Source organism: Nuphar pumila, chromosome 6, assembly GCF_984573655.1.
Source record: "Nuphar pumila chromosome 6, dmNupPumi1.hap1.1, whole genome shotgun sequence".
Taxonomy (NCBI): Eukaryota; Viridiplantae; Streptophyta; class Magnoliopsida; order Nymphaeales; family Nymphaeaceae; genus Nuphar; species Nuphar pumila.
Genome location: NC_143254.1, coordinates 37,329,283 through 37,468,441, shown reverse-complemented (window position 1 = coordinate 37,468,441; position 139,159 = coordinate 37,329,283). Strand labels below are relative to the sequence as shown.

Below are 139,159 nucleotides of genomic sequence, written 5' to 3'. Positions count from 1 at the left end.
TATCGGCTCAATTTGACCACGTAGATATGTTCAACATGGTTTGTTTGCTAAGGATCGAATGAATCCTGTTTTTCTTATTTAAAATTATGATTTTTTTTAGTTATAAAATTTTGGTATATTGTGGGTTGTTGAGTTTTAAAGCCCTTCATGTGCTCACCCTGACACAGAAAAATCTCCTAAGGGGGTATCGGGTCAAGGTGGGCACCACCTTGGCTCGACCCAATGGTCAGGGAGCGTGCCCACTGTCCAGTGCCCCCCACCCCACCCCTCGTTATAATTTTCTCACACTACAAGAAAAATGTGTATTAGTGACGGATGTTATCCATCGCTAATCCATCACAACATCCGTCGCTAACGTGTTTAGCGGTAGATTAGCGACGACGTAGCGGCGGATAGCGTCCATCGTATAATCCTAGTCGCTAAACTGCGGCAGAATTTATCTGTCACCAATCCATCGCTAAGTAGTGGCGGATCATGTCCGTCGTTAATCCATCGCTAAATAGAGACTGATTTGGTTATGCGACAGAATTTAATCCATCGTTACTCTTTAACGAGGGATACGTATCTGCCACTAATGTTTATCGTCAATTTGGCGACGGCCATTAGCGACAGCTTAAATTCTATCGCAAACCAATGACTGCTTTAAATTTGTGACGAAGTAACGACGGATAATATCCATCGCTAATTTTTTAAAAAATGTAAAAAAAAAAATTTGAAATATTTTGAAAGATGAGAAAAATTTCTCGTTATACAATTCATATAACCTGCTTATAAAAAATAAAGTACACAGAAAAAATACATGTACAGGTGAAACAAATTTAACACAAGTTCTAAGTTAAACAAACTTTAACAACAAAATACAGTCATTGCTAAGTTATAATTTGTTACAAGTACGTCAAACAAATTACACAAATGAATCTAATCCTCGCCAAGATTCTGGACATCATCCTCTTCATTTTCTCGATCTGCCCCTCCCTCCATGCCTCCATCAGCTCCTCTACGTTGATCATCTCTAGCATCTTATAAGAGAAAAAAATGTTAGTATTTGTAAACAAAATATAATAAAATAAATTATATGCAATGCACCTAATCTAATGCAACAAAGTAAATGGTTGAATGACACATAGACTAGCAATAAACTGAATGACATTAACAGAATTCAGATATGTGTTCTAAGACTGGAAAAAAAATTATAGTGATTCAATCATGCAGATATGTGTTCTAAGGTTGTCAAAGAATGTCTCAGTGATTCACGCATGCATATATGGTTTATAAGGTTGTCAAATAAATGCGTTATGTATCACAATCATGCATATATGTGTTACAAGGCAGTCAAAAAACTTTCATAGTGACGAAATCATGCTTATATGTGTTCTAATATTTTCAAAAAACTTTCATAGTGATTCAATCATGCTCATATGTGTTCTAAAGCAGTAAAAAGACTTTCATAATGATTCAATCATGTATAAATGTGTTCTAAGGAAAATTTTATAGTAATTCAATCATGCATATGTGTGTTCTAAGGCAGTAAAATAATTTTATAGTGATGAAAGCATGCTTGTATATGTTCTAAGGTTGTCAAAAAACTTTCATAGTGATTCAATCATGCATATATATGTTCTAAGGTTGTCAAAAAACTTTCATATTGATTCAATCATGCATATATGTGTTCTACGGTTGTCAAACAACTTTCATATTGATTCAATCATGCATATATGTGTTATAAGACAGTCAAAAAACTTTCGTATATGTTAATATCATGCTCATGTGTGTTATAAGGCAGTCAAAAAACTTTTATAGTGATTCAATCATGCTCATATGTGTTCTAAGGCAAACAAAAAAATTTATATGTGATTCAATCATGTGTATCATGTTCTAAGGTAGTAAAAAAAATTTATAGTGATTCAATCATGCATATTGTGTTATAAGGCATTAAAAAACTTTCGTATATGCTAATATCAGGCTCATATATGTTGGGAATTGATGTTGGCGGGAGAACTCTGAAAGCCATGGATGTAGGAGACAACGACTATTGTGGTGTTCATGTTACTCTCAAACCCAAACACATAACTTTTTTTTGGTTCACCGGTTGCAGTCACCCATGCTGCAGGATCAAAAGGCGGATGCTGAGTGAAGTCATTGTCATATCGTTGCACTATTTGTTGCTCGCATTACTTCTACAAAGTAATGATTAGAAGATGAATTAATAATTAAGAATTACAATGTGTATAATAACGTAATTCATAGTAACTTATATATTACAATGTTTATTAATACAATAAATACATACCGATGTCGCTCTCGCCTTCTCTGATACAAAATCTCTCGTGCTCTTACGTTTATGTGTTTCAACAAACACATCTTTATAAGGCACAATGTCTCCTTTTTTTACTTTCTGCAATGTTAAATGATAAAAAAATTGATTAATAAATATGCAGAAATACTTACAAATTATATATATATATTGATGAGTTACCATTTTCTTCTAGTGGCTCCCAAAAGTCCTAGATCCACCTGTGTGTAGATGGGCATCTGGCATCTTCGCTCGGTTTTGTGCAGCCTTTGCTGAGCAGTTTCAAAATTTGTTGCTCGCCTACTTATCGCACATGCCCTCTCAATAATCTCTTCTGATAGTAGAAGGCCCATGGCCCTTCCACTGCAGTGGATCATCTATCCCACCAGTTATTTTTTTGTTGTAGTCTTTATATTGTGCAGCATATCGGCAAATCGATTGGCAGTCACCTTCTGCCAAACTAACCTCACGCCTTTATCCTCGTTCGTAGTCGCGAAGCAATGAGAAGCCTACAAATACTTTCAGAAAGTTAGCACACATGAGTATAACAAAAAATTAAATATGAAACACATTAGTTATGATAAATGATTGCATACCATGAATAAGCATATTAATCTGTCCAACACCTCCATCGGGTACTCTTTCTATTACGCGACCAGTCCTAAAAGATGTTGTAGTAGTGACTTCCTAATTTCTCGTATTACTTCTTGTTGCTCGAACCGCGCACTGTACATGAATTGATACACATTAACAATGGACCGTCGATATACATTATTTATAAGATAAATATTGGACAAGTGATAAAAAATACTTGCGGTCAACTATCGATATATACTATTTGAATGAGTCATCGTGTGTCACACTGAGAAGACCCTGCATCCGGCGTTGTCTCATGATGTGTATGAGTAGCTGGTGTAGGTGGGTCATGTGTAGGCGAAACATCACCTATAGAATAATGAGTTAAAAATTCACACAATACATATTTAAACTAATCAAGTATACAATTATTTAGATGATATACCTATTGAAGTATTGCGTGAAGACGAACGTTGAGTCTGCCTATCACTGAGCTGTGATCCTATAAAGACGATTAACAAGTAATAATATTTATATCAACATATAAGCAAAAACATAATGAATGCATATATTTAAATATAACACAAAGACATTTACCTAATGATGTCCCACGGCCTCCACTTGATCCTCGACCATTGTGACCTCCAGGAACCATATTCTAATAAATAAAAGTGTTATTTAGATCAGTTACATGATATGTAATTTCACGAATACATATTCAAATCGAAAATAACTTCATGCAAGCATGGATACAGTCACATCAAGCGTGGCAATACATTCAAATCATTCATAGCATATCAATGTCAAACATATACCTGCAGCAAACACACTCCAATATTTCGCTAACTACTTCCTCATCAAACATGACAATACATTCAAATCCTTCATAACACTCAAACATGTATTTTACTAGATCGAGTATGCTTCTTCATCACTTGTTTCACTTTCATATTCTTCTTCTTCCTCCTCTTCGTCTTCTTCTACATTGGGTACCCATCAACTTGGTATATCATTTGGATCGCATTCTTCCATACATGTGACATTTGATAATGAAGATGTGACATGCAGACCATGTGTGACATCGTGAACATAAGTGGAGTCATACATATCATCTGATTGATAGTAATCACTCTTTTCAGTTAACTTGTCTTCCTGTAACTGATCATACTCGGGGTATAGTTTAGACTTCACCTTACAAACTGATCACCATTCATTTATATTTGACTTTCTTATACTCAGATATGAAGTATAGTAAACTTGTTGAGCTTGCGAGGCTAATATGATTGGTTCATATGTTCCAAAACTTGGTTTATGATTCACCTCTACAATGCTTGAGGCTTTGTTGACTCTTGTTGTTGTGGGATCAAGTCAATGACACTTGAATAAAGTTACACTATTATTTGTGTCTAAGTAAGTCAACTCAATTATTTCTTTTAGAACACGATAGTAGTCGTGTTCATTTTCACTGTAGCTGCTATCCTTGACGCACATGCCACTATTCATCATTGACTTATTGACATCGTAGTCTTTTGTATGGAATCGATAACAATTTACGATATACCCATTGTAACATTGCACAACTTTGGTCAGACCACTTTGTAAATCATATATTCCTTGATCTTTAATATCACCATGGCGGACTTACAAGCAAAAACAATGACTGTGATCACGGCCAATTAAGTAACTTATTATTGTTTACACGAAAAGAATGTATGTCATCGTCCTTACCAACTCTTTCAACAATGCCGCAAACTTATTTTCACGCTCTTTTTATACTTCTGCATCAGTAAGATGTAGAAGTTTTCTTCGCAACTCCAGATCAAATCGTCTGTACTTAACAAATACTTATATTACCGAACCATGTACGCAGGTATATAACTTAATGTTACATATTAAGTATGCTTACTCGATATATGGGTTGATTGCTGAGTAATTAAAAAGGATATAGATTTATGTTGCATCTTGCTCTCGATCTTCCAAGTGTCTTGACCGGCAACTGCCAAAGGCATGCCCAAGTGGTTAAAATATCGACACTTGGTCAGATACAGTAAATTGTTCTCCATCATTATTACGAGGTGGGCATGTGTAACGTATTGGAATGTGAGGTTCAAAGTACATAGATGAGAAATTTGAAATCTCTTCTAAAGTGTACATTTCATAAATAGAGTCCTCTACTCTTGCTTTATTCTGAACCTTTTTTTTTGAGGTCAAACATGCATCTGTCAACAATATACATCTCAGATTACAATAAATCTCTCAATAGCATTGAAGAGAAAAATATAAAAAAACATATACCTTTCAAATGGGTACATTTATCGATATTGCACAAGACCACCAACCCTTAGTTCATATGGCAAATGTATAATCACATGTTTCATAACATTAAAAAATACTGGCAGAAATATCTTATCTTGCTGACAAATAATACTGACGATAGAATCCTCGATATTCTTTACCTCAGATACTACGATTTCCGATACACACAATATTCTAAAAAATCTACTCAACTCAGACAATACCTTCCATATAGGTTTGTCTAATATGTCATGGAATGCTAGGGGTATCAATCGTTACATAATGACATGACAATCATAGTTCTTCAACCCATATAATTGCCTCTCATCTATCTTCACAGCCCGAGCAATGTTAGAGACGTATTCATCTGGAAATCTCAACTGTCTCAACCGTTGACATACCTGCTTTACTTGATCTGGTCCAAGCATGTACCTTGTCTTTGGTTTCAGTACTTTGCCATTGTACTCTTTGAGTTTCAATTTTGGTCTTTTACATATTACTTTTAAATTCATACGGGCCTTCGGATTATCCTTCATTTTCCCTTTCACATTCACTACCGTATTGAACACATTATCAAACACATTTTGCTCCACATGCATGACATCTAAATTATGCCGTATCAATAAGGTCAGCCAATGTGGTAGTTCCCAAAATATAGATTTTTTGTCCAATTACGATCCTTCTCAAATCCAAGGAAGAGTGTCGGCCTACGGGCATCTGTCAGTCCACACGAAAAGTATCGCAATCTTCTTAAAATCTTTATGCCAGACAACATTGTGGGTAGACCTTCCATTTCAGTTGTGTCTGCTCGAAAAATATTTCTTTATCGTCAGAACGGATGGTCGTTGGGTAGAAATCGACGGTAACAATCAAACCAGCACGGCTTTCTTCCATGCATCAATCCAAAAGATTTTGTATCCTCCATGCAGTATGGACATGTCAATCTCCCATGTGTGATCCAACCAGATAACATACCATATGCAGAGAAGTCACTAATTGTCTATAGAACAACAACCTTCATATTGAAGTTTTGTTTTTTGTGGGCATCGTACGTGAGAACATCATCATCCCACAGTATTTTCAATTCATCAATTAATGACCTTAAATATACATCAAGATGTTGGCCCAGACAAGTCGAACCAGGGATCAATAAAGATAAGAAAAGATTTGACGCTTCTTCCACAAACTTGGAGAAAGGTTGTATGGGGTGACAAATACTGCCAACACGAGTATGAGGTTGATCTACCCCCAAATGGATTAAATCCATCTGTACATAAACCTAGTCTAACATTTCTTACTTTCATTGCAAAGTTCTAATGAGTACGATCAAAATGCCTCCAAGCTTTCGCGTTAACAGGATGTGTGATCTTGTCTTCATCATGTCGACCTTTATTTGTATGTCATATCATTTGTTTAGCTGTCCTCGAAGACATATATAGTTGTTGCAATGTAGGGGTGAGAGGGAAGTAGTCGAGTAACTTATATGACACTTCTTTTGACCTTGTGCTACCATTTTTCCTTATCTTTGGCTTGAACCGAGGATGTCTACATGATGGACATGATCTGCTATTTTCTTGATCTTTGAAACACAACATGCAGTGATTTAGACAAGCATCTATCTTTTGATACCCCATACCTAGAGCATTGACCATAACCTTCGCACGATAGAGAGTTTGTGGCAATTTCTCATCTTTGTGCAACGTACTCTTCACAATAGAGCACAGACGATCAAAACATGATTGACTCAAATTATACTCTAACTTCAAATTCAATTGTTGAAGAACTGCAGACAAGATAGTGTGACTTTCGCAACCATTCTATAGTGGCTCATCAACATCTCTAAGTAAGTCATAAAATCTACTAGTTGCTTCATTTGCTGCTTCTTCCTCTACCCCAGTTGGTGCATCACTATGTCCCATAGCAGAAACCATTTTTGGTCCTACGACATCAAATATCAAATCCACATATAAATTATCATGCACTACATCCACTCGTACATCAAAATTATTCCAAAAAATTTCACCATGAAGCGTCTAATTCTGATAACTACTAACAAAACCCTTCTTGTATAGGTGATGTCTAACGTCATGAGGTTCTACAAATTGATTGTTCTAACACATCGTGCAGGGGCATCTGATCCTACCGGTGGGATCCACTATACTGACACTTGTCGTTGTGAATTCAATAAAACTGTCAATACCATCCATATATTCATGTGACGCCTCATTATCAACTATCCTACGGTATATTCATTCACAGTTTGCAGCCATTTTTTTCTATAATGTTAAAAATATTATCATCACCAATTAAAAGAGAATCTGAATAATTCTATAATAAAAAATATCTAATTTATCTATTAATTCTTGTTTGGTGATTGTTTGTAAGCAATTTTTTGGTTTCAATTAATGCATAAATTTTTTTCTCTCTATACCACAAACATGCTTAACATAAAATACAATTTCATGAACTATTATGCATGCATTTACAAACTCAAAATATTTATGTATAACACCATCACATCATATTTATACACATTACGAGGATATTTAGAAATATGAAATCACATTCCATAAAATGACATATTCATTTGAAGCATGTTTTCATGATACAATTTCACATGAAAGGCATAATCAAATAGAAATTAACTTCATGCAAGCATGGATACAGACACATCAAACATTACAATACATTCAAATCATTCATATCAAAATAATGTCAAACATCCACCTGCAACAAACACACTCCAATATCTCGTTAACCACTACCATGCCTAGTATGGAATCCGTACTAAAAAAATAAGAACACTTCTATTTGCAGACATTAAAATCATGCTCAACATGATCTCCAAACTTCATAGCAGTCCTATATATCCACAAGTAAGTGAGTGTGTGAATAAAAAAGTGTTGCATCTAAGAAATTAAATAACATGTGATGCGCTTGCATCACTTACTCACTATGAGTATTCATCCGATTTGAATTATTTTTGCCTTTTCATTTTTTTCTTATTTCTTTTTTCATTGCATTTTTAGCCGCATGCGATGCTTAGCACTAAGCATCGCGCAATTAGCTCAACAACATATCTGTAAAGCACAAATATATAAAATAATACAAAGAGGAGGCTTGACCCCTCCTTGACAAAAAAAAATAAGGAGGGGTCAGAGTCCCTCCCTCGCATCTCGTAAGATAGGGAGGGGGCTCGACAACTCCCTCTCATCCTGTAAGACAGGGAGATAGGGAGGGGGCACAACCCCTCGCTGGCAAAAAAAAAATAACAGGGAGGGAGCTTGGCCCCTCCCTGGCGAAAAAAAAAAAAACAGGAGCGGGCTGAGCCACTCCATCGCATCCCGTAAGATAGGGAGACAAGGATGGGGCTCGGCCCCTCCCTAGCGAAAAAAAAAAATAGGGGAGGGGGTCGAGCCCCTCCCGCGTATCTCGTAAGACAGGGAAATAGGGAAGGAGCTCGGCCCCTCCCTGGCAAAAACAAAACAAGGAGGGGGCTCAGCCCCTCTCTGGCAAAAAAAGGGGGAGGGTTTAAGCCCCTCCAACGCAACATGTACACCTGGCGAAAAAATCACACCTGCGAGGAGGCTCGGCCCCTCCAGCTCAACCACTATTATCTTACACCAACAAGGAGGGGCCTCTCCCCCTCCCCATCTAAAAAAACACCCCTGCGAACGCCGACCGGCGGGCGATAGGAAGGAAAAAAAAAGAAGGGGAGGAGGGTCAATACCTGTGAACGCCAATCGACGGTTGGCGATGTCATCGTCGACTAGCAAAGAGAACACGGGGGAAAAGGAGAAGTGCAGTGACTCAGGAAGATGTCAATGGACACAGAGAGGGGAGCGACAACGGTGAGGATGTCGACGAATGAGGTAGAAGCGAGAGGTGTCAGGGAGGGGGTGGCTCACCAGAGCTCCGGTGCGGGTCATCGGTTGTCACAAGGGAAGCGAGAGGAGACTCGAAGAGGGGGGGGGGTTCTCGGAATCGTTGAGGTGTCTGCCAAACACAGGGAGGAGGAGGTGGCGGGAGCGATCGCTGGAGGGTAGGAAGGTTGCCACAGAGCGGTAGGTGGTTGTGGCGATCGTCGGAGAGAGGTAGGTGGCCGGAGCGAGCAACACAGGTGAAAGAGAGAGAGCAGAGTTAATTTTGTGCTCTAGATGAGCGTTTTACATCGAAAATTAGTGTTGGATTCATAACGGAACAATTCTGTCAACAACACTGATGCTATTTAGCGACAGATTCGAGACAAAAGCATTTTGTTCTAAACACCGTCGCTAAGTTGCGACATAGTTTGCGATGGATGTAAGTCCATCGCAAATTCATCGCTACTTAGCGATGGATTTGGTGACGGAATTGTTCCATTGCAAATCCTGCAACTAAATCAAACTTTAGGGACAACTTAATTTCTCTTGCTAATTTGTCGTAAAATTGCGACAAATTATTTTCGTCGCAAAAATGTGACGGATTATTTTTGTTCCAAATTTCCGTCACTAATTGATGTTTTTCTTGTAGTGTCAGGCTCACCCCTCCTGAACCCACCTCTCTCTCCCCCAACCCTCTCGCTTAGCGCAGTGTGCCCCCACCTCGCCACCTCTCTCTCGCCACAACACCACCAGACCAAAGGAGACTGCAATGCCATTACTTCTGTTGATCTGTCCTCCAGTCATTCTTCTTTCGCACATGCAATCTCTCTCTCTCTCTCTCTCTCTCTCTCTCTCTCTCTCTCTCTCTCTCTCTGAAACTCTAGTGTTGGCCCACATCAGTCCTATAGGTCTCTTGCCACTCATTGTCAGGCGACAACTTCCAATGCTTGTTAAGCAACATGCACCTCTCTCTCTCTTTCCGAACCTCCACTTTTTAGTTTCCAGGCCAAGTCTATTGCGCTATCTATGTTGTTAAATAACTGGAGAGTCAGAGATGAAATATGTTGGAACAACGATCCAAGATGAATTGGCTCAAAGCCGGTGATGGCAACACTAAATTTTTTCACTCCTATGTGTCCCATCGCCATCAAAGAAAGGTCATCCCTTCTATCTCCATTGAAGGTGTCTTTTTCTTTGATCAACTTGTCAACCAGGCTGTCACACACTATTTCAAGTCTATTTATGTCTCTTCAGTAGTTGCGAAGGGGAATATTGGGTCTGTCGTGCTACGGGCGATTTCTCATGACCAAGCCTATGCTTTACAAAGAAGATTTTCAGATGTTGAGATCCTTCGTGCTATCAATGATTTGTCTAGTTGGAAAGTGCCCGACTTTGATGGGTTCTATGTTGACATTTTTAGGATTTTCTGGGGTTATGTAAAAATTGACATGGTTAGCCTCTTTAATGAATTTTATCACAATTCCAGGTTGTCCTGCCCTTTTCATTTAGCTATTATTTCGCTTATTCCTAAAGACGTTGACGCTTCAGATATCTTTTGATTATGCCCGATTTCGGTGACAAGTGCTCTTTATAGTATGATTGCCAAGGTTTTGGCAAACAAGCTGAAATCGATAGCTCAACAGATGTTCTCAAACTCCTAGTTTGCCTTCATCCATAATAAGAGGGTTCATCATTCTTTTATCATGGCAATCGAGATTGTGCACTCTTTGCATCTTTGCGATCAGCTTTCCTTTACTCTTAAATTAGATTTTCACAAGGCATTTGACTATGTACAATAACCATTTTTATTTCAAATGTTATCGAACTTCGGGTTTCATCGTCGATTCTCTGGTTGGGTTAGGGAACTAGTCTCGAATGCCCAGGCTATACTGAATATCAATGGTACTTTCGGGGAACAGTTCAAGCTGGAGTGGGGTCTGCGTCAAGGTTACGCTTTTTCGCCTTAATTGTTCAATGTGGTCGTCGATGGTCTTGTTGTGCTGCTCAAGCAGACCGCTGCCTGCAGTTTCATTGATCCCTTACTGGTTTAGGAATTCCATGCTCATGCTCTTATTTATGCTGATGATATGATCATTTTTTGGTCGTTCTAGTGTTCAACAGATGCTTCGATTCAAGCTTATTCTTCACTTTTTTTCTCTTTTTCTGGCCTTTCTTTCAATGAGCAAAAGTGTTATCTTTCTATGTTCCACGTCCAGCCCTCTATGTTAGCTGCTGGGATGAAGATTTTTAATTGTGTTATGTTTGAGTTGCCTATGTTGTACTTGGGTTTGCCATTATAAGTTAGGTGTATTTTCTTTGTGGCCTAGGCTTCGACGCTTCTTAAAGTTAAGCATAAATTACTATTGTAGCAAGCTTCTTATCTCTTGTATGTTGTCCGCCTAACTTTAGTAAATCACATTCTCTTGATCATTCTGGAATTCTTCATGTCCATGTTCCTGATGCCTATCGGTGTGGAGAAGCAACGCGCGCGTTTGTTGGCAGACTTCATTTGGTCTGGGTGTCATCTCAAGGGTAAGCGCCACCTGGTTGGCTGGCGTTTGGTGGTCTTGCAGAGTTCTATTACCGGTTTAGGTGTTCTTGCGCTTAGACTCAAGAGTTTTGCCCTAGTCTCTAAGCAATGCTGGCTTGCTCATCAATCGGATAATCCTTGCGCTACTTTTCTTCTCTCTAAGTATGAGCCTCCTTCTCTCTTTTTGGTTTTCCTTCGCTCGCGACGTGAAGCATTTTTCCATCCGTGTAATTCATGGTTGTCTGCTTTAGCTTTCTTTAGCGATAATTTTGATGATCCCACCGATATTGGTAACTGGGTGCATTGGGCTTTTGCTCCTACCGGGAAGTTCCTAGTTGCCCAAATTTGCACTCTGGGCGAAGGGCCCTTCCTCCTGTTCTCGGGTCCTGGCTTGGTTAATCTTACACGATAAGGTCCAAACTCACTCTACCTTAAAGAGGTGGGGCTTCCAACTTTTGAGTTGATGTGTGCTTTATCATGCTATTGAAGAATCTTCGTTCCACCTCTTCTAGGCTTGCCCTACCTTTGTGGAGATCTTTCGTAGGACTTGGAGGCACCCGGGGGTCCTAGTTATGGAAAAGTCCTTTGCGCTATACCTCATCTTGGTTTCGGTTTGTTGTCAACGCAGTAAGCGGTGGCGGTTAATCTGGAGGTCGTGGTTGTTTACCACTTGGTGGTTCGTTTGGTTGGCGTGCAACAATGCCATTTTTCGGGAATCTCTGGTCGACATTAATCATCTTGCTCAAAAAATCCTAGTGGACGTTTACGCGATTCTGTGTATTCATCTTTTCGATCTAACGTTTCCTTCTGTTGTCGCTCCGCTCCCTCCGGACTGTATTGGTTTTGCAGCTCCTACGTGAGCCATTTTTTTTGTTTGTTTGGCTCATGTTTGTCTCTGCTTTGTTTTTGTTTTAATGTTTTTGTTCTTTTTGGGTTCAACTTTGTTGACCCTTCTGTGGCTATGTTGAAATCCTGTTTCGTCTCTCTCTCTCTCTCTCTCTTTCTCTCTCTCTCTCTCTCTCTCTCTCTATATATATATATATATATATATATATATATATATATATATATATATATATATGGGGGGTCATGCCTTAAAGTGCACTGCCTATGCCATATGTCAGGCCATCCGATGTTTGGCCGCCTCTCCAGCACGGTACACTTCTTCTTCTTTTCATTTTTTTTAAATTATTCCTTGAATAGGGTTCTGATTTTAAGGGTTTGATTTTTTTTCAATTATAAGGTTATGATGGTTGTTAGGATTTAGGTCTTTGATTTATTTATTTTTTAAATAGAATGAATGTTTAATTAGGGCTTTAAGATTTTTGTATATTTTTTTAAATTAGCATTAGGCATGTAATGAATGCAAGTTTTGATTAGAATATTAGGGGTTTTGTTTTTTTCAATTAGCATAATTTTTTAAGATTTAGGATATTGATTTGGATTTTTCAAATGACATAAATGTTTAATTAGTGTTTTATTTTTTTATGTTTTATTTTTTTTCAGTTATCATAGTGTATATTAATAGCATGAACGTTTTGATTTTACAGGTTTTATTTGATTTTTTAATTAGTATAATGTATCATGTTTTTTAGGGTTTAGGTTTTTTATTTAATTTATTTTTTAAATTACATGATTGTTCAAATCTCATGGGTTTCACTCATGTGTAAGCCGAAGCTTGACGACTCCTTGTGATCAAGAGGTAAGCCCTCAGAGTTGTGTGCTGACAGGACAGCGATCGCAAGTACGACAGGCTGAGCCAGTGTGGCTAGGTCCCTGCGCATGGGGGCGGTTTCTCCAAGTAAAAAAAAATGATAAAAGAGCTTTTGTGGGCCATGCTACGATCTTTATTATTAAAAGAAAAGATGTCAGACCATACTTAGGTTGAACTGGATTACCTACTTTATGATGATGACAGTTTTGAGAAGTTGTATGGGAATAAAAGTTAGTTTCAAAACTAAATTCTTGTCTAGACGTCCATCAAATGCCACTTGTGTCCTCGAAAAAAAAAACGACCTAATTTATACTGAACGAAATCGTTTACTTAAGTGCCTGTCTATGTGATAGAGACGGCAGCATGTCATGGGCCCCACACAGAATTTATGCGATTGGTCTTTATCGGATAGGCAGACATTTAAGCTATCCTTGTATTCCTGCTCAATTTAAGGTGTAGGAATTGATCACAAAGACACAGACAGGAACCACTGACTGGACACCTTACGTGAGTGCAATTTTTTTGAAAAAATAAGACACGACGAGACAACTTTTTGAATAAATTAATTGACTATAAATATTTAAAATTTTAATATATAAAACTAGACTTATTTTTTCAAAAGAAAAGAGAAAACGATTTATTGAATTTAACCTTCTTAAAATTAATAAAATAATGTGTACGTGTCAATGAATGTGTCACATGTCACATTCCCATGCCTAGTGGGTGTCACTAACTATAGGGAGAATAGGTATAGAAATAGAGAGATATGGGCCAAGATTTTCATGATCATTTTTAATAGGATTCAATCCTTTTGTCATTTCGTCATAAATGCTAGGCTTAGGTCCACCTACCAAAAACTTCATCCTTTTATATCACAAACAAGAGATCAAATGAGATAACTAGATGGTTAGGTTGCACCATCATAGCCGATAGGGTCTCCTTTTGAATTCCGCATGGGTTAGTCAACTAAGCCATCAATTTGAATTGGGTGATGACAAGTCAAGATCAAACAAAGATGTGCTTAGTGCATTGGTCAACCACGACCACATGCTCACAAGTAACTTTAAGAATTTTGAAAAGATAATGATATTATCATGAGATTGAGAAAGTGATGTTGGATTTGTAAATCCACTGAAACTAAAAGAACCATCAAACATGTTCTCGTTAAATCATTGAAATAAAAAATTAAAACAAACTTAATGCAGAAGCGTACCTAAATTCACAAGTGCTTCAATAGATCGTTGACATGTATGATCTTTCAAAACTTGTATATGTGTTCATTTCCTTTTATCTAAACCTTATGAGATGAACTGAATCTCATATTGGTAATGAGGAGTCTGAAGAGGGGTCCATTATATAAGGTTTGTTAACCATAAGCTAATGTGTAGCTAATTAGGAGTTTGTCTTCAATTCAGTCAATTACAGAATTGTAGACAAAACAAGTTTTTTCGCATGGTGTACTATATCATATGACATAAAACATGGCCCAATCAGAATAAATCACATAAATCAGGCATGAACCTAAGACCATCTATAATGCGTGATTTAACGTATGTAGGCCCACACGATTTTCTAACAATTATCTATCAAAAAATATGAGTGCATGCTTGGCACTCCTCCAGAAAATAGCTCCCTCGACCAACAAAAAAATATAACCCGACGTGGATCTAAGATTGTCTTGGCATCCCGCAAAGTCAGAACTAGAATACCCAATGATTTTCAACTGATCTGACTTCATTAATGTGAGCATGTACCATTTTGTTCTTTGCAAATATCGCATAACCCGTTTGGGTGCTTTCCAATGATCTATACCTGGGTTACAAAGATATGTGCCCAACATCCCAACAATGTATGTGAAGTCCGGACGCATACATACTTAAGCAAACATAAGACTCCCCACAACAAATACATAGAAAATTTGTTTCATAACCTTAATTTCAGACTCGTGTTTGGGGACTGAGTGAGACTAAATTTGTTTCCCTTCGCAAGAGAAGTATTACCTTATTTGCAATCCTTCATGCCATACCTTTTCAGAATCTTTTCGATATAGTTCTTTTGCGATAAAACAATAATACCCCGAGAATGGTCTCACTGTATTTGGATCCCTAATACAAAAGAGGCATCCTGGTGACTTTCATTTTAAATTTCTTTGTCAGAAATCTCTTAGTTTTGTGTAGTATGCATATATCATTATTGGCAAGCAATATACCACCAACTTACAAAACCAGAAAAATATATTTACTCCCACTGAACTTATGGTATATGCATTCATCAACCACATTCATCTCAAAACCAAATAAGAGGACAACTTGATGAAATTTAAGTAACCACTGACGGGAAGTCTGCTTAAGTCCATAAAGAGATTTATTTAATTTGCAAATCATTTTCTTGGCATCGACTGAGACAAAATATTCTGCTTGGACCATGTATATTGTCTTATCGATGTCCCCATTAAAAAATATAGTCTTAGCATCCATCCGATGCAATACTAAATCATAATGAGTCACAAGTGCCATCATAATCCTAAAAAAAATCCTTCGTATAAACCAGAGAGAAAGCCTCTGTGTAGTCAATGTCTTCCCTTTGATCAGTAAATCCTTTTGCAACAAGATAGGTCTTATATCTTTTCACATTACCCTTTGAATCTCTTTTGGTTTTAAATATTCATTTACAACCAATGGGTTTTACACCTTCAGGTAATGGGACAAGATCTCACACGTCATTGTTCCTCATGGATTTAATCTCCTCATGCATTATTTCAATCCACTTTTGAGATTTAGAATTGTGTGTGACTTGATGAAAGTTGATTGAATCATCTTCCCTTAAGCCAGTATCACCCTCATATTTTTTTAGAAAGATAATATAATCATATGAAACTACCCTTCTCTCTCTAATGGATTTTCTTAATGGCACTGGTTCTGGAGGTGTTTCTTGAGGTTGTTGAGTTTAAACTCCAAGAGTAAAAGTTTGGTTTTGGATAAAGAGATTTAAAGCATTGCCTTGATCCTGATTTGTGAAAACAATGTCAGGAATAAAAATATGATCATTGTCAACTACAACTGTAGGAAGAGAAATGACCACTTCTTCAAAAGCAATGTCTTTTACTTTATCACTCTCCTCAAACTCAACACCCTCAAATAAATAGGCATTTTTCGTTTTGAAAAAGCACTTATTCGCAAGGTCCTAAAACTTATAGCCCCTAGACCTTTTAGAATACCCAATAAAATAACAGCTAATCGTTCTGAAATTTAGTTTCTTTTCATATGGGTTGTAGGGCCTAACCTCAACTGGATATCTCCAAATATGAAAATGTTTCATACTAGGCTTTCTGCATGTTTATAATTCACATGGGGTCTTAGTTACTATTTTAGAAGGTACCATATTCAAAACATAGGCTGCAGTCTTTAATGTTTCTCCCTAAAGGAATTCTGATAAAGTAGAATGAAAAATCATACTCCTTACCGTATCGTTAAGAGTCATGTTTTGTCCCTTAGCAACACCATTTATGATAGGAGTGCATGACATCGTATACTGATAGACAATCTCAGATTCCTCTAAAAATTTAACAAAAGGCTCTAGACGTTGTTCACCTGATCTATCATATCTACCATAGTACTCACCACCATGGTGAGATCTGACGACCTTAATTTTTTTGACAAGTTGGTTTTCAACTTCGACCTTAAACGATTTGAACATATCTAGGGACTGGGACTTTTCATAAATTAAATATAGGTACCCATAACGAGAATAGTCATCTATAAACGTAATAAAATATTATTGACCATTCCAAGAAGTTATAGAAAAGGTCCACAAATATTTATATAAATTAGTTTTAAGACGTATGTTCTTCTTTCTGCACCTAATTTCCTTATGTTTGTCTGTTTCCCTTTTATAGACTCAACACAAACCTGAAAGTTAGTGTAATCAAGAGAATCAAGAATATCACTCGACACAAGCCTTTCAATTATTTGTTTAAAAATATGATCTAAGTGCTTATGTCATAATAGAGCAAAATTCTCATTTTTTTATTTTTTTTTGCAGCACGAGAACTTAATTGCAAGGTTTCATTAAATGAGGCAATAGTATCAAGCAAATAAGGTTATCAACCGTAGACAAAGAACCAGTCACAATAAGATTTGAATAAAAAAACAATTTAAATCCATTATTTCTAAATAAACAAGAATAACCGTATTTGTCCAAAATGAAAATAGAAACAAATTCTGCCTAAAAGATGGCACAATAAATGTTTCTTTCGAATCTAGATAATTTTCAGTCTTTAAAAGTAACCTAAATGTTCCTATTGCCTCAAATTCAACTGTTTTGCTATCACCCACATAGTTGAATATTTCAGCATCAATTGGCGGTCAACAACTTAGACAACCCTGCATAGACACACTTATGTGAGTGGTAGTACCAGAATTCATCCACCAAATGTATTCAGGCACATAAGTCAAATTAACTTAAGAACAAACCAAAGTAAGGAACATACATTTCTTCTCACGCCAGGCATAATACTTGGTACACTCATTCTTCATGTGACCCTTTCTTTTGCAAAAGAAACAACTAGACTTTGACTCCTTATATTTTTTCTGTTTCTTCTGCGATTGAGGGTCAACTGCAGCTTCCTTAAACCTTTTATTTTTCTTAAATCCATTTTTAGAGGTTATTGCCAAATGAGCACTATCAGTATTCTCCTACTCCATCCTATTTTCTTCATACACACAGTGTGAAATGAGCTAATTAAGAGTCCATTTTTTCTTTTAACAATTATAACAGACCTTAAATTGACTGTATTGTATAGGAAAAGATATCAAAACCAAATGCTTGAGTAAGTTCTCAGACAAATCTAACTTTAGTGCCTTGAATTTTGAAGCAAGATAGGACATCTATATAATGTACTCCCTAATATTTTCTTTACTTTTATACCTCATTGAGACAAGACTCAAAAGAAGAGTATTTGTCTCAGCCTTTTAATTTTTCCCAAAACGCTTTTCAATTTCTTCAAGAAAATGTTTGGCATTCACCTCTTCGGACATAGTGCCCCCGAAAGATTCAAGAATTACACATTTTATGATCATGAGACTCATGCAATTAGATCGATCCCACCGCTCAGAAATTTTTTATCCTCAGTAGAACTCTTATCCGTAAGAGCGGGTGGTTGATCTTCTCGCAATGCAAGATCTAAATCCATACATTCAAGAACAATCATGACATTTTTTTTTTCAGATATTAAAATTAGAACTGTTTAATACATGGATGAAATTAATATTTGAAGATATCGTAGAAGCAGAAGTATTACCTGAATAAAAATCAAACAAACTCATGAATAACATACATTTTCACATGTATCATCACAAAATAATATATATATATATATATATAAACAATGGTGAACCCCATCGCAAGATACCCAACACAACATTGACATTTAGTCTTTGGACAAAAATGTCAACTTGTAAGTGGTACTCTCAATACACTAATTAAACATAGACAATAAGTCATGTCAAATAATCCTATTCTTTTTTTAGACCGACTCGTTATTCACATAGAAATTTGTATAATTATCCCATATTTATTACTGAAAGTATATATTTGGGTTCAGCCAAATAGTAATCTTCCTTTGTAACGATCACTGTTCTCATGAACTGCAAATATACAACCATCACAATATTCCAAAATAAACTAATCTACACAACAGGGGTTACTTTGGCAACATATTGATTCAATCAATCCAGTTTAGCATATTGGACCCAAATACAAAAAATACCAACGTTCTAATATATCACGTGTGCATATAAACAAAAGAATGCATAAACGTAACAAGCATGGGCCAAAAAGTAACAAAAAATTGACCCACCAAAGTGACCCGTAATGCACGCCAATTAGCCTTATACAATCCTTAATATAATAAATTTTTTAAGGCATAGTGCACTGGTCCGGCTAATTGAATCTAGCTGGGCCCACCTATGGGTCTTAAAACAAGTCCAAAATATGTTATTTTGTGTTAATGCATGTGAAAAATGTATGTTAATCGTGAGCTTGTTTGTTCTTGACTCAGTTAATACCTCTACTTCTACGATATTTGCAAACATTAATTTTGTTTTGAGCGATTCTAATTTTAAAAACTAGAAAAAAAATGTCATGATTATTCTTGGATGTATGGATTTAAATCTTGCACTACGAGAAGATCAACTACCTACTCTTATGAATAAGAGTTCTACTGAGGATAAAAAGAATTCTGAACAATGGGATCGATCTAATTGCATGAGTCTTATGATCATGAAACGTGCAATTCCTGAATCCTTCAGGGACACTATGTCTAAAGAGGTGAATGCCAAACGTTTTCTTGAAGAAATTAAAAAGCGTTTTGCAAAAAATGAAAAGGCTGAGACAAGTACTCTTCTTTTGAGTCTTATCTCAATGTGGTATAAGGGTAAATGAAATATTATGAAGTACATTATGGAAATGTCCCATCTTACTTCAAAACTCAAGGCACTAAAGTTAGAGTTGTTTGAGGACTTACTTGTGCACTTGGTTTTGATATCCCTTCAAAACTCAATCATCACTATTTAACTATGTTATTTGCTAATTAAAGATGCCAAGAAAATGATTTGAAAATTAAATAAACCCATTTGTGGACTTAAGCAGGCTTCCCGTCAGTGGCTACATAAATTTCATTAAGTTGTTATCTCATTTGGTTTTGAGATGAATGTGATTAATGAATGCATATACCATAAGTTCGGTGGCAGTAAATATATTTTTTTGATTTTGTATGTTGATGACATATTGCTTGCTAGTAATGATATAGGCATATTGTACAAAATCAAGAGATTTCTAACAAAGAAATTTGAAATGAAAGACATTGGGGACACCGCTTTTTTATTAGGGTTCCAAATACAATGAGAATGTTCTCGGGGTATTCTTGGATTATCGTAAAAGAACTATATCGAAAGGATTCTGGAAAGGTATGGCATAAAGGATTGCAAACCAGGTAATACTCCTCTTGCGAAGGGAGACAAATTTAGTCTTGCTCAGTCTCCAAACTCCAGTCTGAAATTAAGGTTATGAAACAGATTCCTTATGCATCTGTTGTGGAGAGGCTTATGTTTGCTTAGGTATGTACGCGTCCAGACTTCACATACATTGTTGAAATATTGGGCATAAATCTTAGTAAGCCAGGTATAGATCATTGGAAAGCACTCAAACGGGTTATGCGGTATTTGCAAAGAACAAAAAGGTATATGCTCACATTCAGGAAGTCAGATCAGATGAAGATCATTGGGTATTCTGATTCTAACTTTGCGGGATATTAAGACAATCTTATACTCACGTCAGGTTATATTTTTCTATTGGTCGATGGAGCTATTTTCTCAAAGAGTGCCAAGCATACACTCATTGCTTCTTCCACCATGACAACATAATTCATAGCCTATTTTGAGGCATCAAATCATGGGATATGACTACATAATTTTGTCACAGGGTTGCAGATTTTGGATAATATTGAAAGACCGCTAAAGTTATTTTATGACAATAATTCAACAGTGCTATATTCGAATAGCAACAAGAGTTCCTCGAAGTCATAGTATATTGACATTAAGTTCCTTGTTGTTAAAGAGTGAGTGCAAAATGGTCAGATTTCGATAAAACATATTGTCACAAACTTCATGATTGCAAATTCACTTACTAAAGGTTTGTCAACCAAGGTCTTTCACGAGCATACTGCTGGAATGGGTGTCTTGTTATTTTATGATATGCTTGTTTAGTGGGAGTTTGTATTTGAATGTTCTATGATATAATAAAGTTCTTCAGTATAAAGTTAAAGTTTCAGTTTCATTTTGTACTTATTATGTTGTGATCTCACTAAAGTTTTCAGGAAGGACCAATTGGAAATAGGCATGTTTGATCACATTACATGTAATTTTTATGCTTCACAACCATACTTGATCCTTGTCTTTGGCTATATCGATATACATGATCATTGATAGGTCCAATTACATTACTTATAATGAGGACCACTTTGGTTCTATGTTTACATGATCAACGAACCAGATTGGTAGAGATATCAATTGATAAGATAATATTTTTGAGCTCATAAGGATATAATGTGTGATTATAAGGTTATGTATGTAGCCCAAGTGAGAGATTATTGGAAAAATCGTGTAGACATACATACGTTGAAATATACATAGTAAGACTGTCTTAGGTTTAGACCTGATTTATGTGATCTAATTCGATTGGGCCCTGTGATATCTCATATGGTATGGTACATCATGTGGAGAAACATGTTCTATCTACAATTCTGTAATGTGCTGAATTGGAGACAAACTTCTAATCACATTAGGTTATCGTCCCCAAACCATTATTTAATGGCCCTCTCTTCCGACCCTCTATTATCAAAAAGAGAATTCAGTCCCTCTCTCATTAAGTTTTGAGAAAGCAAAAGGGCCACATATACAGGTTCTGAAAGATTATACTCGTCAACAATCTACCAGAGTACTTATGGATTCAGGTATGCTTTCTCGTTAAGTTCTGTTTCAGTTTTGATCTCAATGGTTTAGCGAAAACATGTAAATCGATCATTTTAGTTTTTGGTGGATTTATAAATTTCTAAAATTGGTATCAGAGCGAGACATTGTTCCCGTTGAATCGTTGAAAAATATGGTTTTATATAGTTTGTATTCTCTCTTGTTTTTTTGGCGATGATCTATCATGAATGTTAGATCATCGCCATGCGCCAAAAAATTTACCCCATTCAGCTTGCCAGGAGGGTCGTTAGGCCTTTTCTTTCTCTGTCGATAAGATGGAAGGGTCGTCTGAGCCCTTCCCTGATTTTTTTTATCACCGGTTTGCCGCACGATAGTGAAGGGTTTACTCTATTCAGCCCGCTAGATGGGAGGTCGTGGTAGGCCTATTAGAGGTCGACAGTGGTATGGGGCATCTGGTTCTTTCCAACCACCGTCAGTGACTATCTTGGGTCTGGTGACATCTCTGAGTCCTTCCCCATTCTTTGGCAAGCCAGACAGAGGACAACATGGGTTTCTCCTATTCTGGTCATTGGCGGGAGGGTCGCCCTTTCAATCCATCGGTCAAGGATTCACCCTGTCAGATCATCGAATGGTGCGACACTCATCGCCATCCAGATCAGGGGCTGCTGGGTTGAGCGATCTCTCTAATCCATTACTATTGTTTCACCGGCATCAAGGGTCGAACTCAACCATTGCCGAAAAGATTTGAGTCACCGGGGTTCAGAGCCATCTTCCAGCCATCTTCATTGTCCTTTTAAGGACCATTGCATGCTTTGGTTCGGTTCAGTTTTGGGCCAACGAGGATTTACATTTTGCGTAGCCATTTGCCGACGAGATTTATTGATCGGGCTCAGCCTTAAGGCAATGAACTGATTATCGAGACTGATTCAGCAGACTGACTCAGCCTTTTAGCAGACCGACTTGGTCATTCAGCAGGTCGGTTCAACCTTTACTGTAGACCGACTCAGTCATTCAATAGGTTGGTTCGGCCTTTCGACAGACCGACTCAGTTATTCAGCAAGCTGGTTCAACCTTTTCTGTAGACTGGCTCGGTCATTCAGCAGGCTAGTTCAACCTTTCAGCAAACCGACTTGGTCATTCAGCATGTAGGTTCAACCTTTCAGCAGACGACTCAGTTTCTTTTGGTAAGTTGGTTCGGCTATTTGGCAGTCCGGTTGTGATGTACTGAATCAGTTCAGTGTAGTATATTCTAGGCGCTGGCTTCACCAGCAATCCAAGCCAGTTTAGTGCCCAGTCAGGGACCAGACCGTGTGTGGGTGAATTTGAGGTGACAGGAACTAGCTGACCCGGTTCAGTCAGACATTGTTTAAGGACTGAACCGAGTCAGGTACGAGTGTTGTGTGGATTAGGTCTGGTCTAGACCCGATCCACCGCACATGCATGCATCTGGGTATAGATTGTTGTTTTTTATCCAATTTTGGTCATATCAGTTGGATCAACACCTAGTTGTAGTGGGTTGGGTCTTACCCGACCTAGGTCAAACCAGTTTTGGGACCCTTAACCCGTGCACTAGCCATTATAAAAAAAATGAGCATTTATAAGGCTATTAGGCGTGCATTATAGGTCGCTTTGGTGGGCCATTTTTTGGTTATTTTTTTTTCATATATAATATTATACTTTCTTTTCATATGTATGCATTGACATATTTGAACGTTGGTATTATTTGTTATTTCGAGTCCAATATTTTGAATTGAATTAGTTAAATCAATATGTTGCCAAAGTAACCTCTATTATGTATATTAGTTTATTTTAGAATATTGTGATGTGTATATGCTTGCGGTTCATGCGAATAGTGATTCGCTCAAAGGAAGATTACTATTTAGCCGAACCCAAATATATACTTTCAGTAATAAATATGGGACAATTATTCGGTTTCTTATGTAAATAACGAGTCGGTCCAAAGAAAGGATCGTTATTTGACAAGACTAAGACCCTCTCGTCGGTGACCAGAATGAGAGAAATCCATGTTGTCCTCTGTCTTGTAGACCAAAAGATGGGAAAGGACACAAAGATGTCGCCAGACCCAAGATAGTCATCGACGGTGGTTGGGGCGAACCAGATGCCCTAGACCACCGTCGTCCTCTAATAGGACTGTTGCAACTTCCCGTCCAGCTGTAAAACATAAGAGAAAGGCCCAACGACCTTTTCTGTCTAGCTGGAAAACATAAGAGAAGGGCCCAACGACCCTTCCCATCCAGCATGCTGAATGGAGTAAACCCTTCACTATCCGATGGTAGACTGACGATAAAAAAAATTGGGGAAGGGCCCAAACGACCCTTCCATCTGATCGACAGAGAAAGAAAAGGCCCAATGACCCTCCTATCTAGCAAGTTGAATGGGGGTAAACCCTTTTCCCTATGACGACAATCCGACGTTCATGATGGATCATCGTCAGAACAACATGAAATAATATAAAATATATAAAACCATATTTTTTCAACGATTCAACGGGAACAATGTCTCACTCTGATACCAATTGTAGGGATTTATAAATCCATCGAAAACTAAAATAACCAATTTACATGTTCTCGCTAAACCATTGAGATCAAAACTGAAACAAAACTTAATGCGAAAGCGTACCTGAATCCATAAGTGCTCTGGTAGATTGTTGATGGGTATGATCTTTCAGAACATATGTACGTGGTCCTTTTCCTTTCTCTAAACCTAATAAGAGAGGGACTGAATTCTCTTTCTAATAATGAGGTATCTGAAGAGAGGGTCATTATATAAGGTTTGGGGACCATAACCTAATGTGTATCCAATTAGGAGTCTGTCTCTGATTCAGTCAATTACAGAATTGTAGACAGAATAGGTTTCTCCACATGATGTACTATACCATATGATATATCTCATGGTCCAACCGAATTAGATCACATAAACTGGGGTTGAACCTAAGACAATCTATAATGCATGGTTTGACGTATGTAGACCGACATGATTGGTATCATTCTGTACTGATTTTGTTGTGATCTCACTAAAGTCTAAGGAAGGACCAGCTGAAAATAGGCATGTTTGATCACATTGCATGTGCATGTAATTTTCATGCTTCACATCCATACTTGATCCATATCATTTGGTTATGCCGATATACGTGATCATTAATAGGTCCAATTACGTTACTTGTAATGAGGACCACTTTGGTTCTATGTTTACATGATCAATGGACTAGATTGGTAGAGATATCAATTTATAATATAATATTTTTGAGCTCATAAGGATATAATGTGTGATTATAAAGTTACCTGTGTAGCCCAAGTGGGAAATTGTTGGAAAAATCGTGTGGGCATACATACGTTGAATTACACATTGTAAGACTATCTTAGGTTCATACCCGATTTATGTGATCTAATCCGGTTGGGCTCTGTGATATCTCATATGGTATGGTACACCATGTGTGTCTACAATTCTATAATGGGTTGAATTGGAGGCAGACTTCTAATCACATTAGGTTATGGTGCCCAAACCTTATTTAATGACCCTCTCTTCAGACCCTCTATTATCAGAAAGAGAATTCAGTCTCTGTATCTCTCTCATTAGGTTTAGAGAAAGCAAAATGGCTACATATACAAGTTTTGAAAGATTCTCGTCAACGATCTACTGAAGCGCTTATGGATTCAGGTAGGCTTCTGCATTAAGTTTTGTTTCAGTTTTAATCTCAACGGTTTAGCGAGAATATGTAAATCAATCTTTTAGTTGTTTCGGTGGATTTTAAATTCCTACAAATTTTCACATGAAACTAAAGTGACACTCGTGAACTAGGGAAACCCCAATATTATTTTGATATTTCTCAAATTCTCAACTATTCCCAATATTTGTAATTATTACAATGATATTGTTGTGATTTTCTATATAATCTTTTAGTTTCATATTTTAAGCTATTATAATGAAGATTTTTATGATTTTTAGAAAAAATAACATATTTCAAAAATCTAGTGAGGTTTATACCCTTACTGAGAGAAACCATGAGTGCTCACAAGCTCTTTGCTTATCTAGTAAAGATGAGTCATGAATGTCACAAATTTGAATGGATGCCATGAGTTCAAAACCCATAGATGTGTGCCTCTTGCCTAGGGTCAACGGGCCAGTTCTGGTTCGAACCTAGGTGAAACCAGACTTGGATGATATTTTCGGGTATGGTATTGGGTTCAGACTCAAGTCTAATCGGGTTCAATATAGAAAAAACCATACCCAGATTCGATAAAAACTACATGAGCCAAACCCAGACCATGCCCTATAAAATCATATTTTTTATCAGTTTTACATTGAAAAATTGCAGGTCTTAATCGGAACTCGGGTTGGGTCTGAGTTCGATATAAAATTTTATAAACTATATCCGGGTCCATGTATTAATCGGAGCTTCGGGCCGGACTCGAGTCTTAATCGGGTTTTCTTATTTATCACCATACCCGGATCCTATAGGGTTTGGTTTGGGTCGGGTATGGGTAAACCAGGCCTCTTGACATCCCCTCTACTCTTGCCACAGGACAAAAAAAACTCTGGTTATTTTAACAACAAAAGAAAGAGAAAAAAAAGATGAGAATAAAATTTATGCACTGGCGCATGGCAGCTGATGTAGCTTTAACACGGTTGGGGCACGTAAGGCTGGGTGGTCGTGTCCTCGACCCATGGTTTTACCTTGCAGGAAGGCAAGCCCATTAAGTGACTAGGTTCACGGTGAGGGTTCCTTAGTCATGAAAAAAAGGTTATGCACTCGAAAGACCATAGCATACTGCAATGAATAAATATCATAAATTTTTTTTTTGTCACTGGAAACCCGGTCACTTAATAGGCCCATCTCCCTACGAGGTAAAACTTAGAGTTGAGGATGCGACCACCCAATCTTACGTAGCCCAACCGTGATAAAACAACAGAAGCCCCATGTACCAAAAGGATTCAATCCTGAGCTTTCAGCTTGACGCAACCACATGGGTAAATTTACTAACGTCCATGAAAGCACAACACTTCCTTTTCTTATATTATATTTTGTGGATATACCAAGAGTTTTGTCTCCATTCTCCAACGAAGTGGACCTGCTTCATATTTGCTCATTCCCAAGGACCCGCAGTAGCTCATCATTGGTGTATGACTAGTGGATCTTAGGTTCATGTCACCAACTCCTTTTGGTGCTTAAAATGGGACCCACGTACTCACATAGGGTGTCTGTCAATAGCTTGATTTTTTGAGCTCCATATTCTATGGTTGGAGCCTTTCTTTTCATCAAAAAGCCAAAGAGAAAGATCATCAAACCACAAATTATGGGCCCCATACTGTGCTGCAACATGGAAAGACTCAATTTGGTGGCAAAGGCATAAACCAATTTTGTCTTTGAAAACATAATGAAGCTAATGTGGACAACTAGACTTTGCATGCATGCCACAATGATGACAATGATGCACCGGTTGATGTTAACATGTAGATGTAAAGAACGGGCAGTGATAACAAATTTAGGTTCTTCTATGTAATGCCCAGACCTAGCTTGGACCGTAACCTAAGTGGGTCTTGTCAATTAGGTCTGTGGCTCCAAAAGGATCAATTTAGCGTTGACCCCCACCAACTTAGTAAAGAGATATGCAGCATTTCAGCTTTGAGGGCCATCACTTTGTTGCAGTGTTAACTGCTAGGATTGTTGCACACCACGGCTCTCTACTTATCTGGTAAGGGCAACTTGTGAACATCACCAAATTGGCGACTACTTGTAGGGAAGAGGTAAGCTCACAGAGTTTTACGTTGCCAGGATAGTAATCTTAAGTATGGCTGGTCTCTGATCCTAAGGACAATTTTTTCATGTAAATATAAAAAAAAAAACATCACCAAGTTTATGACCTATGGATGCCTTCATCTGGAAGTAAGCCTCATGAAGTTAATTATGTGTGCAAAGGCGACTTAAGTTTTGTATGCCAATGAACTCAGTGATCCAGGAAACAAGTTTGAGTCATGAGTGGCCACTTCTTGCAAAAAGTAGAAGGTTAGGCCCTATGTCCTAGGAAGGCATTTTTAGCCACATGTTTAGTGACACATAAGGACACGACACGTGACACACCCATGACATATACAGACAATGGTTTAATTATTTGTTAACATTTTTAAGTAGACTCAAGTAATATTTTTTTAATAATCATATATTAAATATATCAAAGAATTTAATCCATTAAACAATAAAAAAAGTGTGTTTCCCTGTGTTATATTATTGAAAAAAAAAGAATCTGCCAACTCATATCTCGAACTGGTATCGAGTCACAGTTTATTAATTGTGTGCCCGTGTAGGTTAGGGCTAGCTGTTTCTAGTTTGCTCCCCCCAGCACCAACCTGTGTTTTTATTTCTTGGACCACGTATAAATTACTGTATCTCGATATGGACCCAAGTTCAAGTTCAAAGCAGCACAACCATGTCACTCTCCTAATTGGGTGAATCATATCCAAACCGATAAACTTAGTGGACCATGTTGATTAATTTCTATATCAGATGTAGGCAGTGCTGAATCGGGCATAATCAATTTTGGAGTCAGATACAGGTAGTAAAATTAAAGTTATTTTTAAATTAATCTTGACCCGGTTAGCTTAGAGAAAAGGACTGAAATGTATAGCAAAATGACACATTTCCTGAAATGCTCACATTTTTTAGAAATCTGCCTCATGTCCAAATTGGCAAATGTTCAATTTCTTTATGACTATTTTATCCTGCGCAATAGTGAATGTAATTTATTTTTTTATCTATATTGGTTGGCCAACAACAAACAAGGCAATGTTCAATCATTTTGGAGCCCGCAATTCGGATGAAAATTTTTTCTTGGGAGAAACCTATCTCCTTTGGTTCTCCAACAATGGATAGAGCTCATATCTAAACTCTCCCCAATTCAACCAAGCAACTCAGGCAACACACCTTACTCAAATCACTCCTCTAATGTGTTGTTCTCTATCAATTCTTGCTATAATATGCTTAGTCGCCTTCTTGTTCAATGGCTCCCCATATATCTTCAATTAGTGTGATGAGTGTTACCATAGTGTACTTTAACCCTTTTAAAAATCATCATTAATTGTTTACATTAACCATACACCATATCATCAATTTAATAAAAATAGCACGCAATAGAAAGTTTATAAATATATACTTCATACATTTAATTAACAAAACTATCTACAACAATCACCCAATTTCGAAAACCGATTACCAATAAAAACCCTAACCACTATTGAATGCGTGTGCACAATCAACCTCAACCCTATTACATTAATTGAATGCTTGTGCATAATAAACCCTAATCCCAATATCCTAAGACAAAACCATTATATATTAAATGAAGGACAAGAAAACAAACATAAACCATTGACAACACCAACAAATATATATATCTATGAAAAAACCCCTAAAAATAGTAAACCCTAAATAAAAACTTTAGTGCCAAATATTAAATAAAACACAATCACATACATAATTCTTCTGTGATAATAACCAAACACATATACTATAAAGGCTATTAAATATATATATTTAAAAGGAAAAGACTTAAGAATGCAAGAAAATTATATATATATTCTTACTTTTCGACGAAACTGAAAAAAAGAAGTTGACTCAAACAATGCTATAACCTCTCCAAAATGCTACAAGATGATTTCTCAGAAATCACCGCAAAAGAAAGGAGAGAGAAAGAGAAATGGCTAGGGTTCTAGTTCACGTGATATTTTCATCAGGTAACTAATATGTTGTGTAGTTGGTGTCGACAATTAATAATGGCCTATGAAAGGAATAAAGTACACTACTGTAACATTGATCATATTAATTGAAGATTTATATTGGTCTCAAAAAATAGTAATTGTAACAAATTTATAGTTTTGATGTCTTATAAACTGGTTATACAAAAGAGTTATCGAGCGACCATTATAGTTATTCTTCAAACATAGATAACCAACAAATATGTATGGATGTTTTGAAAGATAATGGTGTAGAATCAATGTTATTTAGTGCCGACATTTACTTAGTTACTCACAAAGCTAAATAAGAAGTCATTGGTTGTGAAGTTAAACAAGCAGTTGTAAGTAATGCACAAGATACAAACATTGAATGAAATGCTAAGAATCATATGGAGGATGTGCATTTATCTCAGGTAGGGGTGTCAATGGGTCGGGTTTGGTTTGAACCTCGATGAAACCAGACTTGAACCTGATTTTCGAGTATGATATCGGGTCTAGATCCGAGTCTAATCAGGTCCACTATAAGAAAACCATACTCGAACTTGATAAGAACTATATGAACCAGACCCATATCATACCTGGTAAAACCATATTTTTTATCATTTTTACATTAAAAATTTATGGGTATTAATCTTAACTCGGGTCAAGTCTGGGTCTAGTATAAAATTTCATAAACTGTATTCGGATCCATGTATTAATCAGACCTTCAGGTCCGGACCCGGGTCTTAATCAAGTCTTTTTATTTTTCACCATACCCGTACCCTATAGGGTTTAGTTCAGGTCAGGTTCAGGTTAACCTAACTCATTGACACCCCTAATCTCTGGCACTAGTTATCAAGCTCAGTCCTTTGGAGAAAATCCAACTATCTTACATAGTGAATGATATTGATGTCCCAAATGTTGAGTTCAGGCACAAAATAGCATGCAGTTGCCCAAACCAATTAGTAATATAGATTTTGATGTGTAGACAATGAAGAACTTTCATGAATAATTGATGTTGTATATGATCAGAGGATTTGTGTAGTGGATGTTGAATCACATGGAAAAACTAGTGTTAGTGATCTTGATTGTATTAATGTGGGTGGCATCTAGCCTTCCAAAGCAGATGAGTAAGCTAGATACAAGTTGTTGGACTTTATAATTTATGCATGAGATGTTGGTATGATGAATGGTGTTATATTTTTATGATTAATCTTGAAAGTTGAAAATATAGGAATATTGCATGCAAGAAAACAAATGAATTAATAGATATGATGAATTTTGATTTAGTTTGTGCAATGAAATAATCAATTAACGGTAGCAGCGATGACATAAATAGTAGAGAATCAGATGACTATACCATGTCTACTAAGATGGACTAAAAAATGGTAGGAGAAAACCAAGACACTGATGATATTTGACAAATAATGGTGGTTAAAAATGTTGCACAAATGACAATTGGGAAGTTGAACCTTTGGTATGTTATATAAGCTATATGAACATTTGTTGGGCAGTAGAATTATTTTATATATTTGTACTAATTAAACATGGTTGAACAAGTTCTTGTTCAATAGATTCTTATACATTGAAGAACGATAGAAAATTATTGAAGCAAAAATATCTTAGTTATATGACAAGTTACATAATAAAAAACTTAATGATTCTGAACATTTCTAGCATCTAACAACGAGCTCAAATGATCAATAAATTGCTTTTGGTAAAATATTCAAGGATCTTTAGCATTGTTGTGAGTTTTTGAAAGATCGTGTGATCAGAAATAACTATAAAACAAAATTCGTAAAGAGCTGCATAATAATCATTGTCGTATTCACGAAAAAGAACCTACAAACTATAGTTAATTGCCCCATAAAAGATACATTGCACAAAGGTGTCCGAAACAACGTTCTTTTAAGTGAAGAAGCATGGAAGTGAGCATATATATGGTAGATTATTGGGCAACCTTGTAATAGAAAAAATGTCTTCCAAGTAAATTTAAGGTATTATTCACAAACACATACACGATAACCCGAAGATGACTCTAAGATAAATCATGAATGATATCAGTCACTAGAAAAGTGTAGTTATTACTTACAAATAAGCATGACATGAATGACAATATATGAGAGAGGCACTATATGTGTAACGCCCCAAAATTTCGAACCTTATAATTTCCTTGAAATAGTTAGAAAATTCATTTTCTTTAGGGAGTTTATTTCTAAAATCAGCGGAAACGATTTCTTTTAAAAGAAAAAGGACAGGTTTGACAACCTTGGGCACGTTAGCGAGAAAACAAAGATTTACCATGGACGATCTGCAATAATACTTAGGAAACCATTTCTTCTATTTAAAGAGAGTATCAAGTTTGTACAAAATTTGGGTTTCCTCAAGGGCAAACCGTATCAAAAACCAAAATGTCCAGAAGAAGGACTACGAGCAGAAACAGTGGATCCTTAAATCATCTCGCAGTCGCGCCATCGCCTGATGCACCTAATCGTCACCTGTACCCATGAAATGGGTTAGTTTTGCGAAAAACTAGCAGGAGAGTACAAAGATAGAAAGAACTAAATTAGGCATAGATAATTTATGCAGCAGGTAGTAAGGAGCAAACTAAGCAGATAGACTGGAGGAATAAGCTAAGTACAACAAACTAAAAAGGGTGTGCATGCTCAATTTAGTTATTACTTGATAACCGGCCATGCGGGTACATACATGGCACGTGAGTCAAAACAGTCAAGTCCAAGCCGAGTATTCATTATGTTAAGTATTTTAATATACCTCGGTTGTCTGACTGAATCTTATTCCTATGAAGACGACCGATGGTCGAGAGAGTAAGTCCCCAAGGCCTGATAGGGATGCATCCAACTTCTGCAGAAGTGTTAGGCTAACTTATGTAGGCCCTATCCCTCCCCCTAACTTCCGATGACTGGGAAAAAAAGGTCTTTTGCCCTTTTAGAAAGCCATAAATGGACTGTCCATCAGAGTTGGTACCCTTCGTCCTCTCTCTTGATGAAGCTAGGTTGAATTGAGCGCGACGGAGTTTCTTAGCCGTTGCCTCATTCTTCATGCTTTAGTCCATTAGACCGAAACGAGCATCTTGCCTATGAAGGTGATCCCACTTTTATATGTGTTTTCAACAACGTGCACTAAGCATTAATCGAGGTCACAAGACTCTCTTATCCAATCATCGTAGTATTAACATGCCTCGCATGTTCAAGAGTACACTTACAAGGAAAGGGATATACGTCCTTAATAGGAGCCTCGAGAGTGTGTTTCGCAGAGATATAATGTTTTTAAAAGCTATTTTAACATTTCAAATATTTCGAAACGACACACAACTTCCCAACATATGGCATGTGATTTTCTCAAATCTGACATGCGATGACGCAGTGTCTGGGTGCTATGTAAGTTACGACACTGGTTTTGGTAAATGGGCTTCACAAATGAACCCATCACCCAACAACTTGATCTTGCCCCAGAATAAGGGTTCTCCCAAAACATATTGGGTAAAAAGAGGAAAAGGTATTCCTTCTGAATACGCTAAGTCAAATGCAAGGCAAAAACGAAAGACAATAATGTGAAAAAGGAAGTGTCTGGGCGCGAAGCGCGACGACAAACAGGAACTGCGAAAGCAAGGGACAAGGATCGCGAAACCGCGTCCTTAAATTAAAAGACAATAAGTAGTAAGTACGAAAGCAAAAGCCTGGACGCAAAGCGCGACGACAACAGAAACAAGACGTGCGCAAGCAAAGGACAAGGACCGCGAAACCGCGTCCTTGAATTAAAAGACAGTAAGCAGTAAATACGAAAGTAAAAGCCTGGGCGCGACGGCAAACTGAAATAGGAAATGCGAAAGCAAAGGACAAGGATCGCGAAACCGCGTCCTTGATTTAAAAGTGTACTTATATACGTATATGTATATAAATATATCATTAAGTCCTTTCGATCTTTAATTATTTATGCTTGATTTAATTATTTAAGTCCTTGTGCAACTTCTCCTACCTTGGGGTATTACGAAAATGAAGCCGTCTACAAACGTAGGTGATCGTCGGTTTAGTTCGCGGGGCGCGAATGGGCTCCGTTGCGTAAATTGCAAAAAATGTGATTTTAGAAAGCATAAACGAGCAAAGGTAGAGAGGAGACTCGGCTTCTCCAACCTCGAAAGGAAGGGGGGCTTCCCACCCCCTTCTGTTGGCCTATCGAAAGGCAAAAAGAGAGAGACGAGGTCGCAGAGGCCAAATGCACACATGCGGCCCTCGGAAGATGAGGCAGGGGCCAAATGGCCCCTACCGAGCTTTGCTTGACAGGAAATGGGGCAGGGGCCATCGGCCTCTGCTGGGTCTCAAAAAAAAGAAAAGGGGCAAGGGCCTTAGGAGGCCCTTGCTGGAATTTTTTAAAAGAAAATGGAGGGGGTTACCTGGGCTGCCGTGAAGGGAAGGAGGTTGCCGTGAAGGGGGGGTTCGCCGGAGAGGGTGGTGCCGTAAAGGGGAGAGACGAGAGATGAGAGATTGAGAGACGGGGATTCGGGGGAGAGAGCAGAGAGTAAGGGGAGAGACAAGAGATGAGAGAGAGAGTCGGGGGTCGGGGGAGCTTCGTAAGCCCTCCCCTCTCTTCTTTTTATAGGGAGGGGGCACACACAGGGCCGACCCCCTGTGTCGCCGAAGAAACCCCTCCCTCTGCGGGCTGCCAGCCCCTTTGAAAAAGGAGTTTTCGAGGGGATGGGCACGGGTTGGATCTGAGTCGGGTCTGGACCCGACCCGGGTCCGATCTCTTTTAAAAAAATTTTTTACTGGTTTTTACATCCAACCCTCCTTAAAATAATTTTGTCCTCGAAATTAAATTGAACTTAACGATCAAAGTACAAGTCAGGGTATTTCTCCCTAATAGCAGAGTCAGGCTCCCAAGTACATTCCTCTAATCCATGGTGCTTCCAACGCACCTTTACAAGAGATATCGTCTTAGATCTAAGCACTTGATCTCGATGATCAATGTTCTCGACTGGTCTTTCCTCGAAAGACAAATCCTTCTGAATGTCTACATCATCATAATGGATGATGTGTGTTGGGTCGTGAACGTATTTTCGAAGCATGGATACGGAAAAACATTATGGATCTGAGCGTACTGAGGAGGTAAAGCCACACGATAAGCTGCTTCACCAATTCGCTCCAGGATCTCGAACGGTCTGACAAATCTAGGGCTTAGCTTTCCCTTTTTCCCAAAACAAAAAACGCTCTTTGTGGGAGATACCTTAACAAAAACCATATCTCCTATCGAGAAGGTGAGCTCTCGACGACGACGATCCGCGTAACTTTTGTGCCGACTCTGTGTAGTACGGAGTCGCTCTCGTATCATTTGTACCTGCTGAGTGTAGTGTTGTAGCACGACAGGGCTTTCCATACAAGGCCTCATAAGGGGCCATCCCGATGCTAGCGTGATAACTGTTGTTGTACGCGAATTCGGCCAGGACTGGTATGAAAATCCCATTCTCCCTTCCAGTCCATCATGCACGCACGCAGCATGTCCTCCAAAGTCTGAATTGTGCGTTCAGACTGTCCGTCAGTCTGAGGGTAAAAAGCGGTGCTGAATTTTAAATTCGTACCCAAAGCAATTTGAAGTTGTCCCCAAAACCTCGAGGTAAACCTTGGATCACGATCATAGATGATAGATACCGGAACACCGTGCAACCTCACAATCTCACGAATGTAGAGATCCGCCAAACTGTCTAAGGACTGACTAATACATATAGGAAGGAAATGAGCCGATTTGGTGAGTCGGTCAACGATCACCCAAATCGCATCGTTCTTTCTTCGTGTCCTTGGAAAACCGACGATAAAGTCCATAGTGATGTCTTCCCACTTCCATTGTGGGATCTCCATTTGTGGGATCTTAATCTGCTGGCAAGTCAAACACTTAGAGATGTATTCGGCCACGTCTCGCTTCATTCCGCTCCACCAATATCTGCGCTGCAAGTCTTTGAACATCTTCGTGCCTCCCGGGTTAATCGTATATTTGGATTTATGGGCCTCTTCGAGAAATTCGTCTCTCAAAACGGGATCATTTGGGACCCAAAGACGATTTTGAGCCAAATGCTTCCATCGTCCTTAAGTCGGAAAGGAGTATCGGTCTGCTGTGTACGAGCCTTCAACTTCTCATACTACGCATCAGTCTTTTGCCCAGCAAGGATCTTGGCTAATAGCTCAGGTTGAACTATCAGATTAGAAAGACTGATAGAATTTGATGAGACTGCAAACGGTTTCCATGAAACAAAATCCTCAATCAACTTCCAACCAACGTATAAAAGGTTGACGGAAATGCTAGAAGCCTTACGGCTGAGAGCATTAGCTACCACGTTCGCCTTTCCTGGATGGTAGGAAATGGTGAAATCGTAATCCTTGATAAATTCTAGCCACCGTCGTTGCCTCATATTTAGCTCCTTCTGTGAAAACAAGTACTTGAGGCTCTTATGATCCGTAAAAGCCTCGAATTGTTCCCCGTACAAGTAGTGTCGCCAAATCTTCAATGTGAACACCACAGCCGCTAATTCCAAGTCATGAGTCGGATAATTCTTCTCATGAATCTTAAGTTGACGCGATGCGTAGGCGATTACCTTACCATTCTGCATTAGGATGCAGCCCAAGCCTGTCCCGGAAGCGTCAGTATAAATTACGAAGCCGCCTTGTCCTGAAGGCAAGGCCAAGATAGGAGCGGTAGTAAGTCGTTCCTTCAGCAACTGAAAACTGTTTTCGCACGAATCGTCCCACACGAACTTAGCCACCTTCTTTAGCAGCTTTGTCATAGGTAGAGAGATTTTGGAAAAGTCTTGGATAAATCTTCAATAATATCCAGCTAATCCAAGGAAACTTCTGATGTCACGAACATTCCTCGGTTGTTGCCAATTTAGTACGACCTCCACCTTGGCAGGATCTACGGATACGCTTTTCTCGAATATAACATGTCCCAAAAACATAACCTCCTTGAGCCAAAACTCGCTTTTAGAGAATTTAGCGAACAAACGCTCCTTCCGCAAGGTTTCCGAAATGATGATCAGGTGTTTGCGATGTTGATCCCAGGTCTCCGAGTACACCAGGATGTCATCGATGAACACGATGATGAAGGTGTCTAAAAAGGGTTTAAACACACGGTTCATGAGGTCCATGAAGGCTGCAGGAGCGTTGGTGAGTCCGAAAGGCATGACAGTAAACTCGAAATGCCCATACCTAGTTCGAAAAGCCGTCTTGAAGATATCATCTCCCTTAATTCTGAGTTGATGGTATCCTGACCTAAGGTCAATCTTTGAGAAAATCTTGGCATTTCGCAGTTGATCGAACAGATCTTCGATACGCGGTAACGGATACTTATTCTTTATCGTGGTCTGGTTGAGCATTCGATAGTCGATGCACAACCGCAATGATCCATCTTTCTTTTTAACGAATAAAACAGGAGCTCCCCAAGGCGAGACACTAGGGCGAATGAATCCTAAATCCATCAACTCTTGTAGCTGCTTCTTGAGTTCCTCGAGCTCGGCTGGCGCCATACGGTATGGAGCTTTAGAAATTGGCACAGTACCTGGTAGCAACTCGATGTTGAATTCAACTTCTCGTGGTGGGGGAAGTCCTGGCAGCTCCTCTGGAAAGACGTCCGGAAAATCCTGAACCACCTCTAGATCTCTTACAGAAACTTGCGTCGGCTCGGACTGGACGACACTGACTAAAAAGGCAGTGCATCCCCTTCTCAGGTAATGTTGTGCCTTTAGTGAAGAAATCATCTTGCTTGCACGGACCGCCTTCACGAACTTGAATTCCACCTTAGGCATCCCTGATAGAGATAACACAATCTTGCTTTCATGGCAAAAGATTTTGGCATGGTACTTATGCAGCCAATTCATGCCTAGGATGATGTTAAATTCAGTCATATCTAGAAGGATAGTGCAGGCCGGATAATGTCGATCCGCCAAGACCACGTCCAAAGCTGGTACGTAGGTCACACAAATAGTGCTCTTCCCAATCGGGTTATAGACGTTGAGAGTATTATCTAACGAACTTACAGGTACGTGCAAGAGTTCAGCAAATTTTAAAGAAATAAAAGAATGAGTGGCGCTGCAATCAAAGAGTACGAAAGCTGCTTGGTTAGCAATCAAGATGGTATGTTGCACAAGCTCGCCTTTGGTTAGCTGTTCGACCGTGGCAGTGTAAACGCGTCCTGGTGCTTTCTTCTGGCCGCTGGACTGTGGTTGTTGCGCCTGGTAAGAATGTTGTTGTTGTTGCGGTTGCGGCGGTGGTCGGGGGAGCAGAGGTGCTCCACCATTCCGTCTGAGGTTGTCAGCCGCCTTTTTGCGGCATTCGCGTGCGAAGTGGCCCATCTTGCCACAGTACAGGCATCCGTCTGTAAGAAGAGGGCATGCTTGCCCGGGGTGAGGTCGTCCGCATTTGGGGCAGACATCACCTGCCTGCTGCCAGGTGGGAGGGTTGCCCTGAGGACGCTGACGTTTAGAAGGAGGATATGACTTTCTTCCACCTTCCTTGTTTACGAAAAAGGGTGGTCGCTTGGTTTGACCGCCAGAGGGATATTTCTTTTGATCGTTAACCGCAATGGGTGGCTTCTTGCTTTGGGTGCTCTTGGAGCATTCCCAATCCTCGAACAGGAGAGTGGCTGCAGCAACAGCTGCGGAGAGAGTCGATGGCATGCTGTTTAGGACCCTTGGTCGGAGTTCTTCCTTAAATCCGCGGATGAATTTCCCCGCTCGCTCCCGATCATCTGCGAATAAGTTGGGGCAATGACGCTCCAACTCCTGGAACCTGGAGATGTAGTCCACCAGACTTGAAGTGCCTTGGCAAAGTTCCAAGAACTCCACCTTTTTTCTCTCCCTAGCATGAGGAGGAAAATAGTTCTCTAAGAAAGCCTTTTTGAAGGACTCTCAAAGTCGTGTCCCACCAATGGCGGGTGACACTCAAAAGTCTGAAAGTACCGAAAATAGTCTTCTTGTCTTCTGGGACTGTCAAAACTTGGAAAACTCTCTCTACTTCCAAAATCCAGTGTTCAGCTGCATCGGGGTTGGGCTTGCCTGCAAAGGTTGGAGGATCGAGCTTTAAGAACTTTTCATACGATATTGCCGCAGGGTGGCTTAGTTCTGGGGTAGGTACTTGGTTGTGCGCTTGATTTCGCATGGCGCTAGCCAATGCGCTCAAGGAATCCATGATGAATCCCCGTTGATCTGACCATTCGTAAGACGAACTCTCGTTCGACCCTCGAACCATCCTTAAAATATCCAGATGATACATAAGTCAATACTTGAAGGAGAAGAATAATATCAAAAAGTTTATCGTATTTTCGAGTAATAGAGATTATAAAAGCCCAGCAGTGCTGGTATAAGAGGGCACTTACAAAAAGTCAAAAACAAAAAACTGTCCACGGGTACAAAAACCAACGAGTTTTATATCCTTTAGGGATGATGAGAGTATTTCCTCAAGTACTCTCTTGCAATACCCGTGAGCCTTAACCCACGCAGAGGGGGAAAAGGATGCAAATCCTTATTCAGAACTCCTTGCCCGTGAAGAGGAGTAGTGGGGGAGTAATGTGGCGAGGCATCCGGTGCATAGGGCGGCGAAGCCAGAGTGTATACCAGAGAATCCGGCATGTACTGCGGTGAAGCTGGTGTGTACACCGGGGAATTCGATATGTACAGCGGTGAAGCCGGAGTGTTTACCGGAGTATCTGATATGTACTGCGGTGAGTCTGGGGTTGGTGTGTATATTGGTGAGTTGGGGGAAGGCATATGAGTGGGTGGAGCGACGTCCTGAGCACTCTCTAGGGGTAATATTTGTCCATCACACGATGGTATGTCATAAGTACCCTGGACTGAGGATGTTGTGTCCTCCAGATCTTGTGCTGCAGTTATCCTTCTATTGTATGCTTCTCTGAGTTGACAATTATCTATCATATGTCCTTCTTCACCACAGAATTCGCACCCCATCTGGGCTTGCTAGGGGGATTCTGCTTCAGAGGATTCCAGAGAAGTGTGTCGATTAACTAGGACATGATTCGGTATACGACTTCCTTCCCGAAAGTGTATTGCTACCCATGTCGCGGCTAGCGGTGCTTGGTAGGTATCCGGAAGCGTAAAGCCCCACGAATCCGCAAAAGTGGGAGGGGCGGCCTGCTAGTCCAATGATCTGAACCGGTAGTCGAACGCTCAAGTCTTCCTACCACAGAACTTCTGCCCCTTACAGAACGACAACGCGTTCTTCATGCGCCTCTTCTGCGTCCCAATCTCTCACCATCCGGAGGGTTCGATTTCTTTGAACAAGAAAAACCCCAAATACTCATGTAAGGTATACTCTAGTCTAATAGTATAGAAAAAAAAGAAATTAAACTACTTACAGCGCGATGCGGATGCTCGATAACCAAGAATCACTGTTTCAACCTGGCTCTGATACCAAGTTGTAACGCCCCAAAATTTCGAACCTTATAATTTCCTTGAAATAGTTGGAAAATTCCTTTTCTTTACAGAGTTTATTTCTAAAATCAGTGGAAACAATTTATTTTAAAAGAAAAAGGACAGGTTTGACAACCTTGGGCACGTTAGCGAGAAAACAAAGATTTACCATGGACGATCTGCAATAATACTTAGAAAACCATTTCTTTTATTTAAAGAAAGTATCAAGTTTGTACAAAATTTGGGTTTCCTCAAGGGAAAACCGTATCAAAAACCAAAATGTCCAGAAGAAGGACTACGAGCAGAAACAGTGGATCCTTAAATCATCTCGCAGTCGCGCCATCGCCTGATGCACCTAATCGTCACCTGTACCCATGAAATGGGTTAGTTTTGCGAAAAACTAGCAGGAGAGTACAAAGACAGAAAGAACTAAATTAGGCATAGATAATTTATGCATCATGTAGTAACGAGCAAACTAAGCAGATAGATTGGAGGAATAAGCTAAATACAACAAACTAAAAAGGGTGTGCATGCTCAATTTAGTTATTACTTGATAACCGGCCATGCGGATACATACATGGCACGTGAGTCGAAACAGTCAAGTCCAAGCCGAGTGTTCATTATGTTAAGTATTTTAATATACCTCGGTTGTCTGACTGAATCCTATTCCTATGGAGACGACCGATGGTCGAGAGAGTAAGTCCCCAAGGCCTGATAGGGATGCATCCAACTTCTGCAGAAGTGTTAGACTAATTTATGTAGGCCCTATCCCTCCCCCTAACCTCCGATGACTGGGAAAAAACGGGTCTTTTGCCCTTTTACAAAGCCATAAATGGAATGTCCATCGGAGTTGGTACCCTTCGTCCTCTCTCTTGACGAAGCTAGGTTGAATTGAGTGCGACGGAGTTTCTTAATCGTTGCCTCATTCTTCATGCTTTGGTCCATTAGACCGAAACGAGCATCTTGCCTATGAAGGTGATCCCACTTTTATATGTGTTTTCAACAACGTGCACTAAGCATTAATCGAGGTCACAAGACTCTCTTATCCAATCATCGTAGTATTAACATGCCTCGCATGTTCAAGAGTACACTTACGAGGAAAGGGATATACGTCCTTAATAGGAGCCTCGGAAGTGTGTTTCACAGAGATATAATGTTTTTAAAAGCTATTTTAACATTTCAAATCTTTTGAAACGACACACAACTTGCCAACATATGGCATGTGATTTTCTCAAATCTGACATGCGATGACGTAGTGTCTGGGTGATATGTAAGTCACGACACTGGTTTTAGTAAATGGGCTTCACAAATGAACCCATCACCCAACAACTTGATCTTGCCCCAGATCAAGGGTTCTCCCATAACATATTGGGTAAAAAGAGGAAAAGGTATTCCTTCTGAATACGCTAAGTCAAATGCAAGGCAAAAACGAAAGACAATAATGCGAAAAATGAAGTGCCTGGGCGTGAAGCGCGACGACAAACAGGGACAAGGATCGCGAAACCGCGTCCTTGAATTTAAAGACAGTAAGTAGTAAGTACGAAAGCAAAAGCCTGGGCGCAAAGCACGACAGCAACAAAAACAGGAAGTGCGCAAGCAAATGACAAGGACCGCGAAACCGCGTCCTTGAATTAAAAGTCAGTAAGCAGTAAATACGAAAGTAAAAACCCGTGCGCAAAGCGCGACGACAAACTGAAATAGGAAATGCGAAAGGAAAGGACAAGGATCGTGAAACCACGTCCTTGATTTAAAAGTGTACTTATATACGTATATGTATATAAATATATCATTAAGTCCTTTCGATCTTTAATTATTTATGCTTGATTTAATTATTTAAGTCCTTGTGCAACTTCTCCTACCTTGGGGTATTGCGAGAATGATGCTGTCTACGAATGTAGGTGATCGTCGGTTTAGTTCGCGGGGCGCGAATGGGCTCCGTTGCGTAAACTGCAAAAAATGTGATTTTAGAAGGCATAAACAAGGAAAGGTGGAGAGGAGACTCGGCTTCTCCAACCTCGAAAGGAAGGGGGGCTTCCCACCCCCTTCTGTTGGCCTGTCGAATGGCAAAAAAAGAGAGAGACGGGGTCGCAGGGGCCAAATGCACACCTGTGGCCCTCGAAAGATGAGGCAGGGGCCAAATGGCCCCTACCGAGCTTTGCTTGACAGGAAATGTGGCAGGGGCCAGAGGCCTCTGTCGGTTAGAGAGGGGCTGGGGCCATCGGCCCCTGCTGGGTCTCAAAAAAAAGAAAAGGGGCAAGGGCCTTATGAGGCCCTTGCTGGAATTTTTTAAAAGAAAATGGAGGGGGTTACCTGGGCTGCCGTGAAGGGAAGGAAGTTGCCGTGAAGGGGGAGTTCGCCGGAGAGGGTGGTGCCGTGAAGGGGAGAGACGAGAGATGAGAGAGAGAGTCAGGGGGTCGGGGGAGAGAGCAGAGAGTGAGGGGAGAGACGAGAGATGAGAGAGAGAGAGTCGGGGGTTGGGGAGCTTCGTAAGCCCTCCCCTCTCGTCTTTTTATAGGGAGGGGGCGCACACAGGGCCGACCCCCTGTGTCGCTGGAGAAACCCCTCCCTCTGCGGGCTGCCAGCCCCTCTGAAAAAGGAGTTTTCGAGGGGCTGGGCACGGATTGGATCCGAGTTGGGTCTGGACCCGACCCGGGTTCGATCTCTTTTAAATTTTTGTTTTTACTGGTTTTTACAATATGGTTCATTAGAAGAGTCCTTTAGAATGCTTCATCCTTATTTAGATCACTTGATGACGGCTAATTGAGAATTGTTAGGATATATTTAGATCAATAAAAAAGATAGATTTAAGTACATATTTTTATCCATTTGTCGATGCATCAATGAGTTTTTTAAAGACTGCTCTAGTTCTTATGGTATATGACATATCCTTAAAAAGAAGTTATATGAGTATATTGTTATGGACCCATGGTATTGATCCTTGTGGTAAGATGTTTTAGCTAAAATTTGCAGTTGTAGATAAGGAGTCGAAAGATTCATAGGTGTAGTTTTTAGAGCATGTAAATGAAGAGTTTACTGTTTTCGACAAATATAAAGAGAGATTATAATTTACAAGTATCTCTGATATGCATCAAGGGCTAAAGCATGTTGTCCCCACAGATGTCCGATATTTCATATTGAATATTGCATGAAGCACTTGACAATGATTTTTTTTAAGAATTTTGGTTCACCCTTGAGTGTACTTTGATGAAGCATAACTCGAGCATTTCAGTAGCACAATGATGTTGTATACCATTATATTGCTACCAACATGGATATGAAACATTGGGCTAACACCACTTTTCTGTAAAAAAATATAGATGCTTAATGTCTAATATAGCAAAGAGCTTTAATGTGTAGGTTATCGTCATACGTGACAAGCCCTTAATTCTTTTTATTGAGAGGTTTTGTCTTATGTTAATGAAATTTTTTGAGAAAAGAACAAAATTTTGGGAGCATGCTGAATTCTAACCTAACGCCATAGTTAAACATAGTGATGGTGACATCAACTGGTATCACACCCACTGAATTCTCCCCTTTGCATTTTTGGGGTGTAATTGGGCTAAATGACCTGACACAACCAATAACCTAAAAATCAAGAATAAACTGGCAAGAAAGACCAACCTAAACACATAATCAAATATATTACAACGAGATCTCTGATCAATGATTGTTACAAATCAACACCCGAACACCTAATTCTTGTCCTAACAAAAAAACATCCAACTAGAGCACCTAATCCCGATCATATCATCATTGAGCTGTAAAGAATTTTAAACAATAATACACAAAACAAACTTAAAATTAATCTTTGTATCTCAGAAACACTAAATTTCATCTTGAATATGATAGATCTAGAAGAAATCCAACATTATGAGCTCCAATTTTGAACGTGTGATCCCGAATCATAACCAAAAATCGGATATGGACAATCCAAGAGTGATTAGAATTGAACCAAAAACAATAATAGGGGTGAGGATCTTACGATGATGAGGGCATTAATGGACTCGTTCATCCACTAGTTCTCGCGGAGGAGGTTAGCGATAAGATGGTCCACAGATCCAGTGCCATCACCATCATCGTCGGAGAGAATATCATAGAAAATGATTGAGAGAGAAAGAGGATGGCATAATAAAAATAAATATTCACGTTCTCTAGGGAGAACCCCTAATCAAACACCCAATAATGAAACACAAAGAGGAACAAATGCGAAGATCAGTAGGGGTTTCTTCCTCTGTGGGTTTATTCAAACCCCAGAGCAAACCAACAGGAGTGAGATGGAGCATTTTAGACGGTCTCCCTCCACATTTCATCCTCTGTGGTCTTCTTGGAACCCTAGCACAGAGAGATAGAGACTCTCACCAGATGCTGGCAATATAGGCGAGAGAGGGACGAGAGGCAAGGCGAGAACAAGAGACATTCAAGTTGAATCAGAGGCAAGGCAAAAACAAGAGGCAAGCACGAGATTGAATTTTACCCGCCCTATGAAAAGTTTGGCGAGATGACATTAACTGTGGCCTAAAGCCATAACGAATACTTGAAAATAACCATTAACTACGGCTTCCTTGCAATCATAGTTAAAAAGGTACACTTTATGCGACTATTTAAGCACAACTGAAGCCATAGTTAAAAGTCTCAAGATCATTAATAGCTACAACTCTTTATTAAACATAGTTAATAACTAGTATTAAATAGGGCTTTCAACATCTGTAATTAATACTCTATATTTGTTACTTCTTTATTTTGTAGTGAAATAATATACATTGTGGTAACTAAGGTAAAAGAAAAAATAGAGAAACTAAAGATAAAGCATAACCAATATGTGTGCAAGTAGTGCATTGCCACTAACGTCGGTACTAAGCCCGTGATCGATCTCACTTCTACAATATTGATCATAACAAGCAAAAATGCTATTGTGAAGTGTAACAAGTTAGTGGGATTCTATGAGAACATGCAATCAATGAATTTTGTATACGAACAAGTTACCAAAGAATTACTATGATAAGTTTTGCATATTTAAATCGTATTGAGCTACATATAATGCATATCCATTCATTTTGCTGGTAGATAATGTCATACATATTTTTTCATCTACTTCTATTTTTGTTTATTCACCAAAAGTGGTTTGTAAAGCACAATGACCTAAGGTGAAGAGATGAAGAATAAAACACAATGATGTTGTACCATACAAGTGTAATGTATACGGTGAGGTTAGCCACAATAGGCAAATACACGAATAACAATGTGTATGAGTACCTATGCTTTGTAAAATGTGTATTTGTTAAGAGTTATTTAATGAATTAAATTTTTTATTTATCTATTGTTTTTTAATAAATTGTTCCAATGTCTTATGTAATTTATTTGTTAAGTATTGTTTAATAAATTATTTATTTGAATTTAGCTATTGTTTTTAATGAATTGCTTTAAAGTCTTATGTAATATATTTATTAAAAGTTGTTTAATGAATTTCTTATTTGTATTTATCTATTGTTTTTTAATGAACTACATCAATGTCTTGTGTCTTTTATTTATATCTTATGTATTTCATGATAAATACTTATACACATAACGAGATATGTGACAATGGAACTATAACCAAACTCCCACCCCCAGCCTCAAGTGAGAACTCAATTAAATCTTTGGTCAGCAACAATGTCTCTATTATTTAAGCTTCCTATTAGTCATTAAAAAAATTTTCAATCATTAAGTTTTTCATTACTCAAAGTCATTAATTAATTGTGATGCCTCCGCTTTAATGATTTTTAATTATTGTTCATTACATGAGAATCCAATAAACAAGAATCTATTGAATCATATCTCATTAGTATAAAAAATAATAATTATGTTGCCCAATAGATGCTATATAGTTTGTACAACATACTAAGGGTTTGACTTTTCAATTGCCATTTGTGCATCATTTCCATCTATTATTAATTATCCCGTGTCATTGGTATCTTGATCTTCTTTTATCATTTATGAGTCATCCTCATCCAACATGATATACCTCATTATTCAATTCTCCATTTTCAATGTGATAATTGCTATGATTAATTGACTGTTTAGATGCACAAATTATATAGTTCTACGAGAAATAAACAAAAAAATAAATAAAAAAAGAATGAAATAATTTTATATATGAATCAACAAACTTGCGAAAGTCAAAAACATTCGTAACACATATTTGCAGATATCCTAACTTATTTGCAGACCTCAAGGTTCATAGGGTTTGTTTGCGATGGTCATACTGTATTTGCGGAGGTTGAATCAGAGAGCGAAAGTCTATGGCATTCACAATAGATATTTGAAAATGCCCGTGCCTATTTGCAGACCTCCTTGAGAAGTATTTACTTAATTGAGATTCACAGGTTTTCTTCGTGAAGGTCATGTTGTATTTGCATAGGTCGAATCAAAGTGCGAAAGTCGAGGACAATCAAAATACATATATGCGAATGTTCGCATACATTTGCAGACCTTCTTGAACAATATTTACGTAAAGGAGGTTCAAAGGTTATATTCGTGAAGGTCATACTCTATTTGGGAAAGTCTTACCTTATTTGCAGAGGTTGAATCAAAGTGTGAAAGTTGATGACATTTGCAATAACTATTTGCCAATGTTCTCACTTATTTGCGGAGCTCCTTGAAGAGTATTCACTTAAGGTTCACAAGTTACATTCACAAATGTCATACTATGTTTATGAAAGTTGTACTTTATTTGTAAATGTGCTCAAAATCTCTTTTTTTTATTGAAAGGTTGCGGACTTCCTACAATGCATCTATACATCGTGCTAACCATAGTAGGTTTGCATATATATGAAAGACAAAAATGTTCTAAAAAAATCAGAAATCAACGATTTTGGATATAAGAAGGTTTTTATCAAGTTGACAGCTGTTTCCAGAATCACTCAATTTTGTAAGGATAGTAAGATCATTTTGAATTAAAAGAACCAAAACTTAAGTAGGTTTTTGATTAATGCCTAAATTTTTTGTTTGAAAATTTCAATAAAAAAAAATGGGTGACTCACAACTTTGCTGGACTCGAAGAAAAAAATTTGGGTGACACGCAACTTTGCTGAAGCAGCTTCGAGTTCGGCAACTTATCCGAGTGGATCGTACCCAGTCAGCGAGGTCCACCAACGGGTCCTTTTCCTTTTGACTTCGTGCCCGGAAAGCACGGCACGAGAATGACGTTTTTCTGTTTGTTATTTGGTAAGTTTCCATGTAAACCTTGCCTACGTAATAACCCGTATAAGCCATACATATCACAAGTATGCCCTCAACGCACCCAAACCCAAAGCAAGCCTGAATTGCACGCTTCTAATTCAGCGTCGCTTGCGAGTAGGGGCTGGAAAGGGAGATGGGCTGCTCGCATTTCGGCTCATAACAAGATCGTTGAAGCTCGTGAAATAGTTTCGACAAGGAACAACCAATGTTCATCTCGATTCGGTTCGTACAGGCTCATCTATTAATAGTAAGTATATTTTATATTATAAAATGAGAATGATAACAATAAGTTTATTTCAAATCTTGTTGTTCATAAGTTTGAAATAATTATTTAGTTTGTCCGATTTTGGTTTAGTAGGTTTAAGGTTTATATATTTTTATAGCACAAATTTTATTTCAAATCTTGTGATACCTGTGTAATTTCATGGAGATTTAGATGCAGTTTGCAAGATTCAAAGGTAAGACAAAAGGATGAAGGCCGGAAAGCCAAGGGGAAAAGGAGTGAGAGACGATCGAGTTACTGTGTGGTGTGTGTTTTGTGTGAAATGTGTGCAGGGAGAGAGTTACGTGCCTGCATGACATTCGCGGGCCATGCAGATGGGGGGGGGGGGGGGGGGGGTGCCAAAGAAGTAACGGGAATCAAGTGACAGCGACGACGCCGGCACCGAAGCAGCAAAGGATCGGCCGGAAGGGAAAGGAGCAGCGCGCGAGAAAAACTCCCTCTCTCGCTCTCTCTGTTGCCTTTCTTCTTCCCCTCTTTTCTCCCTGTGGGAAGATTGTGACCGAAGCTTTCGATTCGTTGCTGGCATTCTTGTGCTGTACTTATACTCTTCGTTCGTCTCTGAGTTCGTTTGTTCGTTCATTCATTCTTCTTCTTCGTTCGGGTTGGAAGGATGTCCGCGACCTCCTCTTCTCCTAAGGCCTGCTTCAACCTGAAGTGCGGTTCCTCGAAAGGGGACCGGTGGCGGAAAGGGTGGAGGCTGCGGTCCGGTGAGATCGCTGAGCTCTGCGACCGCTGCGGGTACGTTCCTTCTTCCTTCGTTCTTTTCTTCTTTTTCTGTTTTTTTTTTCTCCTTTCGGCTTTCTTCGAGCTGGAGATGAGGAACTCGATGTTTTCACGGTTTCTCTCGATTGATGCGGTTCTACCTCGCGAGCTGCGAATTTCGGTCCCGCTCTTGCTTTTTGAAGTGTTCTGCAGCTTTGTTCACATCGTTCACGTGGCGGATTGCTGGATCTTTGGAGTGTAGTCGAGGATTTAGTTCCGAGCGGTGGATTTCCTGCTTGTTTCTTCTTTCTTTGCTTCTTTCCTCTGTTTTTTTTTTCGTTTCGTTCTGGCTCGGATTTCCCAATCTTTCAGTCTTGCGGAAGGAAGGGTTAGGTTTAGGAGGGCGGTAAATAGTTTTTGACGTTCTTTCTTCGCTCGCAAGTTTAGGTTGAGGAGGGCGGGAATATGTACTTTTGTGGTTTATGCATATTTTTCGAGTCCGCGCGGTAGAAATACCCGAAGGTGAGAACTTCACGATTTTGAAGCACTGTTCATGTTATTTATCGCATAAATAGGCGAAGCAGTGTCAGAAGCTTGCTATTTGTGGATTTGCATATTTTGTCTTCGAGTTTTCTTCCTGGAAATAGCTTGGAATTTAGAATCGTTAGTCAGAAACGTGGATTTGGCCCTTCACGACAATTTTCACTCAAATAGACGTGATAAGTATCCGGATTTTCTTGGATCCTATGGGATTTTGAGGTTTTGCTGTATAAGAGGGTCGACATTTGTGGAATGCTTCCTAAAGACGAGATCCAATCTTTGTCTAGTGAGTTCGACGAATCATTCCTTCCGTAAATGTGTAGGAAATACATCAATAATCTCTTCTGTTTCTTGGGTGAAATTGCAGTGGAGTCTTTCTGAAACTACATATACTGGTTTTTTCGTGAAATTGTAGTGGAGTCCTCTCTCTCTCTGAGTGTGTGTGCATGGTTTGAATGGCAGTCCCGCCAGTCTGGGTGGATTTTTTTCACAAGGAAGCTGTATGTCTTACTACTAGACTTGTCCCAACCCCACGGAAGCAGTGACTTTCTCTCCGCTTGAACTAAATTAACATTCTGAAGGCTGAAGTTGGCTCTTTTTAGGAAGTGCATATGATATAGGAGGATTTTTTTTTCCAAATTTTATATTGGGGCGTTCTTACTCTCTCTCTCTCTCTCACACACACACACGCGCGCGCATATATATATATATATATATATATCATAGTCACAGATATAGGCGATATTTGAAAAGATAGCTATAATATAGCTGTAAATTCATAAAACGATTTTAAAGCAAAAAATATCACAATATTTTGAAAATATCAGAAATTTATACATGTCACAATATTAGCACGATAATATCACAATATTATGACGTCTTTTACTTTTTTATTTCTTTTCTATATCTTAACTATGTTTTCTTCTTCTGGGTTTAATATTTTTTATTTGTTTCTTTTATTATATGTGTATTTTATTATCTAAACATGTTATTTTTCTTACCTATTTCTACTATTTTTATGTTTTTTAATTTTTTTAATCACTGATTTTTCTCGATATATATATATATGTGTATATATATTATATATATTATTGATGTATATATATATATTTATTTTCTTTATTTTATTTCTATTTTATCTAGTTCATTTAGAACTAGATTTAGTTCTTTTAGAATATAGTTGGACTAATCAACGCTTTGTTGACTAGTCAAGAGAGTCGTTGGACTAGCTCCAATGGGTCTATTTGCAGCCATTTGAGGAGCTAGTCCAACGACTCTCTTGAGTCCCTCTCTTTCTTGCCTCTTGCTTGTATATAAATTGGGCTGTTCCCCGTCTCTTGTATAACAATGCTTCTTGCATAGCGATGAATAAAATAATATTTATTTTAGCCCTCTTGTGAAATACCCCCCCTTGTGTGGGTTTGGTATTGAGTGTGCCCTTTTGTGGACACTTGTTGTGCGTGTTCTTTTGAATCTTTGGTGAGCATATTGAGTGTGATTAAAGGATTCTTGTTTCTTTACACTGCCTATAGTGTTAATTTTTTAATATTTTTCTTTTATGTGCTATAAAATGTCGACTTCTATAATCAAAGTGTTCTTGTGCCATCTCTTTTGATCTTCAATATCTGCTAGAAAATACTTGAATACTTGTTGAGAAGCTAAAGGTTAGTTATCAAGTCCTATGTTTGAATCCACTCAGAAGGGAATAAGAGATGTGTTCTTCATGCTGGAACATGCGGAATCTTGGCTTGCGTTTCTCTTTGCATTTGTAACTGTTCTTATTCAGTTAACCAGATATAACTTCACACAATCCACTGAAGATGTCAAGTATCTTGGGTTCAAACAATATCTTACATGGTCTCAGGCTAACCCTTTTTGGTGTTCTTTGCTACTTATTTTGGTTTTTTAATATTTAGAAAGCTCAACTTCTTGGAGCAAGTGAAGATCATTTCATTTTCTTCGTTTTAATGACACACAATATTGAATGCACCTGTAATTTTAGGTATGTGTCCTCTCAGGATTAGATGTGTCTCTGAAGAATTTCATAAATCATTGGGAACTTTTGTTCATCTGAATCAATGAACTTGTATAGTGGCCCTTTTCGACTAGAAGCCTAGAACTTTGTGTATGTTGCATGTTGTAGCCTTCTAAGGTCAATTAAATTGGATAAATGAAGTTGCTTGAAATTTGTGAAGCAACTGCATGCCTGTTGAAAAAGGAGCATGCAACTCATTTGAGTAGCTCAGACTTGGATTATTGAGATCAGGGCTTCATCTTCTCTTGTTCAATGCAGTTTCAAAGCCCTAATGCTAGTTGATGGTTATGGAATAGCTATCCTTCTTTGTGAGAGAAAACAATTTGCAATGAGAGAAAGATATGTGAATTTAGGTTTTAAGATAATGATAAAGCACTTTCCCAACAAAAGGAGATACACATAAAGGAGAATTAGGAAGCTGGTTAAGCTTTGAAAGAAGTGACTGAATCAATAGGTTTAAAAGAAGGAATAATGAATAAAGAGGTAAAGGTAACATAAGAATAGAATATAAAAACAACATAAGTGGATTCAAACAAAAGGGGAACAAGAAAGAAAATTTTAGTTGAATTATTTATGTTAAAAAGTGATTTTTGCTTACTCTTGCATCTTTATGTGGTCTTTGACTCTGAATTATTTAAAAATTTCATTTTGTTATCCCTGTAGTTCTTCCTATGAGGAAGGGAGATTCTGTGAAGATTTTCATGCTGATGCTGCTGGCTGGAGGAACTGTGAGATGTGTGGAAAGGTTAAAAACTAAATTTTGAAAGCAGCTCTACTTGCATTGTTAGAATAGGGAAATTGTTATGAACTGTTTGCTGCCACAAAATGCTGTTCTTTTGAGGCACTTAAAAGTGAAAAGTGGTTGCACTTTTAACAAAATTAGATCAGTACCTTTTGTGGTGCTTAAAAACACAAGCATCACGTAGTTTTTTCTGTTATAAGGTGCAATCACATGCATTAAGTTTCTATAAGAACATAAATCACACACTTAAGTATTTTTCAAATTAGTTGAATATCGTTGTTCCCTAATGAGAACCTTTATTGTGCAGCGTTTACACTGCGGGTGCATTGCTTCCATGCATAGGTTATTTCTTCTTGATGTTGGTGGAGTAGAATGTCTTGCATGTGCTAAGAAAGGCATATTTAGTGTGGTAAGTCTTCTAATTTATTGGCAGAAGTGACATGACCTGTGCGATCTTTGTTAGCTCTCAGGTGTTTGGCTCATGAAAAGTGGGTATCACTTTCATCTATGATCACCAAACTATAGTTACTGGATTCTTTACTTTGGACAGTGACCCTAACCCTAACCCATGAATCAATGTGCGCTAGCATACCAAGCTCTCTTATTGGTTCAAGGATTCTACACCCATGTAATTGGGTCTTTGGGCATATGGTTATTGCTGATCATGCTAACTTGCTAACCATGTTTTGAACATTTTGTAATATTTAGGGACCTTCACTCTTAGTGTTCTTCGCTCTGATGTTTATGGTGGTCACTGGTCATAGCTCTCAAATATTTGTACTGCAATCAGTATCTCTATTTTCCTTCTAAATTTGTGTATATTTTGAAGCAGTTCTACTGATAAAACTCCAGCTTCTATTATATAGTAAAGTGACCATTTAGAATGCAAAATCACTATGAGAAATACCAAGAAATAAACAACACTAGAAACCAGTCTAATCCAAAGTGCTACAAGTTTGGTTCACTGCATATGCCATTAGGCCAGATGACCAACAAAATATATCCAAATATCCCAGCCATAAAATGTGCAGATCTATCAGGTATCAGGCTGTAAAACTATAAACATAGAACTATTAGATGTTCTATTCATTTCCTGTAGATGCTTGATTAATTGATTTCATATTCTACTTTTTTTTTTCATCAATTTGCTTGCTAGGCATCAAAGCAGTTAAGACCACCCTCTTGGTTTCCTTTTCTGTCTCTCCTTGGCGGCCTCACAGATCAATCTACAAAAACTTGGGGTCAACTTCCAGTGACAAGTTCTGATCTTGGACAGCAACAGCAACTGCTTCCTCTTTGGCATTCTCTGACTTGGGATTCTGAATCATATCCAAGGATGAAGTATCCTGATGCTGAAAAGGCAAATGCTGAACTTCTACATATGGAACAGTCATCAACCTGCTTCATGGAGAAAAAGAATGCTGAAGACTCACTTGAACGGGAATCATATGGCATCCTAAAGTTCCATGAGTATGACAGGCTTGATAATGGGAATTCAGGAATTGATGCACATAACTCTTTGGGTGTTTCTGTTCGAGAAGAACATTTAGCGGCCTTGAAGGATTCTAGCTACATTACTGGAAGAAACATCCATGAAACTGGAAGAGATGTGGCCAGAGACGAGCTCGAGGCTAACAAATCTGTTAATGATTGTGAGTACGAGCCGAAAGATTCATGTCACAAGGCAGCACAGTGGTCTACCTTGTCAATAGATGGAAATGATGCAAAATATCCAAGCAATGCTCAGCAACAGCGATCTTTAAAATTGTTGCCAAAGCAATATTCTCCCACTCAGTCTTCTAAAGATGCACAAAATCAAATCAACACTGCTAGACCTCACAGTGATGGAAGGGTGAAAAATCAGTTAATACTTCCTCGATACTGTCCAAGGATCACCGATCAAGAGCTTCAGAAAATACAAGGAGAGTATCCACTATGTTGTTTTAATTGTCTTTTATGTATTGGATTGTTGGTGCCAAATTCACATGTTTATTTACTTGAAGCAATGAACCATTTTGAGAGTTGTGTTTTACTTGTCTGTTTATTTTGGAATCTAACCATCTGTGATCTGGAATTTGAGATCCTTAACCTCTTATAAGCTCGAATTCTGTCATCACTCCTTTATTTGAGAAAATGTTGAGTGCTAGTGATGCAGGTCGTGTAGGACGTTTGGTGCTGCCCAAAAAATGTGCAGAGGTGAACCTTCATTAATTTTATTTATGTATATTTTTTGCAATAATCTACAAAATATGGTGCTAAGCTTTTGTTCGTCATCATTCATTTTTGTCATATATACTGAACTAAAAAAATATTTGAAATGCTATTCATCTCGGACTTCCTTAGGACTTTCTCCTTAAATTATGGCATTTTAGGGGATATATATATATATATATATATATATATATATAACAGTCGATTGTAGATACAATCTAGCTGGAATCTCATGATGCAAGTTATTTTGACTCAATCTAACCTCGTAGATGTGTTTAGCATGCTCGGTTTAATGGGAAACGACCCTTGGATCATGTTTTTTTGATGAAAAAACATGTGTTGGGTCAGGAAAAATTGGTGCATTTACAACTGGCCATTTTTGTATCGCCGGAAAATCTGTACACAGGTCGGATTCTGGCGATTCAAAAGCCGGTTCCCACTAAAAACAGCATGTAGATGACATCCATGGGTTCATTTGACAAAAAAACAAAAATATAAAAAAACAAAGTTTGCTAAGTCATTGCACAGGCAAACAATTGTAGCAAACTTTAACCCTATACACACACATATATAATATTTTATTTGGTTTTGGTTATTATTATTATTATTATTATTATTATTATTAATTTTAGAAATCTGCAACTTATTCTCAGGAAATCACTTATTTTTAAATTCTCCAGAAAAAACCCTTTGCCAATATGATAGTGAGATGGATGTTTGTGTGGCTCAGTTTGGAGATATTATGATCTTGAATACCATTTTCCATGGAGTAATTTTGGAAAATCTCCCAACCTATTTGCTGTTTTACAAAAATATGTTGTGACATTTTTCTTTGAGGAAATTAGATAATGCCACCCTATTTTACAAAAACATGCCATTTGCATTGGCTTGTTCAGATCTAAGGACTGTTTGGGGGATGTATCGGAGACCGTAGGAACTCTTGGGAATTATAAGCTTCAAATTTTACTTGTAGATGGTTCAGTCTAAAGTCCATGTTCCATTTGACCAAGTCATGATACTTTTTCACTTTGCTGACATATTATCAATAAAGGTTTTGATCAACTTATCTTGAATTGATTCTTGAATCTTAATCATGAACAGGCATACTTCCCAGTAATTTCTCATCCTGAAGGGTTGCCTCTTAAAATTCAAGATGCAAAAGGAAAGGAGTGGATATTTCTGTTTCGATTTTGGCCGAACAATAACAGCAGGATGTATGTGTTAGAAGGTGTAACATCTTGCATTCAGTCTATGCAACTGCAAGCTGGTGATATAGGTAATGTATAGATCCATTACTGATTCAATTGCTTTGTGTATGCTCATTTTTTTTTCTTTTCATTTCTTCTGATATTAGGAACTGTTACATCTGAAGGTAAACATCCCACATCATACTGCATTTTTTATGTCTTAGTTTATATTCTGTGTGTGATGCATGCGTGTCTGATGTCTTCCATTATACTCTTGTATATCAGAGTATTTGGCACCATTGTTGGTGCACTTTTGATTATCGATATTGCGCTAAAGTAAATGGTTTCACATATGGAAGGCTAAATTGAAATCACGTATCAGACTGATCATAAAAGTTGCAGCTTATGCTTCAGTTGCAAGTCACTGGAGCATATCTGAATATTGTACAATGTGCATCTGCATGTAGCATGCCTACATGCCTATGTATATGTGCATATACATTATTTGGAACACAAAAAACTGGGGTCTTTTGTTGTTCTTGTACTTTTCAATCTTTTATTTGTTCGTTTTGTGTTTTGAGTCCTTTTATAATTGAAATGTAAAATTCTGGTAATTCTTTCATTGTCCTTGCAGCTTGCTATCTTTTTCAGTCATCATTGTGGCATTTTTTGAGACCCGGCTCACTAATTTATTGTCTATGCTTCTGCATGATTTTCTATTAGGGGCTGTTTTATGTCATTGAAACTTATAGAACTGTTACTTTGTTAGATATAGCAATTCGTTTACTTTCATCAACTTTCCATGCCTTTTCTCTAGTTCCTATGGCTTTTGAATTTATAATTCGTTGACTAGGTACTAAGAGTTCGTTGTATCTCTTCAGTAACATTTAGTCGGATAGATCCAGAGGGAAAGCTTGTGATGGGATTCAGGAAAGCTCCAAGTACTCCATCTGATCAGGTTTGTGATGTTGGCAAACACGATCTTTCAATTTATGTTTACTACATTTAGTTCCGTGTATCTAGATCATTTACCTTGGAAATGGTGTAGAATCATCCATCAGTTTCTTTAAGCTACTCATTAGTTGCCAACATTTCGGTTCACGATTGGATATTGTATTTTGTTGTATAATTTATCTCCATTCCATGTATTTGTCACAGACTGGGTTTGCAGCCTTTTATACATTAATAAACAAATGGCTGATTACTTTTTAAGCTATTTATGTATTTCTGGATCATTACCTCATACAGTTATGCGAATCTTATGTGTTTGTGTTAATTTGTTGAGTGTACAATTTGAACTAATATGGTCATAGCTGGTACCAGAGTGTTGGAGTTCACAAGCTAGAATGCTAAATACAACAAACAACAACAACAACTACTACGCCTTCATCCCAAAACAATTGGGGTCAGCGATATGAACCAAAAAAGAAATTCATATTGGGTCTTCCACATGAATCCTTTTCCTCCAATCATTTCTATCCAATGCCATGTCCTCGGTGAGGTTCAAAGCATTCATATCCTTTCCTATCATCTCCATCCAAGTCTTCCTAGGCCTACCCCGACCTCTTTTAACTAATATATTTTCCCATTTCTTAAACCTTCTAACTGGAGCATCATTAGGCCTTCGCCGAATATGTCCAAACCACTGTAAACGATTCTCTCGCATCTTATTTTCAATGGGTGCAACACTTACCTTCTTACGTATCTCCTCGTTCCGAATCTTATCTTTTATTGTATTTCCACACATCCATCTAAGCATCCGCATCTCAGCTACACTCATTTTTTGAATATGATGTCTCTTGGCAGCCCAACATTCCGTACCATATAGTAAAGCGGGTCTAATAGTCGTCCTATAAAACTTTCCCTTCAACCGCAATGACATTCTACGATCGCACAACACTCCAGTTGCACTTTTTCATTTCATCCACCCAACCTTTATCCTATGATTTACATCTCCATCAATTTCTCCATACTTCTGAATGATGGATCCCAAATATTTGAAATAATCATTCACTGGTATTTCTTGCTCACCAAGTTTCACTACACTCCCATCACTACTTCGTTGCTTACTAAACCGACATTCCATATATTCAGTCTTACTCTTACTCAACTTAAAACCTCTAGCTTCCAATGTCTGTCTCCATAATTCTAACTTAGCATTAACCCCAGCTCTAGACTCATCAATCAAAACAATATCATCAGCAAACAACATACACCACGGTACATTTTCTTGAATTGATCTCGTAAGCTCATCCATCACTATCGCAAATAGGAAAGGGCTTAAAGCAGATCCTTGATGTAACCCAATCGTTATCGGAAAATTGGTTGTCACCCCTCTACAAGTGCAGACATTGGTTACTACTCCTTCATACATATCTATAATAATACTAATGTACTTGAGAGAAACACCTTTCTTCATCATTGTCCACCAGAGAACGTCCCTAGGTACTCTATCGTATGCCTTCTCTAAATCAATAAAAACCATATGCAAATCTTTGTTCCTCTCTCTATATCTTTCAATAAGTTGTCTAAGAAGATGTATAGCTTTCATAGTTGATCTTCTAGGCATAAAACCAAATTGATTCTCCGATATCATAACAACCTTCCTCAACCTAGACTCAATCACCCTCTCCCAAAGTTTCATAGTATGACTCATGAGTTTTATACTACGATAGTTTGTGCAATCTTGATTTGCAATGAGTAAAGAGATCCTTTATAGTATACTAGCACCCAGTACATTGTCCCATGCGTACTTCAGTACCTATCGATTGGCTATTGTCATGGTCCAGTCCCTTTTAGCCAGCAGGGCACTTTTGATTGTTTAATGTAGTTCAATCTTTGCTGCACATTTGATGTTGTTGGTGAAAGAAGATGCAACCCACCATCCAAATCCTCAAATGATTCTCACAAAAGATCTCCCACAAGAACCATAAAGGTTCATAAGCAAAGCTCACTCACAAGAACCAATAAGGTTCATAAAAACACCACCCAAGAAAGAATGCAAATCAAAAAATGAAAATATAATTTCATTCAAGTGGGATATAACCCACACAAAAAGAATGCTTTACATTGGGGTGAGACCCCATATTTATATAACTAATAAGAGGGAGAGGGAGTCGTTGGGCTCCCAACGACTCTATTTAGAGCTGTTGGGAGTCCAACGACTCTCATAGTGCTTTATGCTTTTTGACTTAGTCAAAAGGCATAAAGTCTATTTAGATGTCGAAAAAAATAAAAATGATTGCTTTATGCTTTTTGACTTAGTCAAAAGGCATAAAGCCTATTAAATGTCCAAAAGCGAAAAAGGAAAAACTAACTAACTAAATCCTACCTAAACTATGCAACTAAATAAAAAAGATAAGATTACATATAATAGTGGTATATTACATATGAGATTAGCTATGAGATTACAATTTTAACACTCCCCCTCAAACTTACGGTTGAACAACTGAAAGTTTGTCTAAGAGAAAATGAAATCGGCGATCAGCGAGAGGTTTAGTAAAGAAGTCTGTCAGCTGATATTCTGATGAGACATATGGAAGATCAGTGGTGTCATGTAGAAATTCCTCTCGTACGTAGTGACAATCTATCTCGATAGACTTAGTCCTTTCATGGAATGTCCGGTTGCTAGCAATGTAAATAAAACTTTTATTGTCGCAACATAGTTGTGGTGCTTTCGTACTCACAATACCCATATCTTAAAGTAATCTCCTTAACCAGACTACTTCCATGGTGGTCGTAGCCATGGCTATGTGCTTCAGTTGATGAAAGAGAGGCATTTTGTTGCTTCTTGCACCTCCAAGAAATCAATGATTCTCCTAAAAAACACACAAAGTCCAGTAGTTGAGTGTCGATCATTATGGTCACTTCCCCAATCTGCATCAGTATAAGTAGTTAGTTCTAATGAGGAAGAAGCAAACAAGAAAAGTCCTCAAAAGATGAAAGTTTTAAGATATCTAATAATGCGTAACACAACTCCCATATGGACACTGGTAGGAGCATACTGGAATTGACTTACTGTGTGAACAACATGTGCAATGTCAGGTCTTGTGATGAAGAGGTAAGATAATGCCCCAACAAGTTGTCTGAAAGGTGTTGGGTTCTCCAGTGGTTCTCCATCGTCAATCTTCATTTTAATATTCACAACTTCAGGAGTGTCAACATGTTTTTCATCTGTGATTCCTGATTTGTCAACAATATTAAGAGCAAATTTGGATTGAGTTAGTAAATAACCTCTAGGAGAATAAGCCATTTCGATACCAAGATTTTTAAAAAAAAATCCTAAATCACTCATTTCAAAGTTGTCTTTGAGATTTTTTTTGATATTGTCAACCCCCTGTTTATCACTTTCAGTAATAATCATGTCGTCCACATAGAGAATAATAATAATAATACCTGCATTAGATTTCTTAATAAACAAAGATGTGTCAGTAAGACAAAATTGAAAACCAAAATCAAGCATTACTTGACTGAATTTATCATACCAAGCTTTTGGGGCTTGCTTAAGACCATACAAAGCTTTATGTAAATGAAGAGTTTTTTCTTGAGGAATCTTAATACCAGGTGGTGGTTTCATATACACTTCTTTAGCTAGGCTCTCATTGAGAAATGCATTCTTGACATTCATCTGAAAAATATGCCATTTCTTTAGTTCCCCAATCTGCATCAATATAAGTAGTTAGTTCTAATGAGGAAGAAGCAAACAAGAAAAGTTCTCAAAAGATGAAAGTTTTAAGATATCTAATAATGCGTAACACAACTCCCATATGGACAGTGGTAGGAGCATGCTGTAATTGACTTACTGTGTGGACAACATGTGCAATGTCAGGTCTTGTGATGGAGAGGTAAGATAATGCCCCAACAAGTTGTCTGAAAGGTGTTGGGTTCTCCAGCGGTTCTCCATCGTCAATCTTCATTTTAATATTCACAACTTCAGGAGTGTCAACATGTTTTTCATCTGTGATTCCTGATCTGTCAACAATATTAAGAGCAAATTTGGATTGAGTTATTAAATAACCTCTAGGAGAATAAGCCATTTCGATACCAAGATTTAAAAAAAAAAATCCTAAATCACTCATTTCAAAGTTGTCTTTAAGAATTTTTTTGATATTGTCAACCCCCTGTTTATCACTTTCAGTAATAATCATGTCGTCCACATAGAGAATAATAATAATAATACCTGCATTAGATTTCTTAATAAACAAAGATGTGTCAGTAAGACAAAATTGAAAACCAAAATCAAGCATTACTTGACTGAATTTATCATACCAAGCCTTTGGGGCTTGCTTAAGACCATACAAAGCTTTATGTAAATGAAGAGTTTTTTCTTGAGGAATCTTAATACCAGGTGGTGGTTTCATATACACTTCTTCAGCTAGGCTCTCATTGAGAAATGCATTCTTGACATCCATATGAAAAATATGCTATTTCTTTATCGTGGCAAGAACTATTAAGGTTCTTACGGTGGTCATTCTAGCGATTGGTACAAAAGTCTCTTTATAGTCTATTCCATACTCTTGGGAATAACTTTTGGCAACTAGTCAGAGCTTTAAACTTTTCAAGAGTGCCATCACTCTTGGTTTTAACTTTGTATACCTATCGACATCCTATGGGCTTTTTTCTTATTGGAATATCTTGAATAGTCCAGGTATTTGCCTTTTCTAAGTCATTTAACTCTATTGCTATGACTTCGACCCATTCTGATTATTTTTTTGCTATATCATAATTAGAAGGTTCTATGTAGGAATGTAATAAAGCAATATATGCTTGATGTTTTGGTGAAAAAGACTCGTAGGATATAAATTTTACGGGCACTTTTGACATCCTAGAAGATTTTCTTGTTTCTATTTGATCCTGTGCTTTAAAATATTTTTCTAGAGCACAAGGTTGCTCTAGATTACCTCGTCTGAAATATTGAATAGAGTTTGGGTTATTATGAGATGGTTTGGTGCTTACAATATCATTTTGATCTTCTTTATCAATTTCACCTTCATTAATCTTTGGAACTAAGTTCAATAAGAAAGAATATTCAACTACTTCTCTAGAATTCTTAATTTCAAAAGAACTCTCATTTTCTAAGAATGATACATTTCGTGATACATATAACTTTCTAGTTTTGAGATCAATGCATCTATAACCTTTTTGATGGTTTGCATAATAAAAAAGCACACATGTAATACCACGAGGGGAAAGTTTGTCATTTTTGTTAGAAAAAATAAAACATTTGCAACCAAATACCCTTAATCTTGGATAATCTGAAATTTGTTTGAAAAGTTTTTTCACAGGTGATATATTGTTTAACAAAGATGATGGCATTCCATTAATGAGATATATTGCAGTTAGAGTAGCTTCAACCCAAAAGTTTTTTGGTACTTGATGAGTAATGAGTAGAGTTCTTGTTGTTTCTATAATATGCCTATATTTTCTTTATGCTAAACCATTTTGCTCTAGAGTATATGGGCATGATCTTTGATGTGTAATGCCATGTAAATTTAAATAATTGTTAAATTATTTTGATATATACTCTCCCCCTGAATCAGTGAAAAAAATTGAAATATCATTTTTAAATTGGTTGTTGACCAGATTATGAAATATTTGGAAATGAAAAAATACTTTGGATTTATGTTTGAGAAAATAAATCCAAGTATATCTTGTAAATTCATCTACGAAAATGACATAATACGAAAAACCTCCTTTTGATATGCCAGGTGTTAAAAGGGAGTCCTTGATCTCTACGCATACCTGTCACCGTGAAAGAGAGAAAGAGAAAGAGAGAGATTCCAGAGAAAGTGCGTCAGACTTCTGTGGCTGCGCCCTTCATTCCATTAATATGCTGAGTATAAAAAATACTAGGGTACAGAAATACCCTTTAACAACATGCTAATTTACATTATACATTGATTGGGTCTTGACCCGATCCAATATATAAATCGGGTCGGGTCCTGCATATACACAATGATGACTTCTTTTCAGCCTCCCTCAAGTTGTGCATGGTCAGAAACCAAAATCTGTCCTTTGTCAACCCTTTAGTAAGAATGTCAGCAACTTGTTCTTCAGTCGACACATACATGGGCTGAATCTCTTTATCTTTAACCATTTTCCTAATAAAATGTTGATCTATTTCAATATGCTTTGCTCGACTATGGTGGATGGGATTGAAGGACATGTTGATGGCACTTTGATTGTCACACAGTAGCAGTGACCGAGCAATCAGTTCTCCCATTTCTGTCAGGAGATGTCTTATCCATGTAGCCTCAGCCGTAGTAGCAGCCATCGATCTGTATTCAGCCTCAGTGCTTGACCTAGCAACCGCCTTTTGTTTTTTACTGCTCCAGGATACCAAGTTTGGTCCAATAAAGCTGCAATAACCGGATACTGATGGCCGTTCATCTGGATCACCCGCCCAATCAGCATCAGCATAAATGACGATCTCATGGCCCCCACCTGGATCTAATTCTATTTTCTTGTATACCAACCCATCACCAACTGTACCCTTCAGGTAACGAAGTATACGTTTGACTGCTTCCATATGTGACATACGTGGTTCATGCATAAACTGGGATACCTGATTAACCGAGTATACTATATCAGGTCTAGTAAAAGTCAGGTATTGCAACATGCCAACTAAGTTGCGATATTTAGTGGGATCTCCATATATATCCCCTTCCTTTGAACTCAGTTTCTGATGGATGACACTTGGAGTTGTTAACGACTTACAATCTGTCATGCCCGCTCTGCTGAGAATGTCCAACGTGTATTTGTGTTGAGTAAGGGTGAGTGTATCATTTCTTTTATCAACTTCTACCCCAAAAAAATATCGCAACTCTCCCAAATCTTTCATCTTAAATCTCTGATTTAATAACTTCTTCACCCACTCAATGTGACTTTTACAGTTCCCTGTGATGATGATGTCATCTACATATATCAATAGAAGAGTAGTGACACCTTGTTCATTGTGAATAAATAATGAGTGATCTAGAAGGGACCGAGAGAAGCCATGCCTTTGTATCTCTAGAGAAAAGCTGTCGAACCAAGAACGAGAAGCTTGTTTCAAACCATAGAGTGCTCTCTTTAACTTGCATACCTATTTTTTGGCGTCTCGTTCTGCATATCCAGTGGGTTGTTCCATGTAGACCTCCTCTTTTAAATCCCCGTGCAGAAATGCATTTTTTACCTCCAGCTGGCTCAATGTCCATCCATGTTTAATGGCTAGACTCAACACAATGCGAATGGTCCCCATTTTAACTACAGGACTAAAAGTTTCATCGAAGTCTTGTCCTTCCTCTTGTGTGAATCCCTTGGCTACAAGTCTAGCCTTGTACCTTTCGATGCTCTCATCTGGCTTATACTTTATCTTGTACACCCATTTTGACCCAACAACATTTCTGTTTAGTGGTCTAGGTACAATCTTTCATGTCCCACATTCATGTAAGGCCTCCATTTCTTCATTCATTGCTTCTACCCATCTTCTAGAGCTCGCAACTTGATAGAACATGAGGGACTCATCCTCTTTACTTATGGATGTCAAGAACAACTGAAAATTCAATGAAATTTTTTTATGACTTACCCACCTGTCAAGCGGATGTCGAATCCGTGAGGATCTTCTGATATCCATCATCTCTGAAGCGGGATCAGATGGGTCCGTACTTGTATAAGAAATGAATGAGGGCTCTTTCTCTCGCCGGGTGTACACAACACCCTTATACCTTGTTGGCTCCAAGTCATGTGTAAGAGTCTCTTCCGTTTGAGTTTCATTGGTTGATTCCTCATGTGTCTCCTTCTGACTGCAATTTGGTGGACAGTCTACTTTACCATTGGAAAAGAGTTCTGAATTTAACCATGGGTAATATACCTCAACGCTGGGGCTTGAGTTATTAGCATGAAGGGTTGAATTAGCAGTCTGATCATCAAAATTCATTTCATCGAAAACTACATTCCTTGATATTTTGACACGCTTACTCAGCGGATCATAGCACCTGTACCCTTTGTAGTCTTCTACATATCCTATAAACCTGTATTTTAAGGCTTTATCTTGGAACTTGTGCCTTAGTGAGCTGTCAATGTGAACATAGCAAACAAACCCAAACACACGTAATTCATGATAATCAGGTTGTGTGCCGAATAGAGAAAAATATGGTGACTTATTCTCTAAGATACTCATGGGCAGTCGATTTATCACATGAACTGTGGAGTGAAAAGCCTCAGTCCATAATGATACAGGGAGATTGCTTCCATGCATCATGCTCATTGCAGTCTCAACAATATGTCGATGCTTCCTCTCAGCAATCCCATTTTGTTTAGGTGTATGCACGCATGACACTCTTCTCTTTATCCCATTATGTTGAAGGAAACTAACAAAGTCACTCGAGGAGAATTCACCTCCTCCATCACACAAGAAATTGAGAATGTTGGTAGAGAAATGATTTTGCACAAAAGAATGAAATCTCTGGAACAATCCAAAGACTTCTGATTTGTGCTTCATAAAAAATATCCAAATATAACGCGAGTAACTATCAATGAAAATAAGATAGTATTTACTGTCAGAAAGAGAAGTAATTGGGGCAGGACCCCAGACATCCGAACAAATGACCTTAAATGGCCTTGAAGCTCTTTTATTAATGGAAGCGAATGGTAAAATATGACTCTTACATAAATGACAACTAGAACACTTTGTATCAACGACCTCTGAACTCAGACTGGACTTAGGAATGAGATTATTCAAGACAAGTTTTTCAATAAAATGGCGACCACAATGGCCAAGACGACTATGCCAAAGTCTTGGTTTATTACATTCAGAAATAGTAAATATAAAATCAGAATAAAAAAATTGACGTTGGTGAGGCTTCAAGGATAAATAATCGGAATGAATGGAGGAAGGATCTTCTTGAAAGATGTACGTGTTGCCCCATTGTTTTCCTTCAGCGAATGTCTTCCTCGTGCGGAGATCCTTGACATAAACAGAAGAGAGAGTAAATTCAACTGAAGCATTAGCATCATCAATGAGTTTTGAGACAAAAACAATGTTCTTTTGAATATTAGGTGCATGAATGACACTTGGAAGTTTAAGAGAGGACTTTGACATGGGTATAATGGCATTTCCAATATGTGAGATTGAGTGATGAGATCCATCTCCTGTGACTATGCTATTTTTACCAACATAAGGGGTAAGAGTCAAGAGTTTACCCGCATCACCCGTGACATGAGTAGCTGCTCCGGAGTCGACATACCAAATGCCTTTGTCATTTTGCTTCATATTTAATCCTGCCAAGGCTGCTAACAGCAAGTCCTTTACTTCTCCATCCTTCCTAGCCTCTGCTTGTGGAGCTTTCCCTTTGTTTTGAGGATTAAACCAACAATTTGCTTTAATGTGCCCTTTCTTGTTGCATAAAAAACAGGTGGGAATAGGTCTCTGTCCTTATATATTGGGTGTTGGAAGTATACCACGACCTCCATAGGTATTTCTCCCTTGACCTTCCTTTCCTCGAAAAGAACTTCCTCGTCTTCGACCATAACTCATTTCCGTAGCTAGTACATCTTGGGTTCCTGAATGTCCATGAGAATCTTCAGAAGATCCTTTCAGAGTCATTTCATATTGCAATAATTTCGCACGAAGATCTTCAAACTTTGGAAGTTCTGGTAAACATAGTAAGGTTGTCGTCATAACATGATATTCTGGCCCCAATCCGCTCAAGGTTTGTTGCACCTTATCTTTTTCACTGACAAGACACCCAACAATAGCCAACTGGTCTGCGATGCCTTTCATTTTGTTCAGGTATTCCATAATAGACATGGAATCTTTCTTCAACATTTGAAACTCTTGCTTAAGAAACATAATTCTTGCTTCAGAAATTTGTGAATATGTTTGAACTAACTTATCCCACAGTTCCTTGGCCGAACAATCATCAGGGGGCAACAAGGACCTCCTGTGAGAGAGTTGAAATGATGTATGCCACTAGCGATTGATCCCTCTTCATCCAAGCAACATATTCTGGATTCTTGTGAAGAACAACAGACCGTTCTCCTTTATCGTCTGCTTTTTCCTGCGAAATGAATTCTGGAGGCGGAGGAACCGATCCATCCAGATGACCAGAGAGGTCCTGACTCTTTATAAATGGGATGATCTGACTTTTCCAGGTTAAGAAATTTGAGTTATTCAGTTTTTCAGAGACTAGTTGACCGAGAAAGCTTGAGGACAGACATGACTGCGCATGAGTAAAATCCATTTGAGAGAAACCTGAACTGACACTTAGGTATGAGAGACAAAATAAAGGGCTTGACTAATCAGCTTCACGTGTTTGGTCAAAAAACACGTGACTGGACTCGACTAATAGGGCACTCGGCTAACAGATGGTAGAAGCAAGTCTCGGCTAACAAAAAAGCAGAGAAAACAAGTTCACGTGTTGGATCAATTTCACGTGATAGTACTCAGCAAAAAAAAAGAGAAAACAACAAAGAATAATGTATTAAATCAATAGAAAATAGTTTCAGAATCCACGAAACAGCAGAGAATAATGTATTGAATCAACAAAGAATAGTTTCAGAACCCACGAAACAGCAGAGAATAATGTATTGAATCAGCAGAAAATAGTTTCAGAACCCGCGAAACAACAGAGAATCCGTCACCGTGAAACATAAAATAGTTTCAGAACCCACGAAACAGCAGAGAATCTGTCACCATGAAACCGAGATCAAGCTTTTCAAGCAGAGAATCTGTCACCGTGAAAACGAGTTCAAGCTTTTCACACCCAGACTTGGTTAGATCCACGCGCCTGTCGACTTTCACGTTGATGGGATGAAAACGAGGCAACTCTTCACTCCCAGACGTCACGCTGCTCTGATACCATGTTAAAAGGGAGTCCTTGATCTCTATGCATACCTGTCACCGTGAAAGAGAGAAAGAGAAAGAGAAAGAGAGAGAGAGAGATTCCAGAGAAAGTGCGTCAGACTTCTGTGGCTGCGCCCTTCATTCCATTAATATGCTGAGTATAAAAAATACTAGGGTACAAAAATACCCCTTAACAACATGCTAATTTACATTATACATTGATTGGGTCTGGACCCGATCCAATATATAAATCGGGTCGGGTTCTGCATATACACAATGCCGACTTCTTTTCACCAGGTGCATGACCCCACACATCCAAATATACTAGCTTAAGAGGTCGAGAAAAGACAAAATTTCTTTCTTGAAGGGGTAATCTCTTCATTTTCCAAGAATACATTTTTCACATTCGAATGTCTCAGAATTACAAAAAAATTTCATATTTGAAAAAAAATGAATCTTGGATATGCCAGGATGGCCAAGTCTTCTGTGCCATAGATCCAAGTCAATTTTTTGAACATTACAACATAAAGTATTCTTGTGAATTTAAAAAAAAATCATGTATTATAGGCATCCTTCTTTATAGCCTTCCCCAATCAGCTTCTCTGACTGGTGATCCTGCACCCGACAACCACGAGAGGAGAAGAAAGATAATTGAGAAACATACAAGAGATTGATGTTTAATTTGGGAATATACCTAATTTGTGGAATACATTTTTTTTTTGAGTTTTGAGAAATATTTTCAAAATTTCGTATCTCTTTGATTTCTAATGATGTTCCATCAGCAGTAAAAACATTTGACCCTTTTAAGTTATGATATTCAGATAACATATTAATATTTGGGGTCATATGAAAAGGAGCACTTGAGTCAAGAAGCCATAAAGATTTACTTGGATCGAAAGTGCTAACTGAAGAGACTACGGCTCCAGTAGATGAAGATGCTCCCTTGAGTATAGGTTGAAGCGCTTCCACCAATTATGCTAAGGACATACTTTCAATGGATGATTCATTTGACTCTTGTGGAGGTTTGAGTGAGGCAACCTTTTTCGCATAAGGTCTCTTCAATTTTTGACAGTGAGTTTTTACATGTCCTGGTTCTCGGTAATAATAACAAATGATTTTTCTTTTCTCAAAATCATTCCCTTGTCTTTCATTATTTCTCCTTCCATAGTTAGGGGGTTTGTAAGTTCTAACATAATTTCCTCGTTTTGATACGGCTAAAACATAGTCATCATCACACTTGGTAATTCTACTTTTTGAGTCTATTTTCTTCCATACTTAATTCTTCTATTGTGTTTTTTATTGAAGGCACATTTCCATGGTGGAGAAGAATAGACTTGGTGGATTCAAACTCCGATCGTAATCCACTAATAAATTGAAAAAATGTTTCGCATTTATTTGGTTTTGGCGGAGTTCTATACCTTATGGGCAATGCTACTTTGGTTCAAGAAGGGCTAACACTTTCCATAATTTCGACAAGCCATTATTGTATTCTCTAATACTCTTGTCTCCTTGAACCATATTTCTAACTTTGATTTGTAGATTGCACACATGCGCAATATCTTTTAGAGAATACATTCTCTTAAGGTAATTCCATGCATCATTTGCATGCCCAAACTTTGCAAGGCTTGAACATTTCTTTATGTTAACACTTGTTATGAGCCAAAACATGATCTTGGCATGTCCCATTCTCCATTCCTTTCACTTTTTTTTGTAAGTGAAAATGACTTTAATTCTTTCTACCTCCGTGAGGGGTATTTCTTTCTCTTCTTCATCTTTTGTAACGATTAAGGTAAGTTTCACATCGGTCCTATGTACTAATCCTCATAATCCTTTTCCCCATATAAGATGCTTCATGATTGAAGCTCATGTGACATAGTTGGAATCATTGAGTTTGATGGGCTCAATGGTGACATTATCATTGTCATCCATTTTACAATTTTTGGGAAGAAAGAGATAAAAAGGAGAAGAAAAAGATCAAATGCAAAAAAAGGAGATAAAAAAGGGGATACTCTACCACAAATGGTGAGTATAAGTATTCCTCCAAGCTTTCAAACTTTCACACGATCACAACTTCAAATGAACTTTACTTCCTTTCAAAATCTCGAATTCTTGATTCACCGAAAGAACTTAGCTTGATCACTTCAACCTTGCTTTGATACCATGAAAGAAGATGCAACCCACAATCCGAATCCTCAATTGATTCTCACAAAAAATCTCCCACAAGAACCATAAAGGTTCATAAGCAAAGATCATTCAAAAGAACCAATAAGGTTCATAAAAATACCACCCAAAGAATGCAAATCAAAAAATGAAAATATAATTTCATTCAAGTGGGATATAACCCACACAAAAAGAATGCTTTACAATGGGGTGAGACCCCACCGTGCTTTATGCTTTTTGACTTAGTCAAAAGGCATAAAGTCTATTTACATGTCCAAAAAAATAAAAATGATTGCTTTATGCTTTTTGACTTAGTCAAAAAAGGCATAAAGCTTATTATATGTCCAAAAATGAAAAAAAAACTAACCAACCAAATCCTACCTAAACTATGAAACTAAACTAAAAAGATAAGATTACATATGCGATTAGCTATGAGATTACAATTTTAACAGCTGGTGAGTCTGGATTTCGCTAACACACAAATTGTATTGAACAGGAAGGGCATAGCTCACATATGGCTAAGGACAGAGTCGCGAGAGCACTCAAAGTAATTTGAGAATATTGGCATTTTAAATATAATGCATCTAGCCTATGTCACAGGGACTCGGCAAAACAGATGCCGCACCTGCATCGACGCGACGCGATGCGGGTGCGGTCAACGCACCCAGGGTCATTTTTGTCCACTATTTGGGCGTAAATTTTTTTCCCTGATGAAAAGGAGGATTAGGGCAAAAATTTTTTTTTGCCCTAATCTCTCCTCTCTCTCCCCCTGAGCTCGAGCTCTCTCCCATCGCCGCCCTAGCTCTGCCTCCCAGGCTCCTCCTCTCCTTTCGCAGGTATGTACCCTCTCTCACTCTCTTCTTGGGTCGGCAGGGGAGGGGCCGAGCACCCCCTCCCCCCCTCTCGGTCTAAATAGGGAAACTGCAGGAAAGAAGGCGGCTGGAGCTTTTCAATTATCTCTGCCTTCACGCAACCCTAGGCAGGGCCTTTTAAAGGCTGTTTACTGGACCGGGTCGTGGGTCCAGATCTGGATCCGACCCACGATTCGGGTCAGTCTCTCTTTGCAGCTGGTTCTGGGGCGTGCGAGCTCCACCACGCCTGACGTAGGTGCGCAGGGGTACCTCCCTGCGTCGTGGTTCCGTCCCTGCAAGTGAGTCATATGCGCGGAGTCCTTCATCTGCCCTTTGTGGCAGATCGGGTGGCACGATGGACCCAATCGGGTCCTGCCCTGCATCATTCTCTCCTGGTTGGGAAGAAGTCGGCTCTGTCGACTTGTTGTTGCCACAGTAAGCATATAGATCAGCCACGTTGAAAATAGGGAAAATATGCCAATCATCGGGCAACTTAAGGAGGTAAGCATTCGAACCCAATTGCTGAAGGATCCTAAAAGGGCCATACTTCTTAGGACTTAATTTGCTATAGGTGCCTACAGGAAAACGCTCTGGATGTAGATACACCCAGACAAGTTGACCGACCTCGAAATGGACATCACGACGACTCTGATCTACGAAAGCTTTGTAGGTCTCATAGCTTTCAACAAGTTTGGCCCGGACTTGTCTGTGAACGTCACGCATATACTCAACGACATCAAAGGCATCCGGAGCTGGAGCTGAGAGATCTGACACAGGGGCTAGGTCAACGACATGGGTGGGAGACCGACCATACACTACTTGGAACAGAGATTTACCAGTAGAACGGTTAATGGAGTTGTTATAGGCGAACTCGGCTTGGGGCAATACGAGATCCCAAGTTTTGACATTTTCGCCCACTAGTCTCCGTAACAAATTTCCTAAGGTGCGGTTCAGAACTTCGGTTTGGCCATCAGTCTGGGGATGATACGCACTACTGAACTGAAGCTTAGTTTTCAACAGGGCCCATAACGATTTCCAAAAGTGGCTCATAAAACGCGTGTCGCGATCGGAAGTGATTGTGTGAGGTAGACCGTGGAAACGGGCAACATCCTTGAAATAATATGAGGCGACTAAAGAGGCATCGGTGGTGCGCTTGCACGGAACAAAGATAGCCATTTTGGAGAACCGGTCAACAACTACTAAAATTGAATCAAAACGACGTGGTGTGCGGGGAAGGCCCACGATAAAATCCATGGATACATGCTCCCACGGCCGTTCAGGAATGGGTAACGGGGTGTACAGACTACTATTCTGACGATGACTCTTGGACACTTGACACACATGACAGCCTTGGATAAACTTGACAACATCTTTGTGCATTTTGGGCCAAAAGTATCGTTCATCTAAGAGAGCGAACGTCTTATCATGCCCGAAATGCCCTGCTAATCCGCCTTCATGTAATTCAGAAATCAACTGAAGTCTAAGGGAGAAATTGGGCACACATAATTGGTTACCACAGAAGAGGTAACCATTATGAATACAAAAACAGGGGTCGAGGTTGCGGTCTGAAGAGGTGCACCCTTCCCAGACTTTGTGAAAATCAGGGTCCGTAGGGTATAACTCTTTGCATTGCTCAAAACCAATGACCTGCACCGACATAGTCATCAGAAGGCTGTTCTTCCTAATAAGAGCGTCCGCCACCTTGTTCAGGGTACCCGATTGATGCCGAAGCGAAAAGGTGTACTCTTGCAAGAAGCTGACCCACTTGGCATGACGAGCACTCAACTTCTTCTGACTGTTCAGATACTTCAATGCCTCATGGTCCGTGTACAAGACAAATTCCTTATAAATGAGATAATGTCTCCAATAACGAAGGGCTTGTACAACGGCATAGAACTCAACATCGTAAGTGGAGTATTGGCACCTGGTCTGAGTCAGCTTCTCGCTAAAGAAGGCAACAGGCCTACGATTCTGACTCAAGACGGCGCCAATCCCCACTTTAGAGGCATCACATTCAACCTCAAAGACTGCACTAAAATCTGGGAGGGCTAAAACAGGAGCACTGGTCATTTTGTCCTTGATGATCGTAAAGGCTTTGCTAGCCGCTGGTGTCCAATGAAAACTAGTACCTTTTAGGCACTCCGTGATGGGGGCCATAAGGGTACTAAAATTTCTCACGAAACGTCGGTAAAAAGTGGCTAACCCGTGGAAACTACGGATCTCTCCTATAGTCTTTGGGGTAGGCCAATCGACAATCGCACGGACTTTTGCAGGGTCGGCCTTGACGCCATCAGATGACACAATAAACCCTAAGAACACGACACTGGACGTCATAAACTCACACTTCTTGGCATTGGCATACAATTTTTCCTTTCTCAAAATATCTAAGACTTGACGCACGTGACTCAAATGCTCGGACAATGAGGAACTATAGATCAAAATGTCGTCAAAGTAGACAACAACAAACTTCCCAATACACGGACGCAAGACCTGGGTCATCATGTTCATAAAGGTACTTGGGGCATTAGATAACCCAAACGGCATGACTAACCATTCGTACAATCCATCACGCGTCTTGAATGTTGTTTTCCACTCGTCCCCTTCGCGTATACGAATCTGGTGATACCCGCTTTTTAGGTCTATTTTAGAGAAAATGGAGGCACCAGATAACATATCAAACATATCGTCCAAACGAGGAATGGGAAAACGGTATTTGACTGTGATGCGATTGATCGCACGACTATCGACACACATGCGCATGGACCCATCTTTCTTAGGAGTAAGGCGGGAACGGCACAAGGACTAACACTCTCGCGGATGAAACCCTTTTGCAGCAATTGCTGAACCTGTCTTAATAACTCAGTATGCTCAGTGGGGTTCATGCGATATGCGGGAAGTTTGTTCATCCGGCATAATGTCGTGGAACTCCTCTAGAAGAGGGGCAACGTCCGCGGGAACGGACACGGACGAACTCATCACTGGCTTTGCCACTAGGGCATAACAATAGCCATCTTCCTGACAGTGGTCCAGGAAGAGCCGGTACGAGAGTCCTGCGATTCGGGGAACTCGCTCATGTTTGTCTACAGTGGGGAAACCAGTCTCTTTGATAGGTAGGACTATTCTATGGCCATTAAAGACAAAGGAGTAGGTGTTCTTGCGGCCATCGTGAGTTGTCTGGCGATCGAACTGCCAGGGACGTCCCAAGAGAATGTGACACGCGTGCATAGGGGCTACATCACACCACACCTCATCGTGGTAGTGTTCCCCCATGGAAAACCGGACTAGGCATCGCTGAGTGATGGGAACCTCATTTCCTTTCTTGAACCAGGCCATCTTATAGGGTTGGGATAACGTTTCGGTGTTGAGTTTCAAGGTAGACACCACACTCTCAGACACCATGTTCTCACAAGCTCCGGTATCAATGATGACATCACATGCGTGCCCCTCACAGTTGCACCGGGTCCTAAAAATGTTATTCCTTAGCCATTTCGATGGGGCCGATTCTCGGGGTGTTGTCAACACATGACGGATGGACAACAAACTTTTGACGTTGCCGTCGAACTCTATAACTCCCCTCTCATCCTCGACCTCAACTAATGAATTGTCATCACTATCACTCTCACTTGCGGACTCGACAATTCCTTCAACCAAATGGGTGTTCTTGCTCACGGTCGGACACTTGGACGCGACATGTCCTAACTCTTGACACCTAAAACAACGAAGGGTCGACTCACTAGGTTTGGCTTTGGACCGGGTGTGGAAAGCTGGGCCTGACTGGTCAGGTTTGCTAAGGTCTGTTCTAGGTTTTGAATCACTAGGGAAGCTTGCACCCCTTGTTGGGAAACTCGGCTTGGGTCGGCTGGTGGGCTCATTACGGGTCGTCCGATATTCCTGCCTCCGCTTCAACTTGTCCTCGATGTTCATGGCATAACTGCTGGCTTGATCTAATGTCTCCACTGTGACACAACTAAAATCATCAGAGATAGCAGGGCGGAGACCCGAAATGTACCTCGTGACCTGCTGACGAGCTGTTTCCTCGATCTGCACACGCAGGGAAAGACGATGGAACTCCGCGGTGTACTCTGCTACAGTTTGGGAACCTTGGCGCAGGGTCAGGTATTCCTTGTAGGCTCGCTCGGCGTGATCCGAAGGCACGAACTTTGACTGCATCAGTCTTTGCATTTCCTCCCACGACTGTACGCGCTCTAATCCCTGCCGCTCCCTTGATCGTTGTAGCTCCACCCACCATGTCTGTGCTAGGCCTCTCAATCGCGTAGAAGCTAACGAGACACGACGATGTTCAGCAACTGTGTGATAATCGAAGAAGAACTGCACTGCATAAGACCAGTCGAAAAATTGCTCCGCGTCGAATCGCCCCGCAAACTCTGGAAGATCCAGTTTCACGCCATAAGTGGAGGAGTGGTCTGGTGCTCTCTGTTGTCACGGCTCCACCATTCCGGCAGGATGCTCGTTCCAGAAAAGGTCGTTGTCCCATGCTGCTTCATTGGCCGTAGGGCGGTGTTGCTCGCCTGGATGCTGGTGCTGTCGAACTCTCCCGACGGGGGGCCGGCGGTCAGGGCGCGCCGGTTCTTGCTGACATTGCCTCGGTCTGGGTTGCCCGTGGACGGGCACTATCTGCGGCCGATATTGTGGTACTGGAATGACGGGAAGTCCAAGGGGGGGTTGAGGGTTCGGGTGAGGTTCAGGTTCCTGGCGGGTAGAGTTGGTGTAATATAGGTGTGGGTTCGGAGTTAGGACTATGGTGTTGGATCGGATGTTGTGTTGGGTCCTGGGTCAGGGTTGGGTAGACAAGTGGGTTTGGTTTTGGGTATGGGTATGGGTATGGGGTCTGGTGGGTATATGGATGGGTTGATTCGCCCGATTGGATATGGATCGGGCCCATTCCTACACTACTCGTCGGACCCAGATATGGATGGGCTGGATCGGGGTTCGCGTTGTGGGGATAATCGGCTTGGTTTGAACTCGATCCTCGATCCATAAGATGATGAGTCTGGTTTTGACCCGGCTCAAATCCAAGCTGGAGCTCCGTCTGGGTCCGATATGGGTCTGGGTCGGTAGGGGGTTCATCATGGGAATAAAATCCAACGAGTTGGATCTGGTTCGGGACAGCCCGCGAACCGGACCCAACGGGGTAAGCTGGCTGAAGGGGTTCTGGCGCTAGGCCCGTTCTCTGAGACCCAACGGACGGTCCCAGCGACACGGGCCCGGGCCCTGTATTCATGAGGGCTGGATCGGACCCCCCTGGGTTCAATCCAATCAGCAGGGGCCCCCCTGTTCCAGTGCGCGGGTACGCCGTCGCTAGACTTCCGTGCGCTAAGTCGGGGGGGTAGCCGGTTGTCTCACCAGGTCGGGTCGACAGAACAGGGCCCGATGAAATACCCAAAGAAACGCTGGGGCCCTGTCGTCCCGTCCCAGCCTGTAGTGCCCCCCGTTGCCACGAGCTGGGGCCTACTGCTGAGCCCAGCGTAATGCTGGGGTCCCGATGGTTCAGGCTGGCCTGCGTTGTGGTCGTAGGGTGCTGGCACCCCAGAACTGAGCCCGAAAAAGGACCCAGTGGGACGCCGATTCCCTGCAGGGTCGAATTTATTTGCGAGGCAGCCATAGTGGCTAACTGCCTAGAGTTCGGCACACCCACAGAGGGACCGTTGCCCCTTGAAACACCCCGAAGTTGCTGGGAAGTACCCGGATTGGGGGGCTGCATCAGTGCCGTTGGGAGCGAAGGAACATTAGTGTGCTGAAGTTGGTTCGACGGACAGATTGAGGAAAGAATAGGGTTCACGCCTGTCGCCGCGCCATCCACCAGATCTGCGCCTGTGACTTGGGGTTGTGGCCCGGATGTTTCAAGGGTCACCAGTTGTTCATCGAAACCATCCATTCTCTTTGATAGACCGGCCATATCCCTGCTCATCCGCAGCATATTTTCTTGAATTTTTGTAAGTACATCCATCACACGCAGCATCGGATCTTCACTGCGAGCCTCCTCACGTTCCTCGCCGCGTACCGGATCGGTCCCTGCTTCAAGAGCCATCCCGCTGGTGAAGAAAGGAGTCGGCTCTGATACCACTTTGATGCAGTCCACGTTGGAGGAGGAGAGAAAATAATGGCCCACCGTGAATCGGTGTGGCTGAACTTCTTTATTAAACTCAGAAATGTTCAATAAGCAATGGGAAAATGCAATAAACAGTGAAAAAAAATGAAAGGAAACAGCAAGCAAGTAAAGAATAGGGAAACTGCAGGAAAGAAGGCGACTGGAGCTTTTCAATTATCTCTGCCTTCACGCAACCCTAGGCAGGGCCTTTTAAAGGCTGTTTACTGGACCGGGTCGTGGGTCCAGATCTGGATCCAACCCACGATTCGGGTCAGTCTCTCTTTGCAGCTGGTTCTGGGGCGTGCGAGCTCCACCACGCCTGACGTAGGTGCGTAGGGGTACCTCCCTGCGTCGTGGCTCCGTCCCTGCAAGTGAGTCATATGCGCGGAGTCCTTCATCTGCCCTTTGTGGCGGATCGGGTGGCACGATGGACCCAATCGGGTCCTGCCCTGCATCACATTTGCAAGCCACCAAGAAGATGCTGAAAAAAAAGAAAAGTCAATGTAGGAGGTAGAGGAAGGATACAAACAACATTCAATACATATGAAAGAGAAGAATTGGATAGAAAAGTTGGGAGGTATTTTTATTCTGGTTCACTCCTATTTAATGCGGCTAGAAATCCTTATTCGAAGGATTTAGTAACATCCTTAGCAAATTGTAATTTAAGTGGTTATGTGCCTCCAAGTTCAGAAAAAATACGAATCACACTTCTTGCAGAAGAGAGGGCAAATGTGGAGAGGTTGCTAGAGATTAAAAAATATTCATGGGAGCAAAATGGAGTTTCTATTGTGTATGATGGATGGACAGATATTCAAAGGCGTCCATTAATCAATTTTATTGCTTGTTCGCTTAGTGACCCAATATTCTTGAAAGCAGTTGATGCATCTGGGGAATATAAAAATGCAGAGTATTTGAATGAATTGTTTATAGAAGTGATAAAAGAAGTGGGTGATCAGAAAGTGGTACAAATCGTTACAGACAACGCTCCAGTTTGTAAAAGTGCAACGTTGAGTTTGGAGAGTGAGTACCCTCATATTTTTTGGACTCCCTGTATAGCACACGACTTAAATCTAGCCCTAAAGAGCATGTATAACCCCAAAGAAGAAGAAAATTTACAAGCATATGCTTTATATTCATGGATTGAAGATTTAGAAAGAAATGTCAAAAGCATTAGAAATTTTGTTGTTAACCACCATCGTGCTAATGCTATATTTAATAGGCATTCTGATTTGAAATTGTTGAAGGTCGCTGAAACACGTTTTGCGTCCATCATTGTGATGATGAAGATGATTAAAAGAGTGAAGAATGCTTTGATTAACATAGTGACTCATGAAAATTGGACATTCTATCGTGCTGATGATGATATGAAGGCTCAAAAAATTAAGAAATTCATTGTTGATGATGAGTTTTGGGACAGAGTGGTATACTTCCTTCAATTTACGCAACCTATTTGGGAAATGTTAAGAGAAGTTGATAAGGATGAGCCCATGCTTCACAGAGTTTATGAAATATGGGATAATATGATTGAAAAATACAAGTTATAGTTTTCATGCATGAAGAAAAACATCCTGCATTGGATGATTCAGATTTTTTTAATCATATTCATTCAATTTTAGTCAGAAGATGAGATAAGAGCAACACTCCTTTGCATTGCATGACACATTCTCTTAATCCAAAATATTATGCAAATAAGTGGCGGGTTGGTGGTATTGGTCGTGTCCCTCCAAATTTAGACCCAGAGCTATCAAGACATAGAAATATGTGTATGACAAGACTTTTTCCAGAAGCACATATTCTACATCATGTTACACAAGAGTTTGGAAAATTTTCATCTTCGAGATTATATGGACCAACATTATTCGCGAGAGAAGAAGATAATATAGATCCTATCACATGGTGGTCAACATTTGGATCAGAAACACCTCTTCTGCAACGTCTTGCATTAAGATTGCTATCACAGCCTGCTAGTTCATCTTGTTGTGAAAGAAATTGGAGCACATATTCTCAAATCCACAACATGAAGAGAAACAAACTCACCAGCAAGCGTGCAGAGGATTTAGTATATGTTCATTCAAATCTTCAATTACTTTTGTGAAGCAATGATGAATACATGTACTAATTTGCTTTTTTAGTTATTTGATTATTTCTTAGTTTTCATTTAAATATACTTGTATTGTATTTATCATTTTCAAATTGGGTTTATAATGCAAACAAAGAACATTCAAATTTTGGGATGTAAACCCAGAAGAGTGTGACTTCGAGGGAGAACATGAATTCAACGTAACATACATGGATTTAGCTGAGCCCAATATTCCTTCTAATGATGCATTTGATGATGAAGAAGAAAATTATTTACATCCGTTACTTCATCAGGATATACTTTGGTATGTAATTTAGTTCTTTTATACAATACTTATTTGATTGATATTTAGGTCGATTTATGTAATTGCTTTACTTATTTGATTGATAATTTGATATTTAGGTTGATATACTGCATGCATGATGAATCATATTATGAGTTTATGACATTGTTTACTGTTAAATGTTAAACTGTTAAAACTTCAAAATTATATATATAATTTTTTTTACATTTTTGCCCCTGCCGCACTGTCGCACCCGGGTTTTTTGGAAGTGCCGCATCCTCGCACCCGCACCCGCACCCGCACCCATGTGACATAGCATCTAGCTGTTATGAACTTATGGCCAACTACAAAAAAGGACATTGTTAACTGTTATCACAACATTCTTCTCTCTTCATTTGCTCTTCTTACCTAATAATCTGCTGCAATTTGTTTTTAATAGATATATTGTACCCACTATTTTTCATTCTTCTTCAAAGGGTAGGTTAAACAATAGAATAACAAGTGATCCTGACTTTGCAATGTAAAAGTAGCGAAGTCATTCATCACTTTGAGAAGAAAATTTGGCCTTTCTAATTACTTGATTGGTATGAAATGTTATGGATCTCATGAAGGTTTGTAGAAAATAGAAGAAATGAAAACTTTAATTCTCTCAAGTGCTTGCTCGTTATCAGTAGTTGTAAATCTTATATGCAGGTTTAACAGAGAAAAAGAAATAGTTTTGTTAGTCATGATCACCATAAGTTGGTGTAGTATCCAATTTGTTGGGCAATATTTCTCCTGCAAATTGGTGCAAATGACTAACTTCAAAGCAATGTCATGCAATCTTGCTTTTCCTGTTCCTCTGATGATAAAAATCTCAGTACCGAGGTGGTATCCCATGTGGTAAGTGTAAAAGTATCTTCAACAAGATACTAATAACAATATTACAATATTCTTGGAAATAAATGCTTACCCATACGCACAACAAGAACACTTGAACCACTTGTGCACAAAAAGCACAACACAAACTCATAAATGCGCAAAAGCATACCCAAGAGTCATAAGATTGAAAAGTGCTTGGGCTATAATCCCAAAAGCAAAAGAATACACAAGGGGAGAGCCCCTTTAAATAGAGGAGGTGGAGTCCTTGGGGAGGCTCCACCTCTAGCCGTTGGAGCCCCTCCAACGGTCACCGTTGGAAGGGGCCCAACGACTAGATGGTGGGCCCCTCCATGGTACTTTTCACCTTTTACAAAAAGAACAAAAAATAAATAATAAAAATAAAAGGAAAAAGAATTACAAAACATATTCCGAAAAGAATGTGTAAAAAGACAAAACTACTCCTATGGCTAAACAATTAGAACTATATATTTTATATATATAATAAGTAGATACATATACATATATATTAATATATGTATATGTATTACCTTATATATATAAAATATATATAGCATTACATGATTGATTACATAATTTAACAACAAGCTCACGTGCATGAATCTACAACTTTCATTTATTAAATAAACATGATTCTACTAGTTGTACATGCATGGATCAACACATACTTCAAGACTACATGCATGCATACTCTTATACTCAAATCCAGAACACATGCATAATCAGAATTTCTCAATATGACATGCATGCATAATCAAACAGTAAAACATCCGATGGCTCCTTCATTAGGGTATTCATGAAAAAAAACACGAAATTTATCATGAACAAGCTCATGCTAAGCTATATTTGCCACGAAATAAAATTCTGTTTTGGTATAAATGTAAACCAGTACATAAATTTCTTTAGCTAGATATATAAAATAAAAAATACATCCGTGAAAGAGGATTCATACATCCTCTTCCATGTATTTTAGAGTGAATACCCAGATTCACTCTTTTCCCATGGATTTCTACCAACATATTGCTTGGAAATCCAATCGGTATTCATTTTCTCACTTGTTTCAAAAGAGGAGACCTGTACCTTTTCAAAGATTGAAAAATAATGGAGAATAATGGTGGGAGAAGACCGGATAGGCTGGAGAAGAAGGTCCTCCCTCTTCTTCTTCCTCCTTTTTCCTCTCCTTTCTCTCTTTCTCCTCTTTCCCCTTTCTCTTTTTCTTTCCTTTTTTTTTTTTTGATGTTTAAATAGGCCAAGAGGGGGTGATGCCTTCCCCCTTCTCCAGCCCATTTAGAAGGAGGGTTTCCAAATTTTTGAAACTCCCTTCTCTTGTTTCCAAAAATTATCCAACTCCTCCATGTTGACTTTTCTAAAATTTTTCAATTTTTTTAAAAGTCTCTCTTAATACTTCTTAAGCCTTCTTAGGTAAGTACGAGGACTCTTTTAAGAAGTCCTACTCAGTTCTAAACTAAATTTTCAGAATTAATAAAATTTAACTTAATAATTAATTAATTAATAATTAATTAAATAGAATTCAAATTTCCAAAGTTAGTTTAATTACTCTCGAAGTCTTTTTAACCCAAACTAACTTTATTTTAAAGCTTTAAACTGAATTTAGAGCTAAGATGTTTTTGGACATGGATTTGGATCCGAATCCAAAAATCCAAATTCATATCCAAAACGAAATTGGATCGAAATCTGGATTAGGCCTAGATTAAAGTGGGTCTTGAATCAGATCCAAACCCATATTAATTTGGATCATATGCATTGGATCCAACCCGATCCAACTTCAGATCCATTTCAACAAACTGCTCAAATTTTCAAAAACTGTGATTTTCGGGCCAACTAGAACTCGAATTCAGGAAAGTAAAATATCGTTGCGCTCAGAATTTTGAGACGCATCCAACGACACATTACAGGAATATCAAATTCCAAATTTCGCCTGAAAATAACCCAAATTTTGCTTGAATTTCAAAGTCGAAAGTAAAACTTTTTATCTCGCTTCGGTTGGCTCGTCACGACCTTGTCGATAAGACTTGGGCCAAGCCCAGACTAAGAAAATATCGGTCTAAAATCGAGGCTCAAACAAATTTTCTCTCAGACTTAGCCAAATTTTTGACAAAATATAAAAATGATTAAGTGTGGAAATGCATGATATTACATTGATAGTGCGCTTCATTTTGCAACAATCCCACGAACTGATGCTCCACTGATTTCACAGTCTTCCTCTTGGCTTTTCCGAATTAATAATAACTCTAGAGCACCAAAACTCTGATACCATGTAATGAAATAACACAAAAGTAAATAAATGTTACTTATGGACTTACAAAAACGCAAACAACCAAGAAGAACACTTGATCAAGCCACACTACCCACACAAGGGTCAAAACAAATGTTCTTGTATTGAATGAAATGCTCTGAAGGCATTGAAATATACATGGGCTTGAAGCCCTATTTATAATACATAAGAGACAAAGGGAGCATCCCAACTAGCTCTTGGGCTGCTCACAACGGTCGCATTTGTGACCGTTGGGAGCAGCTCCAACAGCTAGTTGGAGCTGCCCAATCACATCACATCATTTACATAAAACAAAAATAAAAAGAAATAAAAATACACAGTCAGCCCCTAATGTGCTGACACTATTACAATGTAAAATGATCGGAATGCCCTTGATGGGTATTCCGGTTTATATATATATATATATATATATATATATATATATATATATATATATATATATATATATATATATTAGAGGGCTAATCTTAACACTGATGACTCTATGGTCTTAAATGACCATAGATCCCCCAATGGTCTCCCTTATTACATTTAGAAAAATAAAAAAGGAAAATAATAAAAAAGGAAAAAATATTGTTTTTAATAAACAGTATTTGTTACATGTGAAAAGACAGAAATACCCCTATAGGGCATTTAACTATTACAATACTGAAAAATAAGTATATGAATATATGCATATATACCTACACATATTTTAACAATATTGAATATCCAATACTATGTGAAGTTAACCTAAAGTACTGAATCACCTATGATGAATGTGACAGTATGTTAGTTTTGGACAGAAAGCATTCTTTTTCTCTGAGTTAAGTTTGTATGTTTTAGCATCAACACTTCTTCTCCCCGATGTTTGATGTATGTGAACATGATAAAGACTCTGCATCAGTCATCCAGGTGTGCAGGAGCCGGGTTATTCTTGCTGTTATTATTTAGTTTTTTAATTCCTACGGTTTGTGTTTTTTATTCTGCTTTTGTGTTTTCTGCAAGATGCTTGGTATGCTTATCTTATGATTGTTCTGAACAATTTTTCCCTATAGTTTTTTAATGACAAAAGAAAAAAAGTGGTTGAATAATATTTATCCTTCACAGGATGGTCAGTCACTCGTGAACCAGAATGATGAAGTTCCAAACAGGACTAGAGGATGCAACGAAGTTGTAACTGCTCTCCCTGCTTATTCCTCAAAGGGGGCCGTTGACTCAATCCTTGATTCATCAGGTGACCAGATTGACTCAGTTGGTCTTGTTTATTCCATGTCTGTGGATAAAACAAGCAAACCCAAAGATTCTTGTGGTCCGACGACTTTCTTGCTTGATAAAAGGAAAAACAGAACTTCTGGTTCGAAAAACAAGAAGGTTTGTGTTGACAACAAGGAGTCTGCAAAGATGAAACTGAGATGGGAGGAAGCACACAAATTGCTGCAACCACCTTCTAACCAGGCTCCCACTATCATAGTTATTGAAGGCCATGAATTTGAGGAGTATGAGGTTTGTAATATGGATTTTTTTAACTGCTTCAGGGTTCAACTTCACAATTTTTGTAAATGATTCATCCAACATGCATATCTCAGAAGAAAAATGTAAACTATTAAATGATATGCATATTAAACAACTAAACAAAGCTAACAAATCATAAGATTCATAGTAATGTCTGTTTACATAAACAAAAATGAAATCACAAATTTTTCTTCAATACTTAAAAATTTTACATAACCATGTTTTTATAAAATTCAAACAAAAACGAACTGGATAATGTCAATCATGATCATGATCATCATCTTGATATTTTTCTTGCCAGAATTCATCCACAAATCGCTCTCAATCTCTTTAACAATGAGTATGAATTGGCCCTATGGGGCCTTATATGTTTTTCGAAATAAAAATGCTGAAATCAGTGCAACTTACATTGCACTGATTTGTATCGTAAGATACACCCTGCATCGGGGCGTATCATAAGATATGGGGGTGTATCACAAGATACACTCCGTATCGATGCGATACATACACGAATTAAGATACAAGTGTGTATCATATTCGATAACCTAAAATATATGATACTTATCATAGTGTATCATAAGATACACTATGATACTTACAACACTGACTGTGATACTCAAGGAATTTTAACATTTATCTACGTCTGCTATTGTTTTGCAAAAAATGTTTTCTTGCACCCACTAAAAGTGCACATCCATGTAAGTTTCCCTTAGTTGTGATTGTTGTTATTATAACCATTACTATCGCTACTATTACTACTCTATGTTACATAGACACGGAAAACCAGTAGCCGTACCCGTGTTGACACGGGTATGGGTAGGACACTCACAGGTACATGTTGGGTCGGGTACCCAACACAACCCAGAGACAATTTTTTTGTCATTTGACCTGGGGTCAAACCCTAACCCCCTGAGAGAGAGAGAGAGAGAGAGAGAGAGAGAGAGAGAGAGAGAGATGTAATGAAGTAGGATAAACCAACACACCTCTCAAGAGGCACAAACACAAGCCACAAATGGGCACAAGAACAAGAGCTACTAAGGGCCAAAGAGAGAGAGCACATAACATTTAAAATAATTAATTTATTAATAAACAAATGCACATAAACATTATTAAGGAACTGTAGAGCCCGAATCTAGAACATTATTGTCCTTAGAATTATTTTGTTGAGGTTATGCTATAGATAATTCTCCACCTCTCTCTAATTTCTGTTTGTGTGTGATATGTATTATTTGTCCTTGGACATATGTGTTTGCCCTTCAACTAGTGTGTATTAGGGGAGAAATGTTTTTGTGTGGATCTATATTATCTGTTCTCTAATTTGTTTGGGAAATTGCTTAAACTTTTTGTTTCTGCTGTTCTTTCTTCTACACAATTCTTTTGTACTGCTAATGTGGCAACATTTTGACAGGAACCTCCCATTCTTGGAAAGAGAGCTATAGTTACCGGCAAACTGATGGGGTAATCACTTATTTTTCTGTTACTACTAGATGATCCTATTTGAAATATAGGTCTGGAGCCATATTTTTGCACTTGTCTTTGCTTGAATATTAGACAATCAAATGTCATTTATGATATCATACTCAGATTTACCGGAAGCTTCTTATATAAGTGGGAAGCTCGCTTTGGAAGCGCGATACTCCTTGCTTCCGAAACTTAATGGAAATCTCGATTCTCCCACACTTCTCTTATGCTTTTCACACACTTTATCTATTCTTATATGTTTTCTCACTTTACTTTTCATATTTTTTATGTGTTTCCTCTCACGTTTTTCACTCACTTCCATGTGCTTTCTCTAAACTGGCAATCATCAGTTTTAGATTTTGTTAAAAATTTAATTTTTACTTTAAAAATCATGAAATTTAATAAGTCACTTTTATTTTTGTTTTTATTTGCGTTCCATTTCGATTCCCACTTTTTTTTACTCGCTTCCCGCTCCCTATACATTTTAAAATGCATCATTTCTGGCTTCCGCTTCCCGTATCATTTCCCACTTTCACAGTCTGGCAACCTTGGTTGTACTTAGAAAAACATGTAAGTGGAGTTCAAACTGTTTTCCTGTCTCGGTTGAAAGCAACATCTAGTTGGATATTGCTTTTCATCTATCTTGACTTAAAGGTAGAATATTTACTCACCATGGATTTCCTTCTTCAAAATAAAAGGAAAAAATGGGATGATTGGGTTTGCATCACTAATGCCACTTCTCCAATCACATCTTTAAAGTATTTGATATAATTACACTGTTGATTTTGCACATTAGAAACACATACAATATAAATTTGGAATTTGATGCAAAGTTTGAAAATTATGACTAAGTTAGTTATCGTTGAACAAATGTGCAGTCATCATTATTGAAAAAACTATCCTTGGACTTAAAAAGGGTTGCACCCTCATATTATGAAAAAAACAAACTTCAAGCACAGACCCAGACTTTTTAAGTTTACCTATATTAAAAACTTAACCTCCGTCCCAACCACCATCTCCGCATGGGTTTTGATTTTAACCTTCATCCCCTCCTCCATCCCCGGTCCAAACGGGGCGAGGCGGGGCCCCGTTTTCCCTGGTTCACTGCCATCCCTATCAAATGGGCAGTCTCTCTACCATGAGTCTTAGGGCTCACTTCTGTGTAGCCTGTTAAAATATGTATCTCTATCTTGTAATCCGATACATATTTTATACATATAAAAGATACTACATATACATATATTATATATATGTATATGTATTATCTTTTATATATATATAAAATATGTATTTCCTCATTATTAGCCATAGGGGTAGTTTAGGTATTTCTTGTATTTTTGTGCATATTCACATTACGAATATGCATGTAATTTTTACTATTTTATTCTTTTTTTTTCCTTTTTTCTTTTTGACTTTTTTGTTAGATTTTCATCTGTACCTGCATTGAGAGAGAAAACAGAGAAAGAGAGAGAGAGAGAGAGAGAGAGAGAGAGAGAGAGAGAGAGAGAGAGAGAGAGAGAGAGAGACGAGAAGAAGAATCCAAAGGTCGACTGCGGCTGTCACGATTTCTTCATTCCAGAAATCGTGACCTAATGCCTGTATTAATACACTTAAGTGTACACAGTGGGTCGGGTCGGGTCTGGTGTAATATCCGAACCCGGATACAAAAAAAAAGCAGGCTTATACACTTATACAGGAATGAACTCGGGTCTGGGCTAATGCATGAGTGAATTCGGGTCTGGTACAGGATCCAGACTCGAAACACTATTCACCTTTTTCACCCCCCTCAAGTTGATCATGGTTATGGATCATGCACAACTTGCCTTTAAGCGTCCAAAGATCCTTTGTTAACCCTTTCGTAAATAGGTCCGCAACTTGTCTTTCAGTATTGACGAACTCAGGCTCAATCTCTTTTTCTTCAACTTTTTGTCTCACAAAGTGTTGGTCAATCTCAATGTGCTTAGCACGACTATGATGTACTGGATTGAATGACATGTTTATAGCACTTTGGTTGTCACATAGCAAGATAGTGTGGGAGATCTTTTCTCCTACTTCAGTCAGTAGATGTCTGATCCATGTGACTTCGGCAGTAGCAGCAACCATAGATCTATACTCAGCCTCAGTACTTGATCTAGCGATAACCTTTTGTTTTCTACTGCTCCAAGAGACTAAATTTCTTTCAATGAAGACACAATATCCTGATGTAGATCTTCGTTCATCAGGATCTCCTGCCCAGTCTGCATCACAATATACAGTGAGTCTATGCTCATCTTTGCCATATGACTGTGGTGAGTATGTCAATCCATCCCAATAGTCCCTTTTAGATATCTAAGGATCCTCTTGACAACTTCCATATGTCCAGTACGTGGCGCATGCATAAATTGAGACACTTGATTGACTGAATAAACAATATCAGGTCTAGTGAATGTGAGGTATTGTAACATTCCTATTATGCTTCGATACCTGGTGGGGTCATCACACAGATCTCCATTATGAACGCTAAGTTTTTGATGAAGCACACTCGGAGTTCCCAGAGGTTTGCAGTCTTTCATGCCTGCCTTGCGGAGAACATCTATGGTGTACTTGTGCTGAGTGAGTGTCAAGCCATGAGCCTGATTATCAACTTATATACCAAGAAAATAGAGTAGAGCTCCAAGATCTTTCATTTTGAACCTCTGACCTAGTAAGTCTTTTACTTCTTGGATGTGGGCCGCAGAGTTTCCTGTAATAACAATATCATCGACATAAATTAATAACAAAGTGGTCACAGTCTCACTTCTGAAAATGAACAATGAGTGGTCCAGCATGGAACATTAAAATCCATGTTTCTGAATCTATAGTGAGAAGCTATCAAACCAGGAGCGAGATACTTGCTTCAGACCATAGATAGCTCTCTTTAACCTGCACACATGGGTTTTACAATTTTGTTCTTGATATCCAAGGGGTTGCTCCATATACACTTCCTCCTTCAAGTTCCCATACAAGAAAACATTTTTTACATCAAGCTGACTCAACTTTCATCCATGTTCAACAACTAGAGAGATAATAATCCGAATTGTTCCCATTCTTACAACCAGACTAAAAGTCTCATCATAGTCTTGCCCTGCTTCTTGAGTGAATCCTTTTGCCACGAGCCTTGCCTTGTATCGTTCAATGGTTCCATCTGGCTTGTACTTTATCTTGTAGACCCATTTACATCCGACAACATTTTTGTCAGGCGGTCTGGGAACAACTTCCTAAGTTCCACATTCATGCAAAGCTTGCATTTCATCATTCATGGCTTCTACCCACTTGATAGAAGTGGCTGCCTGGTAGTACATAGTGGGCTCATCTTCATTATTGAGAGCAGTTAAAAAAAGTTGAAGATCTAAGGAGAAATTGTTATAGCTAACCCACCTGTCAATGGGATGTCGTATGCGGCTCGATTTTCTGACCTCAAGATTGTGAGGAGTCAGATTGCTGACTGAGACATGATCTGAATGGCTTGATGTTGTCGGTCTCTGTCTAGAATAGACAATGCCTTTGTATCTACTCAGTACTTTTTCTGAATTCTGTGGCCCCGGCGTCTCAGTGCTTTCAGACATCTCTTCTTCTTGCTGCACGCAATCTGATGAACATGCTTCACTGGAGCTAGCAAAAAGTTCTGAACTCAACCAAGGATAGTAAACTTCAGTTGGTATATTCGTTGCATCAACTTTGTCATCAAAATTTTGTTCATCAAAGACAACATTTCTTGAGATTCTTATACGTTTGTTGGTGGGATCATAACACCTATATCCTTTGTAGTCATCTGCGTATCCCACAAACCTACACTTTTGGGCCTTGTCTTGAAACTTGTTTCTCAGGGACCGATCAATATGCACATAACAAACACATCCAAAAACACGCAGATCATGATAACTAGGATGAGGTCCAAAGAGACACTGATAAGGAGACTTATTTTCCAGAACCACCATCGGCAATCTATTTATCACATGAACGACAAAATGAAAATCTTCTGTCCATAGGTTGATGGGAAGATTGATGTCATGAAGCATACTCATGGCACTTTCAAGGATATGTCTATGTTTTCGTTCAACAATCCCATTTTGTTGAGGAGTGTTAGGGCAGAACACCCTTCTTCCTATTCCGTTATTTCGAAGAAAAGAAATAAAATCACGGGATGAAAATTTCCCACCTCCATCACATTGGAAAAACCGAATGGACTCAGAAAATTGGTTTTTGACCAAGGAAAAGAAATTTTGAAACAAAGAGAAGACTTCTGACTTATTTTTTATGAAATATATCCAAGTGTATCAAGAATAACTATCAACAAAGATTAGATAATATTTGCTTCCAGACCCAGAGACAATTGGGGCGGGTCCCCACACATCAGAACAAATAATCTCAAAAGGTTTTGAAGCTCTCTTATTAATGGAATGGAAAGGCAATACATGACTCTTGCATAAAAGACAACTGAAACATTTATGACTGCTCTCATCCCCATTAAGACTTTCTTTTGGAATGAGATTATTAGAAACAAGTTTCTCAATAAAATGACTCCCACAATGTCCTAACTTTCTATGCCATAAGAATGACTTATTACATTCAGAGATACTAAAAACATTGGCAGAAGAGGATGAACACGACTCTGATGAAAGCTTCAAAATCAGGTGAGAAGGGCGAACATCATGACATGGAGCTTCTTCAAAGACATACATGTTGCCTCGTCTCTTTCCTTCAGCGAATGTTTCCCTCGTGCGTAGGTCCTTGACCTGCACAGAGAAGGGAGTGAATTCAACTGAAGCATTATTATCATCAATAAGTTTGGAGACAGAGACAATATTTTTCTTAATGTCAGGAGCATGAAGAATGTCAGAAAGAATAAGAGTGGAATGTGACATGGGAATGACAGTCTTTCCAACATGGGAAACAGGATGGTGGGATCCATCTTCAGTGACAATCTTACTTTTTTCAAAATAAGGGATAGGATTAGAAATTTTACCTGCATCGCCTGTCACATGAGTCGCTGCCCCAGAATCGACAAACCAAGTGCCTTCATCACTCTGCTTCAATTTTAACTCTGACAAGGCAGATATCAGCAAATCTTTAATCTCTCCACTGTCTCTGGTATTTGTGAACTTTCTCTTGGTTTCTATCTGTGGCCTCTTTTCTTTATTCTCTGGATTATGCCAACAATTCACCTTGATGTGCCCCTTTTTGTTACAAAGGAAGCAAGTAGGGATGGATCTTGTTCTCTGCGCATGAGTAAACATGTTTAGAGTGGGAAGTAAACCACGCCCTTCATGTCAACTTCGCCCTTGTCCTCCTCGTCCTCATCCTCTACCATAAGTCATTCCTGTAGCAAAAACTTTTTGAGAATTTGGATGTTTATGAGTTTCTTCAGAGAATCCCTTCATAGTCATTTCATACTGGATCAATTTGTCTCGTAGCTCATCAAAGGTAGGAAGAACAGGGAGGCACAATAGTGAAGTGACTATCATATTGTAGTCAGATCCCAATCCACTCAGGGTTTGTTGCACCATGTCATTGTCACTAACGGCACACCCTATAACTGCAAGTTGATCTATGATGACCTTTATCTTGTTCAAGTATTCTATGATGGTCATGGAATCTTTTCTTAACAATTGAAATTCTCTTTTTAGAAAAACTACTCTTGCTTGAGAAACCTGCGAATATGTCTGAACCAGTCGTTCCCAGAGTTGTAGAGTTGTACAATTGTCAGGAATGGCAAGAAGGATCTCTTGAGACATGATTGATGTGATGTATGCAACAACTGATTGGTCTTTTCTTTCCCAATTGAGAAATTCAGCATTTTTGACATACACGATTGAACTTGCCCCTTTATCATCTTTTTCTTCTCTCGGAGTAAATTCTGGTGGAACTGGAGTGGTTCCATCCAGGTGACCTAAGAGACCTTGACTCCTTATGATAGAAATAATTTGCCTCTTCCAGATCAAGAAATTTGAGGTATTTAACTTCTCAGAAACAAGCTGGTTGAGAAAACTTGAAGAAAGATTTGATTGAGAGTGATAGGGATCCATAGAGAATAAGAATCAACAAAAATGTTCAACCCTCGTCCAACACCCTTTTTTTTTGGCTGTCAGAGGATCACAGACTGTTAAATTCAGCGAATAAAGGAACTTGAACTTTTTTTTTATGCACCAAAAAGGAGGCTTACGCGATAAAAAAAAAACACACGTTAAGTATTCCTTTCCTCCCTTTTTTTTTGACTGGTACAATAAAGAATAATCAAGGATTATAATGCACAACAAAACACAAGGAATCAAGGGAAACACTATAGCATTCGAATATGCAGAGATAAACTTTGGAGAAGATAGAATAAAAGGGAATCAAATAATTAATAGAGATAAATTTGATGTCTCACGTGAATCAATTCACGAGTTCTGGTGAAATGTTGTCAATCCATGATCTGGGAGAAATTTGATGCTTCACGTGAACCAGTTCACGTGAAATGCTGTCAATCCATGATCTGGGTTCACGTGAATCACAGGTTCACAAAGGTAAAACTCACGTGAGGTGTGAGTACACAAGAAGTTTCAGAAAGAGGGACAGAAAAAAAAGGCGACGAAGGAGAACAGAAAGATAGAGAGAAACAAAAACCTAGGGTTCACGTGAATCACAAATTCACAAAGGTAAAACTCACGTGAGGTGTGAGTACACAGGAAGTTTCAGAAAGAGGGACAAAAAAAAGGAGATAGAAGGAGAACAGAAAGAGAGATAAACAAAAACCTCAAATTCCTGATCGTTGTCACGTGCCAGAATTTTTGCCTCTAGATGGATCTACGCTCTGATACCATGTTAGATTTTCATCTGTACCTGCATTGAGAGAGAAAACAAAGAAAGAGAGGGAGAGAGAGAGATGAGAAGAGGAATCCAAAGGTCGACTGCGGCTGTCACGATTTCTTCATTCCAGAAATCGTGACCTAATGCCTGTATTAATACACTTAAGTGTACACAGTGGGTCGGGTCGAGTCTGGTGTAATATCCGAACCCGGATACAAAAAATAAAAAAAACAGGCTTATACACTTATACAGGAATGAACTCGGGTCTGGGCTAATCCATGAGTGAATTCGGGTCTGGTACAGGATCCAGACCTGAAACACTATTCACCTTTTTCATTTTTGACCTACCTTGGGGACCCAACCATATAGACGTTGGGCCCTTCCAACGGTCACAAATGTGACTGTTGGAGGGGCTCCAACGTCTATATGTTGCCCCCTCCAAGGCCTCTTGATGTATATAAATAAGGGCTCTCCTCTTTATAAATGCTATGGCTTTGAGTCAAAGCCCAAGCTCCTAATAAAGTTTGAATATTTATTTTTATGCCTTTGGTGCATTTGTGAGAGTTTGTGATTTTGTGCTTTTATGCACAAGTGTTGTAAGTGTTCTTATTGTGCATGTGTTGTAAGAACTCAAAAAAAAAATGTTTGGATCCGGGCCGGATCTGGACCCGGATCCGACCCGGGTAAATCAGTCGGCTGCGTGCTTTTAAAAGCACGCAGTGACTGAGGGAGGAGTTTCTCGAAACCTCCTTCCCCCTCTCGTCTCTCGGTCTCTCTCCCTCGACTGACTCTCTCGTCTTTGCAACCTCTGGAGACCCCTGTCAACCTGACGTCGACGCTGCCGCCACCTGCGACCTCCCTCCGACGCCGACGATGCCGCCGCCGGCGACCACCAGGTACGCACCTCCCCCTCTTTCGTTCGCCTCTCTCTCTCTCCTCTCTACCTCTCCCGTCTCTTCTCTCCCTCACCTCTCTGTGTGGCCACGGGAGGGGTCAAACCCCCCTCCCTGTGCCCCCTTTTAGCAGGGGAGGGGCACGACCCCTCCCTGCTCTCTGCTACGGCAGGGGAGGGGTCGAGCCCTTCCTCCCTGCTTCCGGTTCCTCTAAGAAACCGACAGGGGCCTTTGGCCCCTGTCTCGTTTCCCTGTTTATCACGCCGACCGGGGGCCTTTGGCCCCTGCCTCCGCTTCCAAGAGCCGCAGGGGGGCTATTGGACCCTGCGCCTCTTTCCCTTTGTTCATTTCCTTGGCAGGGGCCATAGGGCTCTGCCCCTTTTTGATGTTTCAGCAGGGGCTGAAGGCCCCTGCCCCTTTTTCTGTTCTAGCAGCCCTGCCCCTTTTTGTTCGATTCCCCTAATTAGGTGCGCAGGGGAGGGTTCGACCCTCCCTGCCTCTGTCTATCGTAGGGAGGAGCTCGAACCCTCCCTGCCTTCGATCTTCGCACGGGAGGGCTCGACCCTCCCAGCCTTCGTACCATGAAGGAGGGGCCGAGCCCCTCCCTGCTTACTGTTACGGTAGGGGAGGGGGCCGACCCTCTCCCTGCTACCTGCTGCGGCAGGGGAGGGGGCGAGCCCCTCCCTGCTCCCTCTTCTCGGGTGTCTGGCAGGGGCTTTGCCCCCTGCTTGTTTACGTGCTCGACTGGCAGGGGCCAAGCCTCTGCCTCTTGGTGTATTCGGCAGGCAGGGGCGAAGCCTCCTGCCTCCTCCTTTGTGCTAACGGGTGGGGGCTTGGCCCCCTGTCTCTTTGCTCTTCTGGCAAGTAGGGCGACGCCTCGACCTCCCTCGTTGCCTTCATAAGGCAGGGGCACAACCCTGCCTCCCCGTTGTTTGCTGACAGCATGTCAGCAGGGGCTCGTGGCCTTGCACCTGCTCTTTGCGCTTATAGCAGGTGTGCACAATGCCCCTACCTTTGCTTCCCTTACGTCAGGACGACGACAGTGCCCCTGACTTCTTATTTTGGTATTAGCTTGCTAAGATCGTTACTTTTGCAGCTCGTACGACGGATCCCGCTCGCGCTTTGCGACCCGAGCTGCCAATCGCGTACATCCGCGGACGACAGCAAGCTTGCAACTCTCAAAGGTAGGGGAAGATTGCACAAAAGACTTGGACAATTGAATTAAGTTCAATTAACTAAAAAGAGACCATTAAATAAAAAAATAAATATATATATATATATATATATATATAGAGAGAGAGAGAGAGAGAGAGAAATATATATATATATATATTTATACGAATACGCATTTAACTCGGTTTCGCGATCCTGGTCCTTTACTTGCCGTTGCGCATTACGCAAAGGTTTTGCGTTGCACCCCTGCTTATAGTCTTTACTTGCCGTTGCGTGTTGTGCCAAGGGTTTGCGTTGCACTTTTGCTTACCACCTTTACTTTGTCGTCGCGCTTTGCGCCTAGGCTCTTGCTTTTGCATATGTGTTGGTATGACCTTTCTATTGCAGATGACGTGCAGGTTCTTGCTCTTTGCGTATGCCTTAAGGGCATCCTCGTGGAGGATGCAAGGGGCATTTACCACTCTCCCTCTTGCGACAAGAGTTCAGTCGGGAGCGAGCGACACATCCTCGTCTAAGGCGAGGGATACCTCGCAAGGATCCTGGCTCTTCGTGTGCGCAGTCCTGTAGAGTTGACTTGAGATTTTAGGGAGCTGCGCAAAAACATCTAAGACTGCTCCAAATCAAAGCATTTGGAAGGATGTGATTGGCTGGTTCTGCTCGCCTTTTTGGCATATCTCGGGTGATCCCGAATTGGGGGTTCGAGCGAACTTCTTAGCGGGTGTTCTGTTGAGAAACCCGTATCCCGCCTATCGAGGCCGGTATCGAGTCATGCGAGACATGTAGATACCTCGATAGCGGATGTGATTCGAGATAATCACATGCACAATACTGCACAAGGTACTGCTCTTTACATCTTTGTGAAACACTCCTGTTGAGGCTTCTATTGAGGAGCTATACCCCCTTCATCCTAGAGTACTTGTAGTCGTGCACGACACGTCTAGTACTGTGATGATCGGATGAGACGGTCGTGCGACCTCGAACAACGCTAAATGCAAAATGCTATAATCACATAAATGGCCTCACATTCGCCTTCACATGCAAGATGCTCGAGTGGTTTAAAGATCACAACATAGGATGGGTCGTTAGTTAAGCAACCCCTAACGTACCTATTCGCTTCTATGTGTCTGTCAAGGGAGAGGACAGAGCGGTACAAACCCCAATGGACAGGTTGTTAACAACCACCCTACCGGCAACAATCCGGCCTCCCCAGTCATTGGAGTTAGGGGAAAGAGGCCACATTAGTTAGCTCAACACTTCTGTAGAAGTTGGATGCATCCGTGGCACAACCTACTTTGGGGAATCCTCTCTCGGCTAAAGCCGTCCCTTTGGAGCGAACTCAACTAGCTATTCGGGTTATTGAAAACACATAAAATAACAGACGCCCGAACTAGTCTGAGTTGGTTTTACGTTTTGCCTGCGCGTACCCGCATGTTCGTAATTATCGAAACATAAGGTCTGTTCACACTGGTCGTTGGGTCGTGAGATTCGCTTGCACTATTGATTTGCTTGCACTACGGATTCGCTTGCACTACTGACTCGCTTACACTACAGAATCGCTTGCTTGCTCGGTAATTCAGTATGCCATTCGTTGAGCTGTGCACGCCTGTCAAGGCGTTACTCTAGTTGTTAAACTGCTTACGCAGTTTTTTGCGGAGTAATAAGGATCTTCTCATGCTAATTAAATGCTTATAATAATAGCATTATGCTAGTTGCTACATATTAACATGTGACTTGCTTTATCCCTTGGTCGAACTATTTTGGTGCTTATTGTAGCGTAGCACCTGTTGGCTTGCATCTCTTATGATTGATGTGATTGCATACAGCTCGTACTCTACGAACTGGTGGCAACTAGGATTGATGTGACCGCTTGTCTTATAAGCCGCTTACATATTGTGATAAAACTGCTGTCGTATGATTGCTTATGAATGACTTGTGATGCAATGGTTTATGCCTTACGATTAATTTAGTTACTTGTTGATGGACTGAACCATTTGATGGTAATTGTATGTTTTACGAGCATTGTTATGAGTGCTTGTCTTATTCAGTTGTTTTGTTTGGCTGACGGGTAAAGTTAGTTACTCTTCGCCCATAGAATTAACTGGATTGCCATATCTACGTGTTCTCATGTGTCGTTTACGCATGCTTTGAGGTCATATTTGAGGATTGCAATATTCCTTGTGGCAATAACACGATGCGTAGGACTATATGCTTCTATGTGAAGTGATACGATGCATATTGCTGATATGCATGATTGTGCCTATATTGTGGCTACTGACCCCGAGGCGGTTAATGGTTCATAGCAGTCGATTATTGATGCATGTATCACTGAGTGGGGTGTCTGTCGATGGCCTGATCTCCAAAGGATTATCTGCAAGGGCGTGTATGATCAAGACCAGGTACTCGACTAGAGTGGTAGATTCTCTGTGAGGATGTACACTGTCCACGAACGGGTAGCCGCAAAGACGGTGAACTCCTGTGAGAAAGTGTATGGTCCAAGACCAGGTATACCATCTAGGGCGGAATTCCTTGTGAGGTTATACATTTCCCAGACCAGGTGATCTGGCGTTGATCTTGTCGTTTGTATTAGTGGCTATCAACCCTGAGAGCGGTCATTCGTGTTGATGCGTGTATCACAATGATTTTCATTGGATATGACATTTGTTGGGGACTGAATTCTCAAAGGTTTCGCTGTGGGGGTATGTATGATCAAGATCAGGTGACCCGGCTAGAGTGGGAGATTCTCTGTGAGGACGTACACTATCCACGAACGGGTAGCCGCAAAGACGGTGAACTCCTGTGAGGAAGTGTATGGTCCAAGACCAAGTGTACCCTCTAGGGCGGTAATTCCTTGTCAGGTCGTGTATCTCCCGGACCGAGCGATCCGATGTGGATCTTGTGTTTTTGCTTACCATAAAAAGTTATGGTGAGCTATGATGATCTTCTGAGATTGTTTGTATTAGCCAACTATGAATTCATAGTTTCGGCTTTCTGTTTTAGCATGATTACATGCAGGACTCAGATGTGAGAATCAGATCGTTAGCGATTTGACTTAGTGTTTATGTTTTGGACCTTCTACGGAAGGGTGAGCTTTTCTGAGAAAGTATGACACCTTAGTGAGTCATAACAGGTGGCAGTTGGCCGCGTAAGGTTTTGAGAGATGAGAATAGATTAAGGTTGTTCAGGACAACGCATTTGTTAGAAGTAGTGAGCGACAAACGATGTCCTGATGGTGATTAGATGCTGTGACCTCGTTCTAGGAACGAGAACAAGCTAGTTGCGTGGTGGTTCACAGCCTACCATCAATTGAATCGTATGCTGCGTTTGTCAGTTGCACTGCTTACTTGCTTTGAACTGCTTATTGTTTGCACTACTTACGCATTTGTACTGCTTACGCGCTTGCACTACTGACTCGTTTGCATGCCTTACTCGCTTGCACTACTTATTCGCTTGTACTACTTACGCGTTTGCATTATTCACCTGCTTGCATTGCTTACCTGTTTAACTGCATATCTGCTTTAAACTGCGTAGCCTACTGAATTAAATGTACTTAATTCAGTTTTCTGTTAGTCTCTCTTGTGCACCTACTAGTTTTTCGCGAAACTAACCCATTCTATGGGTACAGGTGATGATTAGGTACACTACGGGCGATGGCGCGATTGCAAGATGACTTCAAGACTTCTTCTTCCTGCTCTTAGCTCGCGTCCTGGACGCTTGGGTTTGTATCAGATTTCCCTTAGGATATCTGAATCTTGTGAATTTTGGTTCTTTTAGCTAACGTGCCCAAAGTGTTCAGCTTGCCTTATGATTTATCAAAAGAAAAATCTTCCGCTGATTTCATAAACAAACTCTGAAGGAAAGAGATATTTCTAGTCTCTTGCCTGTTTTTCTGAAAAGGTTCGCAAGTTTGAAATTTGGGGCGTTACATGTGTGCTATTCTTTATCAAGAATATTGAAGTCTTGATCATAGTATCTTGCTGAAGATACTTTTATATGGTATCAGAGCCTCGTTTTAAGAAGGATCGTGCGTTTCTTCATTTTTGAATGCCTCGAAAAACGTGCCTTCAAGCTATTGATTTTTGGAGTGGATCATACTCTTCGGGCAATATTTTAGAAGCCTCTTTTGTCAAGAAAGACTTGAAAAACCCTTGAGGTACATATTGTTTTTCATCATCTCTCCTCTCTAATGGGTGAAAAAGACTCATTTTTCTCATGGGTTCAAACTCAATGGGTCCAACTATCATGTTTGGGCCGGAAACATGGAAGCTCACATCAAAGGAAAAGGGCTTTTGGGCTATGTCCAAGGCTCGATTGCCGAACCGGAACCCAAGATAACCTTGCTAGAAAAATGAGAGATAAAAATTCTTGAAGGTGATAAAGAACCAAGGCTCTTGAAGAATATACGAAAAAGCATGAAGAATGAAAAATGAGGAATTTTAAAATCCTCTCCTGGATTTTTTCATCCATAGAAACGAGAATGAATGCAAATATCATCAAGTTCAAAAAGGCTTCTCAAGTATGGGAATATCTTGAGAAGATGTACACTTTTAGGGACTTGTCCCATAAGTACTATCTCCAAAAAAGGGCGCTAACGCTTCACCAAGGGGAGATGAATATAAGAGAGTACTTTGCCGAGCTCTCTTCTTTTTGGGACGAGCTTGCTATGCTCGAACCTAAGTGGAGTGGAGAAGCCATAGAGCTTCGCCATAAACAATTGGAAGAAGATAGATTTTTCAACTTTTTGAATGGGCTTAAGCCCAAATTTGAACATATCCGATCTTCCCTTTTATCCACCTTCAATTCCCCCTCTCTTGAAGATGTAATTACTAAACTTAGTGGGGAAGAGACTCAGATGGGTATAAGCAAGAACAACCCAAGTGTTCTAGCTACACTTTCCAACAATGAAGAAAATGAAGGTGTTAATGCCGTCTCAAGACCGGGGAGCAATTTAAGGACCTACAAGCCCCTCACTTCAAGAATCAAAACTCAAGTGGTTAAGGAGCAAAGAGGGACTATAGCAAGCTTACATGTCATTTTTGTAAAGAGCCAGGGCACATTAAAACTATTTGCAAAAAATGGAAGAAATTTCTTGCAATGGCTATGACATCTCAATTGGAGGAACGACCATCATCATCAAATGAGTCTCTTTCTCTTCAACAAATCGTAGAAGCTTTACAACCTCTTCTCAAGGGGGGCATTTCCGGAGCCACTATGTCTTCTTCCTCACCTCCCGGTAAGACATCTTGGCTTCTAGATTCTGGCGCATCTTTTCACATGACTCCAAGTGCTTGTTCTCTTTTCGAGTTTTCCAAAAATTCTCTTTTATCTTTTGTCTCAACGGCGGATGGAACACCTCTTGAAATTAAAGGAATAGGCAATTTTAAAAAACAAGATTTCTTTATTCCAAAAATTTGTCTCATACCAAAATTAAATTTAAATTTACTTTCGGTCTCTCAACTCTCGGATCATGGTTGCGATGTAAAATTCACTTCTGATAAATGTTAGATTCAGGATCACCAGTCCAGGGGATTGATTGGGGAAGGCTCTAGGAGAGGCAAACTCTACTACGTTGACTTTCTTCAAGTTCCCAAGAATCAATTTTGTAATGTTGTTCAAAACAAAGATATTCATGTATGGCATAAAAGACTAGGACATCCCAACATTGTTAAAATATCTTATTTGTCTTTTATTAAACATCTTTGTAAAGGAGATTTTGTTTGTAATGATTGTATTCTTGGGAAAATGAAAAGTCTACCTTTTTCTTAAAGATCCATGTTTTTAACAAAGCCATTTGAAATTGTTCATTCCGATGTATGGGGTTCGGCTCCTGTGATATTTAAAGGAAGATTCTCGTACTATGTGGTTTTTGTGGACGATTACACTAGATTTTGTTGAATATATTTTCTTAAACATAAACATGAAGTGTTTTCAACATTTGAAACTTTTCATATGATGGTTTTAAATCAATTCAATAGAAGTTTAAAAATTCTTAGATCCGACTCTGGTGGCGAATACCTTTCAAACGAATTCAAAAGTTATCTTGAAAGTTATGGTATCCTCTGTCAAAAATCCTATCCTAAAACCCCACAACAAAATGGGTTAGCTGAACGAAAGCATAGGCATATCATTGAAACAACTAAATCCTTGCTCATTTCACACAATGTTCTAAAGAAACTCTGGGCTGAAGCAACTCTTGCATCGGTCTATCTCATAAATAGACTTCCATCAAAAAATTTGAACAAGATTTTCCCATTTGAAAAATTGTATGAGAAAGAACTTGATTATAGCAGGTTAAGGGTTTTTGGATGTAAATGTTTTGTTCCTACTGATAAAAACGATAAACTTTCCCTAAAGGCCATTCTTTTCGCCTTTCTTGGTTATTTCGAAACCCAAAAGGGTTTTCGATGCTATGATGTTAAAAATGACAAATTATATGTTTCCAGAAATGTAAGTTTTTTGAAAAATCTTAGTGGTTTCAAAAACCTTGAATCTAAGGATGAAAACATAGATTATTCTTTTCTATTTGATCTGTTAACTGAAAGTGATGATACTAGTGATGATGAGTCAAATCAGAATGACTCAAGTGATAATGAAACCAGGGAAACCAGTCCTGTGTCTTCTCCATTTCCTCAACATGATGATGGGAAACCTCCTAGGGATCCCATCTGTTAGAATCCTCTGGAACCTGTATTGAGAGAAGGAGAAGGAGAATAGAAGGAGAAGGGGCTGCAGCTGTCACGATTTCGATAATGAAATCGTGACCTAAACAATGTATTTATGTTTAAATGTACAATGTGGGTCTGGGTCTAGTATAATATCTAGACCCAAAATGAAGTAAAACTATACAATAAAAAGAAACTCGGGTCTGGAATGATATCCAGACCCTGTACACACTTTTTCACCCCCCTTCAAGTTGATCATGGTTTTGAACCATGGACAACTTGCCTTTAAGCAGCTAAAAGCGATCTTTTGTTAAGCCCTTTGTAAAAATGTTTGCAACTTGTCTTTCAGTATTGACAAACTCAGGATGGATCTCTTTTTCTTCAACTTTTTGTCTCACAAAATGTTGGTCGATCTCAATATGCGATCTCAATATGCTTAGCACGTCTGTGATTGTGATCATTGTAAAATTTTTCCTCTCTTGCTATTTCTCTCTCTTCCTTCTCTTTTTCTTTCTAATCCCTATTTCCTCTTTTTTGAAGGGAGAAATAAAAGACAGAAAAGAAAAGAGAAGAAAAAAGAAAAGAAAGAAGAGAGAGAGGAAATCTTTTGCGAAGGTCTCACTTGACCTTAATTTGAAAATATTTAGAAAATTACTCGCCTCCGTTTTGAAATGTTTTGCGGGAAAATGGAAAGACGGGGCTCGCTCGTCGGTACGAGGTTCGACCGTTCCTGACGCCTTTACCAGGGGTAATCGAACCAAGGATCGAATTTATGCCTTTTGCTTTGCCTAAATATTATCTGAGAATTTATCCTAAATCTAAATGCACAAAGAATCATGCTTGTGCAATGCATGGATGCATGCTCTTTTTGAAAAAACTGATTTTGGAAATCTCCAAGTGTTTCTCAGATGAATCTGATAATAGAGTGAAGAAATGGTTTCTAACTTAAAACTTGAGATTTAAAGTTCTAAGTCTTTTAAAATAATCAGAGTTTTTGGGAAAATAAATTGGGATTTGAAGTTGAGATAAAAGAAATGAGGTTTCAGAGTTAGAAATGGATTTTGAATTTGAATTTTGAATCAGGATAGAGATGAAATTTAAAATGGAATTGAATTTCAGATTTAAAGTTTGAAATCAGGATGAAATTTGGATTTTGAGAAACCCAAAATGGAATTTAAAAATAGAAATGGATTTAAGAAGTTCAGATGAGATCTGAAAATGGAATTGGATTTGGAATATGGAAATCAAGATAAATTTTGGATTTGAAATCTGGAATTGGGAATAGAATTGGATCTGAAGTCTGGGATCCAAGATGGAGTTGGATCCAAAATCTGGAATAGAATTTGGATCTGAAGTCTGAGATTCAAGATGAAATTGGATTCTGGATCTTAAATGAAATTTGGATCTGAAGTCTGATATCCAAGATGGAATTGGATTCTGGATCCTTAATGGAATTGGATCCAAGAACTGGAACCCGAGATGGGATTGGGTTCTAACTTTGGATTTGGATTTTAAAAGTCCAAATGGGACTTTTGAAGATGAGTCTGGGTTTTGAAAACCCAGATTGAATTTAAAACTTAAGAAAAAGAATCGATTTTTTTGAGATTCAGAATCAATCTTAAAACTTTGATTTTGAATTTTGAGAATCAAGACTCAATGAGAAATGAACTTGATTAAAAGCTTGAGTTTTGAAATTAGAAGATGAATCAGAGATTTCAAAGTTAAATTGAACTTTGAAATTAGATTTGAATTAGAATTTGAATTTTGGATATACAAGTGAATTTCAAAGTCAAAATTGGACTTTGAATTTAAAGTTAGAATCTGAAGATAGTATTTTGAATTTACAAGAGTTGAAAATTGATTTGAGAAGTGAAGAAGATATTTGAAGGAAATCACTTGAATTTTGAAAAAGAATTTTTGAAAACATGATGTAATTTTATCCTAAATGATGAATGAATTTAAAGATTTGAAATTGAATTTGAAAAGCATATTTTATTCTTTAAATAAATTATAATAAGATTGAAGATATAATACATCCCTGACTATGGTCATTAAATGTATTATATAATAATCATATTTGAATTCAGATGAAGAATAAAACATTTTTTTGGTGCTTTTATAGAGTTTAAAATGAAATTAACTCTCAATATATCTTGACTATGACCATTGATATATATCATGAGTTAATTTTAAGTTAAACCTTGATAAAAGAGGAAAATATTTAAAGAAAATGTGATGAATTTTGAAAAGGATCCAGTGTTATTCCATAAAAGATGAAAATCCTAAGTTTTGTTCACATCCTGACTATGGCCATTGATGTGAATCATCAACTTAGGATTTAATCACCTCTTATAAAATGGTGCACGTGCTTAACAAAGGGAATGTATATAAAAGAACTCATGCAATGCTAATGATCAATGTTTAAAACATGTAAGCAAGCTGAATTCTATAGAATTTACACTAACACTAGCAACAGGAAACGATTTTTTATCATCATGATTTGCTTCTTGCAGTGTATAACAAAATTAATATATGAATTAGAACATCCCAAATAGATTCAACATCTAAAACCTGAATAATGCTTCTAAGAGTATGCCATTACAAACTGTAGGTAAAGCTTGATTTCAATATAATGTAAATATAAAACCAAAATTAGTGGAAGAATAATGTACATACCTGATAATAAGGACCTATAGACTTCAGTACATGCCGATGATATAACACATGCTAAAACTAACATACCAAAGGACTGGGTGAGCCGTTGGTATTGAAACCTATATGCTGCTACTATTGTCATATCTGTGAAATTACTTCCTGCAACTCACCGATGCAGTGACAGTCCACTTACAGAAATTCCCTCATACCAAGGTGGATCTGCTTCAGGATTTTCACTGAGGATGCTTTAGCATTTCAATAAGTTGCTGCTGAGAATCTTCATTCTGCAGGTGGTTCAGGGAAGGATGGCACAACAAGGTCTTAACAGGGTATATACCTATTATTGCTAATAGTACTATAGTGGTGGCTGATAAAATGCTGTTACAGTGATAAAAAAAAACATGAAAGGGGTAATGAAGGGCCGCTACAGGTGCAGCAGTGTGGATTAGTGATGGAGATGAGCTGGGTGAGGATAATTTTCTGCAAAAGGGTGGCAGCAATGCTGCTGTAAATGGTGAATATTATATGATAACAAGAGGTGGATTTTTAATGTAATATATGGCAATGAACATGCAAAAAAATAACAGCATACAAATGAGTTCTATATCTAAGTATATGGGTTATCATGCTACGCAGGTAAATGAATTTGTAAAGACACAATTAATGAGTATGTATAGTTGGTGAATCAACTAGGATCGAATGTTGGGGACTAATCAGTATATGGAATTAACTAACATTATGCTAATTGATAGTAGGCGAGCTAACAAGCTGATGATATGTTCGTGAGAAATTTGACATGCTGTGAAGGGTGTCATAAATGTGGGTGCTATGCAAATACTACAGGAGAGGTGGTGTGGTATTGAAAGTGAGCATGAAGAAAATGGTAGTTGGATTTTTGGCTGTGATGCTGGGATGTTGGTGCAACAACATATATGTAGATGTTATGGGTATACACATACTGGCAGCATGCGATGAAGGTCAAATATACACAGGTACATATGGAAAATGGTAACAAACCATTGTTAACAAGTGATGGATGCTAATGTGAAAATCAAATGCAGATGAAGTAACTAAATATCAGGTAAATGTATGCTGATTTAATCAGTGAGGGAAATGACAAACACAGATGAATAGCTAATGTAAATGGAGGGAAATGGAAGGTGATGGGTAGCAGATTGGTGTGTTGGGACTAAAGTATTGCGATGGTGGGAGTTGTAAGTGAATTAGTGCAGAAGTATAACAATTGTGGCAGCAGCTGACGCAGAGCGTGCTGCTGGAAATGAATATGAACACATGTTGATGAACAGTATAACTTGCAAAAAAAAAAAATATTAGCAGCAAATGTGCTATGTGGTGGTGGCAGAGAGATACCTGAGTATTGTTTTTTTTAGACTAACCAGAACCATCAAATGATAATCTGAACCAATAAGGTTTATTAAGAGCTCAGGAGATTTAAATGACAAAACTCCAAACCTCTTCAATTCTGATGCTTCATACCTGCAGCGATGAGATAGGCCTTCTTTGTAACTGATCTGATATATCATTTCCTCACGCTGAAATTCAGATCTTAAACCCCCCCTTTTTCTTTTACTCCCTTAGGCCCTGCCTATGTAAAGAGACATCCAACGATCTTTTTGGATGATATTAGTAAAAACAGAGGAGAGTATATCGCTTTGGTAACAACCATCTAACCACGAATTGCCAAAGAACCCAAAGAAATGAGAATATTATTAACGAATTGAGATGTTACAGATGAATTAGATGATCGTGACATGGTGTTCAGCACAACAAGGGAATGACCTGAATTGATAAGTTGGTTTACTACAGTATATACTCCTGATAAGCCTCCTTCAGCAACAACAGATCGACCGACGATGGTATCATGATAATATAGTGGACACGTTAATGTCGGGATGCAGAGAGACCAGTGCTAATTACCTACACTGCAACACATCAATTGGCCACCAGTTGCTACTTTGCATCAGACGCTTGAAATGATCGGACTCCTATTTGGGATGGCCTTTGGTGTTTAAAAGCCATCCCAAATAGATATGCTGCAGTTCAGGGCTATACATGCTAAAGGTAATACTGACCATTACGATCTTGAGAAGGCAAAGTTTAGGGCTAAGACACAAAAGGAAAGGATAACTTCAGAAAATGCACAACACGGCTGGTGATGCAGATGAAGTATAAAAAATGCTCAACACTTTGATGTCGTGATGCTAACCCACGAAAGGGTATTCAGACGATATCAATCTTTAGACTGTATCAACAAAATATCGGGGACTAAAATCTGTATAGCAGGTGCATCAATTTATATTTTCATAAGGATAATGAAAGAAAGCTCTCTGATGGATTCTCTAGATGGCTATCACGCACCACACAGTTTATTGGCAGATGAGTATTCGATACCCATCCGCCTCATCTGAATGCCAACAGTATGATAAAACTAAAGGGGATTTATGAGAAGAAAAAGAAAATTACGAGAAAGAGGGAAAGGGAAATGAACAGCGGTAGTAATTCCAGCGTCGATGCTATTCAAAACTGGAAAATCAAAGCATAGATGACGATTAAAATAAAAGGAGAAAATATAAATGAAAGCAGGAGAGTCGACCATAAACAAATCTTTGGTTGAGAGACAAAAACAACAAAAGAAAAACAAAGAGAAATTCAATTAATCTTAAGGGGAGATGTCAGAATGAACATTCTGTTACTGTTGCACAGAGGAGGGATGGGTATTGATATGAGCAATCCCAATCCCTCAAAGGTGTGTTAATGAGGCAACAAATCAAGAAAGCTCAGAAGTAATCAGGAAAAACCGGAGGGAAGAAGGAGGACTTACCAGATGGCTTTGATGCTCCTGGATTGAAGTTCCTTTCGTTGATAAAAAAAACAAAAACGCAAGAGGGGACCAGAGGAAGAGGAAAGGGTAAGAAGAAAGATGAAGATCATATCAGAGATGTGATGGGGAAGGGTGAATTGTGGATGCTTAACGATGATGGATGAAATGGAGAATCCCCTGCGTGCTTCTCTTAAAGGGGGAGAAGGAAGGTTCGAGAGGGGAATCGTTGGAGATGGAGGGCCATCGAGTGGGAGAGAAGGCGATAGAGGGTGCGAACGGGAGGTGGCCGTTGCCATTTTCCTCAAATTCCAAATAGGGGGCTCCTTTCAGGATTTTTCTAAAAGGTGGTTTATAAAAAGCGATTTTCAAAAGGGTTTTTTAGAAAAAGGCTATTTTTAAAAAGGAGGTTCTCAAAACTGTTTTTCTTTCTTTTCTATATTTTTTTTGTTTTTTTTGTTCTTTTCTTCATTTTCAATATTTTTTTGTATAAAACTCTAAAAACTAAGGAATTTAAACTAATATTGCAAAATTTTCAGAAACATTTATAAAAGAAGGGTTTTTTGAAAGTTCAAGGTTATCTTTCGGAATTCTCTTCAGAAATGGGTTTGGATCCAAGGTATTTGAGAAAATATTCAAGTTTTGGGTCTCAATTTGAAGACTATAGGGTAATGGATCCAAATGGATGCTGGACGAACTGTTTGAGCTTTTCAAAAGTTATTTTAGAAATTTAGAGGATTTGGTTTAAAATTTGGATAATGAGGCTCAGATTTGGATTCTGATATTGGATCCGGTTCCGAAATCGAGTCAGATATATAAAATGAATTTAATTTCAGTAAAATTTGAGAAATAAACTGGTATTTACATTTAAAACTGACTCAATTACCCAAAAAAATGGGGGCAAAGGGCAAAAAGGGAATATTTACAAACTTTTGAAAAATTTGGGGTGTTTACAGTGATGCACCAAATTGAATGACATATTGAGAGCACTTTGATTGTCACACAACAAGGTAGATGGAGAGATCGTTTCTCCCACTTCAGTTAGTAAATGCCTGACCCACGTGACTGCGGCAGTAGCGGCAACCATGGATCTATACTCAGCTTCAGTGCTTGATCTAACAACAGCCTTTTGTTTTCTACTACTCCAAGAGACTAAATTTCTTCAAATAAAAACACAATATCCTGACGTAGACTTTCGCTCATCAGGATCTCCTGTCCAGTCTGCATCACAGTATACAGTAAGTTCACGCACATCCTTGCCAGACGACTGTGGAGAATACATCAGCCCATCTCCAATGGTCCCTTTCAGATATCTGAGTATCCTCTTAACCGCCTCCATATGTCCAGTACGTAGTGCATGCATAAATTGAGACATTTGGTTAACTGAATAAACAATATCAGGTCGAGTAAATGTGAGATACTACAACATCCCTATTAGACTGTGGTACTTGGTGGGATCCTCACACAGGTCTCCATCATGAGTACTTAATTTTTGGTGGAGCACGCTTGGAGTTGCTAAAGGTTTGCAGTCTTTCGTACCTGCCTTGCTTAGAACATCTATCGTATACTTGTGTTGAGTGAGAGTCAAGCCATGAGCTTGGCTATCGACTTCTATGCCAAGAAAATAACGCAAGGCCCCAAGATCTTTCATTTTGAACCTTTGACCTAATAGGTTTTCACTTCTTGGATGTGACCTTCAGAGTTTCCTGTGATAACTATATCATCCACATAAATTAACAATAGAGTGATCACAGTCTGGCTTCTAAAATGAATAATGAGTGATCCAGTAGAGAGCGTGAAAATCCATGCTTTTGAATCTCAAGAGAAGCTATCAAACCAAGAACGAGAGGCTTGTTTTAGGTCATAGATAACTCTTTTTAGCCTGAACACGTGTTTTATCCATGGGGTTGTTCCTTGTAGACTTCCTCCTTTAAATCCCAATGCAAGAATGCATTCTTTACATCAAGCTGACTCAACTTTCATCCATGTTCAACGGCTAAGTAAATAATAACTCGAATGGTTTCCATTCTCACCACTGGGCTAAAGGTCTCATCATAGTCTTGCCCTACTTCTTGAGTGAACCGTTTTGCCACCAGTCTTGCCTTATATCGTTCAATGATTCCATCTGGTTTATACTTTATTTTGTAGACCCATTTGCATCCAACAACATTTTTGTCAGGTGGTCTGGGAACAATTTCTCAGGTTCCACATTCATGTAAGGCTTGCATTTCATCATTCATGGCTTCTACCCATTTGGTAGAAGTGGTTGCCTGATAGTACATGACATGTTCATCTTCTTTATTCCAGGCAGTTAAGAAGAGCTGAAAATCCAAGGAGAAATTGTTATAGTTGACCCACCTATCAATAGGGTGTCACGTTCGATTAGATCTTCTGACCTCAATAGTATGAGAGGAAGTAGGTGCAACTGCTAAGGTGTGATTTGAAAGGTCTGGTGATGTCGTTCTCTGTGTATTGTAGCAAATGCCTTTATATCTACCCGGTATGAGTGGTATTTCTTCCTTATTTCGTGATTCCGATGTGCCAATAGTCTCAGACGTTTCTTCTTCCTGCTGCCCACAACCTGGAGAACAAACTTCACTGGAACTAGCAAAAAGTTCAAAATTCAGCCAGGGGTAATAAACTTCAGTGATAGTAGGGGACATATCCGTTGTTCCAGCTTTGTGATCAAAGTTGTGTTCATCAAAGATAACATTTCTTGAGATTCTAATACGTCTGTTGGCGGGATCATAACACCTATATCCTTTGTAGTCATCTGCATATCCCACAAATCTGCACTTTTGAACCTTGTCCTGAAACTTGTTTCTCAGAAACCGATCAATATGCACATAACAAATACATCCGAAGGCACGCAAATCATGATAACTAGGATGAGCTCCAAAAAGACAGTAATAAGGGGACTTATTTTCCAGAATAACCATAGGCAATCTATTTATCACATGTATAACAGAATGAAAAACTTCTGTCCATAGATTGATGGGAAGGTTACTGTCATGGAGCATACTCATGGCACTATCAACGATATGCTTGTGTTTTCGCTCAACAATCCCATTTTGTTGAGGAGTGTGTGGACATGACACCTTTCTACCTATCCCATTATTTTGAAGAAAAGAAATAAAGTCACTGGATGAGAACTCCCCACCTCCATCACATTGGAAGAATTGGATGGTCTCAGAGAATTGATTTTTTACTAAGGAAAGAAAATTTTGAAACAGAGGAAAAACTTCCGACTTATTTTTTATGAAGTGTCTCCAGGTGTATCGAGAGTAGCTATAAACAAAGATTAGGTAGTATCTGCTCCCAGATCCAGAGGCAACTGGGGCAGGTCCCCACACATCAGAACCTATGTCACAGGGACTCGGCAAAACAGGTGCCGCACCCGCGTCGACGCGACGCGACGCGGGATCGCGTGCGGGTGCGGCACCGGGTGCGGTCAACACGACCCTGGGTGCGGTCAACGCACCCAGGGTCATTTTTGTCCAAATTTTTGGGCGAAAAATTCCCCCCCCCCCGATGAAAAGGAGAAGGATTAGGGCAAAAATTTTTTTTTGCCCTAATCTCTCCTCTCTCTCCCCCTGAGCTCGAGCTCTCCCATCGCCGCCCCAGCTCCGCCGCCCCCAGCGTCGCCGCCCCCAGCGTCGCCGCCCCCAGCGCCGCCGCCCCCAGCTCCGCCGCCCCCAGCTCCGCCTCCCAGACTCCTCCTCTCGGCTGGCAGGTATGTCTCTCGTCTTCTTGGGTCGGCTGGGGAGGGGCCGAGCACCCCCCCCCCCCTCTCTCGGTCTCTTGTTGGGTCGGCAGGGGAGGGGCTGAGCCTCCCCTGCTCCCTCATTTTTCGGCACAGGAGGGGCCGAGCCCCTCCCCCATCTACCTCTTTTTTTTGGGTCGACAGGGGAGGGGCCGAGCCCCTCCCCCATCTTTTTTTTTTGGGTCGACAGGGGAGGGGCCGAGCCCCTCCCCCATCAGTTTTTTTTTTTTGGGTCAACAGGGGAGGGGCCGAGACCCTCCCCCATCTGTTTTTTTTTTTTTTTTTGGGTCGAAGGGGAGGGGCCCAGCCCCTCCCCCATCTTTTTTTTTTTTGGGTCGACAGGGGAGGGGCCGAGCCCCTCCCCCATCAGTTTTTTTTTTTTGGGTCGACAGGGGAGGGGCCGAGCCCCTCCCCCATCTTTTTTTTTTTTGGGTCGACAGTGTTTTTTTTTGGGTCGACAGGGGAGGGGCCGAGCCCCTCCCCCATCTGTTTTTTTTTTTGGGTCGACAGGGTATGTAATTTAGTTCTTTTATGCATACTTATTTGATTGATATTTAGGTCGATTTATGTAATTGCTTTACTTATTTGATTGATAATTTGATATTTAGGTTGATATACTGCATGCATGATGAATCATATTATGAGTTTATGACAATGTTTACTGTTAAATGTTAAACTGTTAAAACTTCAAAATTTTATATATATATATATATATATATAATTTTTTTTTTTACATTTTTGCCCCTGCCGCACCCCCGCACCCGGGTTTTTTGGAAGTGCCGAATCCCCGCACCCGCTCCCGCACCCGCACCCGCACCCGCACCCGCACCCGCACCCATGTGACATAGATCAGAACATATTACCTCAAAAGGTTTTGAAGGTCTATTGTTAATAAAGTGAAAAGGCAATACATGACTTTTGCATAAAAGGCAACTGGAACACTTCTGACTTTTCTCATACACATTGAGACTTTCTTGTGGAATGATATTATTAGAAACAAGTTTCTCGATAAAATGACTCCCATAATGTCCTAATCGACTATGCCATAAGAAAGGCTTATTACATTCAGAAATACTAAAAACATTTACTGAAGAGGAGGAACACGACTCTAATGAAGACTTCGAATCCAATTGAGTAGGGCGGACAGGATGACATGGTGCTTCTTCAAAGACATGCATATTGCCTCATCTCTTTCTTTCAACGAATGTTTCCCTCGTGTGAAGGTCCTTGACCTGCACAGAGAAATGAGTGAATTCGACTGAAGCATGATTATCATCAACAAGTTTAGAAATAGAGACAAAATTTTTGTTGATATTGGGAGCATGAAGAACATCAGAAAGTTCAAGAGTAGAATGTGACATGGGGATGATAGATTTTCCAACATGGGAAACAGGATGGTAGGATCCATCTCCAGTGACAATTTTACTTTTGCCAAAATAAGGAATAAGTTTAGAAAGTTTACCTGCATCACCGGTCACGTGAGTTGCTGCCCCTGAGTCAACGAACCAAGTGCCTTGATCATGATGCTTTAATTTCAATTTTGACAAAGCGGATATCAACAGATCTCTAATCTCTCCACTTTCTCTGATATTGGTGGACTTTCTTTTTGGTTCTGTCTGTGGAGTTTTTCCTTTATTTTCAGAATTATGCCAACAATTCGCCTTGATGTGCCCCCTTTTGTTACAAATGAAGTAAGTGGGGATAGATCTTTGTCCCTGAGCATGAGTCAACATATTTGGAGTGGGTAGCAATCCGCATCCTCCGTGTCCATTTCGCCCTTGTCCCCCTTGCCCCCCGTCTGCGATCATAAGTCACTCCTGTGGCAAAAACTTCTTGGGAATTTATATGAGCATGAGTTTCTTCAGAAAATCCCTTCAGTCATTTCATACTGAATTAATTTAGCTCGCAACTCATCAAAAGTGGGAAGAGCAGGCAAACACAGTAGTGAAGTGACAATCATATTATAGTCGGGTCCCAATCCACTTAGAGTTTGTTGCACCATGTCACTGCCACTCACTGCACATCCTATAACTGCAAGTTGGTCTGTGATAGTCTTCATCTTGTTTAGATATTCCATGATGGTCATGCAATCTTTTCTCAGTAGCTGAAATTCCCTCTTGAGAAAAACCTTCGCCTGTGAAACTTGTGAATACATCTGAACCAATCTCTCCCAAAGTTGCAGGGTTATATAATTGTCAGGAATTGCAACAAGAACCTCTTGAGACAAGGTAAAAGTGATGTATGCAACTATTGATTGATCTTTCTTTTCTCAGTTGAGATATTCTGCATTTTTGACATACACAATTGAACTTGCTCCTTTATCATCTTTCTCTTCTCTTGTAACAAATTCTAGGGGAACTGGAGTGGTTCCATCCAGGTGACCTAAGTGACCTTGGCTTCTTATAAAAGGGATGATTTGTCTCTTCCAACTCAAGAAATTTGAGGTGTTTAACTTTTCGGAAACAAGTTGATTGAGAAAGCTCGAAGAAAGACTCGATTGAGAAGAATGAGAATCCATGGAAGGAGGGTTTTAAAATGACTCATTGTACTGTCCGAGTAGTGTGCTGGTCGGCCTTTTTTTTTTACGTTGGATAGAAAAAAAAAATTCTAACTGATTGTGTTTTTCAGACAAACACAGATGAATATGGTGGGCAGACGGCTGTTATGTGAATATCAGTTGTGACAACGAGAAGAAAAAGATTAAAGATGGAAGCATAGACAAAAAATAAGAATCAGATTGAATGTTTGTTGTTACCCAACAAATATAGACGACAAAAATGGGAATAGCAGTCAGATCTGGATATGCAAAGGAGGTGCGTAGATTTGGTGCACCAGATCTGAAAGAAAACAGGCGAAGGAGAGGGTGAATCGTGAAAAATATGCAACGATTCACGTGAAACAGAAATTTCACGTGAAACAAGTGGGGCGACTTTTGTTTCACGTGAAACGAGTGGGTTGACTTCTGTTTCACGTGAAACAAGTGTTCCCCCTTTTTTTATATGACGCAGGGGATTTGCGATTCACGCGAGACGTGAATACACTCTAAAGAAGTTAGAGAAGAAAGGGGGAAACGAGAGATGGAAAGACAGAATAAAACTGAAGAAAAGAAGAGAACAAGAGACGAAGAAATCCTCAAACCTTTGGTCGGTCGCACCTTTTGGAAGCCTCTTCAACCCCTAGATGAATCTCGGCTCTGATACCATGTTAGAATCCTCTGGAACCTATATTGAGAGAAGGAGAAGGAGAATAGAAGGAGATGGGGTTGCGGTTGTCACGATTTTGATAATGAAATCGTGACCAAAACAATGTATTTATGTTTAAATTTACAGTGTGGGTCCAGGTCTGGTATAATATCCAGACCCGAAATGAAGTAAAATTATACATTAAAAAGAAACTCGGGTCTGGTATGATATCCAGACCCTGTACACACTTTTTCACTATCATCTATACTCATCGAGATCGAAACACCTTCAGAAGTACCCTTTAAAGATATGATGATGCTAGTAGGACTGCTCCTCAAGGTGAGGAGAACCTTCGTAGGACCGAAAGACATAGAAAAACTCCTAGGTTCATCTCATATGAATTTTTCTCACCTAAACATAGAGCCTGTGTAAGCGCCATTCATTCTTACATAGAACCTAGAAACTTCGAGGAAGCACGAAAATGTCTCGAATGGATAACCGCCATGGATAATGAACTCAGAGCTTTGAGAAGTGCCAAGACATGGGAATTTCAAGACTTTCCTAAAGGTAATAAAACAATAGGGTGTAGGTGGGTATTTAAGGTTAAGACTAAGAGTGATGGATCTCTTGAGAGATATAAAGCTCGATTGGTTGCAAAGGGATATAGTCAAGAATATGGGATTGACTATGAGGAAACCTTTGCTCCTGTAGCTCGAATGGTCACTGTCTGATGTCTTATAACTATTGCCTCGATCAACAAGTGGAACATCTATCAAATGGATGTTAAAAATGCCTTTCTAAATAGAGATCTAAATGAAGAAGTTTATATGGATGCTCCACCCGAAATGGAGACTCCCAAAGGGAAAGTGCTTTGTCTTAAAAAAACACTGTATGGTTTAAAACAAGCCCTCAAGGCTTGGTATGATAGGTTTAATTCTTTAATGATAGAAAATAGTTTTTCTTCATGTTTTACTGACACTGCTTTGCTTGTTAGAAAATCCAATGCATGGATTGTGATCTTACTGTTATATGTCAATGATATGCTCATCACTGGTAGCAATTCTAACGGGGTTAAGAGTATAAAATTAAATTTGAAATGTCTGATTTGGGTTTTCTAACTTATTTTTTGGGTATTGAAATAACATACTCTCATAGAGGGTACTTATCTCAAACTAAGCTTGCTTCTGAGATCATTGACAGGTCAGGTATTACAGATGAAAATGTTTGTGAAACTCCTGCTATAGTAGGAGCTAAAATGAAGATTGATGATGGTGTTCCTCTTCCTGATCCTACTCCCTACAGAAAACTTGTAGGATCATTGATGTATCTGAGTATTACCAGACCGGATATCTCTCATGCAGTCCATACGACAAGTCAGTTTCAGCATACACCAACATCAGTCCACATGAGTGCCATCTTGCGAGTCGTAAGATACATAAAGGGTACTCTAAATAAGGGAGTGTTTTTGTCATCTTCTTCTGATTTAAAATTAATTGCTTATACTGATTCTGATTGGAGAGGTGACCCAAATAATCGTCACTCCACCACTGGTTTTTGTGTATTCATAAGAGACTCACTGATTTCGTGGAGATGTAAGAAGCAACAAAAAGTTTCTCTATCCTCCACTGAAGTTGAATATCGTGCCATGACAACTACTACCATGGAGATTTTGTGGATTCATTAGCTTTTGGAGGATATGGGAATTGTTATAGAAGGGCCCACCAAGTTATGCTGTGATAACAAAAGCGCCATCTACATTGCCAAAAATCATACTTTTCACGAGCGGACCAAACACATTGAGATGAACTGTCACTATGATCGAGAAGCTTATCTAAAAGGAGTCATAGATCTTCCGTATGTAACTTCAGAATATCAGTTGGCAGATTTCTTCACCAAAGCGTTGTGTGCTCCACGCTTCAACTTTCTTCTTGGCAAACTTTCAGTCATCTTGCCCTAAGTTTGAGGGGGGTGTTAAAATATGTATCTCTATCTTGTAATCCGATACATATTTTATACATATAAAAGATACTACATATACATATATTATATATATGTATATGTATTATCTTTTATATATATAAAATATGTATTTCCTCATTATTAGCCATAAGGGTAGTTTAGGTATTTCCTGTATTTTTGCGCATATTCACATTACGAATATGCATGTAATTTTTACTATTTTATTCTTTTCCTTTTTTCCTTTTTTCTTTTTGATTTTTTGACCTACCTTGGGGGCCCAACCATATAGACGTTGGGCCCTTCCAACGGTCACAATTGTGACCGTTGGAGGGGCTCCAACGTCTATATGTTGGCCCCTCCAAGGCCTCTTGATGTATATAAAGAGGGGCTCTCCCCTTTGTAGATGCTATGGCTTTGAGTCAAAGCCCAAGCTCCTAATAAAGTTCGAATATTTATTTTTATGCCTTTGGTGCATTTGTGAGAGTTTGTGATTTTGTGCTTTTATGCACAAGTGTTGTAAGTGTTCTTATTGTGCATGTGTGCTATTCTTTATCAAGAATATTGAAGTCTTGATCATAGTATCTTGTTGAAGATACTTTTACATAGCCTTGTTCCAAAATAGACATTTATAAGTCCATACAGCTCAAAGTTGTGGATGTGGCAACAATGCCATGAGGGATGAACCTCAGGTTTCGTTTCTACTCATATTGACACTGCCATGTGCTGTAGTTTAGGCTGATTGTCATGAAGTTCTGTTCCTTGAGCCGTAATCTTGAGCACATTTGGTGCAATTTGGCGGCCACACAGATTTCGCTGCATTGTGAAATCATGGGTTACTGGAGTCCAGGCAGTAGGGCTACCCTTACTCCTACCCATCACTCAAGCTCTTACAAGTGGACTGAGAGTTTTTCAGTCCATAATGATGCCTTTAGTCAACCAGGTGTGGGAACTCCACACAGCTTGTATGTGATGAAAGTGCATTCACTAACATCACAACATTCACTAATACCACAAATAGCGTGGCATCACTATTAGCTACAAGATGCAACCATTTGTGGTGCTTGGTACCTTACCTTCTATACCAATCTTTGATCCACAATGCCCTTTCTGAAGTATGGAGAATTGTTACCATGCTTTGATCCACAAGGCCACTCATCCTCTCCTTTTTTTGTGTATAAATAGGGGTGAACCCCTCTTGGTATTTTTCACTCTTGAGAGCTCTCTCTCTCTTCAATAAGAGACATTTATATTTTTATGTTGTGTTGTCTCTTGTGGGTTTGGGTGTTAGCCCTTTTGTTTGTTCATTAGTGGATGTTGTAAGTGCTTAATGCACTCTTTGCTTTTCTGCATATTTCATTACAGTGCTATGATCTTAAAAATAACAAATTATATGTATCAAGAAATGTGTCTTTTCTAGAAAAAGAAAGTTCTTTTGAAAGTGAAAAATCCAAAGATATTGCTGAATATTCCTTTTTAATCGATTTAACTTCAAAATTCAATGAAGAAGATTTTGAATATAGCTTTGACAATGATCAGAGTCCTATTATTTTTTAAAATGATAGCGAAGACCAAACTAGTAGGGATGTTGGTCTGCAATATTCAAGACAAAGAGTTGGAGGGCAACACCCACCATGTGCATTAGAAAGGTTTTCTGAAGTTCTCCCTCGTAGGACTTCTAGAATTTCTCGACCTTCCGACAAATTTGTCTTTTACGAATCTTTTTCACCCTCGCATAGAGCAGCCCTTGCATTAATCTAATCCTATGTTGAACCTTCCTCATATTCGGAAGCCAATAACCATGAAGAATGGGTTGAAGCTATGAAAACAGAATTGGATGCATTAGAGAAGGCCAACACTTGGTCCATTCAAGACCTTCATTTCAGAAAGAAACCTCTAGGCTGTAGATGGGTCTATAAAGTCAAAACTAAAAGTGATGGAACCCTAGAAAGATATAAGACACGACTCGTAGCCAAGGGTTATGCTTAAGAGTATGGCATTGACTACGACGAAACCTTTTCCCCTGTAGCCCGTATGACCACTGTTAGAACTTTAATTGCTTTGACTTCTATCAAAAAATGACTTATATTTCAAATGGATGTCAAAATTGTTTTCTTAAATGAGAGTCTTGTTGAAACAATTTACATGGAAGCTTCGCCTGGTATTAGTATTCCTAAGGGTAAAATACTTCGTCTTGAGAAGACCCTTTATGGCCTCAAATAGGCACCAAAAGCCTGGTATGACAGATTTAGTCATGTTATGACTGATATTGGATTTCATTCTTGTTTGACTGACACTACATTGTTTATTTAAGCAATTTGATGCAGGTATCATCATCCTTCTTCTTTACGTGGATGATATGATCATCATTGAAAGCGACAAACAGTGAGTTATCAATATCAAAACTCTTCTTAAAACTCATTTTGAAATGTTTGATTTAGGATTATTGAGATACTTTTTAGGAATAGAAGTTGCTGATTCCCCTCGTGGGTATTTGATATCTCAATCTAAATTTGTTTTTGATATTGTTTTCAGGTCTGACATTACAGATGATAAGAAGATGTACACTCCAGAAGTGGTCAATGTTAAAATGAAAATTGATGATGGAGAGCGTATTGATGATCCCACTCCGTTCAAACAACTTGTTGGAGCACTTTCCTACCTCTCCATCACTTGGCTAGACATAGCACATGCTGTAGACACAGCTAGCCAGTTTCAGCATGCTCCCACTTCTGTTCACATGGGAGCGGTTTTACGTATTATTAGATATTTAAAGAGTTCTCTCTCACGAAGATTCTTCTTGTTTGCATTGTTACCATTAGATTTAATTACTTATACTGATGCTGACTGGGGAGGTGATCCTAATAATAGGCACTCAACCACTGGCTTCTGTGTATTTTTAGGCGAATCTCTCATATCATGGAGGTGCAAGAAGCAGGAGAAAGTTTTTCTTTCCTCCACTGAAGCTGAATATAGAGCCATGACAACCACCACAATGGAAGTTGTTTGGCTCAGGCGACTGCTCACCGATATGGGAGTTGAAGCAACACAGGCCTCACGAATGTATTGTGACAACAAGGGTGCAATCTACATCGCAAGCAACCAAATTTTCCATGAGCGCACCAAACACATTGAGATCGATTGTCACTATGTCAGAGATGAGTACTTGCATGAAACCATTGATCTGCCATATGTGACGTCAGAATACCAATTGGCATACTTTTTCACCAAGCCTCTCGCGGCTCCCAGATTTCACTTTCTCTTAGGCAAACTTTCGCTCATTGTACCGTAAGTTTAAGGGAGAGTGTTAAAATGTAAACATAACATATATAATAATAATATTATTGTTATATATTTTTATAGTTGTACTTTTTTATTTTTTTGTAATTTTTCTTTTTCTTTTTGGTATCTAGTTCTATTAGAACTAGATACATCTAGTTTGGTCAAGTTCCAGTTGGAACTTGACCAACTTTCTAGCTGTTGGAACTAGTCCAACAGCTAGAATTCTAGCCGTTGGACTAGTTCCAACAGCTAGAAAGGGAGAGCTCCTTATGAGCTCTCCTTAATACTCTTGTATAAATAGGGATGCATCCCCTTGTAAAATGATTCCTCCAAATGCTTTTTAAGCATTTTGTTCTCATAAATAAAGTGTTATTTATTTTTTAATCATTTTCCATTTATACCCTTTTATGGGTCTTGTCTAAAGTATCTTTTAGATACTTCATTTTGAGTAGATTCAAGTGCATTCGTGGAGCCTACCGTTTCATTACAGGACTTTCCTCTTTGGAATATGGATGAAACAACGGCTTTGAAAAGACGCCTGCTTTGTCAACTTAAAATACTTTCAATAGCCTGAACCCTCATGTTTTTTGTCTTACTGCATTTGTCTTCACAACCAACAGGTTTTGACTTCAGTGAGGTTTCTTTTGTGAATATGCAACTTCTAGAGAATAACAGATAACATCTGCAAACATATTTTAAGTGTGAAAAACATATGCTTCCTTCATCTGATTCCTGCAGAATCCTGACTGCTGAACCCGAAAAATCCTTTGAATTTTCCAAGTACAGTCCAAAGGCCTTGTTTGATTGGGAACAGATTCAAACATACTGTCAAAATAGATTAAATCAAGAGGTGCGTACTTTTCCCTTCGTTAAGTGTTATACAAGTTGTTTAGTTGAAGATTGACAAATAAGATCAGGTGAATGCTTGTAGATAATTTTTTCACACGCACACACAATCACGTGTCTGTACATATCATTCATGCACTTGTGCATACATCTCATCCTTTCTTCCTAATTATTTCCTTTCCTGATTGTTATGATTGATTTATCTCTGCCATGTCTAGCTCGCAGAGAATCTCGAGCTGCAAAAAGGATGAAAAGTGACAAATCTCTCAGCAAGCTCGAAACACTTGCTGACCTAGCTATTCTTGATGAAAATGAGAAACATCATGCTCCCACACATGCACCAACCACAAAGCATCCGCGTCATTTTCCCGATTGCTCATGCATTGTCTGCATCCAGTGTAACGCCCCAAAAGTAGACTTGAAAAACGAAGATTTACATTATTTTCCTTTGAAATTCAGAGTTTGCAGCAAATATTTTTTTAGGATACCAATTGTTTTTAGTTACACGCAGAAGTCAATTCTTTTGAGCACGTTAGCAAGGAACCCAATAAAACCCATTCCCTAACTGAACCAAGCAATTAACAAAAGATAGAAAAGATTTTATTTACAAAAAGGTTTAGTTTGTATAAAACAGGGGGAAATCATCCACCCTTATCAACATAAGTACAAAAACCCCCAAAAGAGAAGCAGCCAGAACGCCGAGAGAGGTGAAGCTTGGATCATGTAGCATTGCACCGCCGCCTGTTAGGAGAGCCTACCTGTCACCTACACTCATAAAAATGGGGTCAGTCCTGAAAACTGGTAGGTGCGCGAAAAGAATAAAATGAACAACAACTAAGCTAAAGCATGCTCAAATCTAAGCAGATAGAAACTGATACAATAGGCAGTAAACAAGTGAAAAGCAAAACCAATCAGTATATCATCATGAGCTCAAGCAAGCTAGTGGCAGTCAAAAGCAAGAACGAAGAACAGCTGTGAGCATGCCATATTGTATCTGATTATTATCTGATCATTGTGGGTACGCACAATGTATAAAACATAGAAACAATCAAAATCCATTCGGGGGTTCATTATGCTATGTCTTTTATCATACCCCGAAGGACTGACTGGGTCCGCTCCTAAGGGAACGACCAGTGGCCAAGAGAGTAAGTTCCCAAAGGCAAAACAGGGCCCAAGGATGCATCCAACTTCTGCAGAAGTGTCGGACGACTACCACCTAGGATACTTATGGTAACGCCATTTCCCCTAACTCCGATGACTGGAGAGGTCGGACCTTTGCCCGTAATAGCCATTAATGGCCTGTCCATCGGAGGTTTTGTACCATCCATCCTCTCTCTTGATGAACCGTCCCGAACAAGCACGATGAGGAGTTTTTCTTCATCATCGCCTTGCTCTACATGCTCTGATCGATTCGACCCATTCAAGCATTTTGCCTGTGAAGGCGCATGATTATCATTTAATGCAATGTCCACAATTATGCTTTCTCGCACACCATAAAGCCTATCCATCTTGTGCTACTCATCGTAGCATCACATATTATTGCCAAGAGATGCGGCCAGGCTGATAGCCACGGACCACAAAGAAGCACTCAAAACAAGCTCAAAAACTGTCAGCAATCTCTAAAGATACCTGCGAAATAAAACAATAGCATGATCGCAATTTATATAACGCAGGCAAGAAGTAAAGCAGTAAGAGTATAAACAACAAGCAGGTCAAACACAAGACCAAGGCGCATAGAGCGCGAGGCAACAAAAATAAAGTACAAAAACGTAAACAGGACAAGGATCGCGAAACCGCGTCCTTGAATCAAAAGACAGAAAGTAAAGTGCCAGGACAAGGATCGCGAAACCACATCCTTGAATTAAAAGAACATACATATATAACTTATGTATATACGTATATAATTGTTCTCTCGTTTGTTTATCTTTTCTTTAGTTTTAGTTTTGTTCATTCAAAAGTCCTTCCACGCAACTTTCCCCTACCTTGGGGGACTGCGGTCTCCCAAACGCCTGCGGGCGTATGTATGAACGGTCTCAAGCCACGAGACACGTGTGCGCTCCGTCGTGCAACCTGCAAGCGTTAAGAGTTAGCGTGCAAGAACAAAGATGAGGCAAAGACCTAGCTACGAAAGAGGGATTGGAAAACAGTCCCTGTCGAACAACAAAGCAGGTGACAGGAGCTCTGCTCCATGTCGGCTAGGCAAATGGCAGGGGCTTCGCCCCTTGCCAAAAAAAAAATGAGGGACAGGGGGACGGAGCCCCCTTGTCGAAACAACAGTGGCAGGGGGCTCCGCCCCCTGCCGGACAACGAGGGACAGATCCCCCTGTCGAAACAACGGTGGCAAGGGGATCCGCCCCCTGCCGGAAAACAAGGGACAGGAGGCGGAGCCCCCTGTCAAAACAACAGTGGCAAGGGGCTCTGCCCCCTGCCAGAAAAGAAGGGACAGGGGGCGGAGCCCCCTGTCGAAACAATAGTGGCAGGGGGCTCCACCCCCTGCTGGAAAACAAGGGACAGGGGGCCCCTGTCAAAACAACAGTGGCAAGGGGCTTCGCCCCCTGCCGGACAACGAGGGACAGGGGGACAAATCCCCCTGTCGAAACAACGGTGGCAGGGGGCTCCACCCCCTGCCAGAAAAGAAGGGACAGGGGTCCGCCCCCTGTCAAAACAACAGTGGCAAGGGGCTCCGCCCCCTGCCGGAAAAGAAGGGACAGGGGGCAGAGCCCCCTGTCGAAACAACAGTGGCAGGGGGCTCCGCCCCCTGCCAAAAACACAGGGAAACAGGGGGGGTGAAGCTCCCCTGTCAACACGACAGACGAGAGGGAGAGGAGGGTCTTACCAGGGAGGCCACCGGCGATGATCCCGGTGTCGCCGGCGAATGCAGAGAGACAAAGGCGTGAAGACGCCGGAGGTGTCGACCGAAATAAAAAAGGACGGTGGTGGGTCGCTGGCACCCACACAGCAAGGGAAAAATGGGTGGTCGTTGTAAAACCCGCTTTAAAAAAAAAATTGTTTGGACCCGGGCCGGGTCTGGTCCGGACCCGACCCTGGCCCCTTTTTATTAGGGTTTTAAGTAACCCGAGCTGTCGGGCGCCGCAACCCCCCCCTTTTCTCCCCCTTTCGTTTCGGGTGAATTGGGGAAACCCACCGAGGTTTCCCCTTTCATCGCCCTCCTGGAGCTTTTAAAAGCTCTGCAGGAGAGCAATGGGAGGCACAACCCTTCGCCCCCTGTGCCGCCTCTTCCTTCGCTGCGCACGTCGCCGACCGCCAGCCACCTCGCCTCCTCTCCTTCCAGGTACGCCGTCTCCACCTTCTTCTCCTCCTCCCCCTCCCATCTCTCTGTCACCTCGCCAGGACGCCGGCAGGCGGCACACGGCCTCTGCCGCGCCCTCCCACCTCCCTCCTTGCCCATTGGAGACCTGACAGGGGGCCTACAGGGCCCCTGTCGTCCCCTTCTCTCTTTTGGGGGTTCGTCGGAGTGCCGGCAGGGGGCCAATGGCCCCTGCGACACCCCCTCGCCCCGATCTCTCTCTCTCTCTCTTCGGCAGGGGTTTGTCCCCCTGCCATCGTCCTTTCGCCGGACGGCAGGGGCTCGGCCCCTGCCGATTCGCTGTCGTCGGCAGGGGTGCGACCCCCTGCCGTTTCAGTGTTGTCGGCAGGGGAGCGACCTCTGTCGATTCATTGCTGTCGGCAGGGGCTAGTCCCCTGCCGATTCGCTGTCATCAGCAGGGCTGCGACCCCCTGCCGTTTCAGTGTTGTCGGCACGGGAGCGACCCCTGCCGATTCGTTGTTGTCGGCAGGGGCTAGCCCCCTTCCGATTCGCTGTCGTCGGCAGGGGTGCGACCCCCTGCCGTTTCAGTGTTGTCGGCAGGGGAGCGACCCCTGTCGATTCGTTGCTGTCGGCAGGGGCTAGCCCCCTGCCGCTTCGCTGCCGTCGGCAGGGGTGCGACCCCTGCCGCTTCAGTGCTGTCGGCAGGGGCTAGCCCCCTGCCGCTTCGCTGTCGTCGGCAGGGGGCGACCCCTGCCGCTTTAGTGCTGTCGGTAGGGGCTAGACCCCTGCCGATTCGTTGCTGTCGGCAGGGGCTAGCCCCCTGCCACTTCGCTGCTGTCAGCAGGGGTGCGACCCCTGCCGCTTCAGTGCTGTCTGCAGGGGCTCGCCCCTTGCTGCCTCGCTATGTTTGGCAATGGCTCTTTCTCTGCCACCTTGCTGTTTTCGGCAGTGGCTCATCCCTGTCGCCTAAACCTACCCATGTCCTCGTCGCACCATTAATTATATTAGCAAAATTGAATATTTAACACTCTTGCATATTTACGCAATAGGTCCCGATCGTGCTCCACGGCTCAACCCTCGTATTATCCTCTCGCGTAGGCGTACGCAGCTGCACGACATCCCAAGGTAGGGTAAAGTCGCACAAAAGGCAATTGATGAACGTATTTAAGTTGAAATGATTAAGATGCCATGCTAGATATGCTTAGAGTTATATTGCTTCTGCATTGTGTATTATCATGTTTGTATGCTCATGGGTCGAGGTACAATTTCATTCTTCGATTATTACTTTGTGTAGTTGTTTATGAATTTGAGGTGTGGTTTCGTACTTCTTGCAATACCTATGCCATTTTTTTATTGCATACATTTTTGCCTCCACGTTTCCTTTAAGTGAGGTCTGACTTCGGGTCTCATGTATTACTTATGACCTTATGTGTTTGTCTATCTAAGTGGCCAAGGTATGGTTTTGGTACATCGTGTGTTACTTATGTGCTTTTTGCTCGAGGTGCGGCATCGCAAGCCGAGAGTTGTTTGTCGTCATGTTATAACCTGCATATGTTGACACTTATGGTAAATATGTACCTACATAAATGTAGTCTTGTGCCCATCTTGATTTCACTTGTTTTCAAAACACTAGAAGTTGTGCTTGTGCATTTCAGTTCTCTAAAAACGAGTTTCCTTCTGTGAACCCGGTGCTCTTCAAAATGCACAACTTTTGCAAAGTATGATTAAATCTTGCAGGATTGCGAAGTCACATTTGGCCCCTCCCAAGTCCACACACTTGAGAGAAATGTTTTATAACCTTGATTCAAGTTGCGGCTCATTTTGAATAACCCCGATCAGGGGCATGAGCATATGAATGAGTGGGGTTCTGTTGAAGGACCCATTCTTTATGTATCAATCTAGTGTCACATGTCGATACTAAGATAAATTTTGGATGTATGATTGATAGTGTTGTGTCTTGTGTGAATGACTCAATGTGGCATTATGGCTTTTAAGGATGAATCGTGCCAAATGAGCACTCCTATATTCTTTGAATTGTTATGAAGTTGTGTGTTGGGTGTTCCTTTTGAGAAGTCCACACACCTCCCTGGTTCAGTATAGCGTACTTTTAGACATGCACAACATGTTAAGTACTTTGTTGATCGGACGAGAGATCCGAGATGACCTTGCATCATGAAATATGAAAAATGTTGTTGAATTGAATTCAAGACTTATCTTGCCAGGATGTGTTGTATTAATTCTTTTGCAGATAAGATCTGTTGGGGTTTCTTTTGTGGAACCATTTTCCTTTCATCGTAGTCGTACTTTTGACAAGTACGACTGTACTTTTTGACAAGTACGTCTTCTTACGTTGCGATGATTGGATAAGTAGGTTGTGGCAACCTCGATGAGTGCAAATAACAAAATGTTGTGATCACCTAAATAAGTGATGTTTTCGCCTTCACCGGCAAGATACTCGAGTTGATCGAAAGACCAGAGTATGTAGAATGAGTTTTCAGTTAACTACCCCTGATGTACACATTCGAATCGCTGACTCCTGTCAGGAGAGAGGACGGGAAGGTACAAAACTTCGATAGACAGGCCATTAATGGCAGTTACGAGCAAAAGACTCGGCTTTCCCAGTCATCGGAGTTAGGGGAATGGGACTACCATAATTATCCTAGGTGGTAGCTCTCCATGTTTGGGATGCATCCATTGTTTATGCTGCTTTGGGGATTTCTCTCTTGGTCACCGACTGTCCCCTTAGGTGCGGACTCAGTCAGCTATCCGGGTTATCATAAAATACATAGCATAATAAACCCCCGGATCAGTCTAGGCTATTTCTAGAGTCGTGCCTTGTGCGTACCCGCTTGGCCAGTTAATATCGAAACATAAGTTAAATCGGATCGCAATGTGTTCAGTTATGCACGTATGAAAGTTATAGGGTACAACAGGTTCAATACTTATGGAATTGTGTGTGTGGTTGATGAAGCATTGTATTTTGCTAGTTAACTTTCTTGTGCAGTGCTTTGCTTGTAATAGTTATCCTACTTGTGCCAGTAAAATGCTTGTAATAATTTTAACATTGTGTTCATGATAGTTGCTCTGTGAATCTGTTGAAATTAAATTGCTATATAATTGCCTGTCTACTTGACATATTAAATTATTCTGCTTAATTATGTTCAATATTGTCATGTCTGTGCACCTACCAGTTTTTAGCGAAACTGACCCATTTTATGGGCAGGTTTTGGATAGGTAATACAGTCTGCGATGGCACGATGGCGTGATGAGTTCAAGATAGAGCTCTTTCCTTAATGTTTCGCTCTTGAGGACATGTTGGTAAATTTAGTATAAAGTGTGTTTTAAAATTTCTCTTTTATTAAACCGTGAGTTAATAAAACTGTTTTAGTAAGCTTCTTCTTGGTTTCAACAAACGAATTCTCAATTATTGAAACTCCATTTCTAAACCATTTGATTTCAATGGTTGTGCGGGATTTGACAAATGAAAGTTTACGCTGTAATGCGCTCAAGGTCCATTGACTTGTGGTTTTCAAAAATATCATTTTCCGCTGAAGTATTATTTAAACTCTGATTATTGTATGATTTCAAAGGTTTCTAAACTATTCTAAAAGTTACAAGTCCTGGATTTTTGGGGCGTTACAGTCGTTGGTGTCGCTCGCTGGCAGCCACGGCTAGAGGCAGCAAGAGAAGGTCGGCGGCGTCGCTCACCGGCAACCGCGGATACGAGAGGTGGTCGGCGACGTCGCTCACCGACAACCACGGCCACGGAAAGCGAGAGGAGGGCGGTGGGGACCACAGAGAGGAGAGAGAATGGGCGAGGGCATTAGCCCCTCGCCCAAGGCACCCGTGCCTTTTTACAAGGCACGAGCGGGCTTCTCGATTCTTCGAGAAGCCCGATCCGGGCGAGGGCTCGGATCTGAGTCATGCCCAGTCTCAGATCCGGGTCTGACTCGAGCTCGGATCCGAGCCAGTTGAGGGCGCGGATCCGGGGCAGTCGGGGGGCTTGGATCCGAGGCAACTGGGGCTTGGATCCGAGCCAGCTGGCTAGCCGAGGCACGTGTCCGACACGCGCCTAGCGCGTGTCTGACACATGTCAACGTCATCATCATTTTTTTTTTGGACTTTACATCCAGCCTCCAAGTGGCCAAGGTCCCAAGCATGATCTTACTTGCACGTGCAATGTTTGTCTGACAGTCAAGAGACGGTTCCAGACTCTCACGTTGCGAAGAAAGAAGCTCCAGTCTGAGAAAGAAGCAGAAAATGCTCAAAGAAACCACAAGAACTCACCAGAGAAAGCAGAGGAAAAGTTTGAAACTAGTGCCAGGAAAGTGGTAGAGTCTGAGAGATGACAACCCAAGTAAAAAGAGTTCAGATTTATCCAAAAATTCAGCAGATAATGGAGAGCCATTGTCCTGTTTGGCTTATAATAAAGAGAAGAGTGGTAATGTAGAGAAGTGCCAGATAGATTTGAACTGTCAGCCTGAGCGCGAAGAGGATTTCTCTCCACATTCAGATTTGAGCAGCATGATGAAGACGTTCTGCAATTCTCTGTGGATGGGGATCCCATGTTCTTCCACTCACCATGAGCAACTGGTAGGAGCACATGCTGTAGATCCAGTTGATGATCAGTCGATGGACAAGGCTAATGGTGGTCTCCATGAGCTTGTCTGGCAGGAAGCTGATGTGGGTGTGTCTCGAACGACCAACTTTTCCAAACCAGGACCAATACCAGCGAGTACTGTTGCGTGATGAACTTCCATATTTGATCTGCTATGGGGCTCTCTTAGTTGATCATCAAGGAGTTTGTTGATGTCCTAAGAGGACAGGATAACTTCGTCATCCTCTGAGAATCAGTTGTCCCTTGTGCTGGGCGGCAGCCCATAGTGGAGGAAATGCTGAAGTCAAGGTTTGTATCATTGCAAAGAGTTTATAGGATTTCGAGATGTTACAGGAGAAATTAAATTGTAAGCCTACTGTGTGGCCGTCTTTGTTTGTAGGAAGATTTTTTTTTTCCTTTTTTTAAAGTGCAGAGCATAAAGTTTAATAATGCGCCATTCCTGCAGTGCAACACTAACTAGTTATTCTTGAGATGAATGGAGATCGTGGCCAGTATTTCTCTTTTTTTGTGTGGCACAATCAAGTTGGATCCATTGGAAATTGGTCCCTAATTGGTGATCTCTTATTAATGCAAGATTACTTTCCCAAAGGAAGCAGAACCTTTGGGGGAACTGTGATAGTGATATGCTTTCATTGATGGACTGCCCAGCAAGGGCAACCAGCAGGCCCAACAATGTGGGTCCCCATGTTTGCATGATGGACGTCCACAATGGAAGTGATGAACCGTTGTGATGCCAAAACATCAAAAAATGATGATTTGGCATATCACTTGATCCCCTATGGATCACCTGTCACAGTAGAATGTTAGGAGATCTATTGTTCAATTCATCTTGTTAAGATAGAAAAATGTGTTTGTTTATTTCATTTTTGTAACCTAACCCGCTAAAGTTTAAAATCATGGCCAAACTAGAAGCTCCATTGCCAACTCTCTTAGAGACCTTGTTTCCTTTGGGAATGGAAAATTCACCATGGTAAATCTCTCTCTCTCTCTTGTTGCTGTACTAACTATGCTAAGACCTTGTTTGCTTGGTTGATGATAGGGAAATGAGCTGTGGTATGGTCCAGATAGAGTGAAATACCTGGGTCCCTTCTCAGCACAGACTCCATCTTACCTGACCTGGGTCCCTTTCTCAGCACAAACTCCATCTTACCTGACCGGAGAGTTCCCTGGAGACTATGGATGTGATACAACAGGATTATCTGCTCACCCATAAGCCTTTGCCAGGAATAGAGCTCTGGAGGTAAAAACGAATGTCATAAATGACCAAACCTGTCATGTCTTCTTGAATTAAACAAATGGAAAGCAAAAATCACTAAGCTCCATTTTTGGTTGCTAAAGATGGACCAGAATTTCCAAATACTTATACCCACTTCCAAGTACAAGAAATCATTATCTAACCATGGAGTTTTAGATTTAAATTTTAAGCATGGACACAGTTAACACGACTTATCCTTCTTGTGTTTTTTTTTTGTTTAAATAAGAATGGAACTAGACAAGGTGCCAAACAATCCAATCTTTGTTCTACTCACCTCATATATGATAGGTTCTACAGAAGCCAAGAAGTATTTTTCAAATCTTATTTGTAGAAACCCTTCCAATTGGGCCAAGTTCTGTGCAAAAGTTACAAGGCTGCAATTTGTGCAAGAGTTCCTGAAATTTCTTACCTTAATAAGAGATGATGTTACATGGTTAGAGTCACAGCCGTACCTGTGTTTTATGGGGCCCAAGGCGGAGGGCAAAAATGGCCCTCTTATTAATAGTAGGAGTTCGGGGGCAGCGCCTCCGATTTTTTTTTTTAAAGAATCAAAATAACAATAAAATTTGCATTCACATTAAACAAATATAATATTCCAAATATTTATATTATATTAAATAAAAATGTATAAAATATTTATATAAACTACTTGTTTTAGAGGCAAAAATAGTTATCAAATCAGTTTAATCAAGTTGTTCAACATTAATTAACATAGATTAACTAATACAAATATTTATATTATTTTTAGATTTAACTAGCAATAACATCAATTAACAATTAACAGAAATTAACTAACAATAATTAATAGTAATTAACTAACAAAAATTAGCTGCTAACAAAAATTAGAAATCCGAAATTACACTGAAACAAGAAATTCAAGAGAATAAGACACAACCTGATAATATCATCATTCAAATAATGATAAGATTTATATTTTTACTAAACAAATATGATATTCTAAATATTTATATTATATCAAATAACAATGTATAAAATATTTATATAAACTACTTAAACACTACTCGTCTAGCTGTTTTAGATGCAAAAATATTTATCAAATCAGTATAATCAAGTTGTTCAACCATTTCTTTCTCAATTGACAACATAGCCAATCCATTCAATCTGTCCTGAGACATAGTTGATCTAAGATAATTCTTGATTGACTTCAATTTTGAGAAACTTCTTTCTGCTAATGCAACGATAACTGGTATTGTTAGCAAAATCTTATAAGAAATATAAGCATTTGGGAATAAACCATTCAGTTTCGCCAAATAACGTAGTACATCAATTGTCGTTCTTTCAGTGGTTAAATAACACCTCAGGGTCATCAACTCTGTAGATAAATCATAACCATCAATATCTGAACGCCCATCATGACTTAAAAATTTCTCAAGCTTCTCACAATACTTCTTTAAGCTATTTAAGGGATCGACTTCAGTCTTCAACTTCTCTAAGTTTAACAAAAATCCAAAAGTCTCTTCATATTGTTTAAATTGTTCAAACCGGAGTTGAAGGGAAGATCGAACTTGATCAATTATAAACAAAAAATATTCTACTCTAAAAGATTCTTCACTTGACAGTGTTACATCATCACTGCCACTTTCATCAAACTGTTTCTTTCTTCAGGTTATGCATTTTTCTTGAAATTTAGGTTCAAACCCTATGTCACTTGCTAGTTTCTTAGCTTCATCCATGGCACTGGAAAATCCACATTCTCTATACTCATTAAGAAATACAATAAGTCTTTGTAAGAGGTTGACTGCAATGCCAATATCCATACTTCCAGACTGAAGAAACTTACTGACATTATTAATTGCATATAACAATTTGTACCAAATCACCATTCCAAGTAAGAACTCAAAATTCTCCAAATCAAAAATTGCTAAGGTCTCGGCCTCACTCTTTGTTTTGGAATCTTCACTTTTTTTAGCCAATTCAAGCAAAGCATCTCTTATTTGTATAGTTTGATCTTTTATAGCTTTTACACTCTCAACATGACTTTCCCACTGTGTTTGTGACAATGGCTTCAGAGTCAGATCGGATACCATATCTTTAAAAAAATTTCATCTCTTTGGAGAAGAAGAAAACAATGTGTAGATGCGTTGCACTACTCCAAAGAATGATTTAGCTTTAGGACAACATTCCACCATATCCACAATCTTCAAATTAAGACTATGTCAACCACGTGGAGTGTAGAAAGCTCTAGGATTCATTTCAAGTATTCTTTTTTGGACACCTTTGTGTCTTCCACTCATGTTAGCGCCATTGTCATACCCTTGCCCTCTTATATCATCAATATCAAGCCCAAGTGTAGTTAGCACATTTTTCAATTCAGTTGACAGTCAAAGTCCTGATGTATCATCCACCTTCAAAAATTCAATCCAATATTCTTCTATTTTCGGTGTGTCTATCGAATCATCAACACATCGTAGTACTAGAGACATTTGTTCTTCATGACTCGCGTCAGGAGTACAATCAAGAATTACTGAAAAATATTTTGCATGTTTAACTTTTGCAATGATTGCACTTCTCACTTCGTTGGCTAATGTCAAAATTAACTCATTTTGAATTTTGGATCCAAGGTATATATACTGAATTTCTCGTGCTTGAGCACGTCAAACGTGCTACTCCATTACTGGATCAAATTCAACAACCATTTCTATCATTTGCAAAAATACACCATTGTTCTCACCAGAGTTTCTCATTATCTCCTTGAAATGCTAAAGTGTTTTTGGCAAGTCTTTTCACAATGGAGATTATTCTTGTCAAAACTTACCTCCAATGTTGTCTCTCTTTGTTGATTTGAACTTGTACATTCTGATCAATTGTTTGGTTTATTTTGAGTCTCTTTTCTAAATCAATCCAAGAAAACATGCATTCTATATGATCTCTACTAGCTTCATGATTTCTAAGACTTCTATGCATATTATGGCAATCGTTGTATCCATGATTGCCCAATTGCCCCATTATGCTCATCATTTGTGGTGTTTTGAACAACTTGCAGCAGAAGCAAAATATTTTATCTAAAGAGATATAATATATTAGCCATCTTCTATCACATGTCTGCCCATTTGTCAGTACACATGTATAATATGATGAATCAAAAAATACCTATTGTTTCTATCTTTAGGAAACAATATGTCATCCACTCTCTTTGGACCCATTTCTACTAAAAAATCTCAGAGTTTCATATCGATGTTATTCCAATTTGCACAATCCTCTAAATTCGTAGTTGAATCTTCAGTTTCTTTAATCTCTTCGGTTAGAGTCCCATCTTCAGTTTCTTGAAACAAGATGTCATTCACTTCTTCATTTTCATTCAAGTCTATAATTTCATTCACTTCCTCATTTTCATTCAAATGCATAGTTTCATAGACTTCCTCATTTTCATTCAGATCCATGAATTCATGGGCTTCCTCATTTTCATTCAGATCTACGGTTTCATGGGCTTTCTCATTTGGTTCCACAGTTCTATTAAAATATTTGTTGATAGCTTCAGTTTGACTTTGAATTAATATTGCTTCCCTTTCTCTTCTTTTTCTCTTTTGATTACCAGATTTATGCTTAGGAGGCATTATTTGTTGCTTATAATTAACAAATCACAAATCACAAATACCTATAATTAACAAATCATAAATTAGAAATCAGAATTTAACAAAAATACCTATAATTAACTAACATCAATTAACAGAAATACATATAATTAATAAATCACAAAATAAAAAATACCTATAATTAACTAACAATAATTAACAATAATTAACTAATATCAATTAACAAAAATTAAGTAATATAAATACCTATAATTAACAAATCACAAATCAGAAATAAAAAAATAAGAATTACCTATAATCAATTAAAAGAAACAAATCACAAATAAAAAATTAACAGAATGACCTGTAATCAATTAACAGAAACAAATAACAAATAAAAAATTATCAGAAATACATATAATCATTTAATAGAAATTAATTGACATTAATTATTAGAAATTAATAACAAATCAGAAATTAACAGAAGGTCCAAAAGTCAAAAGAAGTTAGCAAACTCCAAATCCAAAGGTGAGAAACTTTCTTACGAGAGCTTATGTTTTTCCAAATGGATTTCTTCTTGGAATCTAAGTCACCAACACTACAAGAAACATGTTGATTAGCGATGACCTAAATCCATCGCTAATCTGTCGCTAAACAACTTAGCGACGGATTAGCGTTGGCTTAGAGACAGATATCTTCCATCGCGAATTTGTCGATGCTAATTCACGACAGAATATATCTGTCGCCCATTCCGTCGCTAAGTAGCGACAGACTGTATCTGTCGCCAGTTCCGTCGCTAAGTTGTGACGGAATAACGAATGCCAACATCCATCGCAAGGCCGTCGTTACTATACGGTGACTTCGGTTTTGCGATGGATTTATAGTCGTCGCTAATTCATCGCTACATTCAACGTTAATAGTAATTAGCGACGGATATATCCGTCGCAAACAAGGAAAAAAATTTAAAAAAAATATTTGAAAATTAAATATCGAGAAAAAAATTTCTCGTGATACAATTTATATTTCCTATACAATTTATATTTCTTGTAAATAAAAAATAAAGTACACATCAAAATACATATAAAAGGAAATTAAAACAATTAATCGATCCACTGTAAAATTCGCAAGTTCTAATTATTTACAATTCAACATTTACATTTTTGAAACAAAAAGAAGGTAAAACAAATTCAACACATGAATCTAATCATCACCAAGATTTTGTGCATTCTCTTGTTCATTGTCTTGATCTGTCCCTTCAGCTACACTACGCAGATTATCGCCAGCAACCTACACGAGAAAAGAAAGGTCAGTATTGATAAACAAAATATACTGAAATAAATTATACTCTATATGTGATTCTATCATGCTCATATGTGTTCTAAGGCATTAAAAAAACTGTATATGTGATTCTATCATACTCATACGCGTTCTAAGACAGTAAAAAAATTGTATATGTGATTCTATCATGCTCATATGTGTTCTTAAGGCAGTAAAAAAAACTTATATGTGATTCAATCATGCTCATATGTGCTCTAAGACAGTAAAAAAATGTATATGTGATTCTACCATGCTTATATGTGTTCTAAGGCAGTAAAAAACTTTATATGTGATTCAATCATGCTCATATGTATTCTAAAGACAGTAAAAAAACTGTTTTTATGATTCTGTCATACTCATATATATGTGCTCTAAAGCAGACAAAAAACTATATATGTGATTATATCATGCTCATATGTGTTCTAAGGCAGTTAAAAAACTTTATATGTGATTCAATCATGCTCATATATATTCTAAAGGCAGTAAAAAAACTTTATATGTGATTCTATCATTCTCATATGTGTTCTAAGGCAGTAAAAAAACTGTATATGTGATTCTGCCATACTCATATGTGTTCTAAGGCAGTTAAAAAAAAAACTGTATATGTGATTCTACCATGCTCATATGTGTTCTAAGGCAATCAAAAAACTATATATGTGATTTTATCATGCTCATATGTGTTCTAAGGCAGGCAAAAAACTGTATATTGATTATATCATGCTCATATGTGCTCTAAGGCAGTCAAAAAAACTGTATATGTGAATCTACCATGCTCATATGTGCTCTAAGGCAATAAAAAAGGTGTATATGTGATTCTATCATGCTCATATGTGTTTTAAGGCAGGCAAAAACTGTATATGTGATTATATCATGCTCATATGTGCTCTAAGGCAGTCAAAAAACTGTATATGTGCTCTAAGATAGTCAAAAAATTGTATATGTGATTCTATCATGCTCATAGGTGCTCTAAGGCAGTCAAAAAACTATATATGTGATTCTATCATGCTCATATGTGTTCTAAGGCAGTAAAAAAACTATATATGTGATTCTATCATGCTCAGATGTCTTCTAAGGCAGTAAAAATATTATACTGAAATATTATATAAAAGGTCAGTATTGATAAACAAAATATACCGAAATAAATTATATGCAATGCACCTAAGTTAAGGCAATCAAAGTTATATGAAATCTAACGACATGCAATACATCACATGAAACTTTCATACCTGAGAGGCACCTGTAAACGAAGCTCCCCTGTTCTGCAAAAAATTGTTGAACTCATCTCGGAGAACGTCAGCAATTGTTTCGTGGAAGTAGTCACATATTGTGTCCTTAACAATCTGGCGTACATCATCCCAAGAATCAGTCGGATGCTTGGAGGTGATGTTGACGAGAGAAGTCTCTGAGTCGTGACTGGAGGAAGCAATGACTTGTGAGGTGTTCATATTACTCCCAAACCCAAACACACGACCCTTTTTGGGTTCACCTGCTGCAGTCACCCATGCTGCAGGATCAAAAGGCGGATGCTGAGTGGAGTCATCGCCATATTACTCTACCATCTGTTGCTCGTATGACTCCTACAAAATAATGTTTACAGTATGAATTAATAATTAAGAATTACAATATTTATGATAACTTGTATATTACAATGATTATTAATACAATATATACATACCGCTGTCATTCTCGCCTTCTATGATACGAACTCTTCTGTGGTCTTACGTTTATGTGTTTGAACAAACACATTCTTATATGGTACAATGCCTCCTTTTTCTGCTTCTTGTGAAGTAAAATGATAAAAGATTTAGTTAACAGGTTTGCAATAATACTTATAAAATTGATTTGTTTATATATCGATGAATTACCATTTTCTTCAGGTGACTCCCAAAAATCCTAGATTCACCTGTGTGTAGATGGGCTTCGGGTATTTTCGCTCAATTTTGTACAGCCTTGCTGAGCGGTTTCAAAATGCACCCCAACCCACTTGTCACACATTTCATCCCAAACATCTGACCTGATAGTAGGGGGTCCATGGCCCTTCCACTACAATGGATCATCTATTCCGGCAGATGCTTTTCTTGCTGCAGTCTTCATATTGTGCAGCATATCTGCAAATCGATTAGCAGCCATATTCTGCCACACCTTCCTTGCATCATGTTCCTCCATCGTAGTCGCGAAACAATTCGAAGCCTATAAATATTTTCAGAAAGTTAGTAGACATGACTATAACAAATAATTAAATATGAAACATATTAACTATGACAAACAACTGTATACCGTGAATGAGGACCACAATCTGTCTATCACCTCTTTTGGATACTCTTTCCATTGAGCGATCAGTCCTGGTAGATGTTGAAGTAGTGAATTTTGAATATCGCGTACTACTTCTTGTGGCTCAAACCTCGTGCTACACATGAATTAGTACATAATAAATATCAATATACAATATTTATAAGATATGCAATAAGTGAAAATGAAATACTTACGGTCGATTATCGATATACACTATTTGAATGAGTCTTCTTGTGCCAGATTAAGAAGACCCTACATCCTGTGTTGGCTCCTGACTTGTATGATCAACTGATGTAGTTGGGTCATGTACAAACAAAACATCATCTGTAAAAAAATACGTTACAAATTCTCAAAATGCGCATTTCAACTAATCAAGCATCCAATTAGTTAAATGATATACCTATCAAAGGAGCCCGTGAAGATGAAGGCTGAGACTGGCTACTACTGGATGAACGACCACTGCAAGCTCCACAAACCATATTCTAACAAATAAAAAATGCCATGCAATACATTCAAATTGTTTCAAATCATTCACATCAAGTATTTCAATACATTCAAATAATTCAAATCAAGTATTGCAATACATTCAAATCATTCAAATCATTGGAATACCTACAAATCATTCAAATCATTGTAATATATTTCAATACATTCAAATAATTCAAATCAAGTATTACAATACATTCAAATCATTCAGATCATTGGAATACCTGCAAATCATTCAAATCATTGCAATACATTTCAATATATTCAAATAATTCAAATCGAGTATTGCAATACATTCAAATCATTCACATCAAGTATTGCAATACATTCAAATCATTCACATCAAGTATTGCAATACATTTAAATAATTCAAATCATTCACATCAAGTATTGCAATACATTCGAATCATTCAAATCATTGTCACACATTTTTATATATTAAAATAATTTAAATCATTCACATCAAGTATTGCAATACATTCAAAACATTGAAATACATTTAAATAGAGGTTTGTATTACAAGATTTTGCTCACTAGCTCAAGAATTCTTTCTCATCACTTGTTTGACTTTCTTCTTCTTCTTCTTCTTCATCTTCTTCTTCTTCATCTTCTTCTTCAACATTTTCTTCTTCATTGTTTGCCCATCCACTTGATATATCATTTGGATCACATTCTTCTATGAATGTTTCATCGACCAATAGAGATATGACATACATATCATGCGCAACATCGTGACTATAAGAGAAGTCATAGATATCATCTGATTGATAGTAATCACTCTCTTCAGTTAACTTGTCTTCCTGTAACTGATCATACTCAGGGTATAGTTTAGACTTCACCTTGCAAACTGCCCACCATTCATTTCTATCTGACTTTTTTGTACTCGGATATGAAGTATAATAAACTTGTTGAGCTTGCGAGGCTAATATGAATGGTTCATATGTTCCAAACCTTGATTTATGATTCACCTCCACAATGCCTAAGGCTTTGTCAACTCTTGTTGCAGTTAGATCAAACCAATGACACTTGAATAAAGTTACCCTATTATTTATGCCTAAGTAAGTCAACTCCATTATTTCCTCTATAACACCGTAGTAATCATGTTCATTTTCACTGTAGCTGATACCCTTGACACACACACCACTATTCATCATTGATTTGTTTATACCGTAGTCTTTTGTATGAAATCGATAATCATTTACGATATATCCGTTGTAACATTGCACAACTTTGGTCTTCATCTACTGCAGTTGTTACATCACTAGGACCCATAGTAGAACCCAGTTTTGTTCCTGCGACATCAAATATCAAATCCATATATGGATTATCGTGCACCACATTTACCCGTGCATCAAAATTGTTTCTAAATTCTTCACCATTAAATGTCGAATTATGATAATAACTCACAAAACCCTTTCTGTATAGGTGATATCTAATGCCATGAGGTTCTACAAATCGATTGTTCTTACAAATCTTGCATGAACACCTAATCCGACTTGTGGGATCCACTGTACTAACACTTGCCGTTGCAAATTCAATAAAACTTTCAACACCATCCATATATTCATGCGATAACTCATTGTCAACTATCCTATGGTACATCCATTCATTGTTTGCAGTCATTTTGTCGTATGATGTTACGAATAGTATCCTAACCAGTTAAAAGAGAATCATCAGAATGTTATGATGAAGAAAAAATCAAATTTATCATGCAATATATGATGTTATACAATCACAAGAATTATGATGCATGCATTGATAACTTAATATTTTCATGTGCAAACTATTCATAACATGATACATTCATTTGAAACATGCTTTCATTATACAATTTCACATGTAAGTCATAATCAAATTGAAAGTAACTACATGCAAGCATTGATACAATCACATCAAACATTGCAATACATCGAAAACATTCATATCAAAAAAATATCAAACATGTACCTACAGCAAATACACTCCAATATCCCGCTAACTACTACCATGCCTAGCATGAAATCCGTACTCCAAAAATAAGAACACTTCTATTCTCATACATTAAAATCATGCTCAGCATGAACTCCAAACTCCAATAAAACAGTCCTAGATATCAACAACTAAGTGAGTGTGTGAACAATAAAGTGTTGCATCTAATAAATTAAATAACATGTGATGCACTTGCATCACTTACTCACCACGGGTATTTACCCGATTTGCATTATTTTTGTTACTTACCACGGGTGGCGGGGCACAAGTGGGATTCGTTGAGAAATCTGCAAGAGACACTGTGTTAAAATGAAGTCACCATCTGCCGAAAGGAAAAAATTTAGAATAAATATCGAAGTCGGATGGGATTCCGACGAGGCGAAACGCCTCCCAGGCGTCGACCACCTCTCCGTTCGGCCCAACAAGTTTTCGAGTTCGACCGGCCAGCCAGTAGGCCAACGATGTACGACAGCGGCACGAGGTCTCTGAAGGCAGTGATCGTCCCCCGGAGCGGCAAGCACAGGGTGATGCCGTGGTTCAGGAACTCGACGATCGTCGTGCGCCCCCCGGCCTGTCGCTCCCCTATCGAAAAAAAACGAGGCAGGAGGGGCGACCCCCTATCGGAAAAAAAAAATGAGGCAGGGGGTCGCCCATTGCTTGAAAAAAAGCGGCAGGGGGGCGACTCCCTACCCGAATAAAAAATGAGGCAAGGGGGCGACCCCCTGTCAGAAAAGCAAGGGGGCGACCCCCCCTGCCGGAAATAAAAAAAGAGGCAGGGGGCGACCTCTGGCCGGAAAAAAAAAAAAAAAACAGGCAGGCTCCCCATCTGCCGGAAAAAAAGAACGAGGCAAGGGGGAGACCCCTTGCCAGAAAAAAGAGAGGCAGGGGGTCGCTCCCCCCTGTCGAAAAAAAGAGAGGCAGGGGGTGACCCCTTGCCGGAAAAGAAGGGGGGCGACCCCCCTGCCAGAAATAAAAAATGAGGCAGAGGGTGACCCCCTGTCAGAAAAAAAAATGAGGCAGGCGCCCCCCCTGGCGGAAAAAAAGAATGAGGCAGCCTGGGTGACTCCCTGCCGAAAAAAAAAACCTGAGGCGGGGGGTCGCCCCCCTGCCCAAAAAAAGAACGAGGCAGGGGGGAGACCCCCTGCCGAAAAAACAACAACGAGGCAGGGGGTCGCCCTCTGCCCCCCCCCCCCACCCCCCCCCCCAAAAAAAAAAAAGAAGAAGCTGGGGGGCGACCCCCCCTGCCGAAAATAAAGAACGAGGCAGAGGGCGACCCCCTACCGGAAAAAAAGAGGCAGGGGGTCGCCCCTCTACCCCAAAAAACAAAGAGGCAGTGGGGCAACCCCCCCCCCTGCCAGAAATAAAAAATGAGCCGGGGGCGACCCACTGCCGAAAAAAAATGATGTAGGCGCCCCCCTTGTCGAAAAAAAAGAATGAGGCAGGGGCGCCCCCCCTGCCAGAAAAAAATAACGAGTCACTTACCTGTGAGACGCTGGGCGATGGGCGGGGGGCGACGAGCGGCGGAACGGGGCGTGATGGGTCGAGGGAGGGATGGGCGGCGGACCAGGGAGCGACGGGCAGCGGGCCGGGGAGTGCGTCAGGCGAGAGAGGGCGGCGGTCGGGGGAATGCGTCGTGTGGGAGAGACGAAACAGGAAAGAGAAAGAAGGGTTCTGATTAGGGATTTACGAGAAATTTAGCGACAGATTTGGCGACGACCAACTTCCGTCGCAAATGTATATAACCAATTAGCGATGAAATATTTTTGTCGCTAACGTTGTCGCTAAGTAGCGACGGAAAAACCTCTGTCGCCAAATCCGTCGCTAAATGCTGCAGGTATTGCAACAAAAAACAAACATCGCTAAGCCGTCACTAAGTAGCAACAGATTTGACAACAAAGGCTTTTTCGTTGCTATTTTCGTAAATATTACAGATTTTAGCGAGGAATTTGTTTCTCTCGTTAATCCGCCATAAATTTGCGACGAAAAAAATTCATCGCAAACTTTCGTCGCTAATTGCCATTTTTCTTGTAGTACAAAGCAAGATGAGGATCGAAAACAGAGGAACTTTGAGATCAAAGAGAGTAAAAGGCGATGAATT

General features: G+C 39.4%; 1 protein-coding gene across 1 annotated transcript; it reads left to right on the top strand.

The window, feature by feature from the left end:
- The first annotated feature begins 39,114 nt into the window (after positions 1-39,114).
- Positions 39,115-126,439, top strand: LOC149834657 (B3 domain-containing protein Os07g0563300-like). The gene is made up of 14 exons (XM_090009424.1): positions 39,115-39,235; positions 51,356-51,437; positions 51,777-51,843; positions 52,591-53,286; positions 54,747-54,926; positions 55,686-55,790; positions 74,182-74,319; positions 82,140-82,208; positions 82,404-82,799; positions 84,217-84,266; positions 125,235-125,535; positions 125,726-125,923; positions 126,030-126,275; positions 126,380-126,439. Exons 1-14 carry the CDS (start codon positions 39,115-39,117, stop codon positions 126,437-126,439), a joined length of 2,709 nt encoding a protein of 902 aa, XP_089865550.1.
- The last annotated feature ends 12,720 nt before the right edge of the window (positions 126,440-139,159 follow it).

Bases quoted from the DNA above. Each gene is read 5' to 3' on its own strand.
- LOC149834657 (XM_090009424.1), top strand. From the start codon at position 39,115: ATGTACTGCGGTGAAGCTGGTGTGTACACCGGGGAATTCGATATGTAC. The intron at 39,236-51,355 runs GTGAGTTGGGGG...TTATCCCTGTAG, and splicing joins TGGGGTTGGTGTGTATATTG to TTCTTCCTATGAGGAAGGGA. The intron at 82,800-84,216 runs GTTTGTAATATG...ACATTTTGACAG, and splicing joins ATGAATTTGAGGAGTATGAG to GAACCTCCCATTCTTGGAAA.